The following is a 144,179-nucleotide window of genomic DNA, read 5'->3' as shown; positions in this document are numbered from 1 at the left end:
GCGTATAGGAAGTATTTTTCTTGTTAAAATAGGATGCAGCAAATTTCATCTGTTTAGTTGACCCTTTGTGTCATTTGCCAGTGTGCAGCTGAGTTTTCATTATTTTTTCCATTTGAACTCATCGTTCATCTGAGTAATTGTAATTCAAATACTGATCTAGTCTAGTAGAATTCCATGGTCTTATTAGCTACGTTTAACTATCTCACGGATCCAATCTTGTTATATCGTTAAGCCCTTCCATCGCCCTTCCATCGCTCGCTTAGCTATAGATTATAAATGACAAACGAAGGTTGTCTTGGCTTTGATTTGCGTACAGATATATTTTTGAGTTGATTATAACCAGGGCGGAGGGTGCTGGCATCTTTAAGCACGATAAATAAAACCACAAGATAAGATAGTGAATTAAAGGGTTTATTTGAAACTTCTCAAATTTGAACTGTTTTTGAGACCCGTTCCATGACTTTCGTTGGGACAAACAGCCAAAATCTGATAATTTGATTCCGTCTTTTCACCATTAACTGGCATTTCAAGCAGCTAAAGGAAAGGAGATCGCACAAAGTCACTGCACCCAAAAGTAAATGGAGAGATGCAATCCACTGAAAGCATACTTATAAGCAAGAATTTTGGAAAATTCAGCGGCAAATTGATAACAAAAATTTCTCAAATGTCTCCAAAATCCCCCCTCTTTTTCCAATGCTTCAAATCAACAATTGTACAGACATCGAGATGCAAAACGAAGCTAACCGCATGGTACACCATATTATGCCTCAAAAGACTATAAATAACTTGGTTCCGCTCTGCAAAAGCAAAAAAGAGTTGATCCTCAGCCCTCACAAATACAAAATGTCTTAATAAATTTTTTTTAAAAAAAAGAAATCTATGAGAAGCAGCTTGTTTATTGCAACCCTTAAGATCGCGATTTCTTCTTTGACTTCCTGGAGGCCTTGGGCTGCTCAGAGCTAGCCACATTCTGCGACGCGCCTTTCGTAGAACCGGCACTATCTTGTGCCGGTTTTGAAGCGGAAGCACCTCCTGAGAAGCTACCGCTGCTTGCTGCAGCAGTTATGTCATGCTTTTTACCCGCCACTGCTCCTTGAGATCCCCTCAACTGCGCTCTCTTATCCTTCCTCTTTGGCCGGTAGCTTGACCTCTCTCTCTTGGGTAGCCACCTCTCGGGATCCGGCGGCGGGCCTGGGTTCGCAGGGTCGAAGCCCTTCGGGTACTTTGGCTTCCGCTTCCTCTTCTTCGCCTTCATCTTCTTCACTTCCTCCGTAACTTCAGCCTTCGCCAAATGGGGTCCAGCCCCCCCTTCAGTGTACTTCGCCCCCCCTGTTTTCTCGAGGCTCTCTGCATTTATCCCTTTTAGACCTGCCAACGGCCGTAGCTGCTTCTCGTAGTGCTCTGCTTTCTCAATATTGGTTCGAGCTGCAGTGCTTATTAACCCCACCAAAGCCTCAACACTTTGGTGGTTTTTCACAAGTTCTTCATACAGTTGAGCGGCTTCTTGTTCACGCCCATGGTTGAGCTTAAAAGAAGCAGTTTCTTGCATAATGAGATCAAGCTTGCTATCTTCTGCCATGGCATTCTTCCACCATTGGATTGCGGAGTCAAGCACGGCCAGGGCGCCATCAATGTCACCTGACCGCTCTTTTAGGGTTACAAGGGTAGCAATGGTAGCGGGTGTGTGTTGGATATCAGGTACCTTGGACAACGAATCTGCAGAAATTTGAAAATGGTTGGCGGCAGCAGCTATTTGAGCTAGAGCAAGAAGGGCTGGCTTAGACTTCTCGGGGTGTTTTTCCGCAAACTGGGTAAGGATTTCTTCGGCTTTTGGTATCTTTTTTTCTCTTACAAAGACCGCGGCTTGAAGAAGAGCGGGGGCTACACTATCTGGGAACATCTCTGGAAGTGCTGAGACCAGCTCCTCAGCCTGCAAAATTTTCATACAGAAAATTTATGAAAAGGACTACTAACTAGCAACAAATTTATGGCAATTAAATATGACAATTTGCTCCATCATAAAGGAAAAGGTTATGACTCAGCTGAATGTTACTCAAACAACAATAGCAACTACTTTTGAGTGTTACCATGATATCACTTCTTTTACCCTCTTTTACTTTGTTCCACGCAAAACAAAATTTTGGTCCATGTAAATCAGATAGCATGGAATATGCTTGTGAGTTGTGATGTAATATAAGTAATAAGAATATAATACAAGAATCAGAAACTTCACTCATCTGAAATGGGAAATGAAAACTTGCTGGCCTGAATGGGAGAAGTATTGTTTGCTTGCTGGACAAATTTTGTGAGAATGAACGTGCCAAATAAAAGCTGCTTTTGATAAGCAAACAAGAACAAAAAATAGAATATCCAAAAACAAATATAGGAAGAAGGTTATGTGTAGAAGTAATCATTTATCCTGGTTGCAACTCACACTCTTTCTCAATGACTATGTTCTTACTAAAAAAGGCGATCTTTCCCTTGAGCCTAGTCCACCGTGCCTCGAAAACCATTATCAAATCAAAAGATATCTCCAAAATTCGACATACATAGCCTGAATTATTTTAAAAGGAAAAGTCACATAAAGGAATCTAAACAAACAGGAATGCCAGCAGATTTACCTATGTAGAAAATAAGTTTTATCCAGACTCAAATAAACTGTTTGACAAGGCAAATGCATAATTTGAGTCTCTTAGCTTTCCTAATTTTTGGAAGGTAAGCACGCATAAAAGGCCGTAGTGAAATCTTGTTATTAGATACATCTATCTGTACTAAAAAATTACATCACCATTATTGGTAAGTGAAAGCTTTGTATTTGTCAGCTTCATTATCTTCATATTAAGATTGAGTCACCTCTATCAGATGACCCCCCTCAAGGGGAAGAGATGCATTTTAGTCCTCTTTAGAGTCATACAATCTACGTAAACCTTTTAAGATAAAAAGTGGAGCATCACTATATAGATTTAGTCTTTGAAAAGCAAAACACTGCATTTCAAAACATTCAAAAGACAAGAATCAGCAAAGAAAGAAAGGTTAATTTAGGAACTCGGTCTCCACATAGATTGGCTGACCGTGATTACAGACTAATAGCAACAAATTTTGAGTTGAAATTACACATTATTATTTGATCAAGAAATTAGCCAACCAGTCGATCTATGAAGAACCTATATCGAGGAGATGTTTGTAATAGATGTTTCAACACTTGTTGCATCTTTATGATTTACTAAACTCCCAAGAGAATGCACAAATGCAGTAAGTATGCAAAAGAACTTGTGATATGCACGATTTTGACTGGTTCACATTTTAGTCATCAGATGGGAGTGGACTTGCACCATAGCTAAGTTTTCCTCAGAGATAGAGAAGCTCTCAATGATAGTTGTGATCTTTCTCCCTATTAAATTATATGAAACAATAGTTCTTCTCTAAAAGTTTAAGCTATTAGAAAATAGAGATTTTAATATTTATATTGGTGTCCTAGAACGGTGTTTCTAATTTATATATTCAATACTTCCCCCCACGTCTGGGCTTGAGATATTTCAATAGACCCAAGACGTGGACATAAATTAAATGGGAGAAAATTAATTATACTAAGAGCTAGTAAAACTCGAACTCAAGACCTGCTTAAATACCATGTTAAATTATATGAAATAACTATCTTTCTCCAAAAGCTTAACCTACCAGAGAACAACAGTGTTTTTAATATTTATATTCGTACCAAAGAATAGTATTTTTAATATTTATACTCGTACCAGATAACAGTGTTTCTAATTTCTATATTCAATGTTGCCTACCATAGATTTTTCTGATAGCTTCGGGGCTATCTCAGAAATCCATGGGTTGCATAAGCCCTCACCTACAATTAACAAGATTACTTAGTGTACACTGCTAGCTAGCTTTATAGTATGCACGGCATGTCCATCTCTCACTTGATTTTTGCTATGGTCAAGTTATTGCACCAATTTGTACAATGTGGGTGGCAAGTTGAAGCTGATTGTAAAATATCCACCAATGCATTTGACATTTCTCATCGTTGATTTGTGCTTGAAGTTCATGCTAGAAGAAAGAACATGCAAGTGATAGCATCACGAATTGAGAGTAAAAAAAAATGAAAGCATTTTTGTGCACCTGATCAATCCTATTTGCCTGAAGAAGCAGAAGTACACGATTAGAATATAAAGCTTCTTTTTGCCTCAAAGATAACTTAAAGTCAAGGCCATGAGCAAGCTGAAATTGCTTCGAACCAGCAGATTTTTCTATCAGCCGATCAAGCTTCCGCAGACTATCTGAAACATCTTTTGTACTCTTTAGTGCAATAAGGTTGTTAGTTGCCACTGCTAGTGATGAAGCGTCTGCTATGTTTCGATTAATAATACCAACATAAGCTTCAACTGATTCTTGGGTGTGTCCTAGTAACTGAAAAAGAAAGACAAACAAGAAAAATCACAATAAAGGCCAAGCACTAATTAATTATAGTACAAAAAGATTGAATACAATAAACTATTCACCTGTCGAACATAAGCTAGCTGTACATTTATCGGAGCTAGTTCAGTTTCTATCTCTTCATCAGCGTAATCCTCCTCCATAAGCATCTCCTGACCAATTCTGAAAAACGTCACAATTAGGTTGGACCATTAGCCATAATAGATTCCTATTTTAGACTGAAGACTTAGAAAATAAGTTGGTACTTAATTGATTTTTTTTTTTACTAACTAATTACCAAAACTGGCAGGAGAATTTTGTAATTTTATAACAGTGAACTAGAAGAACATCCAGAAGTCTAGCTTTTTTTACTTGGCATGATTGATGATCGGATAATATATTAATAATAAATCAATTACATGTAAAAACTTGCACTAGAGTTTAGTTTCACCAAAATTTTCTGCTGAAATATAGCCGCAACATGGTAAACGAGAATGAGCTTTTACTTATTAATAATATAATTTTCTGTCTGACAATATATTAATCTTCCCTGTAAATATTGACCCACGTAAGTCTTATTTAAAACAGTTATCTCTTCATTAAATGTTCAACTTAAACTTCTCCATATAGTTTCACATACTACTAAAATATGCATAATTATTAAATGAAATTTATCAAGCAAACTTGAAAGTACAACAAAGGAGCTACTATATTAAAAAAAAAAAAACTTCCAAGTTCTACCAAATTAATGAAAAGGACTATCATTTATTCTCACCTTCGAGCAGAGAGTAATTGTTGTTCAGCTTCTGCATATTTTTTCTTTTCAATCAAGGAACATGCAGTGTTGTATGCAAGCTCAAAGCTGCTAGAAGATTTCACTTTGAGTGCATCCATGGTTCTTTCGACTTCAGAAGCCCTTCCAGCAGCAATCATTGCAGCAATGATATTCGTCTTTAAATCTACGGAATCAATCTTCAATCTCTGAAGCTTCTCATAACTTTCCGTGCAAGCAACCATTCTTCCCAATCGATAAAGAATCTGAGACTCCAACTGAAGAACCACAGAGTCCCTTTCTTGGCCATCTAAAGAATCCAGTGCTTCTTGCAATTTGTTTTGCCTATACAAGCAATAGGCCTGAATATAGGGAAGAAGAGATTAGAAGATGATAGAATTTTGAAACTATCATACTGATAGATGAAAGCGAGGATTTAAGTGCCGTGGCACGGGGTCGTGCCGGAAGCTTGCCGGCGCAGTACGGCTCGGTGTGTGCCAGACCGTGTCGATGCGTGTCGGTCACAAAAGTTATATGTGTGCCGACACGTAATGGCATGAAATATTTATTTTCTTTAGCAGCAAAATATGCCAATTATTTATTATGTATTGTTATAAAATCTTTTGAACTTTATTGAGAAAATTACTTACTAATTTCAAGAATAGAGGGTTTTGAGTTGTGCCATCGGCACGGGAGCCGTATCATGCCAATATCTTGCTAGCATGATACGGCACGATGGATATGACTCGTGCCGATGAGCACTTTAATCCTTGGATGAAAGTAAGAGACGGCTTGGCTAATAGGCTGGTAAACACAATTGGTAGTAAAAAGAAATATACACACCCATATGCAGATCTAATATAGGATAAGAGAATCTCACATAAAAGGTCTACATGTAAAATATCACAAGTATAGGAAATCCATTACTTGTGCATCCAACAACAGCCATCATTTATTTTGTTGGCTCTTGATGCTAAAAAAATCCAGCTCTTACCATCTTTGTGCTCAGTAATGACATTGATGATTTTCAAACCAACCTTATTCATAAAATTCCAAAAAATACGCTCACAATCATGATATTTGTACTTTCTTGTCTACATAGAGAAACTTAGATGACTCGTCATTGGTCTTCCTAAAAACTTTGTCCAAACTTAGTTAACAGAATTTCAACTATTTTGTCATGAACTTTCATAATGATGGATGCTGAAGTTTGTGGTTAAGCTAGCTGCAACTTGGTAAAACATCATACAAGCCAAACATTTGGAACCACCTAAACCACTCAAAGCAGAATAGCTAAAATCACTTAGAGAATAAATCTACGGAAACTTGCATCAATGAAACTCGAGTACAAGCCCCTTCTAATGGATTCAATTATGAACTGTCGACTTGCCTACTCAATTATGTAATATATTTGTGTTTACATTGACATGAACCAAAGAAGTTCGATGATTGGTGCAACGTCTAAATGTCCAATTTTTTGGTCCCATCAAAGATGACATACTGGCTGGAACTTTCCACAGCACAAAAAGAAATTTGCAGAAACCCAACCAAAATAACCTAATGCAAATCTCCACCAAACTGTAACCAAATTATTTATTCACAACTCCACACATCCAAGATTTCCAACATGTTCTCACAGATAAATACTTCAATCCACTTCAGAAATGGCTCAAAAATGCTTTTTTTTCAATTTTAATGCAGATCGCTTATCAGATTATTCTCCTTTCTTTCTTTATTTCTTTCTTTCTTTCTTTCACGAAACTGGATTCATCGATCTATCCGACGCGCTACAAATAGATCTCTCCGACGGATCAATCGATTAAGGGGAAACATTACCTTATAGAACCTGAGATCGATCGGGAGGCGCCCGGCATCTGCGATCGCGGCGAGAGCCTTGTCGATCGCGTCGGACTTGATCAGCGCCACCACCTTGCACCGCACGGCGTCCTCGTCTCCCGGAGCAATCGCCAGCACTGAGAGATCCACGTAAGAGGGCTCAAAAAAGGGATCAGAGAGAGAGAGAGAGAGAGAGAGAGAGAGAGAGAGAGAGAGATGACCTTGGTCGGCGACTTTGGCGGCTTGGTCGAACTCCAAGCTCTGGGCATGGCGATGGAGCGCGGAGAAGAGATCCTCGAGGGGTACGGCGGAGGCGGAGAAGGAGGCGCCGCCGGAGGGAGGAGGCGAGGGTTTCGCTTGCGTCGGCTTGGGCTTGGGCGCCATGGGAGGCGCTTCGTAAGCTTCGGAAGAGAGAGAGAGAGAGAGAGAACGAAAGGGGAGTTTTTAGGGTAAGAAGAAGAGAGACGATTGGAAATGGGAGTACGGTGAGGATCAACCGGTTCGGTTTGTTTTTTACTTTTTTTTCACCTCAACCGAACCGAACCAATTTAGAAGTGTGAATCGAACCGAATTAGAAGCGCGGAATCGAACCGAACCGAACCGAACCGCAATAATTTGGTCGGTTCGGTTGGTTTTTTTTTTAAATAAATTCTTTTTGTTTGGTTTAAAATCTTGTTGGACTACTAAAAATATGGTATAATAAAAATTAATTTTATATTAAAAATAATTAATGTAAAAGTAATCTAAAACTATTTAATTTGACAGTATAAGAAAGCCACGTGGTGTGAGGAGGAAAGCCGAATCCACGTATCACGCGTTTAAAGAGGTGGGGCTCGGGAACAAAAAAACAAAGTTTCAAGAGGTGGGCTGAAGAAAAAAAAAGAAAAAAAAAAAAGCTGTAAACCCCCCTCTCCACTCTCTCTCCCTCAACCCATCTCTATCTCCCCCCCTCTCTCTCCCTTTCTCTCTCTACCCTTTGCTCTCTTTCTCTCTCTACCCGTCACTTTCTTTACCCGACGCTCTCTGTCCTCGTCGCTCTCTCTCAATCTCTTGCGTTCTCTCTCTCGCTGCCTGTCTCTCGCGCTCTCTCTCTACCATTCGCGCCCGCCCCTCTCCTCACTCCCACGATTTCTCTCTCTTCTCTCCTTGGCGGCTCGGCCTGGGCTTCTCTCTCCTACCCTCCTCTCACCTCTCATCTCATTCACTTTCTCTCTCTACTCCGATTAGCTAGCATCGGGTTGGACCAACTCTCATGGGGTCTACGCCTATACCTAGGAGCCTTACAGGTGAGGTCTCTTCTGCTGATGGCTCTACCCTAAACCTATTGAGCCTACAGCTTCGCCTTTCTCTTCTTCGGAGCTTACAGGTGAGCTCTCTTCTGCTGATGACTCTACCCCTATACCTATTGAGCCTATAGGTGAGCCCTCTCTCTGCTTCACCTTTCTAATCTCTGGATATACTATTCTCTACTGCTAATGGGGTTGATCCTATGATGTGCGGTTTGTGATGAAATCCAACACTGTGGTGGCTTCTAAACCTAGATCTACTTGGCCCCTGTGCATGTCTTTTTTGCCCCTAATTTTAACCAAGGCCAAAAAAGGAAGTAAATGGGGAAAGATATGCCAAGATTTGGTGATATTATCCCTACGTTATCCCCCTTTCCTCCTCTTCTCTGTACTTGTTGTATCCGATACAGTCTATAAATAGCATTCTTCTGTAGAAAGATCTGAACTGTCCTTTTTCTGCATTATAAGGTAGAATATATTTGCAACAGAACATATAGTACTAACATATCCCGAAGATTTGGGCACCTATATTCTCCACCTCTGTTGTTGTAAGGTGAATACATTACAAGGTGAAATGTAATTGTAGCAGCAGATATTTTCACATCTACTACCTAAATCTACAATGCTAACTGATCTCATAATTTTAGGCACATATATATCCACCTCTATTATTACCTGCGTACTGTGCTAGGTACGCCCCCCCCTCCTTTGGCCCGGTTTTTATACTGCCTAAGCCATTTACTTATTTACTTGCTGCCGATATGTGAAGATAGCTTACCTCCTCTTACTACCTGACTTTGTTGTGCTGTCAAATTAAGTAGGGCGTGTACACGCCCTACACTAAATATGAAGCGTCCTTCATTATAACTCAATTCTTACCCTTAAATTTTGTCTGTTTTTTATCTCGGACTTTAATTTGTAGTTTACATGTGCTTTTTTTTCCACGCTTCTGTGTGTTCAAACTATCTTATGTGCTTTGTTTCTATATCTGTTTTTTTAGGATTTAAGGCTCTGTTTTTGTATTTTTTTCATTTTTCTCTTACTTTTGTACGCTTTTTCTTGCTTCCCCCCTGCCTTTAATTGGTTGTTTACATTTACGGTTTCTATTTGTGATCAACTATTCTATCCCTTTGGACTGTTATTATAACTCAATTCTTGCTGGTCACTCCTTTACTTTGATTGCTTTAACAAATTGCATACTTCTCCCGTCTTTACTTTTTCCTTCTCGATTTTTTTCTTTGAATCACAATCTTTAAAGTATTCTTATTTTAGTTAACGCTGTTTATTTACATCTTTTTTTTGATGACCTATGTTTTTTTTAGGCTTCCTTCTCCACTACTTCTTAGGCAGGTTCTTTCTCCTTTCAAACCTCGATTTTCTTTGCTGTTTACAATTTTAGCTTTCGGTCCAAAATTTTCCCAGTTTTCTTATTTGCAAACTTTTTTCCTCATAATGATTTCGATTTGTTGCCAACTTTGCCATCATATTTTTTTAGGCAATTAACAGAGAAACAAATTTTTTCTTTCTTTTTCTTTTCTCTCTTTACTTGCCTGCTTCTTTGTATCACTGATCCTCCTTTTTCAGTGGATTAAATTGGACATCTTTCAGATTTGGATGGCCTTCCCAGAGGCAACCATCTACAGTCCAATTTCTATATTCACTGTCTTTTTAGCTGTAGTTCACGGCCCCCTCTTATGTACAGCTAATGACAATAAAAAAGAAAGAAAGCAGTAATTGGTACTTACTTGCAGTGTATCTGAGCCTCGCTATTTTATTTACTGTTTGCCTTTTTTTTTATGTTTTGTACATAACATTTTCTGCTTACTTTGCTTATATTTGGTTTTTTTTTTTTCTACTCGGAATCCATTTCTTCTGTTCCCTGTGGCAAACCTCTTATGCTCAGCTGATGCCAGAAAAGAAAAGGGAGAGTACCAATGGTACTTACTTGCACTGTATTTGAGCCTCTTATGTACATCTCTTCTGTTTCACTGCGGCTTACTAATGTTTGTTTCTTTTTTATTCGAACCCTTCTCTTTTGATTCCCTGCGGCAAGAACAAAAAAATGATAGTAGGAATACTTCTTAATCGTGGTGTGTCTGAGCCTCTCTATTTTTAAATGCTTTACTTACGTTTGGATCTATGTATATTGTGTGTCTGATCCTCTCTATTTTACATGCTTTACTTATGTTTAAATCTACGTGTGCGTGTTATATATGGTGGGTGCATGTGCATGCAAACTTTGGATCTTCTTTTCAAATTCATTTATTCTTTCTAACTCCATACCTTTCTTTCCCCCTCTGGTGTCTGTACATTCAATACATAAGACTAAATTTGTTGCATTATATTTTTAACTTGTTGTTCGTGTTCTCACTTTTTATTTTTCCATTCTAGCTTAATTTACTCTAATCCCTCTACAAACTTTGCCAAAAAAAAATATTTTCTTCCCTTCCCCTTTTTTCTTTTTTTTTTTTCTTTTTTGCAATTGGAGATATGGCGACTATTAACGTTTCTTACATCAGACTACTGAATGAGGTTTATGAACAACTCCAACTAGACGTGCCGCAAATTGTGGTGAATGTGGAGGGGCCAGCTGTACGTCTTCAGGATTCAAATTCAAAGTTTATATAAATAAATGGAACCCGTGGACTCTCTCATGTGGTCAACGAGGTGAGGATGACCTCGTGGACCGCGTGGACCGTGAGCCGCGATTTTTCGTGAATTTCCTCTCGCACACCGACCACCACCACTATAAATAAATGGCTCGCCCACTCCGATCCCGCGAGTTCCTCCATTTTCAAATTTCAAAATCAGAGATCGTGAGGAAGAGGCCAATCGTAGGAGAGATCTCTTCGAGGATCATCGGAGAGATCGTCCTCAAGGAAGAGGCCATGTCCCCGTCCGATCAACTCGTGAGGACCGGCCCTCTCAACCCCCTGTGGTGAGTTGGAACGATCGTTTTTACTTCGTAATCCAATTTATTCCTTTTTGATTCAATTTCTTACGATACCTTTCCCGTTTAAAATCATAGGATGGTGGTAACAATATATTTCAAACTGGTAACAAAAAAGATCTGGTAAGATATAAGATATCTTGTTGTTAATTAAAGGTAAATTATACAAAATTTTATCTATATTTCTATTAATTTTCTGTGTTGAACAGTGAGAAGATCAGTGCGTATTCCACTGCTCTACCACTACCACTCTCTGGAGTACTGATTAGTTAGTGATTGTTAATTTTATTTTTATTACTTAATTTAGTTTCTGACGATTTCTAACTATCGATTTCTAACTATTTCAGTTGGGGTTAACCTGGGTCGATTGTTTCTTCCGCCGTCCTTCTATACCCCTCTCTTTCCTCGCCGACCAATTCGTATGGCAGCGCGGCGGGGGGGGCGGGGGCGATGGCAAAGAAGGCGGCGGCAGAGGAGGCGGAGTAGGCGGAGGGGGCAGAGGCGACGATGGGGGCGGAGGGGGCCGAGGCGACGATGGCGATGGCGGCGGCGGCGACGACGGCGGCGGCGGTAATACCCCGCCCTCCTCCGAGCCCCCGATGTTATTTCCTATCTCCCCCATCTTCAAAACCAAAGCACTGGAGAAGAAGAAGAAAAAGCAGGACACAGTTTCTTTTCCCGTCAAACCACTGCCACCACTGCCTCTTAAGATCAGGTATAAACCACATCTGTCTTCTGTTTCACCTAGGTCCAAACCTAACATTTAAGGGCCTTTAAATCACTGTTAATTCTGCCCAGTCACCAGTGTCTCTTGCTAATTCTGCTTACCATACACTCTCTCTCACTCTTTTCACTCTGAAGTCTGAACTAGCACTAAAAGAATGTAACAAACTGAAACTATTTTTTCTATTTTTTTTTCTTCCTTTTTTCTTGATCACATGTATGGATTCAACCGACAAACTATATGGAATTCTTTGGGCTGCGTCACAGGCAGAATTACTAGTCGGACTCTAAATACATCCTTCACCAAGATCCACTATACCAAAAAGGACTTTTTGTGGCAATTATTTAGCGGTGATTATCAAACGGCCGCTATTACTATTATTTTATTACACCTTTAGCGGCAATTATGTTCAAATATACATACTAATATTTATATATTAAACTAGTTAAGTGCACGTGCAATGCACGTCGCACAAATACTAAAAAATAAAATTTTTATAAATAAATATTATAGATTCGATATATAATATTTAATCATTACCAAAATAAAATACCAGAAATAAGAAATAGAATTACAATATCATCAAAGAAAGAACACAAAATTTATCATGGTATCATTGAAAAAAAAACACAAAATTCGTCACTAAACTAACTGAAAATGTCACCATCAAGTCTCCCTTCCGTACAAATTGCACTGAAAGTATGAAAGTAAGAAAAATAATAAGTAAATATTAGTAAATCATCAGAATAGATAAAATTAATAAAAAATATAAATTTAATAAGAATTCATATAAGTAAATAAAAATTTTTAGCTTAATTTTATTTCTTGAGTTTTTGGAATAGATAGATTAAGCACAATTTTACTCGCAAAACTTTGCTAAATAAATTGATCCTGATAAATAAATTTAAAATAATATAGAAAAAATAAAATATTAAAAAGTACATTTATCCTAATTATCGATATTAACGTGCACTGTTTTAATACAACAACTGAATTGTTTGCAATAGCGTCTCTCTACATGCCAATGTATGCTAACACTATCTTGTCCTAGAGGATCAATCTAATTCGATTTATACTTCAATCCATCGAAATAATTAGTTATTAATAATTTTTTCATGCCAATGTATGTTAACACTATCTTGTTCTAAATGATCAATCTAATTCGATTCATACTTTAATCCATCCAAATAATTAGTTATTAATAATTTTTTTCATTGAAATGATAAAAAGCGAAACACTTTACCTTTACGTTTAGAACGATTAACAACATACAAATAAAGAGTAATTGATTTGGACAACCATTCGTACAACATCTAAGAAAACTGAAATAGTATAGAAATTAGTAGTAGTATAGAAGGTGGCGAAGGCGACAATGTGTCGGCGTCGATGACGACTATAACGATGGGAAAGATGATGTAATACCTTGAACTTTACAATTGGTGAAGTTGGAAAGTGGGGTTGAGAAGTGGCATGTGCCCACAAGTTCTAATTGTTGTAAAGGTGGTTTTGGGCCAATTTTGAGAGCTATTAAACTTTTGGATGCAAGAAAGTGCGTCGTCGAAGCGGTTCCTGAACTTACTGTATTATAGTATACTGAACGTCAGCAATTTGCGGAGTTCGAGAGTAAGGAATGCAATGTGGAACTATCCTACATGTTCTAAAGGACTTAGACAAGTTTTTGGACAAGTTTGAGAGTGATCGGAATGTTGGAAACAAGAAAGTGCATTGAACCGGCGAAAATCAGCTTTTTCTGCTTGCTGTACCGGTACAGCCATTAGCTTGTACCGGTACACAATGCAGAAACGTAGCAGCTTGGGTATTTTGGTAATTTCACATGTTGCTCTCACCTATTTGACCCCAGCACGACTCTGGGAGCTCAGTAAGGGTTGCTGGAGCTCAGAGAAAGCCTCTACCACCTTCCTCTCTCTCTCTCTCTAGGGTTTTTCTCTCTCTACAACGAATTCGACGATTTCGTTCGTTTTCGTCGCGACGTTGGTTCCTCGCTGTTCGCAAGTGTCGCAGGGCCTACGTGGGCGTGTGAGGGAGTATTTTGGAAGTCTTTTCGCAGCTCTGGACCAGTGAGCTACTGGTTGGAGGCTTGACGAGGTAATCGGCTCAACTTTTCCATTATTAACGTCGATTTGAGTATTGTTTTCAGGTTTTAGCTTCCCGCTGCTTTAACCTGAGATTTCAGCATGTATATATGAGATATTTAGCTGAGAATTAACCCTCTTAGATCTGGAATAAGTTACTTGGAAGCTTAATTGGAATAATTAGCCATTTATGAAGCTATTTCGGACTATATACGGGTTATGCGACCGAATTGATACAATTTGGAAATTGTTCTCTTCGCAGCAGGTTTTTGAACCTTATTAAACGGAATTAGTGACCTTGGGACCGAGTTTAGAAGGTGTTCTAACTTCGGGTAAGCAGGAAGTTTAGCTAGGAATTAAATCTTGCGAGAAGTCGATTATTATAGCTTATAATCGACTATATTGATGCCGTTTCGGTATTGTTCGCAGCGAGAGGGTATTTGACCCTTGGACCGTCTTCGACTGGCCTTGGAGGACCTTTTGGAAGCTTAACTTGAGGTATTACTCTAGCCCAGAATAGGGATTCAAGGGGTTACTTTGCACTAAGTGTAAATTAGGCCGAATCGGACATTTCAGTCGTCTTTTTGACACGGTTTTGATACCTTATTTTCAGCAGCAGTGGGACCTCGTGGGGCTGATTTTGGGACCCTTGCAAACTTATTTGGAACCTAGTACGAGGTGGGTTTGACCTAACCAGAGCAAGTGAAGCTCCCCTATGTTCTATATGTATCGAATTGACATAGTTGTGCGATATTGTCACTATATGGTTCTTTGGAACTTCTTTGCCATAACATTGACTAGAATCTCTATGAAGTAGAGAGAATTTATGCATAACAGTATTTATGCTTATGTTTATGTTTATCTTTAGTTCAGTTGAGTAACCAATGGACATGATAATTATGTTTTTGTAAAGTAGAAAACAATGACATTGACTCTAAAGTAGAGAACCGTGACATGCTTTGGGACTATGTTGGTAGTGCCATGATAGTGAAAAGATTCTAATGCCTGTAAATTAGCATTACTCTTACATGCTTACTAAACTAGTGGATTCTAGTTATTGTTCATATTTGTTATATTGAAATTCCGATCGAGGATCGAGACCGAGAACATTGCAAATGAAATTGTAATAATTGAGACATGTTGGACTGTGGACCTTGCTTGCTTGCCATTGTGCTCATTCGCACACGCTTGTGAGGGTAGCTCCCTACAAGCCGGCACTCCGGAGTTGGCCTACGCGACAGTTGCTCGCCCGTGCGGGATTGGGTGCCGAAGTGGATTGCCGTGGGGAGTGTATACTACCACGGGGCCATTAGGCGCGGCGCAAGCTGGACTACCTTGAGTAGATCCCTGTGAATGAAAGTAAAACTCTATTGATGTGAAAGTACTAAATGACAAAGGACAGTAATGAATGCTTACTAGTTACAGTGTACAGTAGTACTTACACATTTATGCTTATGTTTGTGCTTATAGTAGTTGCCATGCTTCTACCATTCAGTTGATTCATTACTGTTGAGATTATGATTACATGTTGCTTACATGTTCATTAATTGTTAGCATTGAAAATATATCATGCAAATTACTGCTTTTATTTCCATTTAGTACATCATGAGCCTAGTGGTGTAATTCGCCGAGGCTGGCGGCTTACCCACTGGGAACTATTGTTAATAGTTCTCACGCCCTTTTGGTGGTTGTTTTTACAGAGCCTGTTACAGGAGAGGCTAGGGATCGTGGCAAGGGAGTCGCGCCTAGCTAGGGACTACTAGGAGCGTGCTAGTCGATCACCTTGTTACTCGGGCTACGGCCGAGGGTGATGTCCTTATGTATAGAGAGACTACCCTTGTACCTTCTTTTTGTATACCCAGTACTGTATATCTACTGTATGGATCAGACTTTATAGTTGTGATACTTTCATCTTTTGGTTGAGTTTTGGATTGTACACTCTTTGCCCTTTTGCTGATAGTATTTTGACTTGTACTTTGCTCTGATATCAGGATAGGACTTTCTTTGTTTTACTTCCTATCGATTTGCTTCTTGTAGACGCCTTATATACTGCAGGTGTATGGCGGGTCTGTGCACGTGCCGGATATGCTTCCGCTGGTATTCGGGCGTGACAGATTATAGTGGTATCAGAGACTAGGGTTGAGTCTTAGTAGACCTAGCAAACCTTAGGCTGGTTGGACTATAAGAATAGGCTCGTGAGAGACGATGTCTAGTCGAGGTTGTTGTTAGCGAAAGTACTGTGATTGGGTACTTATAAACTCCGAATAGTAGGAGTTTGATCGGGATGTGCAATTACTAACTTTGCAGAGGGTCACGTTGGCGGCCGACAACGTGACATCGGAAGTTAGTATGCGTTACATCTCATTGCTTTCGCTTAATTAGCTGGTTTATATCCTCAATGAGGGTTTAGTAGTATAGGGTTTATTGACCTATGTTTGTTTTTGTATTGCAGTCGAAGATGCCTACGACTCGTTCTGGAACCGCCGGGGCGGCTGAGGCAGCCGCTGCGGAAGAAGTTGAGACTTCCGTCACTTCGGGGTCCAGTGAGCTCCATGAGTTGCAGGATCAGCTTGCGACGTTGACAGAGTTGGTTACTCAGCAGGCCGCGGCAGCACGACAGCAGATGGACGCTGCGCGTCGGCAGGAGGACAGGATGAAGAGGTTAGAGGATCTGTTACTGCGGCAGACGACCGACAGAGAGATTCCAGATTCTGTACCTATAGCACCAGAGAGGGGCACCACAGTGAGAGCACAGTCACCTGTACTTGACACACCCCCAGTAGCTCCGAGGGCAGAGACCCGACAGGAGACAGTAGTACCACCACCAGTACCTGTAGCAGCAGCTGGGACAGTGTTACCCGAGATGGTGGGGGTTGAGGAGCGAGAGCGGATGATGGAACGATTAAATAAATTCCGTCGCTGCAACCCTCATATCTTTGACGGGGAGAAAGCCGATCATTGGGTGGTTGAAAAATGGCTGATGCATATGGAGAAGCTATTCTATGATACCTTTGTGGAGGAGCGGTACCGGGTTTGGTTTGCGACACACCACCTTGACGGCGAGGCTTACAGGTGGTGGGTGGACATCCGGGAGGATCCCCGTGCTGATTTGTCTGCTATTACGTGGAACAGGTTCAAGGAGTTGTTGTTGACTACCTATTTTCCACAGAGTGTGAAGAGGCAGATGGAAAGGGATCTGAGGAACTTGAGACAAGGGGACAGGACAGTGGCTGAGTACGAGCGAGAGTTCTCCCGACTACTGCACTGCGTTCCGTTTGTGGTTAGAGATGATGAGGACAAGGCTCGTATTTTTGAGGTGGGTTTGCGACCTGCGATTTTCAGATTGGTCCAGGCGTCAAACCTCTCCACTTATCGAGATGTAGTGAACCGGGCCTTGATCGTTGAGAAAGGGGCAGAAATCATGAAGGAAAGAGACGTTGTGGAAAGAAGCAAAGGAAAGAGACCAGCAGCTGAGAGCAGTGGTCAGCAGTCCTTCCGGAGACCGCCAAAGTATCCGAGGAACCAGACGGGCCAGACAGGTCAGTCGAGGGGTCGAGGTTCTTCAGCGCCCCGTGGAGCACCCGAGCGTCGTCGACCGCCGCGTTGTGTTATCTGTGGTGGGCCTCACGTACCGCCACAGTGTCCACAGCGTGGGGGCAGGTGTTTTCTTTGCGGCCAGGAGGGCCACTTTCGTTCAGAGTGCCCGAGAGGTTCTTTGCCTGCACCCTCGTCAGCGACTGCACCTGCGTCTTCAGCTCCGAGCCAGGGGACCCCGACAGCGCCTTATCAGTCTAGGCGACCACCAGGACAGCGGCAGTCGGAGAGTTCGCAGCAGGGTTCGAGTGGGCGGATGTATGCCACCCAGACCGAGGGCGCCCGCAGCAGCAACAGGAGGTCGTAGCAGGTATTATTATGCTTTATGATATTCGTATTGTGCATTATATTGATACTGGTGCTTCGCATTCTTTTTTGATCGGGCATTCGCCGAGTGCATAGCATACGAATTAGCAGCTATACTTGCATCTGGGACGAGTTATTGTACTGCCATACTCTAGATGTTCGTGAGTTTTGCCCTCGCTGCCCATTAGGGTAGGCGACTGGATTATGCCAGTGGATTTATTGGCACTACATAAACTAGGTGAGTTTGATGTAGTGTTGGTATGGATTGGTTACACAGTATTATGCCACTATTGATTGCACGAACAGAACAGTGACCTTTAGGGAGCCGGATCAGCAAGATTGTTTATAAAGGGTGTGCAAGTTCATTGTTCGAATGACTATTAGCTCCTCGCGAGCCCGACAGTTGATACGGAGAGGTTGTGTAGCCTTTTTGCCTAGAATCTCTTGTGAGTGGTGGTGAAGCCATCAACGATTGATGATACTCCCAGTTGTGCGGAGTTCGGGATGTGTTCAGCGTGAGTTGCCGGCGCATGCCACCTGATAGGCGAAGTCGAGTTTATGATTGATCTGTCCTGGGACTGCCCCTATCTCGGAAGCACCATAAGGATGGCACCCGCTGAATTGAAAGAGCTGAAGGCACAATTACAAGATCTCTTAGATAAAAGGATTTATTCGTCAAAGTGTATCTCCTTGGGAGCACCGGTGTGTTTGTCAAGAAAAAGGATGGATCCTTCGATGTGTGTGGATTATCGGAAATCAACAAAGTCACGATCAAGAATAAATACCATTGCCCAGAATTGATGACTTGTTGATCAGCTGCAAGATCGAAGGTGTATTCAAGATTGATTTGCAATCTGGTTACCATCAGCTTAAGATCAAGCCTGAAGATGTCTCTAGAAACTGCTTTTAGACCACGGTAATGGCTTATGAATTTACATCATGCCTTTGATTGACTAATGCCCCAGCAGCCTTTTATGGATTTAATGAACAGTGTCTTTAAGCCCTATTTGGATAGATTGTGTAGTGTTTATTGATGACATTTGATATATCTCGAAGTGACAAGGACATGAAGACCTTTGAGAGTGGTGTTCACAAGTACTCCGAAAAAAGAATTGTTTGCCAAGTTAAAGAATGTGAATTTGGCTTCGAAAAGTGCATTTCTGGGACATGTTAATTTCAGAAACTGGGATAGCTGTGGGTGCCACAGAAGATTGAACGGATTAAAGATTGGCCTAGCCGATAGTGTCACAGAGATGGCAGTTTCCTTGGTTTGGCGGATACTACCGAAGATTTTTTGAAGGATTGCAAAGATGTCTACTCCCTCTCACTGACTTACACATAAAGGAGCTAAATTCCTATGGAATGAAGCCTGCGAAAGAAGCTTTCGGAGCTAAAAGGACGGTTGATACCGCCCCGATCTTAGCGCTACCTGTTACGGGAGAAGATTATGTGATTTACAGCGATGCATCACTGAATAGACTAGGGGTGTTCTAATGCAGAATGGCAGAGTAATTGCTATCGCCTCTCGCCAATAAGGATTATGAAAAACTACCCTACACACGACTAGAATTGGCAGCTGTGTTTTGCCCTAAAGCTTTGGCGCCACTACCTCTACGGCGAGCGTTGCGAGGTTTACACGATCATAAAAGCCTAAAGTATTTGTTTACTCAAAAGGAATTAAATTTGAGCAATCGTAGATGGTTGGAGTGCTCAAGGATTATGATTTGACCATTCTCTATCATCCGGAAAAGCTAATGTTGTAGCAGATGCTTTAAGTCGAAAATCGGGAAATTGGCGATGTCGATAACAATGCACCACTGTTGATAAAAGAAGGAGCAATACTTTGGAAGTTGTAGCCCCTGATACGCCTTGGAGACTTATGTCATTAGTGGTACAACCTAACCCTGATCGATCGAATTAAAGAAAGCAAGCTCAAGATGATTCCTGCAAAAGATTCGAGCAAAGATCACTGTTGACAATTAGCGATTTTCGAGTGGATGATCAGGGACTGCTTAAATTCGGTGATAGAATTGTGTGCCCTGCCAATCCAGATATAAAAAAGAGATTCTAAACAGAAGCACATCGGGCGCCGTTATTACTGTACACACCGGGAGTACAAAGATGTATAAAGATTTGAAGTTAACCTAACTGGTGGCTGGAATGAAAAAGGAAGTTGCAGACTTCGTAGCTAAGTGCTTAACCTGTCAGCAGGTCAAAGCTGAACACTGACTTCCGTGCGGAAAACTTCAAAGTTTACCCATGACCAGTGTGGAAGTGGGAGAGGATTACTATGGACTTCATTGTTGGATTACCTCGCTCACAACAGTCACTACGCAATTTGGGTAATTGTGGATAGATTGAACCAATCTGCCCACTATTCCAATCCACACAACTTGGTCAGAGAGAGACTCGCACAAGTGTACTTGATGAATTGTGCGATTACACGGAGTACCTGCCTTCCATTGTTTCGGATGCGAGACACCCGCTTGTGTTTCACATTTCTGGATGAGTTACAGGAGGCTTTGGGTACCCGATGTGATTTTAGTACTTGGCTTTCCACCCAGATGTGAATGGGCAGGTCTGAGCGTACCATCCAGACCCTTGAGGACATATTGCGGGCCTGTGTGATTGATTATCAAGGCAGTTGCCACAATTCTTGCCTATGGCTGAATTTGCCATATAACAACAGTTATCACAGCCAGTATTCAGATAGCACCGTTTGAACCCTTTATGGTAGAAAGTGCAGATCACCACTTCATTGGAGTGAAGTAGGTGAGAGATTATTTCGGTCCAGTTGTATTACAAAGGCTGAAGCTAAAGTTCGGCTTGCACGAGAATGTCTACTGACAGCACAAGTCGAAAAAGAGTATGCGGATAAACGTCGGAGAGAATTGGAATTTCAAGTTGGCGATCATGTATTCCTAAGGTTTCCCCGACGAAAGGAGTTAAGAGATTTGGCATTCGAGGAGTTGAGTCCCTCGATTTATAGACCTACGAGGTGTTGGAGCGGATAGGCCCCGTAGCGTATCGGTTGCCTTGCCGCGAACCTATCGGAGTGCCATAATGTTTTTCATGTGTCACACTTCGAGATATGTTTTGTGATCCAACCCACGTACTGGAGAGTATTCCAGTAGGAGAGTTGCATGAAGATTGGTTTTGAGGAGCAATCCGTAAGGATATTAGCTCGAGAAGTGAAAAGGCTTCGAATCGCGAGATACCCTACGTGAAGATCCTTGGAGCAATCACGAGGAACGGGAAGCACTTGGGAACTGGAGAGTGCGATACAAGAGCACTACCCCTATCTCTTTCTTGACAGAATCTTGAAGGTAAGTGTTTACAAGTTTCGCGGCACGAAACTTTCTTGTTAGGAGGGGTGAATGTAATACCTTGAACTTTACATTGGTGTATAGTTGGAAAGTGGGGTTGAGAAGTGCATGTGCCCACAAGTTCTAATTGTTGTAAGGTGGTTTTGGGCAATTTTGAGAGCTATTAACTTTTGGATTGCAGGAAGTGCGTCGTCGAAGCGGTTCCTGATACTTACTGTATTATAGTATACTGAACGTCAGCATTTGCGGAGTTCGAGAGTGAGGATGAATGTGGAACTATCCTACATGTTCCTAAAGGACTTAGACAAGTTTTTGGACAAGTTTGAGAGTGATCGGAATGTTGGAAACAGAAAGTGCATTGAACAGGCGAAAATCAGCTTTTCTGCTTGCTGTACCGGTACCATTCGCTTGTACCGGTACACAATGCAGAACACGTAGCAGCTTGGGTATTTGGTAATTTCACATGTTGCTCTCACCTATTTGAGCCCAGCACGACTCTGGGAGCTCAGTAAGGGTTGCTGGAGCTCAAGAGAAAGCTCTACCACCTTCCTCTTCTCTCTCTCTTCTAGGTTTTTCTCTCTCTAACAACGAATTCGACGATTTCGTTCGTTTTCGTCGCGACGTTGTTCCTCCGCTGTTCGCAAGTGTCGCAGGGCTACGTGGCGTGTGAGGGAGTATTTGGAAGTCTTTCGCAGCTCTGGACCAGTGAGCTACTGTTGGAGCTTGACGAGGTAATCGGCTCACTTTTCCATTATTAACGATCGATATTGGTATTGTTTTCAGGTTTTTAGCTCCCGCTGCTTTAACCTGAGATTTCAGCATGTATATATGAGATAATTTAGCTGAGAATTACCCTCTTAGATCTGGAATAAGTTACTTGGGAAGCTTAATTGGAATAATTAGCCATTTATGAAGCTATTCGACTATATACGGTTATGCGACCGAATTGATACAATTTGGAAATTGTTCTCTTCGCAGCAGGTTTTTGAATCTTTTAACGGGATTCAGTTAGTGACTTGGACCGAGTTAAGAAGGTGTTCTAACTTCGGGTAAGCAGAAGTTTAGCTAGGAATTAAATCTTGCGAGAAGTCGATTATTTATAGCTTATAATCGACTATATGATGCGTTTCGTATTGTTCGCAGCGAGAGGGTATTTGACGCCTTTGACCGTCTTCGACTGGCTGGCTTGGAGGACCTTTTGGAAGCTTAACTTGAGGTATTACTCTAGCCAGAATAGGATTCAAGGGTTACTTTGCACTAAAGTGTAAATTAGCCGAATAATCCGATCGACATTTCAGTCGTCTTTTTGACACGGTTTGATACTTATTTCAGGAGCAGTGGGACCTCGTGGGGCTGATTTTGGGACCCTTGCAAACTTATTGGAACCTAGTACGAGTGTGGTTTGACCTAACCAGAGCAAGTGAAGCTCCCCTATGTCTATATATGTATCGAATTGACAGTTGTGGGCGATATTGTCACTATATGGTTCTTTGGACTTCTTTGCCATATACATTGACTAGAATCTCTATGAGATAGAGAATTTATGCATAACAGTATTTATGCTTATGTTTATGTTTATCTTTAGTTCAGTTGAGTAACCAATGGACATGATAATTATGTTTTTAAAGTAGAAAACAATGACATTGACTCTAAAGTAGAGAACCGTGACATGCTTTGGACTATGTTGGTAGTGCCATGATAGTGAAAAGATTCTAATGCCTGTAAATTAGCATTACTCTTACATGCTTACTAAACTAGTGGATTCTAGTTATTGTTCATATTTGTTATATTGAAATTCCGATCGAGGATCGAGACGAGAACATTGCAAATGAAATTGTAATATGAGACAGTTGGACTGTGGACTTGCTTGCTTGCTGCCATTGTGCTCATTGTCGACACCGCTTTTGAGGGTAGCTCCCTACAAGCGCACTCCGGAGTTGGCCTACGCCACAGTTGCTCGCACTCGTGCGGGATTGGGTGCCGAAGTGGATTGCCGTGGGGAGTGTACTACCACGGGGCCATTAGGCGCGGCGCAAGCTGGACTACCTTGAGTAGATCCCTGTGAATGAAAGTAAACTCTATTGATGTGAAGTACTAAATACAAATGACAGTAATGAATGCTTACTAGTTACATGTGTACAGTATGTACTTACACATTTATGCTTATGTTTGTGCTTATAGTAGTTGCCATGCTCTTCTACCATTCAGTTAATTCATTACTGTTGAGATAATGATTACTGTTGCCTACATGTTCATTAATTGTTAGCATTGAAAATATTCATGCAAATTACTGCTTTTATTTTCCATTTAGTACATCTATGCCTAGTGTGTAATTCGCCGAGGCTGGCGCTTACCCACTGGACTATTGTTAATAGTTCTCACGCCCTTTTTGGTGATTGTTTTACAGAGCCTGTTACAGGAGAGGCTAGGGATCGGCAAGGGAGTCGCGCCTACTAGGGACTACTAGGACGCGTGCTAGTCGATACCTTGTTACCGGCTACGGCCGAGGGTGATGTCCTTATATATAGAGAGACTACCCTTGTACCTTCTTTTTGTATACCAAGTACTGGTATATCTACTGTATGGATCAGACTTTATAGTTGTGATACTTTCATCTTTTGGGTTGAGTTTTGGATGTACACTCTTTGCCCTTTTGCTGATGTATTTTGACTTGTACTTTGCTCTGATATCAGGATAGGACTTTTTTTGTTTTACTTCCTATCGTTTTGCTTCTTGTAGACGCTTATATACTGCAGGTGTATGGCGGGTCTGTGCAGTGCGGATATGCTTCCCTGGTATTTCGGCGTGACAGATGATGACGATGTGTTGGTACCGACAATGGGGACAAATGAGAAATAAACATTACCAAAAATATTTGAGAATATTTAAGAAAATATAGGTAAAAATGAAAGAATATTACTAAATAAATATATGTTTTATATGTGAAAACATATAGGTAAAAATGAGAAAATACTAAAAAGATATGCTAAAACAGTATAAAGCAAATTCAGATGAAATCAAAATACCTCTCTAACTATGGCAAAGGCGATAATGTATCGACGCAAGTGATGTAATGATGTATCAGTGTCGACGACGATAGATAAATAAAGGATATTATTAAAAAATATTTGAGAATATTTAAGAAAAATAAGTAAAATGAAAAAAATTATTACTAAAAAAATATACTTTTTATTGTGAAATATATAGGTAAAAATGAGAAATACTAAAAAATACTAAACAGATAAAAGCGATATTAAAAAAAGAAAATTTTCATATGGATCAAAATACCTTTTCAATTGTGCGAAGGCGGTGAAGGTGGCGAAGGCGATAATGTGTCGGCATCGTGATTGATGATGACGATGTACCAGTATCGACAACGGGACAAATGAGAAACTATATTACAAAAAAATATTTAAAATTATAGAGAAAAATAAAATACATATCTATATCTATACTAACTTATAAAGCGTGATTTTGATTTTTTTCCTTTCGCAAAAATGCCTTTATTATTTTACTAATATTGTCATGTCCAGTAATTTTCAACCATTCATTTTAAATAAATTTTTAAATAATAATTTATTCTCAAATATAAATTACGTTTTCACCGTTTGATCTCATCCAACGAATAAAATAAAAGATTTATTTTGTTGACAAAAATACCCTCCATATCCGTTATCTCATTGTACGCGCGTTTTCTTAAATATTTTTTTTCTACCCACCAATCGTTTAATCGTAAAACTAAATTTATCTCTTATTAACGTAATCCCTCGCGCTAATCACGTAATACGTAAATTAAATTTATTTCCTATCCCACATATTTTTTCAAAATATTTTTTTTTAATCAAACATAATACCTGTCAACACATAGTATTCAAATAAAAATTAAAATTTGTAATGCCCATCAAATTTAATACCGCGAATTTGATAATTGAATTTTAATTTATGATAGTAAATTTCTTACATAAGATATAGTTTTAATTTTGACGATTAATTAAAATTGGTGTGCCCATAAAAACGCTTAAATATTGTTAAAAAATTTAATACCCCTAAATCAAAACTAAATCGTTAATAAATATAATTTTAAATATTTTTAGCAAAATATTCAATTGAATCTCATCGAACGAATAAATAAAAAGTATATATCAGTTTTGTGACAAAAATGCCATTCATATCCGTTATCTCCTTCTATGCGTTTCTCTAAATAAACAAATTTATATCTTATCTAACGAAATAGCCGCATCCACTGTAATACCCTCCGCTAATTACGTAATACATAAAATTAAATTTATTTCCTATCCAAGCATTTTTAAAATATTTTTTTTTCAAACATAATACCTACCATCAAGTAGTATTCAAAATTAAATTTATAATTGTAATGCCCGCCAAAATTTAATACTCGCGAATTTGATAATTTGAATTTTAATTCATCGTATTAGATTTTTCCTTATATAAGATAAGTAGATTTATTTTGACGAGTATTAAAATTGGCGTACCATAGAAGCGTTAAATATTGCTAAAAAATTTTAATATTCCAAATCAAAACTAAATCGTTTATAAAATAATTTTAAATATTTTTAGCAAATATTCAATATTTAAATAATGGAAATATAAAGAATATTTTACTTATATGAATTCTATTAAATTTATATTTTTTATTAATTTTATCTATTCTGATGATTTACTAATATTTACTTAATTATTTTTCTTATCTTCCATACTTTCAGTGCAATTTGTACGGAAGGAGACTTGATATGGATCATAAAAGTATAGAATATTTAATATTCCAAATCAAAACTAAAATTGTTATAAATATTTAAATATTTAAGCAAAAATATTTCAATATTTAAATAATGGATCATAAAAGTATAGAAATATTTAACGCTTCTATGTACGCCAAATTTTAATACTCGCAAAATTAAATCTACTATCTTATATAAGGAAAAATCTAATACGATGATTAAAATTCAAATTATCAAATTCGCGAGTATTAAATTTTGGCGGCATTACAAATTTAAATTTTAATTTTGAATACTACTTGATTGGTAGGTATTATGTTTGAAAAAAAAAAATATTTAAAAAATGCTTGGATAGGAAATAAATTTATTTTATGTATTACGTAATTAGCGAGTATTACTGTGAGTGCGGCTATTTCGTTAGATAAGATATAAAATTTAGTTTTATTTGAGAAACGCATAGATAGGAGATAACGGATAGGAATGGCATTTTTGTCAACAAAACTGATATATACTTTTATTTTTATTCGTTCGAGTAGATCAATTGAATATTTTGCTAAAATATTTAAAATTAATTTATATAACGATTTAGTTTGATTAGGGGTATTAAAATTTTTAACAATATTAAACATTTTTATGCACACCAAATTTTAATAATCGTCAAAATTAAAACTACTATCTTATGTAAGAAAAAATTTACTATCATAAATTAAAATTCAAATTATCAAATTCGCGGTATAAATTTTGAGGCATTACAAATTTAAAATTTAATTTTGAATACTATGTGTTGACAGGTATTATGTTGATAAAAAAAAATATTTGAAAAAATGTTGTGATAGGGAAATAATTTAATTTTCTGATTACGTGATTAGCGGAGGGATTACGTGATTGGCGGGTATTACGTTAGATAAGAGATAAATTTAGTTTTATGTATTAAACGATTGTGGGTAGAAAAAAAATATTTAAAAACGACGCGGCGTACATAGGAGATAACGGATATGGAGGGTATTTTTGTCACAAAAATGACAGATACTTTTATTTTTATTCGTTGGATGAGATCAAACGGTGAAAACGTAAAATCTATATTTGAGAATAAATTTATTATTTAAAAATTTATTTAAAATGGATGGTTGAAAATTACTGGACATGACAATATTAGTAAAAATAAATAAAGCATTTTTGAAAGGAAAAATTCAAAACTCACGCTTTTATAGGTATATATATATATATAATATATATATAATATAATATATATATATATATATATATAGTGTGAACTAGAATACTATCGGTAGTAAACGAGTCGTTACTACTGATTGTTTTCTGATGATACAACTTCCAAATGACGATCTGCTCCGTTGAACATGATCTATACCACTTGAAGTGTTTAGAAATCAAATTTCAAATCTTTTCGACATCATTTGCCTAATGATCAAAGGGTTTCAAAATTTATAATTTTAATGGTCGATAAGAGGCGTTTTCTCGTTTAACGGCGTAAAGATTTCCAAATCAATTGAATTTTTGTTAGAAAATTCTTTAAACTATTTAAAACAAGATCCATACTCTTGATCTTGATTACAAGACTCCTATCATCATTTTTTAAAGAGTATTCATTTTCATCCATTCATTTTCCTGTTCACTTGATGAATAAAAGAACAATATCGAAAGTGCGTGCAATTTGATTTCTAAGTAGTTTAAATGGTTTAGATCATATTTAACGGAGCCGATCGTCAATTTGGAAGCTCTATCATTGAAAACAAATCGGTAGTAAAACGGCTCGTTTACTATCGTCTATCGATAGTATTCTAGCTCAACTCTCTCTCTCTCTCTCTCTCTCTCTCTCTCTCTATATATATATATATATTTTAGGAAAAACTCCAAATACTACTCCTATGGTTTCGCACTTTCTTATTTTAGTATTATGTGGTTTAAAATGTATCACTTTCGTATCCTGTGATTTTATTTTTCTTTTTTTATTATCCCTTCCACTAATTTTTTTCCGTTAAATCAGTAACAAAGTTAAAACTAAAGAGTACTAAAGTGAATATTCGATAAACATAGATGGGGTATCTAAAGTTTTTTTGTATATAATTTAATGAAATGTTAACGGAGGAGGTAACGAAAAGAGAAAAATAAAACCACAATGTACTAAATTGATACACTTTAAACCACGGGTATTAAAGTGAGAAAGTGCGAAACCACAGGAGTGTATTTGAAGTTTACCCTAGATTTTACAATGATCAATAATAATTAATTATCATTATTTTATTACCAAGATGAGCCAATCAAATACAAAGGCCAATAAAGAACTGTGTAGTAATTCTAATCTGGGAAAAAAGTCTTCACTGCTCCTGAGATGGTTCCTCTTCGATTAGCAACAACAAATTTACATAGGCACAAAAATGATCTCGTAAAACGACCCGATGTAGGGTTACAAAGCGTGCAACACCACCGTTCTCTATAGCTTCCGCAGCTTCAACTCTGGGGCTTCGACGGTGTAGGAGATGATGGCGGTTTCAAGTCGTGGTACTGCATTGAGAAAATCAAGAACATCTTACATGTATGCATTGCACGTACGCCGAAAACAATATAGGGGTTAAATTGCACTACTAGTCTCTGAACTTTGGCAAGTTTCACTTTGGTTGTCAAACTTTTTAATGAAAAGTTTTTCACTTTAGTCGTTATCCTTATTATTTTTAGAGGAGAAATTATTGCCTGCACCTTGTGTTTCTCTACATCCATGCACCATGGAGTTATCCACCATCGAATTTTCATATCAAATTTCAATCCTACCATCCATTGAGTTGCAGTCATTAAAAGTATGAGATGGATGAAGGGTCGACGGATTCGTGTAGCAAAGACATACGGAGGGACTAAGTGCAAGCAGTAATTTTTATTCTAAGAACTAAACTGAGACATTTCCAAAAGTTTGGGGTTCTCAAATGTCGACTTAAAAAAGGTAGGCGGACCAAAATGAGACTTCACGAAAAGGTCAGGAACTAGCTGTGCAGTTTAACAAAAATCTTACAACTACAGTTAGAAGAGACCACTTCAAGCAAAACTTCACATTGCTGATGCATATGAACAAAAGTATATACCATCGAAGTGATGGAAAATGTAACTTCTGGGTTCAACTTGATCTTTAATATATAATTCTGGGAAGAGGAAATCTTGATTCAACCAATACATACCTTAGGGTACGGTGACGATGGTCTTTTTGGCGCAGATTTTGCTACCGAAGCAGCTTCAATAGGCTCTATATAACCATTTTCTGTGCTCACACTGCTCCCATTAGCGCTAGCAGACGAAGCTGGTGCTTGGCCATTCTCATTGCTCTCTGCATCAGGTTTATTCCCATTCATCTCCAACTGGACTAATGTCGAACTCTTCCTTTTCCTTGGATAAACATGCATAGACGGCGGGAGATATTTTTCTTGGATAGCCTAGTTTTAGATAAGGAAAGAGAAAAAGTAACATAACATATAGTAAGATGAATTTAGTGTTCGATGGCATGGCTAAGATCACTACTGAGGCACTCAGGCGAACCGTTGAGGCTACAGTGCCACCAACAAAATCAATTGTTACAGTGATCACTCTTCTTTTGTATATCAACCATTATAAGTAGTGGATTTGCTCCATCAAATAGATCATTTCCTTGAAGTTAAAGCTCAAAACAATTCCCTCCATCTCCTTTGAATGAGATAGGATAACTTATCAGGGAAGTCAGGATAAATTGGTTCCAAATGACTCCTCAAGGACATTGTTTACTTGAATGAAAAAAATTCCAACATATTACTAATTTAAACTCCCCTATTCCGAATAACTAGATTAGATCGTGGCTATTCTTTTGCTTAATGCAAGGTTTGATTTATATCAGTTTCTGCTCCAATATTGGCTTCAGCCCAGGCATCAAGAGTTTTGATTTCCACAGTTTAATCCTTTCAGCAATTTTAGGTTTTGGTTCTATGTTGGTTAAAAACTGTCACACTCTTAAATCAATTTGACAACATTGATAATAATAAAACTGAAAATCAATTTGACAACATTGATATATCAAAAAGAAGGTTTATATTACTTCTGCAATCTGCAAAGCCAATTTTCAAGATGCCATTTATCAAAGAGATTACAACAAAAGAAGTAAAATAACATAACAAATTAAAAGATGAATAAAAGTAGGTCCTATATGCAAGTTGTGCCCGAGTCTAATTGAACCAAATGTTTTGGTTTACTTTGTTCCTGGACCTCACTTTTGGTTCAACACCTACCGAAAACCAACAAATGTTTTTTCCCCCGTTTTTGGTTTTACAGTTTCTGTTGAAACTTAAACCCTAGTTTAGCATTCTATGACAGCCTTTACCACTCTTGAGAGCAATCTACTATGCATGTAGTGACCCCCAAACTAGCCTCATATGCTCAAAGAGTTTTTCTTTTTAATTTGCCTCCAAGTCTCCAACTTTCCAATTAATAATGACCTACTCCCTTCATTTTCTCCAAGAATTTCAATACCATTGTTGATTTATTATATATTTAAATGAAGACAATAATTCAAGTAAAGCATGTTAATGCATTTCTTTAGTCTTTATGGAAGATCTTCCCCTAATATCCAAAACTCAGTCTCCTAAGTTATAGAATATCCAACTAGTTGTCGCCCGGCTGATTAACAACTCTGTGTATTGGATTGGATCTGCTAAATAAACGTAACAGATGAAAACTCACAATAGTTTCATACAAGAATGAGGCTCACATTTTGATCTAAACGAGCCACTTTGAAAAATAAATGAAAATTATAAGAAGGTTAACGACATATCTAAATGCACAAAGAGTGTTCAGTGACCAATTATTCCATTTATCATCGGACACAATTGCCGATTAAACATAGAGAAGCTAACCTGCCATCCATCATTGCCTCTGAGACCACCTTCGATTGCGTACGCCTCCTTAAAACCATTCTTGAACAACAGCTCGGCCACTTTAAGAGAATCGCCACCAAAGCTACCTTACACAACCGAACTATAACTCAGCAACAAATTGAAATCACAAGTCTTATACGACAAATTCTCTTCTTCTTTTTTTCCTTTAGTATAAAGATGTTATGATAATTCAACAAACACCGAAAATGGCCAAAACCAGAGCAACATAAATTTTGACTCCATACATGCCGCACTGTGAATATGGACACAATAGATCCTCCTAAGAGCAACAATCACTAAAACGGCATTCGCGTTCGCATCAATTCTAACAAGTGATGCTGTTAATAACTTTGCTGAGAATTTACAATCTAACAATAACCGATGCAAGTTCAAAAATTCTAAAGGCACATAACATGTCGCAAAAACCTACACATGCTAAATTATTCCATTAAACATGAAAACAACAATAATAATATGCATCGAAATCTCACTTGTCGAGAACGCAGATCACCGTGTTCTGCGGATCTCCATAGTTCTTAAGAACCTCCTTAACAAACCCATCCTCATCTCCCTCAGAGAACTCCACATGAACCACATCCTTACCCAGAATCCTCAAATTGGGCGAAGCCATGAACCTAACACTCTTCTTCTTCCGAATATCCAGCAACTGCGCTTCCCGAACATCCCGGAGCTTCCGGAAAGCATCAATTGCACTGATGTACTTGTATTTCTTCAGATACTCCTGTGTCAAAGGGATCACCACAAGCCAAATAAACGTAACCCCTGCTACAAAGAAGGGATTTTTATTGAAGAAATCATCAATTGAGGTGAGAACAGCCTCAATGTTTATCTTTTCGGAGGTGAATTCGGCCTCCACCGCCGCTGCTGCAGCAGGGGAAGGGAAAGGGGACAAAAATAGGGCAAATTGGAGGGGGATTGGGACATGGGTGGGGAGGGAATTGGGTAAAGAAAAAGGTGGGAGCTTTTTGCGGGGGAGAGGGGAATGAGAGGGATTGGGGAGGTGGGTGGGGGCGGATTTGGGAGGAGATGAGGTTTTTGGGGTGGAAAAGTGGTTTTGGTGAGGGTTTAGGGTTTGGGAGATGGGGGAGGGTTTGGGCGGGTGGAGGAGGAGGAGGTGATTGATGAGGAGAGCCATGGGAGAAACTGAGATAGAGAGAGAGAGAGAGAGAGAGAGGGAGGAAGCTATCCACTATTAAAGTGTATATTTTGCTCTGTTTTTGGGTCAAATTGTATGGAGACCCCTCAAACTATTACGCATTTGAAATTCACCCTTGATGCGTCACTCGCGCGCGTGGGGGCTGGTGGTGCTGCTTCGCGCGTGTGGGACCGCGGCGGGGTTTCGTATTTAAAGGTAAACTTCAAATACCACTCCTATGATTTCGTGTTTATTCATTTTCGTACTCTATTATTTAAAATGTATTATTTTAGTATTCCTTAGTTTTTTTTTTTTCTTTCCATCAATATCTCCATTAACTCTTCATTAAATCATATATAAAAAAAATTTCTAATTCACACTTATGGTTTATCGAATATCTATATCTATACTACTTATAAAAGCGTGAGTTTTGAAAATTTTTCCTTTCCAAAAATGTCTCTATCTTTTTTACTAATATTGTCATGTCCAGTAAATTTCAACCACTAATTTTAAATAAATTTTTAAATAATAATTTATTCTTAAATATAGATCTTAAGTTTTCGCCATCAGATCTCATCCAACGAATAAAAATAAAAGTATCTGTCATTTTTGTTGACAAAAATACCCTCTATATCCGTTATCTCCTATCTACGCCGCGTTTCTCATATATTTTTTTTTCTATCCACCATACGTAAAACTAAATTTATCTCTTATTTAACGTAATACCCGCCAATCATGCAATACCTTCGCTAATCACGTAATACGTAAAATTAAATTTATTTGCTGCCAACATGTAGTATTCAAAATTAAAATTTAAATTTGTAATGCCCGCATAAATTTAATACCCGCGAATTTGATAATTTGAATTTTAATTTATGATAGTAGGTTTTTCCTTAAATAAAATAGTAGATTTAATTTTGACGAGTATTAAAATTTGGCGCGCCATAAAAGCGTTAAATATTGTTAAAAATATTTTAATACCCCAAATCAAAACTAAATCGTTAATTAAATATAATTTTAAATATTTTTAACAAAATATTCAATATTTAAATAATGCGTCGTAAAAGCATAGAATATTTTTTAAAAAAATTAATACCCGCCCAATCAAAACAAAATCGTTAATTAAATATAATTTTAAATATTTTTACCAAAATATTCAACACCAAAATATTCTCCGTGTTCTCAAATATAAAATATATTTTATCTATTTTAAATAAATCTTCAAATAATAATTTATTCTCAAATATAGATCTTAAGTTTTCGCCATTGGATCTCATCCAACGAATAAAAATAAAAGTATCTGTTATTTTTGTTGACAAAAATATCCTTTTTTTCAAATATTTTTTTCTACCCAACAATCATGTAATACGTAAAACTAAATTTATCTCTTATCTAACGTCCTACCCGCCAATCACGTAATATCTCCGCTAATCACGTAATATATAAAATTAAATTTATTACATATCCAAACATTTTCTCAAATATTTTTTCTCTCAAACGTAATACCTACCAATCTAAGTATCAAAATTAAATTTTAAATTTGTAATGCCCGCCAAAATTTAATACCCACGAATTTGATAATTTGAATTTTAATTTAAAATATTTCTCTTTTTATCATTTCACATGAATAAAATTATTAAGAACTAATTATTTGGATGGATTGAAGTATGAATTGAATTAGATTGATTTTCTAGGACAAGATAATGCCTATGAAAAAATATTAATAACTAATTATTTGGATGGATTGAAGTATGAATCGAATTGATCATACTCTAGACAAGATAGTGCTATAAACACATTGGCATTGGAGAGACACTATTGTAAACAATTCAGTTGTTGTATAAAAATAGTGTACTTTAATATCAATAATTAGGATAATGTACTTTTTAATATTTTATTTTTTGTTGGTTATTTTAAATTTATTTATCAGGATCAATTAGCAAAATTTTATAAGTAAAATTATGCTTAATCCACCTATTCCAAAAACTCAAGAAATAAAATTAAGCTAAATTTTTTACTTATATGAATTCTATTAAATTTACATTTTTTTAATTTATCTATTCTGATGATTTACTAATATTTATTTTATTATTTTTCTACTTACAATGCAATTTGTACGGAAGGGAAACTAATGATGACATTTTCAATTAGTTTAGTGACGAATTTGTATTTTTTTTTAATGATACCATGATAGATTTGTGTTCTTTCTTTTATGATATTGTAATTCTATTTTTATTTCTATCATTTTATTTAGTAATAATTAAATATTATTTATCGAATCTTAAATATTTATTTATAAATTTTTTTTTAGTATTTGTGTGACGTGCGTTGCACGTGCACTTAACTAGTTCACTTTAGTACCTACTATAGTATCGTATAGTTTTAACTTTGTCACTAATTTAACGAAAAATTAATATAAGAAATAACGAAAAGAAAAAAAAAATCGCATAGTACTAAAGTGAGAAAGAGTAAAGTGACAACAGTGTTATTTGAAGTTTTTACTTATTTAATTACAAAGTATTATAGTAGATTTAATTAATTAAGAATATATATAAAGATAATAATTTAAAAATCAAATTGGATTAGTTGGTAATTAAAAATTCTTAAAATTTAAAATTAAAAAATAACAAATCTAAAACTTTATCTGCCTCTTTATATTAGTGTATATATATATATATATATATATATATATATATATATATATAAAACTAGTTATAGTGCACGTGCGATGCACGTCATATTTAATTAAATTAAATTTAATTCATATTTAACAATTGATTTTTTTCTAACTTTAATTTGTCTTTAAATAAGTTTTATGTATTTTCAATTTAGTTATACTATAAATACTTTTCATATGTGTTTCATAAAATGCAATTTATTTTAATGTGTATCCAAATTTTAAATATTTGACTAAATTCTAAATTTTAAATTAATGAATTCAGATTTAAATTTATAAACTAAATTTAAATTTGAAGTTGATTTTGAATTCATAATTTGAATATAAATAGTTATTGGAGATATAGATTTATTTATCAACTTATCTATCTTTCAAATTTGATATTTTTTAATTTAATTAATTATTTTTTATTTCAAACAGACTGTTCATACATCCAAATATTAAAATTTTGAATTAATTTCAAATTTTGAATTAAAATATGGATTCACGCTTGAAATTATAAATCAAACTTAAAATTTAAAGTCGATTCGATATGCTTATTTTTAATCTATTCTATTTTTCAAACCTAAATTATTTTTAGTTAGGTAATTGAGAGATAATAAACACTACGAATATTTTCAACATATGTTTCATAGGGATTTTCTTTTTTTGATAAATATGGAATATTCTTTTATAGGGCATATATGAAAAATATTCTACTGTAGATATTCTTCGATTGACAGAGTGTAATATTTTTTTTCTACTAAAATATAGGTCTGTCAACAACTATTTTAATAGTTATCTCAAATCAACATAAATTTATGAATCATATTTATCCAAAATTTTAATAAAGAGTGTAACTTTCGTTTAAAAATTATAACTTTTATTTTAAAGGGTGCAGTTTACATATCAAAAAATGCAACTTACGTCTTAATAGTACAACGTTCTTCTAACATAGTATAATTTTATTTTTAAAATGCAACTTTATCTTTTTCTTCCTTCTTTTCTGGTTATTTTTTCTTATTCTCCAATTTTGAATTTTAATTATTATTTTTTTATTTTAAGCAAACAAAAATGCTTGACCGGAAATGTTCCCGTGCACCCCCGCCCTTCCCGCCCTCCTCGCCTCCGACCCCGCCGAGGTCGCGCTCCTCGTTGCCCTCTGGGATGCCGCGCTCGCCACCACCCCGCCCTCTTCTTCGGTATCATACGCTTTCCTCCGTCTCTACATGTAACACACTGGACCTTTGCAAATTGCAAGGTTCGAGTGTTTGGTTGGGTTCCGAGCTTTTCCACACTTGGTGGAGGGTCGTAGATGATATTCCGACCTAAAAGTTCGATTTCTGGATTTTGGCTAAGTCCTGAGAGTTTTCACTCTTGGGGACCGGTCCCTGGTGGAAGAGATCGGTCCCCCCGGAACAGTGCTGCAGTAGGACTTGAGGCAACCGGTCCCTGGCGGGTGAGACCGATCCCCGAGTACGTTTTTGCAGGGAGAGACCGGTCCCATGCGGGGAGGGATCGGTTCCCGAACGTTGGTTTTACCGGACGAACCAAGAGACCGGTCCCAGGCAGGGAGAGACCGGTCCCTCTGGACGAAAACTGCCCAGACCCGGGCAGTGTGCAGATTGGATTGTTGAGGGGCTTATCAGGATTTTGTTACATTAGAAGGCTTTTAGAGCCTTTCTCTTCTCTCTTTCCCTCATTTCTCTCCCTCACACTCTCTCTACACTCTCTAGAAAGAGAAGAAGAAAGAGAAGTAGAAGGAGAGCTAGCTTGGAGGCTTTGGAGCATCTTCCTCAACCTCATTTCTCACCTTTGGAGGCTTAGAGCTTATGGTTGGAGCTTTGAGGAGGATCAATTTTCAACCCTTGAGGATTTTGAGCTTGGTTGGGAGCATTATAGAGGTAAGTGGCTAGTTTTCTTCCTCTAGATCCTAATTTTGAAGCTTTAAACTAGATGAAATCCTAGATTTTGAAATTTAGGGTTTATTTTGGGGATTTTCGATTTGAGGGCTTTGAAGCCTAATTGATGGGCTTAGAACCTTTATTTAGGTTGGATTTGAAGAACTCTAACTCCCATTTGGAGCTTGAGAGAGGATTTCTTCACTTGAGGTGAGTTTCTCCACCTTAGCCTATGTTGCTTATTAATTGAGCTTAGGGTTGATCGTAAGGTTCGTTTAACCCTTGTTCCTACATCTTTAGGGTGCTAGAAGACTAGTGGACATCTTCGTTGGAGCAAACGAAGGAGCGCAAGAGTTGTGGTGGGCTTGGCTTTATGAAAACGGGGCGAAATGGCCCCCATGCTTTCTATACTCTTCGTAACGTCATTTTAAATGCATATCTATGCTAAATGAAATTTATGTGAATTTTAGAACACATAAAATGCATGTGTTATGTGTAAGATAATTTTCACTCTATATAGTAGAGCATTCTGGGTATTGTTACATGCATTTGAGTAGTGTTCGCACTAGCCGTTTGGGAATATGCCTCATATGTTTAAAGTGGCTTAACTATGCATTTATGAACATTTGGTTTAAGCTTGGACTTAGTAAATGAAAGTGTCATAAAAGGGCACTTGGACTAGCAAACTATGAGACTATTGTATTGAGGCTTAGTGATACGCCATGGACATCTACTACGTTCCATGTTCTAGACATGGTGACATAGAGATAGGCCTATGAGAGAGTTGTGACGTATTCCATGTTATTGGATATGAGGACTTGGTACTTAAGATGGATCTTTTTGTTACTTGCCATTGTGCTCATTCGCATATGCTTGTGAGGGTCGCTCCCTACAAGCCGGTACTCCGGAGATGGCCATCGCGATACATATTCACCGTACGGAATTTGGCACCGAAGTGGATTGCCTGGGAAAGGCTCATTTCTAGAGTGGGGATGTTGACTACTACTGGGCCATTAGGCTCGGCACCGGCTAGACAGCCTTCGGGCGGGTCTCTTTAGATTTGACTTTGGGCATTCATCATACCATGTGGACATTGATTAGAATAGTAAACAATGACATCTTTACTATTTGACTTATGGACATCATACTAGCGATGCTTGGGTACATTCATACGAAAATAGCTTTTCTTACTTATACTAAATCATGCTAAGTAGAGATATCATGTGGTAGCAAATATTCATACTTATTTACTTGTCGTACATATCGCTCTTGTTTATATCTGCCTACTGACCCCTTTTTAGTTTGGGCCTAGTGGTGCATTTCACTGAAGCCAGTAATTGGCCACCGGGAACTATTATTCAATAGTTCTCACGCCCTCTATTTTATGGTTTTATTTCAGAGCCTTCGGCACCGGCGGAGGCACGGGATCGCGGCAAGGGACTCGTATAGCTAGATAGCGGAGCTTGCTGTTGCTCCTAGGTGGTCACTCTCTTCCTTTTTGATTTTTGTGTGAGAGAGAGTTTTGTACCATGTATAGAGACCACCTGTGTACCTCGTTTAGCTTTCGTTTTTAGGATTCTTACTGTATTACTTTATGTTTCTTCTAGTGGATTTTAGTTTATGGTTCTTTTCCTCTATTGTAGCATCTAGATATACTTGCTCTGATACTCCTAGATGTTCTCTTTTTACTGCTTCATTTATCGCTTTGTTCTAGACGCCTTGTATGTTTTAGACATATGGCGGGTCTGGGCAGGCGCCGGGCGGGCTTCCGCTGGGTCCCGGGGCGTGACACCACATCGCTCATTGCCGGCCCTGGGTGGGTGTGGTGGGTCAAGTGCCCCCTCCCTCGACAGTGAGCTTCTTGGCACTAAGAAACGCTTCCTTTTCATCATCAGCGATAGTGAGGATGGCGGGTTCCCAAAAGCAAGTTTGATGGGTGAAAAATCTACTGCAGTGGAGGTGGAAGTGGAGGTGGGTCGCGAAGGGCTACGAAGGCGGTGGAGGAGGTTCAAAAAAAAAAGAAGAAGAGGATCTCGATGTAGCTTCAGCGGGGGCAAAGACGAAAAGGACGGGAGGTGCGTAGACGCAGACGAGGGCGCATGGAGCCGAGGCAAGGAGGGGCATCCCAAATGGCGGTGGCGAGCCCAGCCTTGGTGGGGTCAGAGGTGAGGAGGGTGGGTGGTGCGCGGACGTTGGCAAAGTCCGCCTTTTTCTTCAGAGAGGGAAAAAAAAAAAGAATGAGAGAAAAAATAAAGAGAGAGAAAGGAATAAGAGTATTTTAGTTAGTTTCTTAAAAATTCGGTCCAAATCAGCAAAATCGAAAAAGACGGCCCAGTTTTATAAAAACTCAAAACTTGTGGATTTTTTTATGCAAATTAACAAAATTTAAAAGTTAAATTCAGATTTCATACTTACATTTTAAATTCAAACTCAGATTTTGATTTGGAATATCAATTCAAATTCACACTTTGATTTTGAATTCAAAGATTTCAATTTAAAAATTGAAATTCTAATTTTGAATTGAATTTTTTAATATAAATTATAAATTTAAATGCAAAATTTAAATTTAGATTTTGAATACAAACTTAAATATCAAAATCTAAATTTATTTTAATTTCAAAGTGACAATTGAAAATTTGAATTTCAATTCAAATTTCTAATTCAGTTTAAAATTGTATATTTAAATTCAAATTATTAATTTAAAATTTTAATTTTAATTTTAATTGAGAATTTGAATCCAAATGGCAGTGTTTAGGGCGGGAGGAATCCACTTAAAGAAAAGGCCAAATTACAGAAAATTCTCCTGTAATAACCCGCTTTTTCACTTTCCCCCCCTGACATTTAAAAACCTACACTTTGCCCCCCTTGTAAAATGAAAAATGTTCATAGGGGGGGTTACGGTGTGTAAAATGACCATTTTGCCCCTCGCCATTGTCGTCTTCTTCCCCATCTTCCTCAGCCGCCCCTTCGCACGGCCGCGATTCCCACCTCAATTGGCCGCGATTTCTCTCCATTTTCTTCTCCACCTGCTCCCCTTCTCCTCCTGCACCCTCGACGCCCTCGATTTCGGCAACAGTAGGAGAAAACTGAGGTGGGCGACAGTAGGAGAAAACCGAGGTGGGCGACAGTAGGAGAAGGGCAAAGAAGGCGAAGGCGAGGCGGCGGAGGACGGCGAAGGGGATGTGGGTGAGGGCGAGGCAGTGGAGGACGGCGAGGCGGCGAGGCGGCTAGGCGGCGAGGCGGCGGCGAGGTGGCGAGCCGGAGGGAGGCGAAGCAACAGGGAGATGGCGGAGGGGTATTTTCGGCATAAAAATATATTTTTTAACGGAACCCTAACTGTAGGGGGTGAAGTGCACATTTTTTATATTACAGGGGGACAAAGTGTAGGTTTTTAAATGTCAGGGAGGGAAAGTGAAAAAGCGGATTATTACAAGGAGGTTTTCTGTAATTTAGCCTAAAAAAATGAATGATTCATCGTTTTAGAAAAGCGGTGAATGATTAACTACTTTTATAATATGATGAATAATTCACTATTTTTGGCATACTTAAGTTGGCAAAAGAAGAATTATTTAATCAAATAAATTTTTGAAAAAATTTTAAATACCATTCCACTAGTTTTGCACTTTTTTATTTTGATACCATGTGGTTTAAAGTATATTAATTTAGTCCCTGTGAATTTTTTTTTATTATCTCTTTCATTAATTTTTTTTCGTTAAATCAGTCATAAAGTTAAAACTAAAAGGTACTAAAGTCAATATTCGATAAAATCATAAACCTAGGTGGGATATCTGAAGTTTTTTTTGTATATAATTTAACGAAATATTAACGAGGAGCTGATTAAAAAAAATTATGAAATACTAAATTGATACATTTTAAATTATAAAGTACTAAAGTGTAAAAATGCGAAATGACATGTTTTGTATTTGAAATTTATCCTAAATTTTTTAGAGGATTCGTTGATTATAAAATTTTATAGCCTCCGTTTGGTTCGGGGTTAAGGAAAAAGTAACTATTCCAAGGATAGAGTTAAGTTCAGGGTTAAAGTGGGGTTAAAGTTTTTTTGTGTTTGGTTGGGGGTTGGAGTTAATCTAGAATAATGAAAAATAGTGTTTGGTTGGAGTAGGTGAGATAAGAAAATAATGATTGATAAAGAAGGATAATGATTGGTTGAAGTAGGTGGGATAAGAAAGATAGTGGGTTATTATGAATAGAAAATAGTGTTTGGTTGGAGTTTGGTGGGATTAGGTGGGGTTAGCTAACCGGGATAATTTATTTGAGGTGGAATTAGGTGAGGTTAGTTAACTCCACCTATTTTTTAGGATGTTTGGAAATAATATGGGGGTTAAGGAGTTATTCCACTCCTTAACCACCAACCAAACAAGGGCATAAGGTTGTTTGAAAGAAAAAAAAAAAAAGAAAAAAAAAAGAAAAAGTCCACTCGTTTCTCCCTCTTCGTTTTCACTCTCCTCCGTAGACTCGTTTTCCCTGTCTCAGAGCCGCCGCCGCCTCCTCCTCGTCGTCCTCGTCGTCATCGATCGCCATTAATGGAGCCCATCGCCGCGGCCACCGCCGATTGGAGGGCCCAAGTCCCTCCCAGTGCGCGGCAATCGGTCGTCGATAAGATGTGAGCGACTCCGTCATCTTTTCTCGGATCAAATCAAATACTTTTTTTTTTTTCTTTTTGCGCTACTTGTTGTTTTCGTGGTTTTGAATTGTTGTGATCTTGATGCCGCATCCAAGATGTGGAAAGAACATTTAGTGGTGGGGACGGAGAAGATGAAATTCACTTTTAAAAGGGATTTACTAGGGTTTGTGTCGAGATTACCACTCTGTGATGATGCGGTTTCCACATTTTTTGATGGAAAGATCCCTTCTTGCTACACCCTTCTTGAAACTCCGTTGGATCCTGTGAGTTCCCCCTCGGAGAGAAAATCCTGGATTGCGGCCGTGTTCGACCCGGATTTTACGGGCTCTATGTTTCTTGAACAGACATAAGGCAGATTTAGAAAGCAAATGCCTGTCCAACATAAGAAAAGCTTAGGTTGGGACCGTGCTCGCTGTAGATTTTACGGGTCCTGTGCTGAGTGAACAGACTGTAACACTCTAGTAGTTCTATATCGGATGAAAAAAGGGATTCTAGTTGAGAATATAAGAGGCTGTACATCCTACTAATAATAACTGAGCGTAAGTATTTTTGACCAGCGGTTTGGGCCAATGAGTTTTTTTTGCTGGTGGGCTGGATCGTTGTATTTGATATTAGAGCCGAATACTAATCCATATAAGCTACCTCTAGAACCTCACATCGCTGGTTTGGATCTGACTAGGACTGGGAATATAAGAGGCTAAGCACCCTAGCAATAAGAATTGGACTTAAGCAGTTTGGGCCCTCTTTTAGGGATCCAGTTAACCTCATGTTCCTTTTGAAACACGATAATTCCTTTTGAGATTAGTCTTGTTTTCTTATTCATATCTCATAATGATGTTGATCTTCAGAGTTTCCAGGATATTAATATTTCGAGAATTGTAGTTTTTCATTAGTACAAGGTATCATTTTTCTTGTTGTTGTTTACTTTATGGTTTAGCTGATAGTTGTATTAATACTTAGTTGCTTTATTGTATTTGCATTGTTTTCGTTCCGACTGTAGTAAGGATCTTGTTGTCTATCCAATGTAATACACAAATCAAACATGGACGTGTTATAGCACAATTACCATCGTATTCTTTTAACTCAAAAAACTTTTTTGTTTGGTTTTCCTATTTTCTTAGTTTTTTCCCTTATTTTTCCTATTTCTTCCTTTTTCATTCTTTTATTTAGGTATTTCTGAATCTGAAACTATTGAAACTTAACTCAGGACTGCCAAAAATTGCCGATATGTTTCATTTTCTTCAAAGTCCCAAGTAGATAACTTTTCTGAAACATGTTTTGAACAATATGGCTAGTTTTCTTTTTTTTTTTATTTCAAATTATTTCTACTACTTGGCGTATGGAATGTTAGTTGTGGTATTATAGTTACTCCAAGTGGAATAATTTTGTGGGTTCCCCTAGTTATGCATATCAGATGTTACCCTCCATTACTTGGGAAAAGAATTTTCGTTTCTCAAAAGTCTGCATAAGAAAAGGGTCAATAAGGCTTGCTTGTAGTGGAGGTTTCCAAATTCACATGGATTCAAAAATCAAATTAGACGCAGGTGAACTAGAGTTGAGTCAGCCGATCTAAATTCAACTCATTTAAGCCCTTAAAGTTAGCCGTCAACCAATTTACTCAAACAAACCAGTCGAAATCTGATTGCATCGACTTCTTAATCCTTTTTTTCTTGGCTTTTCTTATATCTCTCATTATATGGAAGGAAACTCCTTATCATCAGAAGAGGGACAGTACGACGGATTTAGTGCCTCACCAACTAGCTGGTTTCATTTGATTCCCGGCAAGCTGTCTCTTACTTAAAATTATCTTATGCTGCAGGACTTGCAAGTTGCTGGTAAATCTAATAGATTGTTGTTGCTGGTTGTAACTGATTGGCTCATTTCCTTCTTGAAGCCTTCTCTATTTTTTTTTTTTTTTTTTTTCCACTCATGCTGTAGAAAGCTTAGGTTGTCTTTCCTTTCTCCATTTATCATGAATATATGAATGCGTAGTCTGCTTGTATCAGTGATTTATCCGTTTGGTCGATAATGTAATAGCTGGACAATGTTAATCTTCATGTATTACATGAATAGAGGGGAGATTCTCTTGAGTCGCTTGCACATCTCTGAGCCTGAGCGATGCAAAGAAATTCAGAGAATTGCTGTGAGATTCGAGGAGCAGATTTTCACTATAGCTACCAGCCAGGTAGAATCATTATCTGTTAATCTTTTAGTTCTTTTCTGCCATATGTAGTATTGTATAGTAATAATGCTGTTCAAACATTGTTAGTAGCCATATGATTGTTATAGATCAAAAGCAATTAGATCAAGTCCACTGCCGTATTCTTGATAATATCTTACCATAATGCAAATTTATGGTTTTCCATTAAGATGATGCAGAGCTATATAATTAACATCATCTAAGATGGAATGTTTTCCTTCTCCAAGCACCTTCAATGTAGAGCAAAGGAGGGACCCAAATAGCTTCTCATGTTGTAGTTACTGAGAGTACAAGCTTTCTTTGGATTAAGCTATCTAACCCTTAACTCCCTGATATTTCAGTCGGATTATTTGAAGAAAGTTTGTCTAAAACTGTTCTCAATTGAGCTAAAGACGCAACATGCTCCTCTGACCAACTCTGCTATGACAGACGCTGCTGTTGTGCCTGAAAGTTCCATTTATCCAGGTATTGATGTCAAACATTAAATTGTTTGATGCAGACTGACAATAAAGTATTAAAGTAGCATACTATACATTCAGGATTGTATAGAGAACCTGAAACATCTGGGAATTCATAAGGGACTTTATCAAGTTATATTTTATTAGATTAATTTAATTGTCTTTTGCCTTCTATTTTTTGTGTTTACATTTATCCTCTGACGAAGCTAATACGTGTTCCAGTAGCAACAAGTTATTTAATGCCATTTTTGTAAATCTGTTGATGGAAGAATACATCTGTTGCTAGACAAAATTGCTTCAAATTGAATCTATCTCATTTTACTAATGTTAGCAGTCTATTAAAACCTGTACCTGTGTTCTTCTTTGTTGTTTTGATTAAAGATGACCAGAGGCATTAATATGATATCTCAATTCCTTTTTGAAGTTTCTAACTCATTTATATTTATGAGTTGTTTCCTTATCCTTTTTGATTTCTCGAGTGAAAACATCAATTAATAAATTGGTCAGTTGTTTATGTCAACTCTGTAATTAATTTTGAAATACTGGTGTAAATCCTCTTTTATTATCTAGAACTGCAGTTCGCAAATTATGGATTAGATGTTGACTTGATCCTTAATCTAGTTAAGTAATGCATCTTGTGTATATTTGTCACATTCTCTATTTTATATGTTGTGACGCATTTTGACTAAACAATTTTTGTGGTTTCTTTTCTAAACAGCACATGGCATCCAGTCACAAGTCAGTTGCGATATGCTGCTGGCGCATCAGGCTTCAGCTTCTTTGCTTCAGCCCCACGGTGCAGATGATCAACAGAAACTAATTATGTGGTCACAAACTAGCCTTCCAGAGGTCTCGCTTAATGGTAAGTCATTAAATTTTGTTTTCCCATTCGTCACGTACTTAAAAGATGGATTGGTGTGTAATAAATGACTTTCAAGTTACCAGTTTGTTCGATGATAAGTAACGAGTATAATGCATGTTTGGAAAGACATCTTAATGTGCTCTTTGCTTGTCACTGGTCTCTGTCTCAAAACTTAATTGAGCAAGCTACCCTTAATAGTAATTTTAACTTTTTTCTGTTTTCTTTGGCAGCATTGGTAGGGTCAACAGCTGAAAATGAACATGCAGATGGTATTGATTGGCAACAGGAGATTTATGATAAGGTGATATGAGAATTTTTTTTCAGTTTTATGTTTCATGGTTCACATTACTTACCTTTCTCATATGAGAATTTTTCTAGTTTTATGTTTCATGCTTCGCATAACTTACCTTCTCTTTTTTTAATATCTAGGCAGCAGTTGGAACGTAAATAGTGTATGATTATTTATGCCCCTTTATTATATAACCTTATCGCTCGGAACTTAAATAGTGTATGATTATTTATGGCCCTTTATTATATAACCTTATCGCCAACTTGGAAATTTTATGCCAGAGATTTGACTGGGATAGTACTATTATTATAACATGCTTCTTGTTTGCATGAATAAGCCTTAATGAGAATCCTTATTCGACCTTCTTGCTTAGACCAACAGCAAATTTGTAATGTATTCCTTTCATATTCGAAATTGATGCACATAATTCCTATTGATCGTAAGTTATATTAGGAGTAACATGCCTTGCATAATTTTGTTTGTAGTGACCATTCATTTTGTCACAAATAACTCATAAGATGCCTATAACAGATAAAAACCATGAAAGAGCTGTACTTTGTGGAGCTTATTGAACTTTACAAGATGATTGCTTTGAAGATACAGCAGGTACAGCAGGTACAGCAGGTTTTTGCTATTTGTGTGCTCGAGTTTGTCTGTCTTGTAGTCTTTTAAGTTATAACACTGAATTCTTATGCATCTCTTTCTTTTTTTAGCATGATATTCTTGAAACACCTGGAAATCTATCAGATCGGGCTGAAAAAATGAAGAAGTTTTTAGAGGGCATCTTGGTAATACTACAGCTTGACAAAAGCGACGTTCAGATTGCTCTCAAGGACAAACTCCTTTTGTATGAGAAAGAAATAATGCGTATTCTAGCTTCACATAAAAGGAAAGTTCCCGCTCAACAGCCCCAAGGACAGTCGCAGTTCCTGCAACCCAGTTTATGTGCTCATACTATGCCGCAGCAACAGCCAGCTGAAATTCCAAACTCATCTGTTGTTTCTTCTTCTTCGATGCCCGTACCATCATCTTCTATACAAGAGGAGACGGAGAAACAGTTTTCTAATGTAGCATCTCTACCTAATGCGGGACAAAATGGTCATCAACTAACAACTCTTCCACCTCCAGCTCTTCTTATGCCTGGTATGTCAGCCTCATCCGTGCTGGCAGAAATTGCATGTCCCAATGGAAATCAGCCTAATATACCAACCTCAGTTCCTTGTCAAGCGAGCGCAACAGAAACTCCTCTAGTTCAGCTATTGGAAGTGGTTAGTTGATATTTCCACTTCCATCTCTTTTTGAATTTTCTTGTTAGGTAATAAGTTTCGTAGTGCCCTTCTTTTCAAATTCTAGGCAATTAGGGCATGTTTGGTTCATGAGTGAGAAATTGGAATGGGAAATGGAATTGGATTGCTATGGACCGGGAAATAGAATGACGAATCATCCAAAAATGTTTGGTTCATTACTGGAATGGAAATTGGAATGAGAATTTAGAATTTTGAGAGAGGGTTTTGATCAAGAGAGAGGATAGTGAATTAGTGATAAAGGGAGAGAGGGGGGATGTTTGTGAGAGAGGATTTTGAGTAGTTTACTTTGGAATGAGCCAATCTAGAATTTAAAGCCGGATTGGGCCATAAATGGATTGGGCCATTCCCATTCCAGAGTGGAATAGAAATTGGAATCTGATTCCTGTAAAACAAGCAACAACCATCAGAATCAATGAATCCTATTCTGATTCCATAATCTAAAATACGTGAACCAAACATGCTAGTCTTAAGGTAGTTGATTGTCACTTTCATACTACACATCACCCAGAGAACCTTGTATTTCTTATGTAACTTGCCTTTTTCTTCTTGATTGGTACACAAATGGTTCTTCTTACACTAAACTCTCTCTTTTCATCTTTTATTGCCTTGGTCAATATTGTTAGGTTTTAAAAACGTAAAATTTGCAATATAGTTTGAATTGAACTGGTCAACTAAGAGCTAGATGGATTTAACAACTTTATGTTCAGAAAACGCACTACAACAAAATTGAGTTTTAGTGGCAATTATTTTTTAAATTCCCGGCAATTATAATTGCCGCTAAATGGTTCCGTGGCAATTATGACAATTGCCACTATTGGTAGGGTTGTTAAAAATTATAGTGGCATTTGTTCCGGCAGTTGGTGAAAGTCCAAATAAATACCGCTAAATACTATATAATAGCAACTATTATAAATGCCACTACAATTAATTATAATTGTCATAAAAAACGTACTAAGTGCTTGATAAATGAAGCTTATAGCGGCAATTACAATTAATATTAAAATACTTGATGCACAACTAAATACTCCAATGAATTAAAATATTAAAAAATAGTAATAACCAAAGGGCATTAATAATTTGTATAACAAATGGTTTTCACTCTCAAATTATAATTTCAATATTCAAATTAAATTTCGGACATGAGTTCTAACAACAAAATACTTGTTCAAAATTTAACCAAAAAATAACAAATTCTGAATGACACTAAACATCTATAATATCAGAACTGCCCCAAATTATAAATGCTTAAAACTCGTTCCACTTCGAAAGCCTGCTCAGATCGACGATGAAGCCCCAAAGAACCTGTTTCCAAAATAATATTTTTGCAATTAGTATAAATAAGCAATATAGGTGTAGAGAAAATAAACTTAAATATCACTACAATACCATGCTTTAATTAGAACTAGTGTTAGGGCTGATTCAGTCGTGAGTAAATGCCATGCTTAATCCTTTTTTTGACTTACAAAACAAGCTACTCGCCTACTCTTGAAGTGCTTATCAAAAATACTGGGTCGATATAACATTGTCATTTATTCTGTCTTAAAATACAAACAAATATGCGAAAATAAAATCCCATGGATTGTAAAGTTAAATTTCAACACCAAATCATATGTAGCTCAACATAAAGAGTCATATATTTCAGAAACATTTAACAAAACATCTACTTTCCACATGTCATTAGAAACAATCCATATCAATATCAAGTTGCTATCAAGGAGCAGCACAAAAAATAGAGATCTCTAGGTTAAATCATACACAAATCTAACACAAACTCCCGACATCTAATCTAACTTTCTCTCTACGTGGTTCAATATGCACTTCACTAAAACAATTAATCCTACAAACACCACTCAAAGCTCTAAATCCCCAGATATGATTTTTATCCCAAATTCTGGACCAAAAAATAGATTCTAACCGTAGGAAACAAAAATTTCTCCAAAATCACTCGAATAAATCAGAGATTTGAGCCATTTATAATAATTGATAGTTGCAATCAATTATTATAATCACTAGATGAATTGACCTGCTAGTTATTATATGATATGCTAAGTAAGAGGTTGGAATTTTGGCCCTTTGCTTGTGCGCTTCTAAAATAGGACTTGAGCCCCTAGTTTATTCGGATGAAAAATTTAGTTGATGAATATAGGTTCAGAGGTTTACAAGCAAGTTCGAAAGAAAAGCTGAAGCAAAAATTCCAAACAAATCTATGAATCAATGGTGAACAGGACTAAACAATAGTCAAAGTAAAGTGGGTCTATCTATGAATTATTGATGTCCTTATTTCAGAAAGGTTTTAATCCATATTTCAATCTTTCTATGAATCAATACATTAAAATGCACAGGAAGGCACAAAACTTTCAACACACTGCAAGTTCGTCCCTCATCATTTACTTAAAGAAATTTGCCACTAAACTAGCCTAATTTCTTGCAACATCATCATGGGTACACTTATGTCCAACAGAAGTTTAGCACCTAGTAGGAGCCAGCTACATGAACAATGAAAGGCAGACAATTAGGATGTCTAATAAATCTAGGGAAGGCATTGGAGTAATTACTTTAAGTTCAAGGACTAATCTGTTAAGTAAAGATTTGGGACTAGTTGCAACTTGTTGGGAGTTCAAGAAGTAACCATGCTAATTGCCCTATTTAATATTAAGATTTAGTCATGTTGCAAGTTCTTAACAGGGAAGACCTTTTTATTAGGTACGCAGCAATCGGCGTATAAACATGTACATGTATTAATCTTCTCTATAGTCTATAGGCTGAAATTGGTGGAATGATTTCTTTTTGCCTTGTCTTTTCATCAATAGTACAGAAGGAGATAGCTGTGGGGATTTTATTTTGTAGTAGATAAGCATTGTAGTTCCAAAGGACAAATTGAGGAGGACTCGAAAATCCCCAGATTTGATAAGTCAATAAGATTCCTTGATAATATGGATGCGACAAACCTGAATTATATCATAGGGCATCTGGAAGTAAACATACTAATTGCTTGAAAAAAAAAAAGAAAACAAAAAATTCCAAACAAATCTATGAATCAATGGTGAACATGACTAAACAGTAAACAATCATTGATCCATGCTTGTCATTGCAGGAGGCTACAGAAAGAAATATACTGAACAACCACTGACCCACACTTGTGACTTTTTGGAGGCTACAGAAGAAACTGTGAATATAAGTGGATGCAAGAACAGTAATATTTGCTTTCAAAAAGATAAAGATAGATAATCACTTGGAAGATGCAACCCACCTTGTCTTAAGCGCCCTCCAAATCATCATTAAAATTCTGGCTGACATAATAGTTAATACAGACAGAAAGGAATCCATGCAGATAAAGAAGCCCGTAATAATAAGCTGCAGCATTGTAATCAAGAATGAGAGATGGATTTCTGAAGAAAATTTGATGAGAAATATAACCTAATGCATGAAGACAATTGTTATGACATATTTAGTATTTTATGCTATATTAGGATATTGTATATTACGACATATTTAGAGTAGGATTATATGGTATGATATAGGATTATATGGTATGTAATTCTAGTTGTATTGTCACTAGAGTAGGCATTGTTACTATAGTAAGCTTATCTCTTATACTATGTAATTTTATCAATAGAACCCAAGAGTGTATGCTCTTTTATTCTTCTTTCATGGTATCAGAGCGGGAACCTTAATTTGGGGATATCGATCCATAGTCATCATCCACCACAAGTCTCGCCTTTTTCCATAGGTGCTTTTTCCTTTTGGTATTCTATCTCTTCTTATCCTTAGACTTTTATCTCCCTGAGGCTGCTACAGTACCGTCGCTACAGTACTAGTGCTACAGTTAACAGTACCATTGCTACAGTTCACAGTATCATTGCTACAGTAATTTCAACATCTATAGTCTGCTACAATAATTTCAGCCTCTTTGAGTTTCTTTTTATCTCGTTGGTGCTGCTTGTTGGTGTTGCCTGGTTGATCTCAAGTACTGCCGGTTCATCTCGGGTTCAACTCTGACTCACTTTTCTTCTTTCCTCTGGATTTGTGATTGCTTGATCTTTTTTTCGGATTTGTCTCTCTCGTGGTGGATTTTTTTTTTTCTTGGTGGTAACATGTCTTCCTCTTCGAACCTGCCAGTGGTTAACATCAAAACTCTCATACCACTTGAACTCACAGATTCCACATATTTGGTGTGGAAACAAATTTTTTTTAATGTTTTGGAGAGTTTTGGTGTTACTTCGTATGTGGACGGAATTGGTACTATACCGTATCACACTATCGAAACTTCTGATAAGAAAACAAGTACAAATCCGGAATATCAAAATTGGAAAAAGAAAGACACCACTATACTCTCGTGGATTAATGCCACCCTTTTTCTTAGTATATTACAGATGGTCGTTTCTAGTTATCCTAAAACTGCATATGATACTTGGAAAACTATTGAAGCATATTTTTTTGATAAAACTGCTTCCACGGCTTTCTCTCTAAAGTTCGAATTGCGAAGCATCAAGAAAGGTTCAATGAACATGAGCGATTACATGCAAAAGATTAAATCAATTGGTGATGCTCTACAAGCGATTGGTGAAATTGAGTCAGACCATAACTTGGTTATGACCGTTCTTCTCAGATTACTGGAAGAATATAGAGGTTTTGTCAGTGCCTTTAATACACATCGAAATAAGCCCACTTTTGAACAACTTCGTCCACTTCTAATGCAAGAGGAAATTGAAGTTCAACATCGTACTAGTTTGACGACATCACCAGCCACTCTCACCATTGACGGTGAAGCTTTTTATGCAAATCGTGGATGCGGAAGTCGTGGAGCTAGTGGAGGTAGATATCGCTGCGGTCGAGGACATCGCGGTTGATTCAACTCATATCCTGGTCGTGGATCTCCTGGAGCCTATTCACATTCTCAACCTAATAATTCTCAACAATCTTATACTCCGACTCATCAACCTGACAACCTTACATTCTGAAATCTGGCACACTATGTCAGATCTACAGCAAGTTTAATCATTCTGCTCTTCAGTGCAGACAACGCTTCAATCATTCCTTTGTTGCAGATGATTTTCCTCAAACTTTTGCTGCTATGAACCTTCATGAACCTGGTGGGGCAGTGTGGTATCCGGACACTGGAGCATCTAATCATATGACTGCAACTTCTGGTATTCTCTCAACTTCTAAACCTTATAAAAGGCATGAAAAAATTCTTGTTGGCAATGGAAATTTACTTAATATTACTCAGACAGGTGAAACTCAGTTGCATTCCTCCTCTGAATCCTTTGCTCTTAAAAATGTTTTTGTTGTTCCTTCTATTGAGGTTACTCCGTCTTCTTCTGGTCTTCATTTGACTCAACGCAAATATGCGCATCAACTACTTCAGCGCCATGGCTTTCTTGATAGTAAGCTTGTTTCTAGTCCTCTCTCTCTGACCTCTCGCCTCTCGTTTCATGAGGGACGTCCCTTTGACGATCCCTATATCTATCGTCAGCTTGTTGATGCTCTCCAGTATCTCACCTTCACGAGACCGAATATTTCGTATGCTGTCAACATTGTTGCTCAGTATTTGCAGACACCTCGTGAACCACATATGCAAGCCGTCAAGCGTATTCTACGTTATATCCGAGGAACACTATCGTATGGTCTTCCACTTTCTCGATGTGTCAATCCTTCTCTTGTGGCTTTTGCAGATGCTGATTGGGCTGGTTGTCCCGATACACATTGCTCTACTTCTGGGTATTGCGTCTTTCTTGGGCCCAATCTTATCTCCTGGTCCGCTAAGAAACAACCCACCATTTTTCGCTCCAGTTCTGAAGCGGAGTATCGTGCTGTGGCATACACACTTGCTGAGACGGTTTGGCTTCAACGTTTACTCCGTGACCTTGGTGTTTTTTTATGGCACTCCATCAGCATCTATTGTGATAATCTCAACACGACTTATCTTGCGGCTAATCCAATTCTCCATGCTCGGACGAAGCATATTGAGCTTGACCATCAGTTCCTACGTGAGAAAGTCCAATCTGGTGATTTGGACTTGGTGCACATCTCTTCTGATAAGCAACTTGCTGATATTTTCATCAAGCCTTTGTCACCTTCTCGTTTTTTGGTGTTGCGACTCAATCTTCGCATCCGCCCACTGAATGCTTAGCTTGCGGGGGGATGTTACGACATATTTAGTATTTTATGCTATATTAGGATATTGTATATTACGACATATTTAGAGTAGGATTATATGGTATGTAATTTTGGTTGTATTTTTACTATAGTAGGCATTGTTATTATAGTAGGCTTATCTCTTGTACTATATAATTTCATCAATAGAACCCAAGAGAGTATGCTCTTTTACCCTTCTTTCAACAATGAAAGGAAAAGCATGAACACTTTGAAATAAAACTAGTGCATCATCGAGTTCATGCAGGGGATTAATCTAATTTTATATATCTCATTACATCAAAATATGAAATGGGGACTTTAGAAATAGTGCCGCACATAACAAATAATAGAAAAGGAACTTAAAAAACAAAAACAAAAACAAAAAAAAACAATTGTCATGCAAGCCAGTGGAAATGCAGAATAATGAAACTTATTTCATATCAACAAGTATCAAATAATCAATAAATATTGCTTCATTTGGAAGCATAGTGATCCCTTGATAGGTATTGATTGATAAAAGCGTCAAATTCAAACACCAAAAGGTGTTTAGATCAAAACCACATTTTTAGTGCTCCAATAAGATTTGTAAGGACAACGTTGTGTGGACCATCAACTATCGGTTTCTCACATATGTTTAAGAATTAGGTACTAAAACTTATGGATAGTATAATATGGTCCCCATAGCTAAGGTGTCGGTCATATTGGGCGGCTCCAAAAGAGACATGTAAATCAAATTAAGTGACACGAATTCTTAAGAAAAATGCCCTTAATTTTAAGAACATGCAGCCACAAACTAATTGAAAAAAAATAGAAAATGAATAAATCCAGAAGAAAAAGATACCAAATTTCCACAAAAATAGCAATTTTTCTACACATACACTGGTTAAAAAAAAACTATCTCTGAAGCTTTTGCTTAAATTAAAAACTGAAAAGCCCTTTTCAAATGCCACCAAATAGCGACAAGAAATAGAAGAGAAAAGATCGAATTTTGGCGAAGGAGAAGAAAATAATGACACAGATAAACAGTGGAGTAGCAATTTATGCTGGAAATGTAGAAAGAAAGAAGTGAGTACAATGTACGGCCAATCACCAGATGTGGGCAGCCAAACTGGAGGATGGAAAGAAAACCCCATTTGTTAGCAAAAGAGAGATGGTAGCAGCTTCGGAGATGTTAATGTTGCCACAGACTCGAACTGTAAAAGAACATTACTCTGTCAGATAGAAGACATGCAACAGACACTTGTGGGTTGGCATAATTTGGCCTTAATAGATATTGGCGATTGTAATCATCAATGTGCTACAAATAATTCAGCAAAGTAAATACGAGGAAAAAAAAAAAAAAACAGATCCTCGAGGAATACCAAAATGTTAGAATTGTAGATATTCAGGACATAAATACACAAAAGGGGTTTGTAACAGAAGCATGTGCAACATGCCAAGCTTATTCACCGTAATTCAGACTGAAATAGCTCAGGAGCATTTTATCTTCAGAAGAAAAAAAAATAGACTAACAAATACGAAAGCATACCTTTTGTTGCCTATATTTTTAAGTATAGAATTGAGGGGGCAGTTTTTGGAGTTCAGCTGCAACTCGTGCAAAGCAAGAACTGTCACTTTAAGATCCATACTCTTGTAAGAGGTATAATTCTCCAGTGTTCGATTCTGCATACATATAGAAAATGTTATGGCAAAAACATTAACTATCATGCAAAGGCTCCTACTACTGCAAGTTCTTGGGAGGCTTAAATATGTCCATTGAGCAAGGGGACCATTAAAGACATAGAACAGAAGGGATAAAAAGAAAAAAGGGATTACAAGGAGAAAACTAGTATCTGGACATACCCATGGATGGTCAGATTGATCCAGCGTCCAACGAGCAAGAATCCCAAAGGAAAAGTGGGGAAGAGTTAGGGGAAAGATTATAGACCTCTCTTGTGCTCACAGCAGCAATTGGAGGAGCTCGAGGCATGGACGGGGTCGTCGGATTTGTACCTGGCGTCACACAGGGCGTTGGCGGCGGCGGAGGCCGCCGCGGCGGGTGACGAGGAGCAGTCTCCTGCGGCAGCGCCGCCACCTCCGCCACCGCCCGCGGCGGAGGTGGAGGCGTAGACGGAGGAGAGGCACCCCATGCTCGCGCTCTTCTTCATGGGCGCTACCCAAATGATGAACTAAAAATATCATATATTAGCGAATTAGAAAATAATGAACTAAAAACATCATATTAGTGGTTAAGCACAATAAAATCAGGAAATATTCAGAAATATGATTGCAACATAAATTAACGAAAGATAGCATCTCTTTGTCCCTGACTCTACAACTGAGTATAATGTTCATGTTGTCTAAAATTATCAATCATTACAAGAGATACACCCTTGAGCCAAATCAATTACATATGTATCATGTATAAGCCAAATCACAAATAGTTAAAAGTGCCACATTGAACAAATTATACCTATTTTCAAGGACTCTCTAACTGCTGAAATTCGGGGCAAAAACAAGTTTAGTAAGAACCCGTTCACATATCCAGGGCACATGAAACATTGTATTGTAGACTCTTTGACGTTTCTTCTCATTTCCCATAGCAATTGTGATCCTTAATGCATTGCCACCATAAATCTCTCCGACAAAGTACACGAATGGTGATTTTGCACTAGAAGAGACTTCTGCAATCAATCAATAAATGCATGTAGATATATATAATGAACTATATATTCGTTGACAGAAGAATGAAGATTTTACCAAGTTATAACAAATGAGTGTTCCAAGTGAATAACATATTTAGTAAGGCACCTAATTACATAATAAAGCATCCCACTTTACATACAGTATCCCTAACTTGGATTAAATTCAGAAGGAAATAGTATGAAAGGAACAGGCAAAGAAAAATACTGAAAACAAATTTCGAGGAACCGCTAAATGACAGTCTGTGCTTGCACATTTGGTATGGAGGCGTAAAATGGAACTAGTTAAGGACTATATATCATGTGCTAGCCAATGTAGTTCCACTCACGCTATGCACCAACAATCACGTCAATATATTCTTGCCTAGACCAATTATTGCTCAAATTAAGAGTTCATTGAGATCATTGCCAGACTATAATAGAGTAAATTAGCCAAACTAAACCTGCTTCAAAATTCATAAAGCCAAATTACATAAGAAACACGAAACTTTTTCCCAAAATTGTGGCTGACAAAAGGGATAAAATTGTCTGATGAATCTAATTTCACGATTTCGGACATCTACAACAGCTACACATAAACCACTACCGACAGGCACTTAAAACCTTGCCACTACCTGATGACGAATGTAAGCAAATCACAAGGTATGAAATAGCTCAAAACTGAATATAGATAAATAAGCTTATGCAGAACTCTACATGCCTTCATAGCTACTTTTCTAATGAAAAAAGGACAAAACAAAACCTAAGTAGGTGTAATATACCGGATTTTGATATAAAAATAAAAATAAATAAAAATAGTGTGAGATACTATTTTTATTTGATTTAGAGAAGTATAATATAAGTCGGAAGCGACTTGTGCTGAAATCGGAATGAAAACAGAAGATTTAGAATTTTTTGTTAGAACCGGGGCTGATATTTTAGCAGAAAATGCAGTGTCAGAAAATTATGAAAACTGGAGGATATGTCAGAAATATTTTTATGATGCTAGATTTAAAGTTTCATGCTATTCTGACACCCGAAAGATGAAAAATAAAATCCGACTGCTATCTGCTAGAGGTTTCAGTTCGGTAGAGCTTTCGGTGACCAAATGTGGTCGAAACTGAAAGATTAAAATTTCTTTCGTTAAGTAAAACCTGGCCTGACTGTCAAATTTGAGCTCAAACGGACATTCAGAAGGGCAAGCGAAAAATATCTGTACCTGAGTTGCTAAACTGCCAATGTGAATAGTGTAATGTTGAGGGGGTTTTGTGTAAAAAGGAGTTGTCTCCTTTTTCCTCAGTCGAGCACTACACCAGCCCACACACGCACGCATGGAGGATAGAGAAACCCTCCCTTTCTCTCTCTAAATATCTCTCTCATCTCTCTAGATCTCTCAAATTTGCGTTGTTGGCGGAGAGCGAGCTTGCGAACATGTTGGGAGCGTCAGATCGGGTCTTCGTGCGTCTGGTTGCGCGGCGTGCTTCCGTCTCGGCGTTCACATTTTGGTAAGCTTTTGGGATTTGGTTTAACCCTTATGCTTAAGTGTTCTAATAGCCTCTAATGTGTTGTTAGTATGTTAAATTCTTAATACTTGGGTTAATTGGAGCATGTCTAGAGGCTATGGTTCATAATGGGGGTTTTGCTTTATATAGGGGTTTGATCTAAATTAACCCTATAGAAACCTAATTGCTAGGTATACGAACGCGTTGGCGAAGTCGGTTTGGCGATTCGTCGAGCCGGTGCGAAGATATTAAAGAAACAGACGTTTTGGCTTCGTTTTGGCCTGGAGGGCCGAGGCGACGTCCAAAAATCATGAGAACGGATCCGGAGCATCGTGGCATCAAGTTATAGACCTTTAATTTTCGGATTGTGGATTGGTGGCCGTTTGGTGGTCGAGTGCGAGTTCTGGCCGAACCGGGCAACGGGTGCCGCGGGAGGCCGATTGCAAGTGACTACAAGCAATCGGAGTACGAATCGAGGTGGGTTGTGCTCACCGAAGTGACTAGGTCGCCTTCATGTCGAAGAAAATATGGTTTTATATTTATGCATATAATGATAGCTAGTGGTAAAATATATGAATGCATGAGGTGAATGTTAAGTAGGCGACCAAAGAATGCATGATGACATAATGTGAATGATGCTAGTTGAGAGCAAAAGAGAAATGACCTATGCATGTAAACATTATAAGAACATGCTAGTCGGTAGTCGGAATGCATAATGACATGTTGTAGAGAATGCTAATTGAGATGTGCATGTTGTAATATATGCTAGATGAAATGCATATTGATATAAGATAAAAATGCTAAATAACATGCAAGTTGGCAAGTTGTATATTATACTTGATTCATATGAGTTGAACACAGGTTGATAACTCTAGGTGTATTAGAGAATGCGACATTGGAAGTTAAGAATGTGTAAACTATGATACTCGACGTGGACAAGTGGAGTGTCAAGTAGATCTAGTGATATTGAACCTAGTGTTGTGAACCTAGGATGGGCATGTGTGGCATTTAACCTAGTGTTAATAAATATAGGTTGGTCAAGACTGGCATTGAATCTAGTGTTAAAGAACATAGGTTGAGAATTGAACCTAGAGTCATGTAAACCTAGGTTATGTGACAAAGAAATTGAACCTAGAGTCAATTAGACCTAGGATGGATGGGACATTGGACCTAGATAGGACGATACTAGAGGGTTAAGACCAACCCTTGAGTTATGTGAAATGGATTCCAGAATCCCAGAACTTATAGATCACACCGAGAGGGGTGTGGGACGTGTGCGACGATTTCGCCGCCCGGGGCTAAACCATTGTCGCGGCGTGTGCGACGATTTCGCCGCCGGATAGTTAAGCCGGTTTGTGGATTATACCGCCGGTTGACTTGAGCCATTGTAGTGGCGTGTGCGACGATTTCGCCGCCGGGTGGCTAAGTCATGGAGCGCGGTAGGCTGTGGTTGGTTGAGGTGTATGTGAGAGTTTCTTCACCTCGAGCCGGACAGAGCGCGGATTATCCGCAGTTGATTGATTCAAGACCGAGTCGAGTGGCATAGTGTGACTGAGGTAAGAGTAACCTTAGGAAAGAGTGGCAAATGAGCATAATATGGCTAAGGTGTGAGAACCCTTAGTAAAGAATAGAGAACGGCTATGAATAAAGATCAGCTAAGAATAAAGAATGGTTAAAAATAAACAGTGGCTAATAAGAAAGGTTTGCAAGTAGTAAAGAATGTCTAACAATAAAGAATGGCAATGGTAGAGAGTAAAAACGCTTAATCTACTTGTATAGTTGCATGAATTTCATATTGCATATTGTGAGGCACATTCATGTATTTTAATGTTGCATAAAATACTTGTGGATATCTTTTGGACTAACATGATTGCAGTGCCTCCTTGGACCTAGTGGGTCGAGCTTTTCCCTTAGGTGGCCGTACCTACTGGGAACTATATTTATATAGTTTTCACCCCCGTGTGGTTTTAGGGGTTACAGGTTCACACGCGAGCGGCGCGGCGGCGCAAGGAAAGAGCGTAGCTCCGTAGATAGCGCCCTACCCCAGAGACCAGAGATAGCAGTACTCCGTATCGGCATAGCCTAGGGGTATAGGAATAGAAAAGAACAAGATGTATCAAAGTTGTAATAATTTGTAATAATTTGGATTGTATTTGGAAGATTAAAATGTAAGATGCATGTAATATGTAAAATTTGAGATGAATGCTTGTAATAGTATAGTTGTATTTATGTTTTTGATACTTTCTTATGCAATCCTTGTTTGAATACTGTTCCTGGTTGAACCTCGTGTATTGCATTGTTTGGATTGTGACGCCTTGGACGTACAGGGGAGACTCTGTCCGCGGTACAGGGAAAACCCTGTTCGTTCGGCGGTCTGTTAGCGTGCCCGAAACCGACCAAATAGGCGGGCTCGGGGCGTGACAGATGATCACAACTTCTTTGACACTTCAACTGTCCTTAGCAATCAATCTATGTATTCCTTCCACTAATTGAACAGATTGAGTACAATTCTCAGGTAAATTCACATGAAGTACAATCTCGGATGAAAATTGCTATGCGAGTTTCAATCGGACAAAATTTACTCGTGTTCTAGTTTAGCTATCCGAGAATACATGTTCAAGTTTTTTGATTTACTAAGTGTGCAGATATCTATTATGCATCTTGTAAGATTGATTAGTTTTGTAAGATCCTCATGATAATATATTATTTAGGTCAATTTTCTCTCCCAAATCGCAATCTCCTCTTTTCTCCCAATCTATCAACACTTAATCTCCAAGAGGGGAAAGGAGCGATGCGTACTTTATGTAGCTGATCGCCTCGAAGAACTAGAGATCCTAGTCGTTGTCGGCAACGGTGAAGTGGATGACGCCTATGATGTGGTGGTGCTCGAGGTGGTCGACAGCGACGTTGCGCCGGTGCACGCGGGGCCAAGAAGATCGGGGGCCGAGAAGGTCGGGGGCGAAAGTGATGGCGGTTTGGGGATGGGATCGGAACTTAGAGAGGACGGGAGGAGAGAGGGGAGGTGAAGGAGAGGGGGAGAGCTCGAGCTCGCGCGGGATGAGGTAGAGGCAGGGGGAAGGGAGAGAAGGTGTAGTACTTTAGAGGCTGCTCGTGTGAGAATGGTTCGGGTTCAGGTTAGGGTTAGGTTAGAGTGGTATTGGGTTCAAAATAGATGTATTTAATATAAATTATTAGTCGGTAAAAAAGGTATAGTTTAAAATAATTGCCGCTAAAATATAAATCAGTAATAAATAATAACGGCTATTTGATAATTGCCGCTAAATGTCTATTTTGTTGTAGTGACAATGAAAATTCAAGTCTCTTAAATAGCTCAAAATCTGGTGCCTTCTCTATAGAGTTGACAGACTCTGTTTGATGTGAAATTGGTCAAGTCACACTTTTAAATGTTAATGCTTGATTTAGTGTATTTTTCAAATTGTGCAACTCAATTTTTCTAATGGTGTTGAATCTTTCAGGTTCAATCAGCAAATCCCGAGGCTCTTTGTTGTGCAGTTAATGCTATCGGATCTGTTGTTACCATGATGGACGGGATGGCGGTTTCTGCTCCTTTTTGCGGTTCTAGAGGTGCTCTTGGTGAAGATTTAGCTGCAGCGACATACGGCAGTTTACAAGGCAGAAGTTTCATGTCAATAGATGGGAACACTGCAGCTAGAAAAATGAAGCGTGACATTGATGCCATGTCCTTGAATAATGTTTCCTTTGTTGGAGGTGCAAATGATAGCTCTGTGCAGTCTTACAGTCCTGGTGCATCTGAATTAGTGCCAACTATGAAATCCCATGACAAGAGGAAAAAAACAAAGGTTCGATTACTCTTTGATTAGTTGTTTGATGTGTTGATTTTGAAGCAAGCTCTTATATTATGTTGGTATTGCGCCGCATCTGAATTTTGTCCGATGGTTGGTATATGCATAGTAGTACTCAGGCACCGATATTAATCGCCTGTTATTCTGTTAACCAGAGACAGACATCACGCTGCACGAATTGTCACACCTTGCTTTGCATTTCAACTTGTAGGAGAAATAAGAAAACCTTCTTATAAGCACATTTTCGTATCTACGCGACCTATCTGGATCTCTATCACCCATTTTTCATCATTCATGTGGAGTTGGAAATGCGAAGTGTGGCTCTCTCCAAGCATGAGTGCTTGGTGAGCTACAAATTTGGATACTAATCTTTCCACGAAAAAGCACTTTGCATTCGAGCTGGAGTTTCTTTGCCTACTCAAACCCAAGCACTGCCTTCTTGAGTTGCCAGATAACATGCCTCACTATGGACGGCTCGAACTAGATATGTGGATATGGCATTTGGATTCTATCCAAAACAATGAGAACTCTAACGATATTCCTCTACATATATTTTTGAAAGAAGAGCTAGACAAAAATCTACCTAAACCCACATTGACGTGTGAAAATGACTTATCTTCTCAATTCCTGCTTAACCAATTAGAAAGATTTACCTTCTGATGGCTTTTATAAAAATACTGCACTATATATAACTATATAATTATTTGCTTATATGATCGATCTCTTCGTTTAGTTGCTATACTCCTCTCTGACATTTTGGCTCCTCTTATCTCCCTTACAATACTTTGCTCTGCATTTTCAGGTGAACCATGCACCTACAGAAAAATATGATCAGAAGAATAGAGGAGGGGGCTTCGACTCAAGTGATGCAGTTTGGGAACATTGTGTGGGTGCTTGATACAGTGTAGTCGATATCTCTCTCCACGGACTGCTTATGCGGCCGATATACTATCTATCTAGCTATTTGTAAGGCTAAATTATACTTTTGATCCTCAAAACTACGAAGCACGTGAAACTTTGGACCTTAGAAGTTGTAGTTTTTTGCTTGAACTTTTTGAATTATTACAATCAAGTCCTACAATCCAATTTAACTAACTAAATATTGATGCGTTGTTAATGTGGAAGTGTTGCAACAGCTTTGTGATTGATAACGCGAGAACAACTAAGATGGTAAATAACTTCCACATTAGTGACGTGCCAACATTTAGTCAACTAAATTTGGTCGTAGGACTTTCTTGCAACAATGTAGAGAGTTCGAGCCATAAATGGCGATAAATTAAAGCGCGAGGTCCAAACTATCAGGCACCTCATAGTTTGAGGACTAAAAGTGTAGTTTAGCCTATTTGTAAAGTGTAAGTTGTAGTATTCTTGTGGAGCTTGTCATACATGGTGTAGATTTATTTGTCTATCTCCGCCATCCTTGGGATGCAGAGACCTCCTCTTGCATTCAGCTGTATATATAGACTTGCTGAAATTCTACTACTGCTGGTACAAACAAGTGGGGGCCAGGAAAAAAAAAAAAAGGAAAAAGAAGGAAATTGTTGTCTCATGTTATAAAATTCAGTTTCTATTTTTATCATTGAACTCGTATGCTGATGTTTTTGGTGCAAGCATGTTTGGTTTGTGTGGAAGGATATGATTTCCTTGGGTCAATGATTTTCACTTAATCTGCTGTCTCTTGTGTTGATCGAGCCCTCGAGCTTTCAAATATTTCTCATACAATTGTTCTTAGAAACTTAGTTAAAAGTGTGAAAACCACCCCTGCACTCTGCACCATCTGGCAATGCTGACCTTAAATTTTTGCTGAATTACAGAAGCTTCTCCCAGCAGTGGTAAAGTGCTGAGTGCAAAAAAATATGATCATCTGGATCCGTTTCTGGGCATTTTGGAAATCACAGGATAGCACTGTAGGTATCAGCTTAATCATTCGAAATTCTGATGTACAATTTTTGATAGGCGGATTCTGGAGGCACAAATTGCGACTCAGCGCGAAATGCTGATGAGGTGAAAGCTATGTGCCACGGACACGGGACATGACATGACTCGGACACGGCGGCTCGGCAAAATTCAAAATATAAAGACATGGACACGGCAAGGACACAGCTAATAAAATATAATATTTTTAGTATAACAATACATATTTATTATATGTAATATACTAATTTTGCAAACAAAACTATATTTTTTATAAGAATGAAAATTAATATAGTACTTTTAAAATTAAAATTTGGTCCAAATATGATTTAATTAGATCATCCAAACAAAAGCCAGAATGTTTATCATCAAACATTGCGTATGCCTAAAAAACAAGTAAAATAAAAAAATACTCCTATTTACTTTCATCACCTTCGTTTTCATGATCTTTATCGGTAAACATAAACTTCTCTAATTTTGGTTCATCAAGTGAGAGATTCGCCAATTCAAGAATGCCAATATCGTCAAAAGAGTCAAAACTATCTCCCGCGATATCCCACATCTTAGTAAGTCCTTCTTGATATTGTTGCTTTCTTCTTGACAAAAGTCGTAAATTTGTATGAACAAATACTAAATCTTCTGCTCGTTGTGGTACTAAATTGTTTCTCTTCAATGAATGAATAAATGAGTAAGTACTCCAATTCCTCTCACAACAAGAAGAAGAACTAGGATGTCCAAGTAATTTAAGAGCAACTATTTGCAAGTTTGGTGCATGTGCACCATGAATGAGCCACCATGATTTGGCATCCATCACCACTCTATCATAAAGATAGTCACTTTCTGAAAATGGTTCCACAGCACCAGAAAATGCAGCATATTCAAGATTTACCAATCTTCTTTCTTTTGCATTGGGAAAATATCTTTTCAAACAATTATTTCTTTTCTCAACAAGTTCAACATCTTTATGCGGAGGTATTCGGTTTTTATCTTCTTTAAGCCATTTATTACTATAATACTTGCAAATTTACAAATATTATTACTAAAATTTGCTTACAAAATTTACTAATAATAGATAAATAAAGTGAGACAATCATACCTTGGATTCAAAGAATGTGCCAAACAATGAAGAGGAGTACAGTTTCTTGTCCATCGATCAACGAGAATACCATAAACAATAGAGTAAAATCGTGACTCCTCATCTTCTTGCTTTCTTTTATGTCGATATATTGCCGCTTTCATCTTCTCTATCATTGAATCCCACATTTCATAAATTAAATGCAGACAAGGTTTATCTGTATCTCCTCTTCGTAATACATCATAAATAGGGTTGGTAAATAAAAGGATATAGTCAATTTTGTCTCATCATATATCATCAAGTATTTTATCCTTCACAAAAAATGCTTTTTCAATATCATCTTCTTTGTATGATAATAATTCATCGCTAATTACCATGGATTGAAAACCTCATTTTACAAGTTTAAATCTCTTAAGCATCACCACAAAAGAAGCAAAACGAGTAGAAGCAATTGCAAGTAGTTTCAAAGGTACAAACTTATTAAACATAGACAATCGCATAGAGTGGTTCATAATAAAATTTTTTACAACCATCCGACAGATATTTCCTTTAGAGTTTGAAAGATTGTAAAGAAGAATTTTAGAGAAAATTTCTAAGTCATGAATATTTTTTGCAAATTAATTTGGATTTCTCTTCCACCTTCCGATTTTCTTTGTACCCTTCAACAAAGCAAATTGCAAGTAAAATAGACTGACGGAGTGGCAGCAAGATTTTGATAGATTTAGGCTCATTTATGCAATAAAGACTAGAATGTAATCTTTGTTACCATCAAAAAATATTCTTTAGATGTCAGAATAAGTTATCTAATAATAACTTTTCACTATAAATTTTTTTTTTTTTTTTATGTGATTGGAAGCAAAGAGTTTGAATTTTGCTCATTTTATTTGGTAGAATATCATATTTCACTTACAAATATAATATATTTTATTTCGAAAATAATGACTGAAGATCAAGATTGTATTTTACTTAAGATATTGCATCACACTGTTCATCTACCCAATATTACAATTTTTTTAATAAATTTAAAAAATTAAGTAGTAAAGTGAATTCTAAATCCCCCATAAAGTAGAAGAAAACGTTCGATTAAGGATTTAAGTGTTCATCTGCAAGAGCCTTGGCCACTATGCCGACAAAATATCCACAAGATACATGACCGCCGTGCCAATAGAGATGTATATGGATCAAATCGGATTTGTATAGGTAATATACTATACTCATATCCTAAAAAATGGGTAGAAAAAAAATATACCTTATCTATTCAACTTCGGAATAGTTTGGATCTGGATATTTAAGTTATATTAATGTACCAATCGGATCCAGTTGAGCAGGTCTGGATAGTGATTATTTGTATACTACCTGCTCAAAATCCAATACGGATTGAGTCTGGATCGAATACGTATACCCATATGTGCATGATATGAAAACACAAATACTTATTACATAATAAATTCAAAATAAAAATACAAAATTTGTAATAGTTATGATATGATTTACTCTACATAAAATGTCTATATTTAAAAAATTATCACGGCTTAAATTTTTATAATGGGGTTTTAAGAATGAAGTGTATAAAATTTACTGATACACCTGGTGCGTAAAATATTGTCCTAACTTTCCCTTCTTAACAATGAAAACTTATTGCCTACACCCGGTCTACTGATAAATTACCTACATCAAATCTATTTTTTAATGATTAATATTGTAAAATCAAAATCTAATCCAATACGCGCAATCTAATCTAAACTATATAAAAAAAATATAGAATTTATAGAATTATAGAATTTCTGGGTTTTAAGAAGGTATTGTGTATTAGATTTTCAATTTTTCTCATACACCTGGTGCACAAAATAATATCTTCTCTATTATTTTATATTTTTATTATTTTATTGATTTATTTAAGTAATTTTAATATTTTTTTCTAATCATTGACAATGTGCTTTTATTAAATAATTTTATTACTAATAACCTCTTAAAAAATTTTACATCACACATATACCACTTTACATTATTTTCATTTAAATTAATTTAATTATTAAATTATTTTTAGTTATATTTATTTAATTAGTAATTATGATAATATAATAAGATAAAAATATTAATTAATATTTATTATTATAATATTTTATATCTTTGAACTAGTTTTACATGAAATCAAATAATTTCTAAATATGATAAATAATAATATAATTTTTATTTTTTTATTTTATTTTATTTATTTATTTTTGTATTTTATTTATGAAATTATATTTTTTTTTAGAACGGTATTGAGGAAATTATTCCAAAAATATATCACATTGCGAATTTCATGTACAAAATTATCTCAAAAAAAAGAAGATGACCCTTGCCACAGAGATCTAGTTTGATTATGCATTTTCTAAATATTTAATTTTATATTTTACAATGGTAAAAAAAAATTTAGAAGTATAAATACATGCTCTTCTAGTGACACTCATCAGTGCAATTTTATTGCATAACAAAAAAAATAAAAATACTTTGTAATTCTTTAATTTTTTCCAAAATATAAAATTAAGTAATTTTTAGAGCTCATTACCAAACTAGAGTCCAATTGGATCCAAATCATAAAATTAAGGGTAAACTTCAAATACCACCCATGTGATTTTACATTTTTTTCACTTTAATATCCTAGTGTTAAAGTGTATCATTTTAATATTTCATGGTTTTATTTTTTCTTTTCCTCAGTACCTCCGTTTAACCCTATGTTAAATCATATACAAAACACTTCAGATATCCCACCAATAGTTTATCGAATATTCACTTTAGTACTATGTGGTTTACCGAATTTTCACTTTAATACCATATGGTTTTAATTTGTCACTAATTTAACAAAAAAATTAACGTAGAAAATAATGAAAATAGTAAAAATAAAATTACAGGGTACTGAAGTGGTACATTTTAAATTATAATAAAAAAGTGCGCAATATCAGGGATGATACTTAAAGTTTGAATTGAGTTAGAATACTTTTAGAAGCACCATCTTCTTGGTGCTTCTAAATTTTTAGCCTTTAGATCTACTTCTTGATTACTAATAGTTTTTGGATTAAATACTATTTCACCTACCACCATCATCTCAACCCTACATTTCTTCATCCAAAAACTAAAAACTCAAAAGTACCATCTCTTTGATGTTTTTGAAAGCACTCTAGCTCAACTCTTAGCCACCGTTTGGCTGGGGGTTAAGGGGTGGAATAACCCCTTAACCCCCATATTATCCCCAAACATTTTAAAAAATAGGTAGGGTTAGCTAACCCCACCTCAAATGGGTTATTCCGGTTTAGCTAATCCCACCTAACCCTACCAAACATCAACCAAATACTATTTTTTATTTATAATAATCCACTATCCTTCTTATCCCACCTACTCCAACCAAATATTATTTTTCACTATTCTAGATTAACTCCAACCTCCAACAAAACACAAAAATACTTTAACCCTATCTTAATCCCGAACTTAATTCTATTTCTAGAATAACTAATTTTTTTTAATCCCGAACCAAACGGTAGCTTAAAGTTTTTTCTAAAATTAACTACTAACTTTACGTGGTGGCACATTGAGTCACCGCACCACGGCGGGCCCACCATTTCCCATCATGTATCCCGTCACCGCCCAAAAAATTAAATTGATTGAGACTCGCAGGACTACCGGCTGAGGAGATAGTTTCACATTCGGTTCGCCATTTTTTTATCCAGAAATTAAAATCGAAATGAAAAATCTATTTGTAGATGTTTGGTATACGACAGTTCCATTTTGATTCTGATTTTCGGATGAATAAAAATTTTCTAATCACTTTTTTTTTTTTCAATCTGGCCTAGATTGAAAAAATGCACTTTATGAATCCAGATAAGAAAACACACTCTACAAAAATATCTCAATTATATTATATATTTTTTTTTTAAAATTAAATTTAGTTTCCGACTTTAATTTTTAATTAAAAATACAAATTTAAAATTAGAAATTAAATTTTTAATTCTAGATTTTTATTTAGAAATTAAATTAAAATATAAATTCAATCAAGAATTTTGAATTTAATCTATAGATTTAAAATTTAAATTTTTAATTGTAAGTTTGAATCTGATTCAAATCAAAAATTAGTTTCATATTTTGAATTGTCCACTCAATTTTAAATATTAAATTTTAAAAAATTACATTTTAAATTTTGGCTTATCATTTCAAAATTTTGATGTAAATTTTTAATATTTAACTTTTAGTTTAAATTTAAATTATAAATTTAATTTTATGCTTTGAAGTGCAAACTCAATTTTAAATTATTTTTAGATTTTGTATTTTAATTTTAATTTTAATTTTAATTTTAATTTTATTTTAGTTATTTTTTGATAATCAATTTTTTAAAAAACACTGAAAGTATGAATCAATCATACTTATTCCGATTGTTATTATGAACCAGACATATTGTGAGATTTTATCATTGCGTCTTCGATTCCTATACATTTCGATTCCAATTTTGATTTCATTTTTCATTTTGAACCAAATGTGCCCTACTGGAGATAGTCTCTAAAGTGAGACTATCTCTTACCATCCACGCGACTTTAAAATTCATACCACTCTTACGATGAATGGCAGATGAGTTTGTCTCACTCATCGTACAAACATTCTATTCTCCGATCATGCTGCTTTAAACATTATTTAATTTACGAAATAGAATGGTAGTAGGGGTGGCAATCCAGCTCGCTGTTCGCAAGCCAGCTCGTGTTCGGCTCGAAATGAGCTCGAGATCGAATCGCTCGTTTAGTAAACGAGCCGAACACGAGCTGNTTAATATCTAAATCTATTTTAATTAATCTCTAATATATTTAAATATTAATTCTAATCTAGTTAGGTTTAAATTCTAATTAATATTTAAATTTTAATTTATCTCTAACAGATTTAAAAATTAATTCTAATCCAATTAGAATTCAACTACAAATCTAATCAAATCCTAACAGAGAGAAGGGGGTTTTTGCGTGGATTTCTACGGTTTACGATTATATTAGAGTTAAGGTGCATGGACGTATTAATTAATAGACATTATGTGCGGAGAAAAGACGAAGGATTGAGCCTTTTGGATGGGTTTCTAGGTTTACGGTTAAGATTATGGTGATGGAGAGGGAAGGCAAAGGATTGGTTTTGCGGGATAAAACCCAACAATAAAAGAAACACAACCACATGACATTTCTTTTGGGAATTAATATATAGGTATAAATGATAATTATTTTAACTTTTTAATGAATATATATAAATTTTTTGGCACTATAAATAATAAATTATGTATAGCAGAGAATTTTCTTTCTTCAACCATATGAATTATCAATAAAAAATTCATTAACTTTTATTCGTATGAAAAATATAATAATATTTTAATAAAATTAACTATTTATTTATAATAAATATAATAATATTATGTTTAGTTGTTTCCAAACCGGGTCTGTATCCTAATTTTTTTAAAGATGTCGAGTTGCTGTGTCCAAATAGTGTTGTATCCCATGTGAGTGTCCATGATGCCTACCTAAAGTTCAAACAAATAAAAAGTCCAAACGCTTCTATTGTCGTAGGAAGCTAAATTGTGCATTTACTTTTTAGTGGAAAGTTGGCGAGGAAATTTCAAGTAGAAAGTTATTAGGATTTTTGCGGACAACTCTATTCAAATAGTATTTTTCACATAAAAAGGAATTCCAAAATTTAAATAAAATAGTATTTTTGAAGTCAAAATGTTATCGACTAATTGAAGTCAAACAAATTGAAAGTTTGGACAGTAAAATCAAAATTTTGAAAAATTTGATAGCTAATTCAAAATTATCCATATTTGATATTAGTTTCGTACTTTTTTACCTATCACTAATGCACTTCTATTAGCTTTTCTTTTTTGGATTTTATTGAAAGATATAGTAGGACAACCAATATCAAGTCATAGCTGTGACAGACTTAAAGGAAAATTGCATGTCTAGTTCATGCGCCCCTCGCCTTCTTTCGCGAAGTGAGCAGGTCTACCTCTCAATTTACTAAGTCAGAATCTACTCGTTCTAAAACTAAGTATGAGAGAGAGAGAGAGAGAGAGAGAGAAAGAGAGAGGAACGCTCTTAGCTTTCTATTGCTTGAAGTAGAGGATTATAAATAAGGAGTCTAAGTTGAGAGGGTAGAGGTTACATCTATTTATAGACCACTCGCCGCCCATAGCTCAAACAGAAAAGTGCCAAGTGACGTAAAACTACAAGTCAAAATAGAAGTCTACAAGCTGCTAAGAGTTTCTAACAAATATATTTTCTAGAAACCTAGAAATCCCAAGAGGCTCTTGACTTTTCGGTATCCGTGCCATCAGTCTTGATTCTGTAGAGATATTTTTAGAAGATTTGGATAACACCTCCGACAGATATCCCCTTTAGAGTTTGAGGGGTTGCAAAAAAGAATTTTGGAGAAAATTTTTAAGTCATGACAAAGCGCTTTTTTTGATATTTTTTGCAAATTAATTTGGATTTCTCTTCCACTTTCCGATTTTCTTTGTAGCTTTCAACAAAGCAAATTGCAAGTAAAATAGACTGACGGAGTGACAACAAGATTTTTATAGATTTAGGCTCATGTTAGAACAGATACCGCAAAGAAAATCTGATTTTGATTAAAATCTAACTAATTTATAATAAAGATAAATAAATCAACTTACAGATGACGCAAATATTCTAATAAAAATTTGATCTTATCCGGAAGTGTAGTACCTTTAGCTTTTGAGTTGGTGAGGAAAAAAAAAAAATCTTTTAAGTAGGTGGATAAGTATCTCACCAACTCCCTCCTGATACTTATCAACTCAACCCATTGAAACTAATTAGCCTTCTCTCTCTATCCCTCCTTAATTTAGCTCGTGGGCAAGGTGGAGAGCTCGAACTCGGGTGGAGTTGCCGTGGAGCTCGGATCGACGTCGACGTCGCGCCACGGTGCCGTTCGAGCGGGTCTTCGTCATCGTAGCGCTGCGAGGAAGCTAGGCGAGGGTGCGTTTTCGTCGTTCTCGACGCCGCGTCAATGTCCGATTAGCCTTTGAGGTGAGTGTTCCGTTGCATTGCTTCAAGTATTGTCATTTCGAGCTTGGTGCTGATTTGCAGAATTTCCAGCGTCGACCGTCGGCGTTTCGACTCCCTCTCGACGTAGGAGCAGCGGATTTCGACGAGACTTGGTTCGTTGGATTCGGGACTTCGAGAGGAATCCACGAAGCCCTTACTTGCTGGTTTTGGTGGAGGTTTTCTTGGTCGGAATTATTCTCTTCTCTGCTGCTGTTTTTGAGGCAGAATCGGTGCTCATTTTCGGATTTTACGTGTAGAGTTTGGCGGGAGCGTGATTTCTGGCCTTTGGAGGTTTGCGGATTGATCCAGCAGGGTGTTCCTTTGCTTCAGGACGTCCCCTAGTGCTGGGGAACTTAGCATTTTAGTCGGTTACACAACATCAGCTTACTCACTAAGTTCTTATTGGTCAACCATGTATCAGGATCTTGATTTCGTATTCTAATTTAGCTCAAAATTCACTGATTATCTGTAGATTGTGAAATGTGAATCTTGGCAACGCATGTTTTAAACTAAGTATATTATACGATTTGGGACTTGATTGAAAATGTATAAGGAGAAAATTCGCGCTTTTGACCTGTCACTTGTATAAACTGCCTGATTGTATTGCCTCTAGAGCCAGTTAAGACAAATGTAACTGTCGGCAGTATTTGAGACGATACTCGCCAATAGTTTAAAATATATTTACACTCGTGCTGGTTCGCCGAGTGATTTTTTACGCGGTCCGTCAGTTATTTCGGACTGTTGGTGCCGTTAATGACGGTGGAACCCGTATCGCCTTTTTGGCGTCAGATTGTGCAGATGCACGTTACCCTGTTGGCTTTTAAACATTAGAGTCGGTTTCTTGACTTTTGCTTTTCCGAGCGCCTGTTTGAGCTCGAGCAATACGCTGAGATACTCGTTGGGTAGCACCCACGAGTGCCCTCCGGAGTCAGGCGTTGTGCTTTCGGCGTTGTGTCCACTCATCCATTTGATCTTGCTCTCCACGGACCAGTTAGAGTGGATAGAGCCCGATAGTCGCAACGGGGCAGGGACGGGTGTATTCACAGTCCCGGGGACGGGTATGCTTACAGTCCCGATTTGGATTGGGTCAGATTTGACATTTCCTACAGTTGGTTAGTGTAGAGCATGATAGTGTAGTGGATGATAGCGGTAGAGTGTACTTCCTGCTTTTCCTTCTATCCTTGCTCCCTTCTGTAGACTTAGTGGGTGACCGATGTCGTTTTGGGCGGTACCCACTGAGGACTACTTGTTTTTACAGTAGTTCTCACGCCCAGTTGTTACTTATGTTTTGCAGAGCCACAGGTGCCGGCTGCTGCATCTTCTGCCGATCAGGATCGAGGCAAGGGCGTTGCGAGCTAGAGCCCTACCCGACAGTCAGAGCTAGAGGCTTTCCCCTACTGCAGGTAGTTTTGTTTTGGAGTTTATGTACATAGTTATTTAACTCGCCAGTACGAGTAGCTTTGTATTTTGGATTCTAGCTATGTATATGAAACTCAGATATTTAGCTTATTTTTTTTTTGAGCAGCTCTATGCTACCGTTTGTAGTATTGTATTTCTACAGGTACTTTGACGCTTCGTATACAGGAAAAATTTCTTTGTATACGGCGGATTTGTCAGCGTACCCGGGGAACGAGACATCCGGGGCGTGACAGGAAGCGTACGAGGCACTGCCCTAAGGCATATTCCCGTCCTTACGTGCGGGATTAATCGGAAATAACACGCCAAGGTACGACCGGAATTCCTTCTCCTGCAAGCACGATCGTGAAGAAGGTTGACGAAGATTCTCAACACCCAGTGGATAAAAAAATGAAATATTAAAAAATAAGGATTAATCAATTATTTAATATCTTTTGTACCTACTCTGTTTTATTCTATCTGAAAAACAGAGGAGGAAAAGATGAAGGGAATTTAACGCCCTTTTTCGTTACGAGAAAAAGGCGTATCTCGCGCAACGGACTGAGATTCTGTTGACGCAAGAAACGGACTAAGAAATTGAACGGGAAAAATATCCCGTTAGTTTCTTTCTCATTAAGAAACATAATAAAATAATAAAATAAAATAAAATAAATAAATAAAATAATAAATAATAAATAATAAAACATCAAAGTTCAAATAAAATAAATTCAAACTCAAAATTTTGAGTTTTCACCAACAATCCCCCACAAAACTCAAAATTTTAAAATTACGAATTAAAATCAAATTCACTAGGTGTTTTATACTATGTAATGGGTGATGTGTCTTTAAGAGACTTAACCTCACTTAGTGTAAATAGTTTCCATCAGAAGGAATCGGAGTGAACCAGATCTTGAACTACGTTCCTTTGGCCATGACTTCAACTACCACACACACAGTACAGAATTCTCCGTCGCAGGTCTGTGCGTAAATGGCCATGCACAGTACCTTGATTTTTCATAACAGTTTCTATGGATAGCCCATATCACATAACCGCGGCCACATACGGATACTCTTATATAGGTGGTTTCCTCTAGGGATGTATGTAGAATCACATTTCGCAAAAATTATTGCCTTAGATCCCATTAAGAGCTCTCAGCTCAACCAAATCCACTACACAGAGTACTACTCACCATAGGGATGGGATTGGAGCTAAAGTTTCTATATAAAATTTGTAGAAAGTGCTCTTTGGCCAACCTGACAGCTTGTTTTTACCATATTGAACCTTCTTCAAGAGATTTCCTATTACAAATGTTGGATTCCCACTGCAGGAAGGCCCTTTATGGACAAAGCCTCATCCCCCTCGATGATCTCAAGAGCTTAGTCCTGTTCAGGCCTTTCATTAAGTAATCTGCAAAACTTTATTCAGATCTGATAAAATTTAAAACAATAACATTATGATAAAATTAATCATTTGATAATCTTTTATCTCAACTTTATATGACTTTTAGTCTTAAAATATATCATTTTGTTTAAAATCAAGCACTCGCCGCCCAAAATGAGTGAAAATAAGAAACCATCATAACACCTAAATTTGTCAACTTATAAAAGAGTTTTCCCCCACAAATTCTGAGATACATTAAAATTTTAAAAATATGATATTGACCATATTACATAGGTTTGATTTAACAACAAATAGATGATCCAAATAATTTTAAAATTTTAATTAGATAATTTTAAATAAATCATTGATGCAAGCAAATAGCTAGTATACTGCCAGCAATATATACAATTGTTAGAAGTGATAATTAAATCAAGAAACAGAAATGCTGTTGCAAGTTTGGGAGTCCCTACTTGAGGGGTTTGATAATTAATTGATTTTTGATTTTTTTTTATTTATTGTCTTAGTGATTTATTTATTTATTTTTGAGTTTTTTTTTATTTTGAGATTTTGAATTTTTGTGGGGATTGTTGATGTAAAATTCAAAATCCCTTATTATTATTATTTTTTATTATTTCCGTTGGTTTCGCTCGCGTCCTTTCCGCGCGCGTCCGTTCGGCTCACGTCCGCTCCGCGCGCAACAGTTCGGCGCACGTCCGCTTCGTACGCTTCTGGATTAATATTGTGATATTCTTCTTCCACAATTTTGAAATTTAGCGATTATCGGTGAGTTGATTTTGTTAATTTCATCGCAAAATTGTTAGATTTTATCACAATCGAATTATTCGTTGCGGATTTTTCCCAACAGCTCATTTATGCAATAAAGACTACAAATGATTTGGATAATTTTTGAGAATTATTGAATAATGAAGGATGGCTAGAATGTAATCTTTGTTACCATCAAAAAATATTCTTTAGATGTCAGAATAAGTTATCTGATAATAACTTTTCACTATAAATTTTTTTTTATGTGATTGGAAGCAAAGAGTTTGAATTTTGCTCATTTTATTTGGTAGAATATCATATTTCATTTGGTAGAATATCATATTTCACTTATAAATATAATATATTTTACTTCGAAATAATGACTGAAGATCAAGATTGTATTTTATTTAAGATAATTGCATCACACTCTTCATCTACCCAATATTACAATTTTTTTAATAAATTAAAAAAATTAAGTAGTAAAGTGAATTCTAAATCCCCCATTAATTAGAAGAAAACGTTCGATTAAGGATTTAAGTGTTCATCTGCAAGAGCCTTGGCCACTATGCCGACAAAATATCCACAAGATACATGACCGCCGTGCCAATAGAGATGTATATGGATCATATCGGATTTGTATAGGTAATATACTATACTCATATCCTAAAAAATGGGTAGAAAAAACACATACCTTATCTATTCAACTTCGGAACAGTTTGGATCTGGATACTTAAGTTATATTAATGTACCAATCGGATTCAATTGAGCAGGTCTGGATAGTGATTATTTGTATACTACCTGCTCCAAATCGAGTACAGATTGAGTCTGGATCGAATACGCATACCCATATGTGAATGATATGAAAACACAAATACTTATTATTATATAATAAATTCAAAATAAAAATACAAAATTTTGTAATAGTTATGATATGATTTACTCTACATAAAATGTCTATATTTAAAAAATTATCACGGCTTAAATTTTTATAATGGGGTTTTAAGAATGAAGTGTATAAAATTTACTGATACACCTGGTGCGTAAAATTTTGTCCTAACTTTCCCTTCTTAACAATGAAAACTTATTGCCTACACCCGGTCTACTGATAAATTACCTACATCAAATCTATTTTTTAATGATTAATATTGTAAAATCAAAATCTAATCCAATACACGCAATCTAATCTAAACTATATAAAAAAATATAGAATTTATAGAATTATAGAATTTCTGGGGTTTTAAGAAGGTATTGTGTATTAGGTTTTCAATTTTTCTCATACACCTGGTGCACAAAATAATATCTTCTCTATTATTTTATATTTTTATTATTTTATTGATTTATTTAAGTAATTTTAATATTTTTTTCTAATCATTGACAATATGCTTTTATTAAATAATTTTATTACTAATAACNTTAGAAGTTATGATGATATAACAAGATAAAAATATTAATTAAAATTTATTATTATAATATTTTAGATCTTCGAACTAGTTTCACATGAAATCAAATAATTTCTAAATATGATAAATAATAATAATAATTTTTTTTATTTTTTATTTTATTTATTTTTTTATATTTTTTTTTAGAACGGTATTGAGGAAATTATTCCAAAAATATATCACATTGCGAATTTCATGTACAAAATTATCTCAAAAAACAGAAGATGACCCTTGCCACATCGATCTAGTTTGATTATGCATTTTCTAAAATATTTAATTTTATATTTTACAATGGTAAAAAAAAATTTAGAAGTGTAAATACATTCTCTTCTAGTGACACTCATCAGTGCAATTTTATTGCATAACAAAAAAAATAAAAATACTTTTTAATTCTTTAATTTTTTCCCAAATATAAACTTAAGTAATTTTTAAAGCTCGTTACCAAACTAGAGTCCAACTGGATCCAAATCATAAAATTAAGAGTAAACTTAAAATACCACCCATGTGGTTTCACATTTTTTCACTCTAGTATCCTATAGTGTAAAGTGTATCATTTTAATATTTCGTGATTTTATTTTTTTCTTTTCGTCGGTACCTCAATTTAATCCTCTATTAAATCATATACAAAACACTTCACATATCCCACCATCGAATATTCACTTTAGTACTATGTGGTTTACCGAATTTTCACTTTAATAATATTATATAGTTTTAACTTTGTCACTAATTTAACGAAAAAATTAACATAGAAAATAACAAAAATAGTAAAAATAAAATTACAGGTACTGAAGTGGTATATTTTAAATTATAATAAAAAAGTGCAAAATATCATGGATGATACTTAAAAAGTTTTTTCTAAAATTAACTACTAACTTTACGTCGTGGCAGGTGCAAGTGTGACCGTGTAGAATTCCTCGCTAAGGAGATAGTTTTACATTGGGTTCGCCCTTTTTTTATCCAAAAATCAAAGTCGAAATGGAGAATTTATTTGTAGATGTTTGGTATACGAGAATTCCATTTTGATTCCGATTTTTGGGTGAATAAAAATTTTCTTAATCACCTCTTTTTTTCAATCCGGCCTAAATTGAAAAAATGCACTTTATGAATCCAGGTGAGAAAATACACTCTATGAAAATATCTCAATTATATTTTATATTTTTTATTTAAAATTAAATTTAGTTTCTGGCTTTAATTTTTAATTACAAATACTAATTTAAAATTAGAAATTAAATTTTTAATTCTAGATTTTTTATTTAGAAATTAAGTTAAAATATAAATTCAATCAAGAATTTTGAATTTAATCTATAAATTTAAAATTTAAATTAATTGTAAGTTTGAATCTGGTTCAAATTAAAAATTAGTTTCATATTTTGAATTGTCCACTCAATTTTAAATATTAANAAATATAAAAAATTAAAATATTATATAAAATAATATTATAATCGTATTATTTTATAAAATACTTCAATAGTAATGTATAAAAAATACTTCAAAATAATATAAATAAATAATTAAAGATGATATATTTTACAACATTATATATATAATTTATTTATTACATTATATAGTATTTTATTTTATATAATATGATATATTATAGAATAACATATAATATAAATTTATAAAAATAATAAAGATAAATATAATATAATATAATATAATATAATATAATATAACATAATAGTAACACTAGTAGTTGTTGCAGTACTCATAATAATAATAAGAAGAAGAAGATATTTTAATGTTATATTCTTATTATATTGTTATTATAAGATATTTTAATATATCTAAAAATAATATATATAGTATAAACATAATTTTTTTTATCACTGTACAACAATTACTAAGATAGTATAGTATGAGAATAGTTTTATTCCTCTTAGAAGATGGAATAGTTGTTTCTAAATTATTTTTGAATTGTCTAGAATTATTCAGTTTGACCAGAATAGCTATTGTTATTTTTTTTACACTATTTGGGGGAATAACAAGAATAATTTTTGTTGTCTTTGGTTTATTTCAAAAACCAAAAAGAGCCTTAAATAATGCACCTTTCTTGAATCCTTCATTATGCTTTTTCAGTGGCCAGTGTTTGATCCCTCTTTATCATCCCTTATACTTTAGGATGACATGCAGCAAAGAAGAAATTATGAAGAAGATAAGATACTTGGTCTAGGCATGCATGTAGCTGTTTGGCCACTATAAGAAAAAGAAAAGCAAAAATAGGAGAAGATTCTATTTCTTTCTCCTTTCATATATGTCACAAAATGAAAAAGTATGTGACAAATTGCCATGTCGTACTACTTAGAGGTGTCAATGAGCTTAACACGAGCGAGTTAGGGCCGGCTCGTGTTCGCCTCGTTTAATAAACAAATCAAACATGAGCCGGTTAGTTAAGTATTGAATCGAAAAATTCAGCTCGCGTTCGACACGTTAATAAATGAGCCGAACACAAGTAGGGATGTCAATGGATACGGATATCCGAAATTTTATTCGAATCCGAATCCGAACGCAACGGATTTATTCGGTACTAAACGGATATGTATTCGGATATGGATATCAAAAATAAAAATCCAACGGATATGGATTCAAATATAAATTTTGATTGTGCCCGACCTATACCCGAACCCGACCCAAATCCGATTTTATTTTACATAATATATAATATGTATATAAAATCTGATGTTATATTTGAATTTATATTTTAAAATTTTAAATTTAATATAAAATATTTTAAAATATTGAAAAGAGAAATAATTGTTTCTGGTTCGACTTTCAAATTTTTTATCGGATTCGAATTTGAATATGAATTCTTAAAATACGTCGGTTTCGAATTTTGGATTAGGGATTTTTGAAAATCCGGCCCGAATCCGATATGTTGACATCAGTTGACGAATAGGATGGTCTCACATTGAGATCCTCCACCCCACCTCTAGGCCCCCCAACCGCTCGTTATGCTGCTTTGAGATTCGTGTCATCAAATTTTTATTCGTATCTGCCGACATCTTACAGTTATGTATCACATTAAAGGCTCTCATTATCTAATTTGTAAGGATAAGGTGAAAATTGCATTGGGACCCTTAGCTATAAAATATTTGAAAATAGACCGCTCCACTTTAATACCCGGAATAAAAATTTACTAGGTATTGACGCCTATGTAAAAATATATTTCTCTATATTTTTTTGGGTCAAATTGTAAAAATTATATTATAAATAATTATTGTGATTTACATACCATAATAATTTGTATGGAAATATGAAAAAAATACTAAAGATACTCTAAACTTCTAAAATTTTTTTTTATTTTAATCAGTGACCAAATAGTTATAATTTTGATACTATTTTCTAATTCATTTGGTTTACATCAACGAATACCTTTTTCATTATTAAATTTGAGTATATTTTTTAATCGATGGAGAACCCTAAACGGTAGGTAATTCTGAGCACCCTCAACTATTTCTTTCGATTGAGATCCTCTAAACTTCTAATTTTTTTTATTTTAGTATTTATAGTTTTTATACTTCGTAAAGTTAAAAAAATTTCATCAAATTTAGTGACTCTAAATTTAGTTTTATTTGCTAAAAAATAATTAAATTTATTAAAATTGATGAAATTAACAATGAATTAATAAAACTTTTAGAAATTTATATTTTTGACTTAAATTACTTTATTATAAAAACCAAGGTCTTATTCAAAAAAAAGATTTTAGATCATTTTTTCAAATTTTCCTATTCTTGAGGGGGTCTCTGTACATTTTTACCAAATACTAATTACAAGGCCGACGACCCCTCTCGCTCCGCTAATATCCTCCGATCCCGATCAAAATCGTTCGCTTTTTTGGATCGAATTTCGAAAGGTACGATCTCAAATCCTCTTCCCCCTCATCTCCTCTTTGATTCGATTACCCCATTTTTTTTCCCCAAAAATTTTTACTTCGATCAATTAAAGAGGATGATCCCAGCTTCGTACTCCCGTCGCGATCTGAATTCTTTTATCCTCTTTTCGTGTCTTAATTCTTTGATTTTTAGTTGTTTTTTGGTGATTCTAAGCTACAATTTATGAACCGTTTGATTTGTTTTTGTGTTTTATTTGATGCGTTTGTGAATTGTGGCCCATTGATCTCTCACCTATTATATTTTTTATTTATTATGATTTGAAGTAAAAAAGTTTTAATTTCGGTATCCCCTCTTTCCATTTCCTGTGTTGAATCATTTAATAGCTCGTTCCGTAGAAAATTTAATCTGAATATATGTTACTTGATCCTTCGTACTGCTCAAATAAAATAAATTAAAATATTAAATAGTAAAATTAAAATTTTTAAAACCGATATGATCTTTTTTGAGAAAGGATCGTCGAATCAAAATGGAACATAATTCAGAAAAGTCCCGTACAATTTTACCTGATGGATATTTAGCTCACGGGCTTTAAAAATTTTGATTTTAATACCCAACGTTGCGGTATCTTTTGAAATGGGTTTCAGAACTTTTAAAAGTTTTTATTTTTTATTTTTTCTACCTGTGCTTATAATAACCTTTTTTTTGGTGGAATATTCTGGAGCTTTTCTCAAAAGAAGGGTAGTCAAAATTTAAGTATTTAGATATAGGCTTGTGAAAATTTTATTTATAAAAATAGACCTAAAAGCAGCGCCACGTTAGCGGAGTTTAAAGAAAGTGGGGAATCATTTACCGCCAAATGGTTCACTGTTTTCTATATCACGATACTAAAATAACTGTAACTAGTATAATATAGAAGACAATAAATTGTTTACCGCATTATTTAGCTATCTAAATCTCATCTGCTGGCATCGCACACACGTGACAAAATATATACCTATTTTTACAAATGAAATTTTGGCAAGTTTAGCTTTCCAATTATAGATTTTAACTAGAGATGTCAATTGGTATAGATATTCGAACTTTTATCTGAATCCAAACTTGAATGGGGTAGGTTTATTCGATGCTAAATTAATGTAGTTTCGGATACATGTATAAAAGATAAAATCCTAAGGGATTTGGACTCGGTATAGATTTTGTTTGTACCCGACCTGAACCCAAATCCGAATTAATTTTACATTATATACTATATATAAATGTTTGATGTTATATTTGACTTTGTATTTTAAAACTTTGATTTAATGTATTATGTTCTCAAATATGGTAAAGAAAAATAATTGTTTCGGGTTTGGGTTCGGGTTTCGAATTTTTGGCCGGGTTCGGGTTTGGATATGGATTTTTAAAATCCGTCGGATTTGGGTTGTAGTTCGGGTTTAGTAGCCGGGTTTGGGTTTGGGTTTTTGAAAACCCGCCCTGAATCCGACCAGTTGACATCCCTAATTTCAACAAGCTTGATTTTAAAAAAAAGTCTCTATATTTTGTCCAAATCAAGCATTTTAAATTTCGCATACCAATTGTAACGTCCCACCTATAATACTAGTAACTTGTTAGCTCAAAATGCTTAAGTCCAGTTATTATTATTAGAGCCCCCGGTCCTTATATTCCCAATAATAATTCATTTCTCATCCAAAGGACTAATGGAGTGTCATCCCTATTTTCTAAATGCACTGTTAGTTGATGTGTGATCTGTATACTGCTACCATATTGTTATTTGGCAACTTAAATTGGGCATAGTGGTTTTCACAGTTTGATTGTTCATTAAGAAAGATATGTATCAATGGCACAATATTTGTCAAAATAAATACAGTATAAATATGTCACATTACAGCAATTTCATGGCATGATTAGATATAAAAGTCATGCATGTTGTATGAATGGATTGTTGCAATAAATCCGCTAAAGGAGAAGTCATGCATGTTGTATGAATGGATTGTTGCAATAAATCCACTAAAGGAGAAATACTACGACTTAAAAGTCGAAAAATTGCTCTTAGCAACTGGTTTTACCTGACTAATCCAAGTCAGATTTAATTTGATTCTATTCAATTCAGATATTACTTCCTCGGTTTAATTTTTTGCTAGTTCTTTTAGCTGAACAAATTCTCAATACAATTTAGAATGGTTCACCTTGGTTTGCATATTAGTTTCGGTTTGGTTTGTTCTCATAATTGCTTATGCAAATGTCTTGGTCTCGAAAAAGAATTACCCTACACTGAACCAAAACATTCCTAGTATGCTCCAACACAGTTTTAGTACGGATGACAGTTTCAGAATGCTGGTTCTTGGTAGTCTGACATCCTTTCGTTCTCGTATAAACGGATTTCTGGTAAATTGTAATTGTGGTCAAGTTAAAGTGAAAATTTATGTCACTAGTTCTCTCTCTTTTTCTTTTTTTTTTAACTTAAATGTTCCATATTCTACTGCTATGTTTTTTCTATGCTACTTGGTCAGTTCTCGATTTGTCCCTTTATTTTTATAAATACATGTCTTGGGATCATATAGCGGCCTGATCTGATGCATTATTTAATTTGCTCATGAGGTTATTGTTTCGTTCATAGGAAAAGGTGTTCTCCATTTGAGGAAGCATGTAACTATGCCATTCTAGTACGAAGATAAAGAAAGAATTGTTATGTAGTATAGTTGGTATTATTTGCTTGTTCATATGTTTTCTAGGAATCTAGCTTTTCTAAAAATTATAAGCAGCGCATTGCAGTTGTTTGTGTTCTGGAATGGAAATTTTATTATGATTTTCTAGGAATTGTTTCTTTTATTCTTGTTTCTAACACGTGCCATCGGGTATTTTTAGGCATGGCATCCTCCGACAACCCAGAGATAAAGGAAGTAAGAGTAGATAGAGAGAACAAGGAGGAAGACAAGGAAGAAGAGAAGGGTGGTTTCATGGAGAAGGTTAAAGATTTTATTCAGGACATTGGCGAGAAGATCGAGGGGGCGATAGGGTTCGGAAAGCCAACTGCAGATGTCACCGGTGTCCACATTCCCCACATCAATCTAGAGAAGGCTGAGATCGTTGTCGATGTTCTGATTACAAACCCCAATCCTGTCCCGATCCCTCTCGTAGACATAGACTACTTAATTGAAAGTGACGGACGTAAACTCGTGTCGGGTTTAATCCCTGACGCGGGAACAATACATGCTCATGGTTCAGAGACCGTCAAGATACCTGTAGTACTTATCTATGACGATATCAAGAGCACATACAAAGATATCGAGCCCGGAAGCATCATCCCCTATAAGATAAGGGTTGCTCTCATTGTGGATGTGCCTATTCTCGGAAGGCTCACCTTGCCTCTAGAGAAGACCGGTGAGATTCCCGTGCCTTATAAGCCAGATGTTGATGTTGAAAAGATAAAGTTTGAAAAATTCTCGTTCGAGGAAACGACTGCCAACCTCCATTTGAAATTGGATAACAAAAATGACTTCGACTTGGGACTCAATGCACTGGATTATCAGATTTGGCTCACAGACGTGAGCATTGGATCTGCCGAGCTCACTCAATCCACGAAACTTGCGAAGCGTGGAATTACTTCAATGCAGCTTCCGATTTCTTTCAAGCCGAAGGACTTCGGATCCGCTCTTTGGGATATGCTTAGGGGGAGGGGTACTGGTTATACCATAAAAGGAAATATTGATGTGGACACTCCTTTCGGGAACATGAAGTTGCCCATCAGCCGAGAGGGTGGAACTACGCGCCTCAAGAAGGGTGATGATGACGACGACGGCGAGGTACGCTGTCCCTACTTACATGTACAATTTGATATTCAATGTGAAAAAGTTTCCCTATCAGAGGTTGAGAAAATGCGGATGATTTGTGGAATGATGCTCGCTGAACGGTGGTTAATTACATTCTCACTGCCGAACCCACATTCAATAATGTTCATGATACGTAAATTAATCGTGGACTCTTTACGCGGGAGAGCAACGACTAACTCCATGCCTATTTATGGCTATCATTTTGGATTCTTTTAGAAGATCTGGGTTCAAGCTAGATCTCCTGAGAGAAAAATTTCAGCTGATTAATATAACTATGGAGACTAGCCGAAATTACCTCCCTTTTGTTGGATGCAGAATATGTACTTAATCGGATTGTACATCTCCTTGTCAGTAGGAGAGGCCCAATCAGAAATGTTTTGCCGCTTATACTGTAGCTAGAATATAAGGGCAGGAATTGGTACCTCTACATTTGTTTAACTCACTTTCGCATAGCACGTGGTGCATTTTTAGGTTCTGTATGAAAAGTTTGGCGAATCAGCAGAACTTCTTTTCCTCTTCTCAGAGAGAAAAATGCTCATGTGCATAGTGCGCTATTACGCTATTTGTTTTTTTGCATCCACTTATGAAAAAAATGACGAAACACTTTGCAATTAGTAATCGGAATACGTAGAAAAATACTATTTGCATTCTTTTTCTTTTTCCATCTTAGCTTACTGATTTTGGACTCATTTTTTTCCTTTGAAAAATTTCTGCAGGACTATGCTCGGATACAAAAAACTGTGAAGTGATAAAGATACAGTAGAGATACAAATACAAGGATTGCGCGCGAGAGACCTTCTTATATTCCTAAATTTTCACATCCTATTTTAGCTTCTTATTACTGGTTTCTGTTCATTCAAAACCATGTGTTATGTGATATTTCTGCGCCAGCTTTTTGGTATCCTTCTTTCAGAGTTGTATTTTTTGGTATTTGGCATGTGATTCTTCGTGTCTTGATTATATGTTTATATCTAATCTGATGGTAAACAGAGAATTGGGGGAACAAGGTATTAGGGCTTGATTTCCATAACCCTAAAACCAATACATATATTATTGACATTTTACATATAACACCCTGAAAAGAGTAAAAATTATTATACTAGTTAACACTCCCCCTCAAGATGGTGCATAGATATTTCTCATGCCCATCTTGTATATAATAGAATTGAATGTCATACTCCCCAATCCTTTAGTTAAAATATCTGCTAGTTGGTTCTGTGACCTAACAAATGGAATGCAGATGACCCCTTTGTCCAGCTTTTCTTTAATAAAATTTCTATCAACTTCAACATGTTTTGTCCTATCATGTTGTACTGGATTATGTGCAATGTTAATAGCTGCCGTGTTGTCACAATACAACATTAGTGGTGTAGTATGCTGTAGCCCCAACTCCCACAAATTTTTTTATCCAAAGCAACTCGCAAGTGCCTTGTGCCATTGCTCTATATTCTGCCTCTGCGCTTGATCTGGCAACAACTGTTTGCTTCTTGCTTCTCCAGGTGACTAAGTTACCTCCTACAAGTGTGCAAAAACCCGATGTAGATCTCCGATCATCTAGAGAGCCGGCCCAATCTGCATCACTGAATGCCTCGATCTTCAGGTGACCATGGTTTAGAAATAGAAGCCCTCTTCCTGGAGCTGATTTTAGGTACCTCAAAATAAATATTCCTTTTTAGGTGGTCTACGACCTGCTGCTCAATCTATTAGTTATGAAATACCATTAACTCTATGTGTGTTATCAATATCTCTACGTGTGATTCGTTGGAATATGAACTTTAACTGCCTCCAAGTGTGATTTTCTAGGATCATGCATATACTGACTCACTACGCTCACAGCATATGCTATGTCTGGCCGAGTGTGGGACAAGTAAATCAATTTTCCAACCAACCTTTGATATCTCTCCTTATCAACCACTTCTCCTACTTCAGCTTTCAAGCGATGATTTGGCTCAATTGGTGAATTTATAGGTCGACATCCAAGCATACCTGTTTCCTGGAGTAGATCTAAAACATATTTTCGTTGTGATATGAATATACCCTTATCTGATCTTGCCACTTCAATACCAAGAAAATATCGCAACTTTCCTAGGTCTTTTATTTCAAAATTTTTTGCGAGATAATCTCTAAGCTTTCTTATTTCCTCTGAATTGTTTCCTGTTACCACTATGTCATCAACATAAACAATTAGGATAGTAATTTTTTCATTACACCTTTTTTTGAACATAGTGTGATCTGCATTGCTCTGTTTATACTCAAATTGCAGCAATGCCTTACTAAATCTGTCAAACCAAGCTCTTGGTGATTGTTTCAAGCCGTATAAAGCTTTTCTTAGCTTGCACACTTTTCCAACTGTCTTTTCTGAGGAGAACCCCATCGGAAGCTCCATATACACCTCTTCTTTTAGGTCACCGTGTAAGAAAGCATTCTTCACATCAAACTGTTGTAGGTCCCAACTTAAGTTGGCAGCACACGACAAAAGAATGCGAATAGAGTTCAATTTTGCCACATGAGCGAAAGTTTCCTGATAATCAATTCCGTAAGTTTGTGTAAATCCTTTTGCAACAAGTCTGGCTTTGTATCTCTCAATAGATCCATCTACTTTAAACTTCACTGAAAAAACCCATTTACATCCTACTATATTTTTTCCAACTGGTAGGTTGACAAGCTCCCAAGTTCTATTTTTTTCCAAAGCCTTTATCTCCTCAAGCATCGCTTCCTTCAATTTGGGATCTACAATTGCCTCTTTCCAATTTTGTGGAACATAAACAGAAGATAAAGATGACAAAAAGACTCTATATGAAGGAGACATTGAAGCATATGAAATAAAATCAGAGATTGGATGTTTAGAACGATTTCTAACACCTTTTCTAAGAGCAATAGGAACATTGAGATCATCAGGAATAGAGTTGATAGGATGCACGTTTGTTAAAGACTTACAGTGGTTTTGAAGTTGAGAAGAAGGAACTAGATCCGGAGATAACTCTTGGCTAGATGGAGAGTGCAAGATGGCTTTATTTCTCCTTTTTCTTGTGTACACTTGCCATTCGCCAACATTCGTCTCCTCAGCATGTTGTCGTACTTTCTCCCCCTCAACTCTATCCTCCCCCTCAACTCTATCTTTTTCTTTGTTCCCTTCATTGTCTTCCAATTCTTGCAGCTGTTCAAATTCCTCTTCTGCATTATTTTTCTTATTTTCCTCTTCAACTTGTTGAGACTCATCATCTTTCTCTTTCTTCCTCTTCTGCTTGAGGAAACTTAAGCATCGAAGTCCATTTTGGCACATCAGTTGTACATACATTCATCTGTTCTTTCACAGATTGATTTTCCCCCTCAGAAGATGGACGTGAATAGTACGCCTCATGTTCCCTAAATGTTACATCCATTGTGATAAACGTCTTCCTTGAAGATGGATGATAGTATTTATACCCTTTTTGTGTAGTAGAGTACCTAATAAAAATGCATTTCATAGCCCGAGGATCAAGCTTATCATTCGTCCTTCGGTGATCATGCACAAAACAAATACACCCAAATACTTTCGGAAGGACAGTATAATAAGTAGTACCCAACAATTTTTCAAGAGGGGTTTTGAAGTTGATTGCCCGCAGTGGCACTCGATTAATCAAGTACGCTGCCGACAAAATAGCATCACCCCAGTAATTTTTTGGTACATTCATGGAAAATAGCAACGAACGAGCAACCTCAAGTAAACGCCGATTTTTTCTCTCCACTACATTTTGTGCTGGGGTGTTAACACAACTAGTTTGATGTAAGACTCCAAGATCATGTAGGTAATTTTGAAATGCATTCTCAATATACTCTTTACCATTATCAGATCGGAAAATTTTGATCTTAGTACTAAATTGGTTCTCTACCATCTTATGAAATAGTTTGAAACAAGAAAACACTTCATTCTTGTTGTGCATTAGATACACCAAAGTTGTACGACTGTAATCATCAATGAAAGTAACAAACCATCTATATCCAGAAATAGATGCCGCCCTAGTAGGACCCCACACATCTGAATGAACAATTTCAAAAGGAGAAGTGCTTTTATTATCACTAATTGAATAAGTAACACGCGTATGCTTTGCAAGCTCACAAGCATCACATGTAAGAAGTTCAGGATTACACTTCTGAAATAACTGAGGAAACATTTTCTCCATTATTTGAAAAGAAGGGTGACCAAGTCGAAGATGCCATTGGAATATCTCTTGACAAGTCGACGTCACTTCAGTCTGATGAGCGGAATGATGCGCAAATACTCTTTCTGACTCTTCCTCTAGGAGATAAAGCCCATCATGCACTTTACCAAAGCCAATCGTTCTCCCCGTCTCCAGATCCTGAAAAACACAATGGGATGGAAAGAAAGTGACTTTACAATTAAGATCCCTAGTTATAGCACTGATAGACAATAGATTATTAGGAAAACTAGGAACATGAAGAACTGAAGACAAAGTTAGATCGGAAGTGCAAGCTATAGAACCTTTGCCAGAAACAGACGAAAAAGAACCATCGGCAATACGAACTTTTTCTTTGCCTGAAGAAGGAAAGTATGATAAAAAATGATTTGACACACCCGTCATATGATCAGAAGCACCAGAATCAATGATCCAAGGAGAAATATTATTCCTAACGGAATGTAAAGCACTAATGGACATACCTGAAAGAGCAAAATTAGATGCAGAGGCAATTGTAGTTTTAGAGGAACTAGAACTAGAATCAAGTTTGGACATCAATTTCCTAAGTGTTTGCAAATCTTCCTGAGAGAAGTTGTCAGATCCTAATGGAGTTCCCTCTTGAGAATAAGACTCCATCAATTCGGATTGATATGCTTGCCTTCTTCCAGATCCTCTCCCTAATCCACCTTTTCCTCGTCCTCTAGTAGGCCGTCCATGAAGTTTCCAGCATGTCTCGCGAGTGTGTCTTGTCCTCCCACAATGATCGCACATAAGCTGGTCCTTATCGACCACTCCCGGAGCACCTACTTTGCTCTGATTTCCTGTTACGCTCCTCAAAGAAAGGTTTGTAAGCAATGCTGATTTATCGGGAGTAATTTGATGTACCATCACATTCCTTCTGCTTTCTTCTCGTTGTACATATGCATACGCCTCTCGTAGCGAAGGGAAAGGATCTCTTCCAAGCACTTGAACCCTGATTGGATCAAATTCAGGTTGAAGGCCTGCTAAAAAATCATAGATTCTTTCTTTTTCCATCAATTTCTGGAACTTGGTTGTATCTTCTGGACATTCAGCATGAAAATCTTGATAGTAGTCTAGCTCTTGCCATAAACTGCTGAGTTCAGCAAACTACTGCGCCACGGTCATTTCCTCTTGCTTAGTCTCATGTATTTTCTTCCTAATTTCATACACAAGAGCATCATTGCCAACTTTAGAGTATGTTTGAGCAGCAGCTGTCCAGATCTTGTAAGCAGAATCAAGGAATAAGTAACCACAACCTATTGCTGATTGCATAGAATTTAGAAGCCACGACATCACAAGGGAATTCTCTGACTCCCATTGGTTTATGAGAGGATCCTCATCTGCTGGCCTCTTCTTTGTACCTGTTATATAGTCTTGAAGGCCTCGGGCCTTAATAAACAACAAACAGGATCGAGACCAAGCGAGATAATTGTGACCATCAAGTTTTATCGGACTGATCTGAAGAGAGGGACTATCCGTCACCGACGCAACCATCTTTGGCTCACTACGAGTGGCAGTGGTCTTGCTTCCACTCACTTCCGAGTCCTCAGACATGTCTCAATTGGGATGATAATAATGGTCGTGGCCTGTGGAGAAGAGATAGCCGCTGTCACCAAATCGCCCTGCTGTTTTTATTTTATCGTGGAACGATGGTGGCTAGAGATCCTGGTCGTGGAGGCCCCGATCGTTAACAAGAACGCGATTGGGAACTATCGAGTGTTCCTCTCATCTCCCGTTTTCTTTTTTTTTCTTCAATGGAGATATGGCTCTGATACCATGATGGTAAACAGAGAATTGGGGGAACAAGGTATTAGGGCTTGATTTCCATAACCCTAAAACCAATACATATATTATTGACATTTTACATATAACACCCTGAAAAGAGTAAAAATTATTATACTAGTTAACATAATCCTTCGCGGATTTAGTTGTATTGAGGTTAAAAACAGATTATTTAGTGTGTATTTTTATGTTTAGCATCGAAATTATTATTACACGATTGACTCCAAAAAACTTCAATAGAAATGACCCTTTGTTTTCCATGTGGGTTTCTGAATAAATAATAAATATTTAAGATTATTATTGATAAACCTATAGGGTTTTTTGCATTTAGCTCCTTCAAATCTTTTTTTTCACAAATGGCTTGAGCAAATTTATATTTGCATAAATAGCCACGTCAGCCATGTTAAGTTGAAGATGGTGATCTAGTCATCATTTCTAAACATGGTGATTGAATAATCATGTTCATATCCTCCTTATTTTTCGACTAAGGACCGATATGAAAAAATATAAAATGGAATACAATAATTTAATTACTGTATTTAAACACACCGATTGAATTTTCGTCAAAGGGCTGTGTTCACATTCTCTTTATTCTTCGACCAAGGGTCGACGTGAATTAAAGGAACACATTAAAAACATGAGGGATACGATAATTCAATTACCGTATTTAAACACAGTAACTGAATTATCATCCAAGGGCCGATATTCACATCTTTCTTATTCTTCGACCAAGGGCGATGTGAATTAAAGGAACATGTTAAAATTACAAAAAAAAATACGGTAATTTAATTACCATATGTAAACACAGTGACTAAATTATCGTGTTTAACTTAAAAATGCGTACATGGCCCTTCCTTGCCACGTCGTGCCCACGTGGTAGGAAGAGGCCATTTTTGCAAATAAAATTTATTAGCCTAGTTGTAAAAAGACAGAATTTTGAGGGGGCGAAATGTTAAAAAACAAACAACTTAACTAATTTTGTCGTGACTCGATACCAAAAGCGGCAAAAGGCCCGGCCCGAAGATAGAAAAAAAAACCTTGGACCAGTGCTCCGGTCTAGACCGGGCATATTGAACCTAGTCCGTATCCGGCCCGGCCCGGCCGGTTGAAAATATATAAAGAACTGCCTAAATTAAAAAAAAAAAACAGAAAATATGTCACCTCTAGGGGTGGCAATCCAGCTCGCTATTTGCGAGCCAGCTCGTGTTCGGCTCGAAATGAGCTCGAGATCGAATCGCTTGTTTAGTAAACGAGTCGAACACGAGTTGAAATTTTCAGCTCATTTAATAAACGAGCCAAACGCGAGATGGGGTCAGCTCGTTCGTATTCGGCTCGATAGCAGCTTGAATATATATATTTTATATTTATATAATTTATTTAATTTATATTTATATATATAAATAAATAATTATATATATATATATATATATATATATATATATATATGATACGAATTTTTATTATTTGATTTTTACCCCAATCCAAATATAAAGTCCAACTCAATTATAAAAAAGTATATTTATATATAAAATTTTAATTATTAAATCAAAATCTAACGGATAAAATTTTATAAATTTATTTCTTATATATATCCAATTAACTCTTATTTTTAACTTATTGTTCGTTGGTCAAACTTGTGACGCCAGCTCGAGGCTCGTGTTCGGCTCGTTTAGCTGAACTTTTTACGGCTCGATACTTTAACGAGTCAACCGTGTTCGCATCAAAGCAAACAGGAACCCGGCCAGCTCGTTGGTCCAAGCTCGTTCGGCTCAGTTGACGCCCTTTGTCCATCCATTAGTTAGTTAATTGTCCGAATTTATTGTGAATTATTCGCCGATTTTTGATATTCCAATAAAAACGCTTACCGCCACGTCTTTCGAATTTTTGCAAAAAATCTCGCGAAAAAAATGCCGTTTTTATTGGATCAAAAGTACATTTTATTCGCGAATTAAGATCGGGTCCTCTCTCAGTGCCGAATAATTCGGCCTCAAAAAACGTCGCCGTTGCTGCGACTGCGATGCGGATCGCGGGCTCGGCATGGCCCAAAACAGAACCAGAGTTCGGCCTCTCTGCAAAAAAAAAAAAAAAAAAAAGAAAAAAACAAACCTGTCTCTGAAATTCGGCCCCTCCCAGTCTCCCAAACTCCCAGCCCCACCCCACCCCTCTCCAAAAAAGGGTCTGCCCTAACTTCTCACACCCTCGGCGCCTGCCGCCCTGCACCGACGTGCGGCGGTTCGCGGGTCGCCTTCCCCTTCCTCCTCTTCCTCTTCGGCTGCGTTCGGCCGAACGCATATCGGAAGACCCTCCTCTTTTCAGAATCTCGAAGATCGAGTTCTGTCACTTCTTCAGAAATCGAAACCTCCTTTCGTCGCTCTTACCTCTTCCGCTTACGCTATCAGATATATAGATCCAGTATATATGGTGGTTCTTTACAAACAAGTCGGATTTGAGTTTTCATTCTTTGAAAGCAAAAGGTTGGAAGCTTTTAGTCCATTATGTGGATATTTTTTAATAAACAAATGGCTCGAGTGCTTTAAATTGAATGTGTCCATTCTCTGTATGCACAAGAGACCAAACATTAGACTAAATAATGGTTATTAACTAGGGACCATGCCTCTTTAGACTTCTGAATTTATGAATCTTTGTATTATTACTTAAATATGGTACTATTTATCTATTATTTGTTTAATTATTATTTTTTTTTTTGGGCTATAATATAGTTTTATTATTTTTTTATTTTATTTTGTAGTCTTTCTTCCTTTTATTTCTTAAAAAATAGAATAGTTTTGTAATGCTAAATTTTGAGGCAAAAATTTAATTTAATTAGACCGATTTTTGATCCCGAATTTTTAATTGGTGAACGTATAATATCCGTATAAATCACGTATCCGAATAATTGACTAATCCGTTTTTTAGCCGATTTTTTCAACGAATTTAAAAATTAGAAGACGAATTTTATCCGAATTATACCCGTACCGAATTTTTGCCGAATCCGAATTAACTAACTATGGTCACATCCCCTTCTTCTTCCTCTCGAGTTTTCAGAACCCTCGCTCCGCGAGTTTCCAAAACCCTAGCGGCGCCGCCGCTCCAGCAGAGCCACCACCTCCGCCACCATGAAGCTCGACGTAGACGCGCTGAGGTACCTCTCCAAGGACGATTTCAGGGTCCTCACAGCCGTGGAGATGGGTATGAGGAACGTACGTATACCTATCCCTCCTCCTCCTCCTCCTCCTCCTCCTCCTCTCTCTCTCTCTCTCTCTCTCTCGTGATCTCTAATTCTGCCTCTTCGATTCAATTTGGAGTAAACAAGAGAATTCATCTTGTTTAACGCTCGGTTTCAGCACGAGATCGTTCCCGCGGAGCTCGTCGAGAGGATCGCCGGGCTAAGGTTAGGTTAATCTTCTTTTATAGATTTAGATTGCGATTTAATTTTGGGTTAATTGTAAGAGTTTCCTGTAAACATTGTAAATATATTCCTACAATTATCAACTTTCTTATGTTATCGTATTTTCAAATATGTCCCTACTGTTAGGATCCGTAAGAAAAATTTAGTTAACCATAGATAAAATACTTAATCCTCATTAGTTAATGAGGTAAATTGATATTTTTATCCCTTTTCTATTATACCTTCTTCTCTCAATCAAAATCCTAGTAATGGAAACTCTTCTCTCTCTTCCTCTCTCTCCTTCATGCTAGTTTCGAACCCGTAACTAGAATTTCTCCATCCTCATTCATCCATGACACGTGTTGCTTCGCCTATGTTGAATGCGTGTTGTTTTCCTATTTAATTTCCTCTATAATCTTTTCTTATTTTATTAAAAAAAATTTAGGAGAAAAAGAGTGAGAGAAGAGGTTGCAACAATTGTGGATTGGGTTTGGTTTTAAAGAAGAAGAAGATGAGGAAGAAGATGACCATTGAAAATTTTGCAGGGATAAAAGTTAAAAGTTAAACTTTGTAGGGATATATTTGTTATTCGATATGTTTACAGCGAGCTGTATGCAATTAACCCTTTAATTTTTATAATAATTATGTTTTTTTGTGCTAAATATATGCTAAATTTTGTTACTTTCTTGTGTTTTAAAGACATGGGGGAACGTATAAGGTGCTGAGGAATCTGCTGAAGCACAAACTGGTGCATCATGATTCATCAAAGTGTGAGTAGTTTAAGGCCTATTTACCGGTTCTTGTAATTGTAAGTAGCTCCAAAATTGCATCTTGGGTGCTATTCTGAGTGAAATTTCTTTTTTTATTTGCAATTTAGATGACGGGTTTCGGCTCACCTATCTTGGGTACGATTTCCTTGCAATCAAGACCCTTGTCAATCGCGGTGTATTTGCTGCCGTAGGCCGTCAAATTGGTGTTGGAAAGGAGTCGGGTATGTCTTTTGGTTTTTTGGAACTTTTATTTCATTATATTTTCCAGAGTTTCTGCTTTATGGTTCCTTTTTCTTTCGAGTTTAATTGTCCTATGAGTCCGTGATACTACACTAATCACAATTAGGTGTGTAAATTTTGTATTATGGTACACTTGTAGTGCTCCCATTAAATTTCTCTGTTGAAACTAACAGATATTTTCACGTGTTCTATTGTAATACCGCGTAAGTGATTGTTCAGCTCCTCTCTCTATTTATTACAGTTGGTCTTGTTTTGTGTGGTGGCTACTTGGATATTTTCCATCCATTCTAATAAAGAAATTCAACATAAGGGTGAAGATTAAAGGGAATGTATTAATTAGGGACCAGATAGTAAAAATTGAAATGTCAAAAACTAGATTGAAACTTCACGAGGAGGTTGAGCACCAGTGCCATTCTATCATGCTTGTAGGTAATGCGCCTCTTTATGATTACAGATATATTTGAGGTTGCCACGGAAGATGGGACGGTTCTCGCGATGAAGCTGCATAGGCTGGGTAGGGTGTCTTTCAGGGCCGTCAAGTCTAAGCGAGACTATTTGGTTCATCGGAGCAACTATAACTGGCTTTATTTGTCTCGTCTGGCCGGCCTCAAGGAATATGCTTTCATGAAGGTCTTTTTTCTCTCTATTTGAGAATATTCCATAATTATGAAAGGCTTTAATTGTCCTTATTTATCTAATTGGGTTTATTCTTTATAATTAAGGCTCTAGGTGAGCATGGGTTTCCTGTTCCAGCTGCTGTGGATTGCAATCGGCATTGTGTGGTCATGTCGCTTGTTAAAGGTTACCCACTGTAAGTATATCAGGTGTACGGTTTTCCCTCTTCTTCTTCTTCTTCTTCTTTTTAATAGTGGTTTCACCTTTTGGAGCTTTATTAGTGAGTGTAACCATTGTGCAGTGTTCAAATAAAGCAGTTGCAAAATCCAGACGAAGTTTTTGAAACAATTATTGGTCTTGTTGTTCGTCTAGCAGAGCATGGTCTTATACACTGTGATTTCAACGAATTTAACCTCATGGTATGTCTACTGTTGTTAGTTCTTCGTTAGCTCTTTTTATCTCCAATTCTACGGCAACATTATGTGAAACTAATTCAGCAAATTAAAATACGCATATAATAGTGCTTTCATCCGTATTGATAACTTGATCATTAATTTTAGTTGTTAAAATAAAGCAGAAATTCTATTAAGGTTTTAGACAACAATGCTTTAATAGAAAATCAGACAATAATGCTTTAATAGAAAATCATATTTCTAATAATGATAAAGTGGTTGAGTGAAGGATATTTAGTTCAATGTTTGAGCTACTGATTTGACTTGTTTTCCTGGTAGATTGATGATGATGAAAAAGTTACAATGATTGATTTTCCTCAAATGGTTTCAGTTTCTCATCGCAATGCAAAAATGTAAGTAGTATCTACATTACTCTTATGTTGCTTGCTTGTTATTAAATTATTGAATCAATGAATTGTGAGAATTTTTTTTAAAAAAATCAGAAGTAAACAAATTGTTGTATATGCAGTGTCATCTGATGTTTGCCTCCAATTTATTGCCTGATGCTCTCTTCCAACTCTTAATTTCTTTATTGACTTCTTTTAGGTATTTCGATCGAGATGTGGAGTGCATCTTCAAATTCTTTAGTAAAAGGTTTGTTGCCAAAGGCGCACAACTTATGCAAACTATTAAATCAAAATTTTTTGTGTGATGTGATATGTTGGTCTTTAAGTATGATGCCTGCATTTGTTTGTTGTTGTATTGAATCTATTGATCAAACTAGAAGTATGCAAGTATGCATGGTTTTTTTTCCTAATGAACAAGAGCTAAATAACATATAAATTGCGGCTTCCTACAACTGAATTGCTGTTTTTCAGAAGGGTTTACTTACACATGTTAATTCTTTACTAAGACCATGTGGTGATCTTGTCAACTACCTATCAGATGGAAGTATTTTGAATTGGCACGTATATCCAACCCCAAGAGAAACTTGCTAATGCCGCTTATTTTGTATAGTCGAGTCTATTCTGTTAAAACATGTAGAACTTGGAAATAAATTGTGTATAACCCTTTGATATAATTGGGGGTAATTAGCGGAGTAGGAGTGTAATCAGGTCCCTTTTAGGTGCTTGCTTGGAAATAAATTGTGGGGCAACAACTTATACAGAACCAGAAAAGGATTTGAGGTGTCATAACTAATTGGCAAGGTCAGTTATGTAAAGGTTGGTATTGTGTTCAGTCGGGCTTGTTGTGGGCTCATTTTAGTAAATTCGGTAAAACTGATGCTGTTTTGAAATTGATTCAGTTCTACAACAACATGGTCTAACAAAACTTAAAATAAAATACTAACTGTACTAAACTACATGGCGTAATGTTTTCATCAAAGTTTTTCTTATTTTTTCACTTTCAAGAGGTCAGAACTTGATGCTTTTTCTTCACAAAATGTCACATCAGATATAACTTAAAACAACTAAACTCCTATTCTCTCAATTTTATAAATCTCAGACAATTTCAAAACCCAATTTAACCAACAGTCTTTCTTTTCTGATTTCAATCTGATGCCACATTGGTTTAGTGGCCTTATTGTTAATTCTTGAGAACTACAACTGTCAATTTACTTGATTCTGTTTCATCACAGGTTTAATATTTCATACCAAGAGGATAGAGACGAGGAAGATGGTGTAGAATATGATAGCGAGGAAAATGGTAGGCCGTCCTTCCTCTCTATAGAAAAATCAGCTGGTTTCTTAGACAAGGAGCTTGCGGCGAGTGGCTTTACTAAACGGGATCAAGATGAGATAGAAAAGGTATGTTGGTATAATGTACTTAAAAATTCAGTGCTGTTAATTAATGCTTACTGGCTAACTGTGATGATATTGTTGTTTAGCTATGTTAGTATAATGGTACACAGACTTGTCCATTCTTTTTTCTTCTTTTTTTTTTTTACATCAGAAAACAGTTTGCGTCTCTCTCATCATGTGATAAACTAAATAATGAGTATGGATTAGTTAATCATTCTGAATATTAATCACGTATATGTTGTTGTACAAAGTTTTACGGAAGTAGGAATCATGAAATTATATTGACATATCTAATGGAACATATGTTGTCTTACCTGAAAAAGTACATGTTAAAAAAAAGAAGTGAAGAGTACAAGAAAAAAAAGGGTCCATTATTTTTGTTGAAGTTTCCAAAATTTGATATACGAGCCTATCGAAAATGATCCTCTCCTATCCAACGTACATTCATCAAGATATGTTCATATTGAAACCATCACTTAGGACAAGCATTTTCTAAACTTTTTGACTCCAAGACTAATATATGCCTCTGTAATCTTAAACTGAGGGTACAAGAACCTAGCGTGCTGTACTGGATTAACACAGGTTTAAGATAGTTATACAGGATCTTGTTGATGGCTCTTTTAGTTATGTTACAATATCATCGCCTGCACTAGTTATCCCTTCACATTTCTTTTTGTGGGTTCATTTGAAGTTTAAAATGACAACTTATGCTCTTTTTTTTTTAAAAAAAAACAAACTAATAATAGTATCCTTTCTGCTTCATATTTCCTCAGTTCATTGAAGGAGGACCAGAACCAAAAGATGGTAGCAGCTCTGATGATGAGTCATCGGGAAAAGAACAAACAGCTGATGAAGATAATGAAACTGTGACTACCAAAATGGTTGCCTTGCAGTTGGCAGATCAGGTGAATTTGTCATACTCCATAAGAAATCCAAGCGTCTCTATTTTTTGTGAAATGACATTATTACTAATGTGAACTATTTGATTGCCGAGGGAGGAACATATATAACGTTTGTTGATGATTGCACTGCTATTGAACAATTTCGGTCCTTAGATTGTAGAACAACACCTATATGAAATGCGGGATTCCTTGCATATGTTATATACTATGATTGCTGCATAATTCCTCATGCAAGAACACCACTTGTAGACCGCAAAAAGATTAAAATATGAAATAAGAACTGAACACTTCGGGGTTTAACTTTAATAACTGTAGAGCACACACCTTTATGCTGCAAAAGATAGAGAAATGAGATTCAAAATGTCTAAAAGAGTTATATTTCAATTNAAAGATAGAGAAATGAGATTCAAAATGTCTAAAAGAGTTATATTTCAATTATTTGTGAAGTTGAACTTGTAGTGGGACGTTAAAATATTCTAGCATAAGTGAGAGGTGCCCAGTGCTGGTTTGCGACTCAAAATATCTATCTTACTATATACTTGGAATTGAGAATCTGTATAAATTGATGCTGAATCTATCCACTAATTGGGTGCACTATATAAATTATTTTAGTTTCACTGTCTTTGGTAGTATACATCAATGCTCTCATTTGACTGTTGAGAATTGTTGCAATAAGAAGTGATTATTTGTGATAAATACGCTTAGACTAGAGTGTTTCCAACAAAACTTGTAACTTTCGATCGGGAGGTTTTCTAGTTCAATCATACTGAAAAAACTGATGCTATGTTCCTTTCCTATTTTGATAACTCCTGATGTTACAGTACTTTTTTTTTTTTTCCCTCTTTGTTTTTCAGCAAGTTAAAAGCTCATGTTGCAATGATGAAGAAAGAGTGGAGGAAAATCTAGATTCATGTAATGTGAAAGTTGTCAGGGAGAACGAACCTACGGCGTCAGGAGAACAGGTACTTTTATCTACTCTCTCTCTCTCTCGCGCGCGCGCGTGCTTGCTCTTGCTTTCACGCTCTTGCTCTCTATTTCAATTTCAATTTTAATCTGTTTCTCTCTGTAAAGGAATTATGGTGTAGCGTGAGCCGTGAGCCTTAGCTAAGGGTTATCATTCAGTGCATGCAGATCTTTAATATTCTGTTTGTATTTTTCATTTTTGTGCTACCTGCCCTAGGCTTGGTTTTGTGCATGAAGCTGTTACTGATATGAATTCGCATGTATACTGCTGTTGTCAAATACATGTCGAGGCTTCAAAATTAGGGCCCATCTATGGTCCTCATAAGAGGACATGAATATTGTCTTTGGATCAAATGCTATTCACCCCCACTAAAGCATCCAAGAGCTAAAAAGTTGTGAGGACACACTATTCGTGTCCTCACAAAAGGATAGTAACATTGGCATAAAAAATGATATCCACATAGATCTTTATGATTTATGCTAGTGAAAACCCTTCCCAAACAACGATCTTAAGATGCTTTATACTTTTTTAGTCTAGGACAAATCTTTTATTGGATGGTTAATTTTTATTTTATTTTTCAATTCTTGAGTAATGGACCTCAAAATCAAGAGATTTCCTGTTGGTAGACGGTGGGAATAGTTTAGCTCGGAAGGTATTGGTGTTATCAGTCATGAATTTAGATTGTTTTTCTTGAGTTTTATCTTTTTATGATGGTGCCATGCCCTTTTTTTTGTTTTGGGTAAAAGATTTAATGTAAAGGATGTACCCAAACTTGTTACTTTGTTCATGTGGCTTCTACGAACTATTCTTTTCTAAGTAGGTTAGCAATTTTTTTCCCCTTTCCTCCAGGAAGATAGCAATGATTTGGATAATTCAGATGATGATGATGATGGAAGTGGTGATGCCGAACTAGTTAAGCGCCTCAACAAGCAGAGAAAGCGAGCTGTTGCCGCTGCACGTGGGAGAAGGGCTTTGGCCTCGAGAAACTCTTACAAGGACAAAGGGGGTAAGTCGTCTCACAACTCGAAAATCCAAAAGCAGGTTTCCAAGTGGTGATGATGACTGCAGAGCTGAGGATCATGGAGCTGAACAAATTGATCGGTTTAGGGTTAAACTGAAGTTTCCAAGATCCTCGATAAAAATAAGCGGTACCGCGATTTTGCAGGCTTAAGCATAAATGTTTAATCCCCTTGTACAGAAAATTTTGGTGAGTAGTGCCTGTTTATCTTTTTTCTGTTACCCCCCTCCCACTGTGAAATGAGTAAAAGACATACAAAAATTGTGATATTTATGTTGTAAGTCTTAATCATCTGTATTCCCAGTTTTGGAAATTTAATTATCTTTGCGATTTGCGTATGAATTTGTTGTGTGCCAAATAAATTCAGTTCTTTTGAGGGCATATTAATCGAAGCAACATAATTACTTAATGAAGGTTCCTTCCAGATTTGGATTTGGGTATTTTGAGTTCTCTTTGGGCGAAACTTTGGTCCTCAATATTTAAACCTTGAATTTCATATAGAAATAAAGTTATTAATGCCTTTTCAAACAGTTCTACAAATTATGCTTATGTAATCAGAATATGCTAGCACAACAAATGACACAGAAAATTAAGTTCATACAACATGTGGGACATATAATCTGCCCAATTGATAAGAAACTTGAATTATCCTTTTCTCTTTTTTTTTTCTCTGATTTTATTGTACAGAGAAGTACAGCAAACTCAACCGACCTGGTTAACTCTCATTGCCAAAGGTACAAATGGATACTGAATCCTGATGCCCTCAATTTTCTTTCAAATACCCTCATCTGTTTTCTTTCTTTCCTTTTTTTTTTTCCCCGGTGATTCCGTCAGCAATTGATAATTGTAGTAACATCCCTTAATTATGATTGGCGATTCATCCACCTTTGAAGTAGCTTTGTTAGTCCATCCCAGTAAAGGGCAGTCCATCCCAGTAAAGGGCAGCTACGTCGACTCGTCTTCGGAGAGCTTTTTCTTGAGATCCTTCAACGCATCAACCACATCGCGGCCCAGATTATGCTGAAGCAGTTTCCCTTGTACCGAAGTTGACCTGCAAGTTGAACGAGAGAATTTTCTTTAGAAAATTTAATGTACTTTGAAAAGCAACTGCTGAAACACCAGAAGTGCTTCTAATCGGAAGACCAACAGCACGATTCGAAATGAAGAATGTGCGAATCGCTTGTAAAAGAATGGTTTATTGGTAAAATGCATTATGGAGTTCCCAAGATTAAAAGTAATGAAATATTCAACATCACGGGACAAAAATCTACGCAAGTGGAAGAAAATTTAGCCAAAAGTTTAAGTAGGAGTAGACGATACTAAAAAATTAGGAAATTTAATTCCCACGTACTTTACATTCTTCTAGATCATGTTTAATGGTGCTAATCATCGATTGGTCTACCCTATTATCTAAAATGAGGCTATAGTAACATACGACCATAAACAACCGACTTTAAAAATTTTAAAACCGCTGATTCCACCAAAACAATAGAACATGTACAGACTTAAGTTTGAAATTTTCAACAATGAATGCAAAGATTATAAAATTCAGGCTTAACGCAACCTAAACTCATTTTCCGCTAGTTAAGGTCAAAACCAAACGATTAACTCAGGGTATATAAGATTCGTGCTCACTGAAGAAAAAAAAGAAGTGGATCATATAAAAAGCTATATCCTATCTGTTTCTTACAGTTCCTTTTTTTTTTTTCTTTTTTTTCTTTTTTTTTTCTTTTTTGCCCCTCCTGTGATTTCCCCTCAAGCCTTCTCACTTTCTGCTCACAAAATAACAAAGTCGGTTTTTGTATAAAATATGTTCATATTTTCACCCAAAAAAAAAATTTTTTTTTGCCTACCTAACAAACCGTAATAATAGATGCAGAAATTTTCTGAGATATAATTCATCTAACTACAAAGGTAGTACTAAACCAAATCATAACATTGAAGAAGAACAAAAAAATTAAAAAAAACCATCTCACACCTGTGTTCGTTAAGTATGTTTTGAAACTCTTTTTCCGAAGCCTTTATCTGCAAAACCAAGATATAAGTTAGTGCTAGTTTGATGGAGGAAAATATGACGTATTTAACTAAGAAACAAACATAATGATAAATGCGTGCCTTGGACATGGAAAAAATCGAAAGTGCACATTAATAAGCATTAAGGTATTCAATGAGATTCACAATGGAAANTTGAAACTCTTTTTCCGAAGCCTTTATCTGCAAAACCAAGATATAAGTTAGTGCTAGTTTGATGGAGGAAAATATGACGTATTTAACTAAGAAACAAACATAATGATAAATGCGTGCCTTGGACATGGAAAAAATCGAAAGTGCACATTAATAAGCATTAAGGTATTCAATGAGATTCACAATGGAAAAAATATTAGAGTTTATGAAGATAGGAGTTCAAAGTAAGCAAGAAACCCTGTAAATAGAAACAAAATAATCCACAATTAACAACTTCAAAGCGCACTAGATCATTCCACAACCATGGATCCCCGAAAGAGTGAAACCATGAAACCATGCTTCAGAATATTAACTTTTAGAGGGCAATGATCCGTAAGTACAACCTGAAGTTTGGAGAGCAAACTTTGTAGGATTCATCTGTATGAATAATGGGGCATCTAATGCCTCGAATCAATATCATGGTATCATGATGATTGGTAAGCCTATTTCAAGAAGTAGATGGTGAGAGGCTGCAGATGTACAAATTTGAGGCTTAGATGTCCAAGGACTCGGTAAAATTTGCATTATGATGGAGTGAATAAGGAATATGATGAATGAATGAATGAAAGGAATAATACAGTGAAGACACATATAGTAAAGATATTGAAAGCTATATAATTTTCGGTTTTTCATTATCTGTTAATTTTAGATAAAAAAGAGAGAAAAGACTAAACGACTTTAATGCATGGCTTGAGATGAGAGAGCTGACTCTATAATGAAATTAGATTAGCAAGGCTATAACTAACCTCTGATACTAATGCTTTGCAGCTCCACACATAAGCACCCTAGAAGATGCATAACGCAGATTAATCAACAAGGATATTCTGATCATCACAGCGTATAACAACAGAAGTCAAACCTTTTGGAAATAAATAAAGAGGACCATAATATATGATGGCACGAAACATGTCAATAATCAGTGCATGAGTTTTTATACTTGAAGATGATTTCATATACTCTACATGCTGGCACAGAACTAGATAAGCAGGTGAACTTTTAAACAGCAGAATATAATAAAAAATTACAGCAGATAGCCACTAACTTGACATTATAAATATCACCAACTATTAGTCGCTGCTCACTAGAGAAATTTAGAAAATCCTTTGCTTGATTAAAAATATTTCAAGATTTTGAACTATTTATAATAAATCGTGACTGCAAGCCTCACAAGAGAGAGTTACTCATAGACGAAGTACGAATTTCAAACTTTCTATGCTATCTTCGTGCGGCTGCTTATGTCCTTTTTTTTTTTTCTCTCTCTCAATCAAAGACACCTTACAACCAGTTACCCATCAAAACAACGTCTCAGTGAAAGTTCACAAGGGATGGAGAGGACCACAATTCATCAAGATGGTCAGTTCTGTTTTAAATTCTATTCATCTGGTAGAACCTAAATTTTAATTAAGAGTTCGGAAAAAAAAATGATTGTAAAAAACCCCTAGTATTCAGTGCAGTAAAATATAGTTGTAATTAAACCTAATGGTGTAATATATTGATATCAATGCATTTCCATAATATTGTCTCATCTCTTCAATGTCTTATGGCAAGAATCAATGACCCATCTTAATGTAAGCATATAAAACGCTAAACTGCTAGAAATAGGCACATCAAGTGAAAACTCGTAAGTTTGCAAGTTTTTGATATATAGTCAGAAAATTACGTACTGCTCCATATGCTGCTTGTTGCTGACATACATCGGATGTGACAACCCAAACTTTCGGACAACCATCCACCCTCAGAGCTACAACCTGTATACGTGCATAAATTTGAAAGCCACTGAACATTTTAAAGAAAAGATACTAATCACATTTAAGAGCTGATACTTATTCTGAACATCCATGTAAGTTTTGCAAAATATAGAAGATAAAATCAGATTAATGTTCATCCACGTCAACAATCACTTACCTCCTTTTCAATCCAAGCATCAGCACATGTCTCACCTGAGAAAACTACATCAACACTGTCCCATTAAGCAAAAACAACATACATTACTTGAAGGCATCAACTTATAAGGCCGTCAACGATGAAAAAGAATGTAGATTATCTATTAGATTCAGAGTATCCATTGGACGTGCACATGTGGCATTGGTAGTTGAAAAGAAAATGACCTGCATAATTACTTTATGAATCTCTTTGCCATCCGAGAAAAATAAAACACATAAATCAATTGTAAGTAAATTCGTAAATACGGTGGGAAGGAATCAAAGACAATTAATGCAGTGGAAAGAAATTATTTGTTTTTAATGCTTGAAAGTTTAATATATTAACTATGATCAGATTCAACTGAACCTAAATGTTTATGAACACTAGTAAGTCAAATAACACTTAAGTCAGCTATAATGTTTCCTTTTGAAGTGTCTAATAAAACTGAAGCAAAACATTAGACAATGGTAATACAGCCTTGATATAACTGCAAAATCTCATTGTCTAAGATCATATTTGAAATCTGCTTGCAGCTGTTAACCATGCCATTTAGCATTCAAGTAACATAAACACATTATCTTCTAATTGAATGAGCCAAAGATATAGAACAAAATTAAAATTGTGAGGTGTATTATGAAGAAAAACTCTGCAAATTGCTACACCATCAACAATCCCCATTGTAGTTTTGTTTGTACAGTCTCATGAAACAATCAAACAAACAAATCCACTAACATGGGACAAAAGAATCATCATACCCAGCAAAAGTTTCCTTGTGAGTTGGAAGTCCAGACATCATAGCATCAAACACCACTACAACTTTTACCTCTGTATAGCTCGCAAAGTTAACTGTATAAGTTGATAAGCCATTCAAAAATAAATTATTAACTACATAAAAGACGACACCTTGTGAGTTTTTTGGGTTAGCTGAGTTCAAATTGATGCAGGAAGAGGAAGATGGTAAAATTTCAATCCGCAAAAAGTAATAGCATAGGGTCAGCACAAACCTTTGAGTACGCTAAATGTTATCAGCTCATCGATGAGCTTCTGCCGAGCAATATCAAGCCTTCCTTTCATGAAATGCTTCTTTAGCTTTGCCCAGAAGCCGCATACATTGTAACCATCGACAAGCAGAACCGGAACAACAGCGTCTAAACCCTGATTTGTGCTAGATCAAAATTGAAGATTCAGTTAGGAATTTAGGATTCTAATTGTTTCCCATGTTTTACGCTAAGAAGAAAGAACCAAGAGCCCACTACGCCTAGGTTCTCAAATAGCTTCCCTATTCTGAGAAACAACAGTCAGGCGCTTGGCAAACAAAAACTTTGAAACTTTTACTAAGGGAAGAAGGTAAAATAAGCTTCTGGGCCCTAGAAAATTGAGGATTTTAATGAAAATGCTCAAAGTGATTCTCTGAACAACTCGACACAAATGGCATTCCCCAGAAACTTAAGCAAGGCCAAACAGGCCCTCAAGAATTCAAGTACAAAAATAGAAAAATGGGCCGGACTAGTAAAGATTTGAAGTAGGATCTTGATAAAGATCTGTATCTTCTGGAAGGTCTTCCTTCACTGCCTTCTTTCTGCGGTAACTAGTGGCAGGCTTAGGTGTACTTGTCTTCTTCTTTTGAAATTCCTACAATTCAAAATAAGAGACGTAAACCTTTGCAACATCAACCTTAATCACACAAGAATGCTTGATTGTGGTTGCCGATGATCAAAAAGAAATGGTGTAAATATAGACGGTACGCAATATACAGAGACATGAAAGCGTGCGAGCAAGAATAGAGCAATAAACAACTACTTTAGAACTGTTAAAGGCTAGGGCTGCTAATGGAGAAAACCTTCCCATCGAGCAGTTGTATGTACTAATGGAGAAGATAATGGAGAAGCTGTATTGCTATAATGATTTCTAGAAATTCAGGGAAGAAAAAGCAAAAAAAAAAAGAAAGTTGATACATAAATATCTTACCTTCCACAACTTTAAGAATTGCAGGTTCTGCTTAACGTTTGATGTAATCCTTGGAGGAACTTGATCTGGACCCTAGAAGTGCAATAATAAAACATTACACCCTTGACATTATTAATCAGTTTTCAACAGAAAGAACAAAGTCCATTTAGCTTCAAATTGATTTATAGTAATCTAAATGAGAATGTCCTCAATGCAGAAGCAATAAAAGAAACACAAACTCTCACTCAAGGATTTAAGTGCTGTGGCGTAGGGTTGTGCCGAGCACTCGCTAGCATGATACGACCAGTGTGTCGACACATTATGGCATGAAATATATATATATATATATATATATATATATATATATATATATATATATATATTTGGCATCAATATATTCTAATTGCATATTATATATTATTATCAAATTTTTTGCACTTCATTGATGTAACGGTGGATATGTCTTGTGTTGATGGACACTTAAATCCTTGCTCTCACTTATCAACACGATATTGTAATCAAAGTGGAAACAACTCGGCCCGATTAGTCGACCAAACACTCCTCAAGCAGACAGCAAGTTGATGTCATTGTACAATTCCTTACCCATTTCATCTCATAACCTAGATAATGTGCAGGCTTCTAACTAGGAGAATCCCCTCAATCCAACTTCCAATTAGATTTAATTTGAATTCCAAAGAACCAAGGAACACAAAGATTAAAACTTTAGCCTCCAATAGTACAAAATCGACCATTTAGAGTGTTTTCACTTCACAAATTTAGCAAATTCACTACTCAGGGGAAGTAATAACAAACAATCTACAATGCACGCCCAAACTAGGAAATGTACCAGGATAGGTTGAGTATTTGCCCTAACCCCAATTTAATTAACCAACCTAGAGAGAGAGAGAGAGAGAGAGAGAGAGAGAGAGAGAGAGAGACCTTGTGGGATTGGGCGTTCTTGTTCTTCGCCATGGCGATGGGAGAAGCCGCAGGGGAGGAGGCGGTTCTCATCGCCGCATCCGAGCGAGAGAGAGAGAGAGAGGGAGAGAGAGAGAGAGAGAGGGGGAGAGAGCTCTTCGTCGCTCTCGGATGAGAAAGAGAGAGGGAGGGAGTGGGTTAAAAATGCACGAAGAGCCCCACAACAATAGATATTCTAATGAAGCCCCCTCAACAATATATTTTTTTTTTCTTTTTGTTAAGACCTCTCAACTTTTTTAATTTTTAATATTTAAGTTTTTATAGCTTGTTAAGTTAAAACGTTTCATTAAATTTTGATGCAATTTATATTCTATTTTATTAAAACTATTCGATTTTAAAAGGATCAAAAGTAAGCAGGAGAGGAAATTACAAATTGACAGGGTGATTTGAAATCGAAGTATAGTTGAGGGGGTATTCATATATTTTACTGAGAGAGAGTAGTAGACTAGAAGCGTTGTGGATGAGGAAGAGGCCACGTAACGACGCGCCAGTTCTCAAATGACGGCTAATGCTATTAGCAGAGTCGGCGCCGTCTCTCTCGAAAACGAGAGATTCGGCGACGGCTTTCCACGCATTGCCGTGTTCTATTTACGCTCAACGATGGTCCTTTTTGGAGTGAGCTCCTCAACTTTGCTTGTTTTTGAATTTTTAGAAATTTTAGTGGCTCTCTCAGCATTGTTCTAAAATAGTTGCAAAAACATAATCAAAACTTATAATAAATTCTATAAAATCATCACCAAAATTGGACAAAACCCATTTCAAAATATCCATTTCTTAGAAATGAAATTTCAAGTATTATGTACCACAAAAAAGACAATAAGAAAAGGTTCCGAATCAAGAACAAACAAAGAACACACCACTCTTTACTGCTCCTTCATGAGTTCTTGGTGGAGAAGGATGTATAGCATGCAATACATATTCTTAAATTTCACAGAAGCACCTTTGATGTTAGCCAAACTAGAAAACAACATGAAACATGATTAAGTCAATCCTAGCGACTCCTCGCCTCCGTCTCGAGCTCCTGCTTGAGCCATAAGAGCTGCACATCCGGTCTCTTCAGAGCAACAAACATTTCTCTATAGTCGCGTTTTATGAACAAACGGGTGCCCAGCATGTATAACTCGCCACCGATCTCCACCTCGGGAATTGTCTCTAGCAATCCCATACACTCCATGATGCCACATCCGGGGTAATCGGTCTTCCTTGATGTAACCGAGCAAGTCGCTTGCGAGTTATAACTCTCGACAGCATTGCGGATGCGCTCCAATTCTTTATGCATGTAGACAGCATTTCCAAGCTTCGCTTTTCTTCTGCGACCCCTTTTCTCGTTCGCCTCTTCCCGAACGTCGAACGTTCTCTTCTTCCGCTTGACACGTCCTTCTCCAGGAAATTCCCGGATAGGGGTGACGTAAGAGGCAATTGTTACATTGTCCGCATTGATGTTCGCAAAATCAACGTCATCCACCGAATCGCTGCTACCTTCTATCTGATCTTCATTTGATTCATCAACAATTGGCGCAGGTAGCATGGTATTAAAAGCAGGTGTCATCGTCGTCTCACCCGAAGGTAGCGCATTCGAGAACATGATATCCAATTGTTTCATATTCTCCAAATCTCCTCCACGAAACTTTGCAGCATCGGGGAAAACCTACAATAGTTGGGATCCGATTAAACTACTACGTAGACAATAGGCGTACTAAAAACTAATGCCTCAGTGGTAAAATGGTAACTAACCTTTAATTTCTCATCACACCATTCCATATTAGCGTCGATAGTACCTCTCTCGTAATCCCATTCAACTCTTTTTTCGTTCCTGACAAGCAGCTTCCATAACACCCAATCCCTTTTAAGTGAATCCCACTTATTTTTCAGTTGCTTGTAGTCATAATTTCTTTTTGCCCTTTCCTGAAACTTGCCGACCACGTTTACCCATCCGGTTTTGTTAAAATGGGTGTTAGGCCGATTACCAGCAATGACTTCCTCAACACATATATCACAAAAAACCCTGGTCGATACAGCATCCCATGTTGCCTTTATTCTTCTTCCATATGCATCCGATAACTCCATTTGTAGTGGGCTCATTTTCATTCGGCTGATTAGAGGCAATTATGTAAACAACTACCATTACGGAAAAAAGGGTTAAACAACTACCATTACGAAAAAAAGGGGGGAGAGAGAGAGAGAGAGAGAGAGAGAGAGAGAGAGAGAGATTACATTTCTTCCTTCATTCGAGACACCCTGAAAGACAAACCCCAAAGAATGAACGGTAATTACTTTAAAGCAAGAAACGTGTAACTCACATGCATCAAAACTAGACTACCTAATCAAAAATATATCGAAGATCGACATGGATTACTTAAATCATATGCAGCTGAAAAACATATACAGCTAATGAAATATGCATCTCATCTAATCAAAAGGATAATGGTACAACAACACACAATATCCAGGAGCTGAGATAACCGCTTTTTAATAGGCGACATTTACAGCCCTATATTTGTGAAGCAATACCTTGAAAAAGAGACTTTGCGTTAAATCTACTTTACAGGGGCAATTCTCAGAAAATAATTTGGCCACACTAGTTGTATAACAAAGTACATTGGATTGTCACATCGCAGATAATCCTTAAAGAACAATTCAAGAGTACCTAACAATGAATCACAAGCTTAAAGAACCACAATGTGAACAAAACCACCTTCCAAAACAATAAACATTTCGAAGAACGACAATTTATTGCAAACCCAATCAGAGATTATGACGACAAAATAGCCTTACAGGGGGAAGTTTTCCGACAGAGGATACATTTTTTGTAAACATAAATAGTAATTTTCCAAAACATGCAATGTATATCATGTTAATTTAATACACAAAATACAATTTTAAACCTCAAATTATATCAAAACCTCAAATTTATATTAAGCAATGTGAACAAAACCACCTTGTGAAACATTAAACATTTCGAAGAACCACAATTTGTTGCAAACTTAAAACTTACCATTTAGCGGAAGTTTTCTGACCCATAATACAACGTTTGTAAAACTATACCATGTTGTTTAATATACAAAATACAAATTTTAAACCTCAAATTACATTAAAACCTCACTTTTAATCAAAATGTACAACGAAACCAAAATGAACACTGCGTAGAACAATTTAGACAGAGATAATTTCCCTTCTTAAATTACACAAAAAGATAAGCTTCTCGGCGATGGAAATGACCTATTCTCCATTACGTAAAAAGGAATAATTCAATTTCTCCCAAAATTCTCACACAACTGCACAATATTAAACACTAACATACAGCAAAAACCCTAAAATGAAGTAAATAGCTAGAGAAGTTCTCAAATTTTCGTAATAATTATAACGTAATAATTAGATTTAAGAGCAGGCGAAGCCGATAGGTTTTAAATCCCCACGACATGCCTCGAAAAAAAAAATCCAAAAAAAAAAGGGAATTTGAATAAAATTGGATCTACGAGGATGGAGATTCTGATCTGAGTAGAAATAAAAAAAAATGCAGGATAATTGAAATTGCGAAATTAGGGTTGGGGTTAGGGTTAGGGTTTGGAGGAGAGCGAACCTGAGACGGGTCGAAGAGGAGGAGAAGGAGACGATTCGATCATCATCCCGCTCAAAACGCGAGTCGGGCCGTGTTCGTGTGCGCGGGGTGGTCGAATCAAATTAGGAAGTTCGGATTAAAAGTTTATACATATTTCAAATTTTATATATTTGTCTAAAAATAATTTGCATGGAAGCTTAGGGTTTGGCCAACCGTAATAGGTTTGCATCAGTTTCATTTTTGCTTTTTTTTTTTCAATAATTTTGCATGTATGACAATGCCCACCCTATTTGAAGCTCAAATTAATCATGTAAAAATGCTGTTTGGGTCTACGGAAAGTTGAGTTAAAAATTTTTTTTTTTGGGTCAAAATTTTGCAGTATCTCCAAGTTACAGAAATGCATGCAGCTGGAAGCTGATGCTTGAAACGCGAGATTCGAGTTTTCGATGCAAACGATCAGTCAAGCTTCCTGCATTTGTTAGAATCATTTAAGTTAATACCTTACGTTTTGTCGAATGGCAATCTGAATTTAGCTTCTCGTACTAAAAATAGGTTTAGAAGTTATGTCTAACGGCGGAGATTTTGCCCAAGTGTGGCTGGCAGGGACCGCCGATTTGTGTTTTATGTTGCAAAAGTGAAGAAAAGCTAGAACACTAACTGTTTGAATGCTCGTTCACAGTGAACCTTTGGACTAATCTACTACATGGCTTACCGAACACTAAGCACTCTCTGCTAAATCAACCTGGAGATCTTTCGGCCAGATGGAATCGAGCTAGGAAATCGCAATCGGGACAAGATAAAATTATCTTCAACCTCTGCTTCGCGGCGACTTGTTGGGAAATTTGGAAAGAAAGAAACTCTAGAATTTTTGATGATCGAGAAGTGGGAAGTGGGGTAGTGGCTAACAAAGTTTTTTCCTCTGTAAATCTCTGGAACTCAACTCTGTGTTGATATGAGCAAAAAGGGTGTGCCCGCTCCTTTGCGCTCCTCTATCCGTGTATGTTCTACTTGCTCAAATAGGGTTCCTCCTGCTTATATATATATATATATATATATATATGTGTGTGTGTGTGTGTGTGTGTGTGTGTGTGTGTGTGTGTGTGTTTTCTAACTTTGGAGCACATATATAGCTTGATTCTATCTTGTGATTCGAGTTTGGCTCAGGTAAAGAATGTACTAACAAATTATTTTATGAAGGATCCAATCCAATCATTTATCTCACTTTTTTTCTTTTTTTGTTTCATTATTGCTGTCGACCTTCGATCTTGAGCCATCAGCTGAAAATGGCGTCTGTTATCGCAGGGAATCAGATCGAGAGACTTTTGGAAGTGCGAAAGTGGATTAATAGGATAGAACTCCTTATAGCTCGTCTAAAATTACAATCAGATTAGTTAGATTTTTACGTATAAGATGCACGATCAGAATATACTCTACACAGAGTAATTTATTAGTGTGCCTTTTATCTAAGCTGAACTAAAGGAGTTTGAAAAATTAGTGAGCCTATATATTAATTTGCACAATGAGGCTATATAGAAGCCCCATAATTAATTAGAGAAATACTTCAATACGCCAGCTTATTTAAATTTAACCATTTAATTTTGAAGGATATGTTCGGCTCTAGACATTAGTAACTTATTCAACAGGTTATTAAATAAGATCAATTATAGGGACAATGTTGGAAAAAAAAAATGCTAACCAAGTACAAAGTTAATAGTTTCCAATAAATTTTTATTTCCTTATTTAATTTTATTACTTCTCAAATTAGATAGTGTCTAATTTGGTAAGTAACACTACAGGAAAAGGCACATGTAGAGGCGACTTTTAGCGATCGTAAAGGCGGTTTAAATCACCTTTACATAGAGCCGGTTTCTGCAACTGTCTCTAGACCGCCGGCGTAGACAATGCCCCGGTTGGAGCGACCGCCGGGGGAGCGTAGAGGCAGTATATAGAGACGGCTTCGACCGCCGCAATATTTTAATTTAGGGTTATTTGCATACACGTCCCTGCAAATATAGTGAATTGCAGAAATATCCCTGCAAAACGAAAATTCCGTAAGTTGTCCCTGCAAAAGTCTTAAGTTATGCAGATATGTCCCTACCATTAAGGTCTGTTAAAAAAATTTCGTTAACCACAGTTAAAAACTTAACCATGGTTAATTAATAACGTAAATTGACGGTTTTACCCTTCTTCCTCTTCTTTCTCTTCCTCTTCCATCTTCTTCCTCGCCGGCGATGGCGGCGACGGCGACAGCGGCAACGGCGGCGACGGCGACAGCGGCAACGGCGACAGCGGCATCGGCGGCGACAGCGGCGGCGAACCCTCTCCCTCTTCCTCTTCCTCTTCTCTCTTCCTCTCCCTCTTCCTCTTTCCCCTTCTTCTTCATTTTCTTCTTCCTCTTCTGTTTTCTTCGTCGCCGGCGAGGGAGAAGATGCGGCGGCAATGGCGGCGACGAACCCTCTCCCTCTTCCCTCTTCCTTTTCGCCTTTCTTCTTCCTCTCCCTCTTCCTCTTCCCTCTTCTTCGTCACCGGCGAGGGAGGAGATGCGGCGGCGGCGGTGAAAGCAAATCCTCTCCCTCTTCCTCTTCCTCTTCCCTCTTCTTCTCCCTCTTCCTCTTTCCCCTTCTTCTTCATTTTCTTCTTCCTCTTCTGTTTTCTTCGTCGCCGGCGAGGGAGAAGATGCGGCGGCAATGGCGGCGACGAACCCTCTCCCTCTTCCCTCTTCCTTTTCGCCTTTCTTCTTCCTCTCCCTCTTCCTCTTCCCTCTTCTTCGTCACCGGCGAGGGAGGAGATGCGGCGGCGGCGGTGAAAGCAAATCCTCTCCCTCTTCCTCTTCCTCTTCCCTCTTCTTCTCTCTCTTCCTCTCCTTCTTCCTCTCCTGCTTTCTCTTCCCTTTTCTTCGTCGCCGGCGAACCCAATCCCGCGCCGCCGCTGCCGTCGTCCACTCTGGTGGCCCAAAGAGGGAGAGAAAGGGAAGGGAAAGAGAAATATTTTGGAGGGATATATTTGTGAGGGTAAAAAAGTCATTTCACAAGAAAACTGTTAAAAAATTAACATTTTCCTAACAGATTTCAACCAGAGGGACATATCTGCATAATTTAGGACTTTTGCAGGAACAATTTATGGAATTTCTGTTTTGCAGGGACAACTTATGGAATTTCCGTTTTGCAGGGATATTTCTGCAATTCACTATGTTTGCAGGGACGTGTATGCAAATAACCCTTTAATTTAATATTAGACTCAACCCAACGCACTTATTAATCTTCCGAGGCTATTATTACAGGGCAGAAAATTAAACCTATTTTAGTCAATAATAAATAACCAACATATATATATATATATATATATATATATATATATATATATAATATATATTATATAGTAGTTGAGGTAGAATACTATCGGTAGTAAACTGATGCCGTTTTAATGGCCGATTTGTGTTTCGAATGATAAGAGCTTCCAATTGATCGATCGCTCCGTTAAATAGATCTAAACCATTTAAACTACCTAGAAATCAAAATTTCCAGCGCACTTTCGATTATTGTTTTTGTTCTTTATTCGCATAAGTTGAACAGAAAAAATGAATGGCTGAAAATGATACTCTTTAAAAAATGTGTATTGATAGGAGTTAATCAAGATCAAGAGTTATAGCTTGTTTTAAATAGTGTTTAACAGCATTTTCTAACAAAAATTCAAATTGATTCTGAGTATATTACGCTGTTTAAACGAGAAAACGCTCTTATCGACCATTAAAATTAGCAAATTTAACCCCTTTGATGCATTAGGCAAATGATCTGTCTGAAAAGATTTGAAATTTGTTTTCCTAAACACTTCTCAAGTGGTATAGATCATAGTTCAACGGAGCCGATCGTACAATTTGGAAGTTTATCTCGAAAAAAAATCGGTTGTAAACGGTCGTTTTACTACTGATAGTATTCTAGCTCAATCTATATATATTATGTATTTATATATTATATTAGTATATATATATTTATATATATAGGTCGGTGGCTTACTTATACTCATATGAGTATCAGAGCCCATGTTGTAACTCATAATTCCTTGCGACTTTTAGATGAAAAATGTGCCGGGTTTTTAGGATGAAGTGGTTACGGTTAGGTTGATAGTAGTGGGCCAGCTGGCGTTGGGTGGGTGTATTGGTTGAATAGTATATCTAACGGTTCTGTGAAAATGATTAAGGGTTGATCAAACGGTTCTAAAAAATTTATGGCTAAAAAGGCCTCTATAACTCGATAAGATATAGTAGCCGGATCTCTATATATAATATCTATACAACTTATAATCTCCAATGTGGTAAGATGACGTGGCAGCTTCCTCCTTAGTTTACGGACCTTTTCTATTTTTTTTTCTTTTATTCAATTATAGAGCATGCTCATTAGTGATTGATATGTTACTAATCCTTAATGTAATAATTGTGACAAAGAATAATGTTACCGTTTCTAATGGTTCTTCTACTTCTCAAGTTATTCTCCATTAATCTAACTATTCATATATATGTACCTCATAATTAATACTAAATCTCTTAGGAGGTGTTTAGTTTTTTTCTATAAATTATTTGTGAAAATAGTTTTCTAACTGAAAAAATAATTTTCATTCGTTTCAAATTTCATAAAAAATAGTACTTTACTTTTCTAAATTTTTTATCAGAGAAATAAAAAATTATGGAGAACTGTGTTTTTCATGAAAAAATAAACAAATAAATTTTTTTAAAATAATATTTTTCATGCTTTTTCAGGAGTCAAACACTAGGTTAGGGCTTATTGCTGGTTTTAACTTGACCCAAATCCAACAACCAATCAACAAAATTAACCTGGCTCTATCCAAATCTTAATTGGGCTTGAGTCCACATATGACCCAAAATTTTCCAATAGCTAATTAAAAACCCTCCACATTTCTTAATAATTAATTAAGATGTTATATATGCATGCATGGCCTTTCACTTTTCATTTTCCTATTCATATTTATTGATCGATTTCACCTCTATAAATATGAATATTTTTGTGAACATCTATCTATTCATATGATTACTCACAAGTGTCTCTACTGAAGTTTCTCATGGCTTCTCTCTTCAAACAATCTATTTTCATTTTGCTCGCAGCGTCCTCCCTCGCAACCGTGCCCGCTCTGACGTCGTCGGAGGCTCGGCCCGTCAGCCCGATCGGCCTTTCGGCCCGCCTACAGTCGAACGGCATGAAGCAGTGCTGGGACTCGCTGGTGGAGCTCCGATCGTGCACGGGGGAGGTGATCCTCTTCTTCCTCAACGGCAAAATGTACCTGGGCCCGAGCTGCTGCCGGGCCATTCGCGTCATCGAGCATCACTGCTAGGCCACCGACGTCTTGCTGGCGTCCCTTGGCTTCACGGCTCAAGAAGGAGACATACTGCGCGGCTACTGCGATCCAGCAAACGATTCCTCCGACCCGTCGACGCCGACGCCGATGCCGCCGCCGGCCCCGCCGTCTATCTCTCCAGGGCCAGCATCCCACTAGAATCGAGAAATGGTGTCTGGTGTTTTTAACTGTTAAAGTAATGGCCCATGCACGTAGGTTTGCATGATTTGTGTTAGTCACTTTGATGTAAGTCATACCTATATATGTGTGTATGTGTTAGGGTCAAATGGGCTTAGTATGGTTGGGTCATATGTGAACCTGATATGAGTCATTATTAATCCCCAATGTGTAAGATGACGTGACACTTCTTCCTTAGTTTAGTATTTTTCTAATTTTTTTTTCTTTTCTTTCAATTATATTCTTCTTTGAACCAAACCAACAAGTTTTTTTTTACATATTTTATTTTTTTTAATTTTTTGAATCCGAACTGGTCTATTTTGTTATGTATATTCTTTGAATTCAATTTTTTTTTTCTCTTCTTTCAATTATTCTATTTTGAACCTTTCTTCTTTCTATTTATTTTTTTGAACTAAATCGACATAGTTTTGTTATATATTTTGTGTCGAAACCGATTTTTTATTGAACCGGCTCATCCCTACTTTTTATTTTTTTTTAATTGAATCAGATTTTTATTTGTAGGTTGTATACTCTTTTCCAATTTTAAAATATGATATATTAACTTTAAAATAATGAAAATCACCCTAAAATTCTAATATCTATGAAATGGAGTAAATAGTATAATTATATATATTATATATATTATATATATATTGTCTTTAGTTTTAGGTCTTTATTATAATTGACTTCTTTGGTTTTGTAATTTTGTATTTATGATTTTGCGTTTAGTTATGATTATTTTTTTAAATATTTTCTTTGCTTTATTATTTTATAGAATGTAGTGTTTAAAGTAAACACGTGTTAAAAGATAAAACAAAAGCCCTGCGTGTATTTTCGAACAGCAATTGACTATCATATGTTAAATCGAATCAATTTTCCGCTGTTTACTTGCAAAATATGCGCACAATTTTGTTACTCCTCCCAGATTTATGGTAACTACTATGATGGTCGCAGACGAACGCTCTGTTTTCTTTGTTTGTATGTCGGCTTCTAGTGTAGCGATTTATTGGAATTAATTACATGTTGTCATATTAAATATTTTATTGAAATTATGTTATTTTTATTTTGCCATATTATTAGTTGTTTGTTGTTGCTATATGACTTTATCAACTTTACAATGTTCTTTTTTTAATTTTTATGCTATTTTATCACAAATTCAACTTAAATTATTTAGCCTCATTCAAATTCCACTATTATAACAAATATACTTAATAGACAAATTAAGCTTAAACTAATAAATATAATTTTCTAAAAATTGTAATCTAAATTAAATGTGCATGATCATCTTCTGAATATTAATTGAGTTTTTTTGTTGATTCTTAATCTTTTCTATCTAATTTTATAGATCCTTTTCACTCTAAAACTTTTTATATATATCAAACAACATATTTTTATACCACCTTCCCAAATCTTTAACCTGATAACAAGATTTAAGTAAATAAAATACAATATGTTTGTTATAAGGTAAGTTTTTAAAATATTGCCTTCAAACATTCAATGCATATTTATTTTTTTGCTAAAAGTAGAAATAACTTGAACTTGTGTTACTTTATTGTGCAGTTTAATCGATTTTTTTGATTTCGTGATGAAGTAAGAGAAGTAATATTTTAGTCAGCAAAACTATCAAGATCTAATTTTATTAATATTTTAAGAAATGTGTTAATAGACTTATTTTATTTTAACCATTATAGTATGGACTAGTATACTGATGAATTTTATTAATTTGATAAAATTCTAAAGTTTTAACCAATTTATTGAAGAATAGTGCCTGTTTTGCGAGCCATATAACTTTCATTCAGATTTTTATAATTTAGAAAAATTAGTATTTTAATTCTAACTATAATCTTAATTTTTTTAAAATTTGAATTTTGAATTTTATTATCTAGCCCGCGCATCGCGCTGGGTTTCTACACTTGTTTATTATATATATAATGTGGTGGTATGTTCTGGAAGTACAGGGGCCCTCCGTGCTTCCAAGTTGTTTCGATTTTCGGACTTTCGAATCGACGATCGGCTCCGTTTAGAGTTGATCTAGAGTATTGAAGTACTTAGAAAATAAATTTCGCGATTTTTCATTATCATTTGTTCCTGCTGATCGAAGGTGGCTCAAAATCAATAATTTTATACCGGCTGCGAGTGCGTGAGCTGGTGAGGTCTTAATCGTTGTGTTAGAGTATCACAGAAATTGATAGAAATATCTTTGAAATAAACAGCAACTTTTTAAAATTTAATCATACATATGGGTAAGTTTATTTTCAGCCGATTGTATTTTGAGCTACCTTCGCGATCGACGTAGGCAAATGATATCGTAAAAATTGAAATTCTATTATTGATATTACTATACTAGATCAGATATCGGAAGTGCGCTGTAAGGAGCGATGGAGTGGCTCAATTCAAAAAACTGAACGGAGTGCTGCTTCAAAGTCCCCCACCTCAGTAACGGAATATATATATATATATATTTTATATTATATATATATATATATAGTATTATAGTATATATATAAATTGTAGCTCCTATGTTTTTAAAGCTACAAGTCATTGTGTTTGTAGTAGGTTTAGCCCTTGGGATTTAGGGTCATGTGCGGTTAAATGCATGTGGCGCCCCTAGGTTGAATGTGGTGTGGTTAGTTTGAATAGTATTAATTACATCGCGTTTGAAAATGTATCAAAGGTAAGATCTGCGGTTAAAAAATTTACATAGTACCAAATACTTGGTCTTTCAAGCACCATAGCGGTACACTCTTCTCTCTCTCTCTCTTCTCTTCTCCTTTTCTCTCTCTCTCTCTCTCTATATAATATTATATATATATATATAGTAACTTTATATATATAGAGTGAGGCTTACTATGGTTTCTGGAAGTACGAAGCCTTTAGTGCTTCCAGGTCATTTATAATCGATTGGACTTAATCGAATGTTCGATCTGGCTTCGGCTAAACTTGATACTAGAATATTTTACAGTACTAAAAATAAATTATGCGATTTGTTCGATATTATTTGCTAGTGAATGAGGCGGTTCAAATAATATGCATAGCTGGCTTGAAATAAATAAAATCTTATAATTAACGTTGATATATGAAATTAAAATTTTAGATCAAAGCATATATCTTGTTTTTTATATAGTATACAAGATTATTTCTATCAAAATTTCACGCGTATTTGAATTATTTCTAACCGTTTAAACTTTGGATCAAACGGCTAACTACGGCCATTAAATTATTTAATTTTGAGTTCCTGTTCGCATCACTTAGACAAATAGACATATCGAAAATTATAAAATACTTTCAAATACTCTAGATCAAGTTTAACGGAAGCGATCGACCGATCGGAAAATTGCACATCGAACACGACTGAAGTGCGGAGATTCGTTGCTTTTCCATGAAGGACTATTTTTTTGTAACTTAACTACTTATATTTTATTATTATATATATTATAGTTTATAATATTACTCCTCTCTCTATATTTTATATATAGAACTAGTCGCTTTATATGGTATTAATATAGCCCACCAAAGTATTGGTGTACAAGTTTTAGCATTTGGGATAAGAGTATGGCTTGCGGTCTAGGATGATGGTTGGTCTCTGGGCGTTGATGTGTTTTTGCCCATTTGTAGTTGGCGTTGATGTTAAATAGTTGGATTAAGGATGTTGAAAATGATCAAAGGGTTAGATCTAACGGCGGAAAACTTCGTAGCCACCAAGTACTTCGTGTATAATAGTCATAGTTAGCGCGGACTATTATATATATATATATATATATATACTTATAATTATAATATATTATATATTAATATATATATATATATTAGCGTCCATACACTAGAATTTATATATCATTTAATTTTGGCTTCCGGAATAGAAGAGCTTCACGAGCGCTAGCTTCTCTTGAGAAGCTAAAATAACTAATTTGAAACTTTGTTCCTTAGCTTTTGCATAAAGCTAAATTTTACGAAGTTTAACTTTTTATATGTATTCCTACAAAAGTTCTAACGTTTTTAAATATATTCATACTGTTAGAATTCGGTAAAAAAATATACTTAGTTAACCATAGGTAAAATATTTAACCATGATTAGTAAATAAAATAAATTGGCCATTTTACTCATCTTACATTATTTGTGATGGAAGAAAGAAAAAAGATGACCGTTGAAATTTTTTGGGAGGAAATTTCTGCACAATTCTAATAGTTGGAATTTTTGTAGAGACATGATTGTAATGGCAAAAATATCATTTATTTATCTTCTGGTAAAAAATAAGCAGTACTCTAGTGGTAACAAATCAGACGGACAAATATGAATATCACTAGACTTTCGTAGTAGTAAATATGAAAAGTTAAACTTTGTAGAGATTTATTTTATATTCAATATGTTTACAGGGAGCTGTATGAAATTAACGATAATAATTTTGCATATGCTCAAGCTGGCCCAAATTAAACAACCCATAAACAAGTGCTAATACTTTTTATTCCTTACAATTGAATATATTTAAGATCCTGCAAACGAGAGATTGGACACAGCTGGAGAAGCTAATCTCCAATTAAAATTTTCTTAAATTAATCCTTCATCAAATGATTATGATTCTGATTCTGATTTTGTTCACCACATCCTATATTATTACAATTATTTTATCTCTCATGTAATATAATAATAGTTATAACATTATTAAGATAGAATATTGTTAATTAGTGACAGCTTAAAGAATACATGAATTAAGCATATAAAAATTAAGTTGGCCAAATAAGAATCAGTGCTTACGTTGATGGTGGACATTATATCCAAATTAAAGCCTTGCTTTTCACAGCATATGATATCCAAATTGGTGCTTAATATCCATATCCATACAAATACATAATTTGATGGTTTTTGAGAGCTTACGTGTCGGGCTCTCCTTAATTTCACCCCTCTGTTGAGCCTCTCTCTTTCCTTACTATTTCTTTGCCTTTTCACCTCCTTAAGAAGTTTTTTCACCTTTTCAAGATGTAATAATTCTTCTCACCTTTCGAAGAAGTTTTTTCATTTTTCCAAAGATAATAATTCTTCTCACATTTCCAATGAGCCTTTTTACCTTCCCAAGAGACTTCTTTACCTTCCCAAAACGTAATAATTCTTATCACTTTCCCAAGATACCTTTTCATCTTTCTACTTCTCACCTTTCCAAGAAGTCTTTTTACCTTTCCAAGAAACTTCTTCACCTTCCCAAGAGATAATAATTTTTCTCTTTGTATAACTCTCTCTTAGGTAAAGATATTCTACATTTTCTTATAGGCAATAATTCTATACCACACACAATAATTACTAAGCTTTTAGAGTTTGGAGAAAGCTATTTCAAAAGTTTTGCTCAAATTCTCTTCCTCCTTCTTCTTAAGTTAACTGCCGTGCTCCTTCCAGTTCTGATCGATTCAAAGTGTTGGTCATGGATGGCCCAATCTACAACCACAACACTACGATCCTGTCCTACGGTCGATTTATTTTTTTAAAATTAATATCTTTCCACATATTTCGCTTGGTTTTTTTTCCAGTTCATGACAAAATGTCCAACAAAAACCATCAATTATATTTTTGATTCAAACAGTTAATTATTTTCTAAATGTATAAATATCTAATTGTTAGTATATTTATTTTATATTGATTTGTATAAAAAAAAAGATTTATGGAGGATAAGAGTTGAACTACCTCATACTTACCTTTACATTTATTATCCAAATGTTGATGAAATGCGAATTTTTATTTGACTTGATTAACTACCATGTAATTGATTACTAATGTGCAGTTTATGCAAAATTTTCAATAAAATGTAGTTATTTAATTTTATAGCGATAATTATTATTAATTTTTAGTGTAAACTTTTAATATTGAATTGGTAAATGTTATGATATTGAGAAGAACAATGTTAATATTTTTCCTGAATGGAACATGATTAAATTTTTAATTTTTAATTTTTAATAATTATATATTAATTAATTAAAATTTTATTTATCCGCAGCAAAGCACGGTTTCTATACTAGTATATCATAAAATTTAAGATCAAGATCCCCATCTAGTGTTTATGGAACTCCCAATATTTCCAATTTTCCTATGTTAATTCATATCAAAATTAATAAATCAAAGTTGAGGAGTGCCAATATCAAAAATTAAAGATCATGGACCTACTTTGAATTGCCTGTCGTTCGATCAGTCGGTTTGATAAGATTGTCAATTATATCGAGTTGCGAGTGACGTGTCATAAGTGTCTTCCATAAGTGTTGAATATAAATATTATTAAAAATACTATTCTTTAATAGCTTGAGGTCATGGGAATAAATAATTATTTCACATGGTATCAAAGAAGAAGGTTTTAAGCTTGAATTCCATCAATCAATTCAAGTTCATGCATTGGGCAGATCAAAAAATCTCCCGCTCAAAGTTTTAAGAGGTATTGGGTTCAACCAAATTGATTTAGGGGATAGCAAATTTTATTTGTTTATAATATCTCCGTATAGAATTATTAAATAATATGAAACAATTGTTATTCTCTAAAAATTTAAACCAGTAAAAAACAGTACTTAAATATTTTTATATTTAACACTTCCTCTCACGTTTGTGCTCGAGTCCTTTTGTTAGGCTCATGATGTGGATTTGAATTAAATAGAAGAAAAAGAATAATGTTAGAAGCCTGGCGTGACTCGAATTCAGAACTTCTTGCGCTCTCCGATGTCATATTAAATAATATAAAACAATTATTATTTTCTAAAAACTTGAACTAATAAAGAATAGTGTTTAAATATTTTTATATTTAATAAGAACATCTTGTGCAATTGGCTACTTTTGTTTCTTTACAACCTCTCAACACTTGTCTAGGGCTGGCAAACGAGCGAGCCGGCTCGCGTTCGACTCGTGTTCGGCTCGATATTCGGCTCGCTCGAGCTCGACTCGAAATTAAATGAGTCGAGCTTGAACAAAGTAAAAGGCTCGAAATTCATTTCAAGCCGAGCTTGAGTATTACTCGGCTCGTTCGAATTAGGCTCGAAAAGCTCGAAAAGCTCGAATATATATATATATATATATATAATATAATATATATATATATATATATATATATATATATATAGTATATAGATTGAGGCTCTTATTAACTTAAAAGTTACCTAAGTCATCTTGTCTTGTAAGTTTTTAGGGGCTCCTCTGATTAATAATGTGGGGCGGTTTAGGATGATGTTGGGCCCCCTTGGCATTGAGGGGTGGTTGGTTGAGATAGTATAATTAAACAGGGTGAAAATGATCAAAGGCGTAGATCTAACCGTAAAAAATTCACATAGCACCAAGTGCTCGCTACTTTACAAGCACCGCATAGCCGGACAATATATACTATATATTATATAGCGTTTAGGAGTTTAGTGTATTTATAAAGTATAAAATTTATAAATAAATGTATTTTATTAACTAATAGTCTTCTAATTTAATTTGCCATTATTGTTGCCCCAATAAAATAAACACGACCATAGTACATAACCGTGCAATTGAAGCACCCAATTCATAATTTTACATAAACACCTCCTCTTCAGAGTTTCACATGTGCAGCATAATTCTAAACTGATAACATCAAATTCCGCAAATCCTAATTTTTTTTCTCACCCTCTCTCTCTACTCTCTCTATTTATCCTCTCCCATCTCTCTCTCTTCCAGACCCTCCACCCAGTTCAGGCAATTGGTCAACCCTTGACTCATATTCTTTGCAATTTATTTGTATTGAAAACTATTGCGATGATTGGCATTCAAATTAATAATAATGTATATAAAAAATTAAAATTATTGATTATATAATGTCGAGAATTTCACATCGCTCCGTTTAGAGCTCGAGCTCCGCTCCCGCAGAAATTAGGCTCGCTCCGAGCTCGGCTCGAATTAATTTCAAGCCGAGCTTGAGCCTAGATTTAGGCTCGAAATTAATTTCAAGCCGAATTTGAGCTGACATAAGCTCGCTCGAGCTCGGCTCGTTTCCACCCCTACACTTGTCTCCTTTCCTTAAGACCAGTACTATGTGAACAAACAATGACATTTTTTTTCTTATATAAGAAGGTATTGAACTAGAAGGAAGCAAGCCCTAATGAAAGTAACAACCCAATATTAGGAGTCTTCTTGAAGTGAAGCAGTTTCTTTTTTTTTTATTTTTTTGAGAGATGAGAAGCAGTTTCTTTAATAAAGGAAATTTGGCTCTTCACCAATAAGCTCATTTGTGGTGGGGGTCTAATGACTCGAGTCTAAGCCGCTTTGAGAAAAAAAAAAAGAAAGTACAATAACAAAAAAAGAGATGCATGCACGGAAAATATAACTCTTCGGACAAAGATGAAAATATTATTAATCAATTCTAAGAACTAGTTGCATTAACCGAAATCCATGTGTATAAAGAGAAGATACCTGAATCCTATTACAACAGAAGATAATAAATTCTAATATATCTCTATATCTAAGTCGATAAAAAATAACTAAATAATAGGACTCAGAATAAAAAGAAAATATAAAACTTTTCACAAAATAACCTAAAAGTGCGAATTTGGAGGCCTAATAAACAGTTTATTTTGGATCCTAAATTTGAGCGCAACACATAGATTTCGAAAAATATTTTCTAAACTAGAATTGTACATGGAAAAAGGGCGCCTGGTCGTTTAAAGATTTTTCGTATTTAGTGTATAAATAATTGAACTCAACATAATTTACGGTCCAACTTAATAAAGTCACGCTTTTAACTTTTTTATAAACTCTAATGCGAAATTGGTCGCCATCATTCTGCTGTACTTGGTACTCAATGATCATAGTGGGTAACTCCAGAGAGAGAGAGAGAGAGAGAGAGAGAGAGAGAGAGAGAGAGAGAGAGAGAGATTATTCCAAAGTTTAGAACAAATATGCTACAAAATGAATTGAATGGCACGAAACAAAATCGTACTTATGATTTTATAAATTAAACAAAACGTACATGTCGCATATTTAGTGTATCTAATCTTTTTATTTTTTTCTTTTTTTCGTCCTTTCTCATATTTGTCCAACAAGAAGGGAAATTAATCCACAAAAGATATCAAAAGGAAATTAAACATACACAGCTCTAAGATTCTCCAAACAAGTGGTCCTAGTTTTTATAAACTTAATTAAGATGTATATAATATAGTGTGTAGACTCATAAGCTAGGCTAGCTAATGGCTTTGTTTTATGAAATATTTGTCGATCAAATGGCTTCTTAATCTCTATTATTAATATTGGTTGGCTTGCTAAAATTTCACATCTCCATTGACCAATGTTTACTCCTAACACAGTTAAAAAAAAAAAAAAAAAAGGATCAAATTTTTATTTTTTATTATTTCGAAATTTGATTTTTGTAATTTTGTTTGATTTTTAGGATTTTTCTATTAGGAATACATTTTAAAAATTAGGGATATGTTTTTGAAATTTAAATTAGGATTTGATATATTGTATTAGAAAACTGTTAAAATTTGGGATTTGATTTATAGTAGGATTCGAGTATCACTCTATATGAATGTGGTGTTCAATTAAATATAATAAGATTTTGAGAGTTGATTAACAATGTTTCGTCTTTGTCGAAGAATTGATTCTTCATGTACCGTTTTCTTTTCATTCTTATGCTTATTCTCTCTCAATGCGGCTTAGATTTGCGTCATATTGCAACTAAACCCTAGCTTTGTAATTGTTATTTGAGCTAGACCTAGTACTTTTTACTTTTGTAAAGCCAGCTTGTGGCACAAAATTGGTTTTTTTTTTTTTTTTTTTTTTTTCAGGTGGCCTAAGTTCGGTAATGTAGTGGCTAAAACATTTATTTTATCTTTAAGTTAATTTGCTTTTTTCTTTTTCCTTTTAGTCACATCCTAATAGTATTCTCTATAAATAAAATAAATAAGTATTAAACTAGCCAACTAGTAGTATCTTTGTCTGCAAATAATGTGCATGCATTGTCTTTTAATGTTTCTGAATATTATATATAGTAAGTCTCTAATTTGCAAAGAGCAAGTTTTGCTAATCTCTGATGCAGGGACAGGTCGAGGGGTTAGCACAAGCAAAACCTTAAACCTGCATGGCACACAAGCGTAGCGAAAATAAAATCTTTCGTAGGTCAAAATAGACGAGAAAAATTATACAGTTGTCACTCTTCCAGGCTAATTACTTTGACTCTAGATATCACATTGTCACCTAAATAGTCTGTGCCAATCACATTTCATTGCATCATATGCGCTGCTAGTTTTAGTAGACTAAATAAAAGCTTTGAAGCAACATGGGTGCATTATTGTTACTCCAAGGGTGCAAGGAAATTTTATGTACAGCAACTATCACTCTTCCAGACAAGTTTTTTTTTTTTTTTTTTAATTTCTATACATATTATTGTCATCTAATTAGGTTGGGTTCAATCACCCTTTAACATTATATGATTGAACCCTGAGTTGTGATAAACTAAGAAACCTTCTTAAGAAGAAAACCCATCAGATGACTATGCCCGAAGCTCCCTATAAGGAAGGCTTATTTTTTTAGGGAGTTATTAATGCAAGGAAAGCAAACAAAAAAGTTAGAAAGCTTAACTACAGACTAAGGGCGGATTATTTAAAATTAACCTGGACACATTGTTTTCTTGAAAATTTGTAGTCTGTTACTGTTAAATGCATTTTTGTGAACATTATGTTGTTTTTAATGAATGTTTGAAGCAAGTGATAAACTCTAGGTTACACTAAGGTAAGTGCCTAAAACTTTTGCTTTCCGGATTTGAACAAGGATTTACTCAGCATCTGTCTACTCATGTTTTTGCAGGTATTTTTTCTTCATGGAAGGTTTATATTTGGACCTGATGTGAGATCATTGTTTCTCACCATCTTCATGATTGTTGCGCCAGTATTGGTTTTCTGTGTCTTTGTTGCCAGAAAACTGATGGATGATTTTTCTCATCACCTGGGTATATCCATAATGGTGGTACTAGTTGCATTTACAGTATACGTATCTCTTCTGAGTCTGTATGATCTCTTTAGTAATTGTTCTACATACATTGCTTGGCACTTACTGCTAGTGATTGATGTTTTTGTTGGTGATTAATGTGCCACTACCTGAAACGTGCTTGGTTACTATTTCTGTCAGAGCTTCTAGTTATTTCTTCTCAATATGAATGAAAATATGCTTAATATTTCAATATCCATGCAATGGTCTCTTTTTAATCACTCTCTTTTTCTCAGGATTTGACTCTTCTTCTTCTCACCTCTGGGAGAGATCCGGGCATCATACCACGCAATTTACATCCTCCAGAACCCGAAGTCTATGAGGGAAGCTTAGAAGTAGGAGGTATTCAGACCCCACAGCTGCGTTTGCCTCGAATGAGGGACGTCACTGTCAATGGGATCACCGTGAAGATCAAGTACTGCGACACCTGCATGCTTTATCGGCCGCCTCGCTGCTCCCACTGCTCCATCTGCAATAACTGTGTCGAACGTTTTGATCATCACTGCCCATGGGTCGGGCAATGCATAGGACTTGTAAGTTTCATAAATTATGAGTTTATATATTTGTTGAATGTGAGTTCTGGATGGAAACTATCAGAGTCTTAATGGAATTTTGTAGTGTGCAGAGACAGAAAGAATAAAGAAACCTGTGTCAACTAAACAACATATCATGGCTATTTGGCCTGACTTATGCCAAAGCTCCTGCTGGGTCAAATAGATGCTTCTTGTTCTTGTTTTATATGCCGAGGCTTGATAGTTTTAGACCTCAAAACTAGCTTGACCTGCCTGGCGCAGTTTATTTTGCGTCGGGTCAGGGACAGCCCAGTTCACTGGCCAAGGTCAGCTCTCAAAATTTTAGAAGTCCATGTAAATACCTGGATTTTATATTATTTTGGTTGATTTTCCTATCCGGTAAATTTTGGGCTCAGCCACCTGTTGTTGTGGTCAATTCTTTTGTGTGCTTGCACAAAAGCTTGAGCTTGGTTTGTTCACTCAAGAAATGAGCCCAAGCAATCTGTTATGAAATCATCAAACCTGATTAAGGATTAGGCAACTGATATACAAATTATGAGGTCACGTTAACTATCAAAGATGTCAGACTTAATTTAAATTTGCATATATAACAGTTCTCATCTGTGATTTGATATTGTGCCACTGTATGGCAAGTGTTCTCATCATTTCTTTTCTTGATGCAGCGGAATTACTGATTCTTCTATATGTTCGTATTCTCGACGACACTCCTTTGCATCTATGTATTTGCATTCTGCTGGGTATACATTGTTAGGATTAAAGATGCTGAGCAGACATCAATCTGGAGAGCAATGTCGAAGACTCCTGCTTCCGTAGTTTTGATAATTTACACTTTCATCTCGGTGTGGTTTGTGGGGGGTTCTGTCTTCCACTTCTATCTCATGGCCACAAACCAGGTATTGTTTGCTTTCAGTGAAACTTCTCTTTCAGAGTCCATGTATTGCCTGTTTGGCCTTCCTTTTAGGACAGCTTCTCTACTTCCAAAAGTAGTAGCCAAGCATTTGGGAAACCTGAACTTCGGAGCATTTTGCTTTGATGGGAAACTGAAATGAGCGTACATCAAAAATAGAAGCTCTGCTCCTGCTTCTGTTGTATAGCGAAGCCGTTGAGGGGATTTTTCTGATAAAAAATCTGTTAGTTCTTCTATTTGATGGCTCATAATGGATGGGTCTTTCTAACCCCACAATGCTATTGTGGATGGTTTCCTCTCATACACACACTAACACACAAAGAAAAAAGAACATTAGTGCCTCTTCGAAGTTCAAACAGCTCTCATCAAAAAGCACTTCTACATAAGCCGTCAGCTGGGGCGAAGCATGGCCATACAAATAATTCATAGATTTCTCTAATGAATTTTTTTCTTTTTTAGACGACTTATGAGAATTTTCGATACCGTTACGACCGACGTGCCAATCCTTACAATAGAGGAGTCGTGGGGAACTTCATGGAGATCTTCTTTACGCGCATCCCTCCCTCCAAGAACAAATTCCGGGATACGGTTCCACGGGAACAGGGATTATTAAATCCGTGCTTGACTGGCGGTGGTTTCATGAGTCCTAATATGGGTAGTGGTGTAGGGGACTTCGAAATGGGCCGAAAGCCTGTTACATGGGATGAACCAAGAACAGCAGCCGGCATTGGCGATTTAGAAGCCGGATTGGGCAGCTTTCTTGATGAGAAGGATCGTGGCGCAAATTGCGGGGTAAGCGATGCATCCCCTGATTTAACAAGAGAGGCCCTTCAATCCGAGGCCTTTGAAAATCGTGCCGAAGTGCACGCAAGGCGTTCAAGCTGGGGCCGGAGGAGCGGGAATTGGGAAGTAGGTCGTGAAGTAGCCCAGGAATCAAATCAGGTAGACGATGAAGGTGGTAGCGGTGGTGCGACTGAAGGGCATAGGTGAAGTAACTCAATTAGGGTTTCTTGTATGTTCTTCAGTCTCCCCTGTGTGCAACTGGGGAGATTCCAGTAATTGTATCACTAGAAATTTCCGACCGACTTGTCGGTTTTCCTTTTCTCTAAGTTTGCTGTTTTCTACGGCAATGTGGTGGTTGTTTCTAGAGTGGTTTTAGCTTGTGCTTCGGTGGATTTGGTTTTATGTGCTCTTTTAACTTTGGTTTGGTTTGGTGGTCGTGTATATATATTATCGGAGTGGTAAATTTAGAAACATCGTGTGCTCTAGCCGTAATGTTATGCTTAGAAGTGTTCTTGACATTTCTTCACAGTAGTAAATCTCTTTATTTAGTTTTGAGTTGGAAACATTGGTTAGTTGGATTTGCTAATGGTGGTGGAGGATTTTCTTTTTTTAAATTAACTTTTGAACATTAAATTGCAGATATTCAAAGTAAATTGTGATGTTTTGTTGAATCAGTTTTCATTTGATTGGAGTTTGTATGAAGAACGGATGATGACGCATCAGATTATGTAATATGTTGGAGCCTCATGCTGAGTTTGGCTTGTGCACAACCAATTTTCATACCAAGTACAAACACGCTTGTACTAATATAAGTACCACAGCTTTTGTTCATTTACCTCTTATCATTTCCAGTGACCGGCGATATTATTAAGAGAACTAAATCAGTATTTCACTGATTGGATTCAACTAAATAAGTTCGGTATATGGCTATGTAAGGGAAGTGATAATAGCATATCCATCTCACTGGGAATAGATCTGATTCATTCAGATACTGAATTGTAATCAAAATTTAACAAATCTATCCATCAACATCAAAATCAGCTATGTAGCAATCAATCTCTCAACTGCACTTTAAAACTAAAAGATGCTAAAAATGTATAGAAGTTATCTGAACTATAGACCATTTTGACTCGACCATTCAATCTTTCAAAAAATTTTAATTTATTTGATTTGAATCAGTCAATGGCATTTTCATTTTAAAATTTGAATGCGCCGTTACAAATTTAGTTAGTATATTTTATACAATTCCCATAGTTATAAGTTTATTATAGTAAACAGTCAGGTTAAATTTTGATGCTAAAGTTGACTCAAATCAAACAAGTTAAAAACTATAATAGTAAAATTAAAATTTCAAAAGATTAAAAAGTCGACTCAAAATAGCCTATAATTCAGATAAATTTTATATGTTCGTACCATAGAAGATTTGGACAACATGGGCATTTGAGCAAACCTCCAAAATCATATCACACGCACCTCATAGCAGCAGTAGACCTGCTGAACAAAGTACCTGGCAACCTCTAAACATGAGGCCAAAACCCACTCTTTCACATGTCCTTGTTCCACTGGAGCTTCCCCTCTCTCTCTCTCTCTCTCTCTCTAGCTCTATCTCTCTCTCAAGATATATAGTTGTATTGTTCTCACCCTTTTCTAACAACCCTCTCTAGCACTTAATATCATGGATTCAACAACTCTCATTGTTGCTTTTCTCTCACTCTGCACCACAAACTTTTTCTCAGCTGAAGCTCTTCCAAGGTCCCTCTCAAATATCACTGTTTTGGGCTCTGTTTACTGTGATCCTTGCTCTAACAACACCTTCTCCAAGCACAGCTTCTTCCTGAAGGTAAAATTCTACTGAGTGCACATTTGGCTTCATTTTTTCTTGTGCTTTTTTTTTTTTTTAACCCCGCCTTTTGTTCTCAGGTTCTGTATGTTTCTTTTTTTCATTTTTACTTAATTATGTTATTGTTTTTTTTCAGCAAACTATATACTTAAGTGGCTTTGTTTGACAATAAAAAAAATATATCAAAATATACTTGTAGTTTTCCTTTTTTCCTTCTAACTTTTTTTTTCTCTTTGCTTTCTAAGTAAGTTTACAAACTAGCCAACAACAGTAAGAACAGAGTAGTCCAATTCTTTTACTTTAATGTCCATCTATAGTGTCGGATCGTTGGCACTAACCATTAATTCCACAAGCTCGAGCTATTAAAAATATACAACAAATGCACTTAAAGCGTATAGATATAGTGTCCATGGGTCTCGATTGTGACTCGATCCAACCAACCTCATGCTACTTCGAATATGACTCGGTCCAATCCAGCATCACGCCATTTCGAACATGACTCGACCCACATAACCTTTCGCCACATGGCAGGATGCTGACCCATTTAAGCCAACATATAGTACCTTCAACCACATACAATTTAACAATAAGTTTTTTAAAAAAATGTTTGGAATTTTTATAATTTACCATCCTATAGGCTATAGTTCAAAGTATAGCACTTTATACACCCTATAGTTTTTGTTTTCACTTTCCGTCTCCTAGTATTAATTGAATAGCAAACTACGGTATTCATAGATCACAGAATAATAAAGCACGAACAATAAGATGGTAAAATTCTACATTTTAGCTCCATATAATTTATAAATTTGGTAAAAATATATGGCTTACTTGAAGTATAGACCATTTTGAATTTACTATCCAACCTTTCAAAAACTTAATTTTACTCCCAATATTTTAATTATTTGTTTGATTTGAGTTAGGAAATGGTATTTTGACTTCAAAATTTAAACTAATTTTTTACTTTAATGAATTCGTAATTACAAGACTTGCATGAAGCATACTGAGTAAAAAAAATAACCGACATATTTAAACTTTTGAAGTCAAAGTGCTAACTCAAATCAGACAAATTAAAAGGTTGGATGGTGTTTGAGATAAAAAAAATTTGCATTTGAATTCAAATTGGGATGGAGAAGGAAAGAAATTAAATTGCGATTTGATTACTTCTTTCCTTAAAAGACTAAGTATTAATAAGAAAAGAGATAAGAAAAATATTATTGCCTTATCTTCAAAAATTTTTGAATTATTTTCTAAAGTGAAGAGGTCCTAAAGCCCCTATAAATGGGACAAGAGAATTCAAAAAAAAAAATCTCTTAGAGAGAGGGAGAGATAAAAAAAAAAGAAGAAAGAAACAAAAGAAAAGGAAAAAAAAAGAAAGAAGAACAGTANTGGCAATGTAAATCACTCATTCTATCATCAATGACTTCGAAGGGGGTATTGAGAGGTCCGAAGAAACGGGGAATAGAAGATTCCCCTCCACTCTCCCATCGAAGCCATCTAGATGGTATGGATGGTTACGATCGTAGGACCGAAAAAGAAAAGAAAAGGATGGGGGAAGAAAAGAGATCTTTTTTTTTTTTCTTCTTCATTTTTCTTTTTCATTTTTTTCTTTACCTATTGATCAAATGACGGATTGAATGAATCAGCTCAACGATTCCTCCACCTTTCCGCGGCTCGACGATCTCTCATCCTTTTCGCGGCTCGGCGATTCCTCCTGTTTTCCGCGGCTCGGCGATCCTCCTTTTCGCGGCTCGACGATATCTCATTTTTTTGAAACTTTTGTATGTTGGAACGAGTGTAGCAATCTATCTATCATATCGTCTCCGTAAAAAAAAATTCTTCGGAATTTGATTTCGGTTTCCGTATTTATAATGGGAGGGGAGGAGTTAGTTAAGAATTCAAAATTCGAAATTTGAATTTTGAATTATTTGTTGAATGGTTGGAGGATATTTGGGGAGTGGTTGGGAATTCAAAATTCGAAATTCGAATTTTGAATGATTTGTTGGATGGTTGGAGGGTATTTTGAAAATCGGTTGGGAATTCGAAATTCGAAATCCGAATTTTGAATGGTTTGTTGGATGGTTGGAGGGTATTTTGGAAATCGGTTGGGAATTCAAAATTCGAAATTCGAATTTTGAATGGTTTGTTGGATGGTTGGAGGGTATTTTGGAAATCGGTTGGGAATTCAAAATTCGAAATTCGAATTTTGAATGGTTTGTTGGATGGTTGGAGGGTATTTTGGAAATCGGTTGGGAATTCAAAATTCGAAATTCGAATTTTGAATGGTTTGTTGGATGGTTGGAGGGTATTTTGGAAATCGGTTGGGAATTCAAAATTCGAAATTCGAATTTTGAATGGTTTGTTGGATGGTTGGAGGGTATTTTGGAAATCGGTTGGGAATTCAAAATTCGAAATTCGAATTTTGAATGGTTTGTTGGATGGTTGGAGGGTATTTTGGAAATCGGTTGGGAATTCAAAATTCGAAATTCGAATTTTGAATGGTTTGTTGGATGGTTGAAGGGTATTTTGGAAATCGGTTAGGACGAATTTTGAATGGGTTGTTGGAGGGTATTTTGAGAATTGGTTGGAAATTTGAAATTCGAAATTCCAAATTCGAATTTTGAATGGATTGTTGGAGGATATGTTGAGAATTGGTTGGGAATTCAAAATTCGAAATTCGAAATTCGAAATTTGAATGGGTTGTTGGAGGATATGTTGAGAATTGGTTGGGAATTCAAAATTCGAAATTCGAAATTCGAATTTTGAATGGGTTGTTGGAGGATATGTTGTGAATTGGTTGGGAATTCAAAATTCGCAATTCGAATTTTGAATGGGTTGTTGGAAGATATGTTGGGAATTGGTTGGGAATTCAAAATTCAAAATTCGAATTTTAAATGGGTTGTTGGTTGGGAATCCGAAATTCGAAATTCAAATTTTAAATGGGTTGTTGGTTGGGAATTCGAAATTCAAAATTTAAATTTTAAATGGGTTGTTGGTTGGGAATTCGAAATTTGAAATTCAAATTTTGAATCGAATTTCGAATCGAATTGAATTTTTAAATGTGGGTGAAAATGTGGGCAGTGATTTCATGAACTGGGCTGAAATTGGGCCCACTTAGATGAAACTTATTCGGCACGAATATTCATTGGGCTGAGATGAGGTCCGAATTTTTATATAGGCCTAAAATCTTAAAGGGCTTTCATGAGCCCATAAGTCACATTTATGAATAGGCCTTTTGTAAATTTAAATTATAATTATTGGCCCAAAAATTTTATGGTCAACATGAGACCTATTCGGATTGTATAAATCCAAATCTAATCAATTTCGATTATGATTACTTCACCCACAATTTTTTTTTTTTTTTTTTTTCNGTTAATGGTTTGGGCTCAACGAATTATAATTACTAACAGGTCGGGTCGTTACATTTGGTATCATAACCGATTCATCGGCTGGAAGTGTGAGGCGGGCCTCCCATCACCTAATGATCTTGGGCTGTGTTTGATTGGACTGACGAGGACATCAAGGCCTAAATGGGGGGAGCCTGTGACACCCCAATAATCCCACATTGAATAGGAACTAAGTCGTGATTGGGTATATAAGAGACTATGGATCCTAGTAATAATAACTAGGCTTAAGCATTTTCAGCTAATGGTTTGAACTTAACGAGTTATTATTACTAGTGAGCCGGATCGTTACACATAGCACACACCTTTGTTCGCTTGTCCATCCCCTCTTGAGAAGGTTATCTACCGTTAGGACCCTTCTCCTAAGAACTATGTGAAGATCTTTACTTTTAGAGGTATTTTCAGTTTCCATAATAGCGGTATTGTGCGATCCCTTATACCTCCGTTTGAAATTAACTTGTAGCACGAATTTACAATGAAAAGTTCATTGATGGTCCATCAAACATAACTATCCCCACCAACACCTTCATTTTCTATATATAACTTTTTTTTGAGAGAGAGATAGGTAGCACGCTACCTGCTTCGTTTATTTCATTTAGAAATAAAATTAGCTAGAAATGTGAATCAACTAGGATTCGAACTTGGGTCTCGGGTACCAACCATCAAGTCCTTTGCCACTTGCTTTAGGGACGGTCGGTCATTTTCTATATGTAACTATTCACTATTTTTCTTATTTCATATTATCTATCCAAACGCTATTTTTCTTATCCTCGAAAACAATCCAATTTTTATCTGGACGCTATTTTTCTTATCCTCATACTTGTATCTATCCCTGTAATAGCTAGTTGCTTAAATAGTCTTTGTCGGATTAAGTTTTGATTTTACTATACTGATCATCAAGAATTAGGTAAGGTGCATGAGACATACTGATTCTGTGACACCCCAATAGTCCCACATCGGTTGGGAAATGGGTTGTCATTGGGTTTATAAGAGACTTAGACACTAGTACTAATAACTGGGTTTAAGTATTTTGGGCCGGTGGTTGGGCCCAACGAGTTATTATCGCTAGTGGGCTGGGTCGTTGCATTTGGTATCAGAGTCGGTTCACTAGCTGGACATGTGTGGCGAGTCTTGGTTGAGCCAGGGTCTGGATGACGGGCTAGCGAGACGAGTCTCACATTGCCTGGTGTTCTTGGGCTTTGTGTGTGATTGGACTGATGAGGACGTCAGGGCCTTAACGGGGGGAGTCTGTGACACCCCAATAGTCCCACATCGGTTGGGCCTTAACGGGGGGAGTCTGTGACACCCCAATAGTCCCACATCGGTTGGGAAAGGGGTTATCATTGGGTTTATAAGAGACTTAGATACTAGTACTAATAACTGGGTTTAAGCATTTTGGGCCGGTGGTTGGGCCCAACGAGTTATTATTGCTAGTGGGCTGGGTCGTTACAGATTCACTGGGTTCGATAGCAACTCCAATATCGAATCCACGTGTACAATATTGAGTGGACCGTGCTGTGGACTTCCTGTACGTGCAGAAAAAATTTACTGTTTTATATTTACACCACATTAGCCATAACAAACAATTATATCTCTTTTTTAGAAAAAAAAATTATAATAAAAATATTTTTTATAATGATAATACGATGAATTAATTAAAAAATTATTTAGTTGATGAAAAATACAACATCATCAATATAACGCGTGCATTCAAAATTTTTCATTTGTGCACTCGATCTAATAGGCTGTCACGCCCCGGGGTCTCATTTTGGTTTAAAAATAAAACGAAAGTGCCCAATTTTTTTTTTTTTNGGGAGAAATGTAACGCCTCGAGGTCCGTTTTTTATTTAAAAGCAATGTGGAAGCGCCTTTTTTCTTTGGAAAAACCTGATCCCCAGGGTATGCCAAATCCGCCACAAATACAGAAAGTCCACTGTTCACACGGATAGAGTTTTCCCTATATTTGCACAGCGTCGCCCAAATACAAGATACATAATCAGGATACAACCATCACAAATGAATATACAAACATTCATACATTCATACACCATTCACCAACAGATTCACATTCAGAGTTTATTCAGAAATCCATAACTATTAGTTTAAAATGTTTCCTACTCGGAAACTCATTTTGAAATACTAAGTTAGGAAAACAATGAGGAATTTTTTTAAAATTGTTTCCCACACGGAAACCTTTTTTCTTTTAAAAACTCGCTACTACGAGGGGTAGAAAATTATTTTAATTTCATAAGAATCCACAAATTCATTATTACATTCACGAAAACCCAAATATTCAATTAACAGGAAAAATACTGAACCATGTCTAAGATATTATTTAACGAAAACAGAATTTAGAGTTTAAACCAATGGACGAGTCCGAACGCTCTACCGAACCACTAAGAGCGATTTTCATGAACCGTCCCACTAGAACGAGCGACGTCACCTGTAATGGGGGTGGGGGTGAGAACATATACACATGTCTCCCCTCCTAGTGAGTACCACAAGCCGACGAGGGCGAGGGGTACTCACCAGTCACGGAAAACAAACAAAGGTATAGATAGTGGTAATACAGTAGCCATGATAAATAAGTAAAACAAGATGTATATATGAAACACTACAGCTACTGTATGTATGCATCAACCGGACAACCAGTCCAAAATACCCAATCTGAAACCAATGCTCTGTTGGTCCGCACCGCAAATCTCAAGCCTGTGCCACTGCTACTCTACTTTGCATATAACCCAAATAGCCTATCGGCTCACGGGTTGACACCTACAACCACTTTTCCGAAAAAAACACCTTCTTACGGTGGATCAGACCGTTGGTGTTCGTGAAATGCAAACGAGTATGGGCGATCAATGCTGAATGCTCAAAAGTCAATCGCTAGCAACCAGCTGACAATCCTACCCCTTGGGGCACACCGACTAAATAGACCACAAAGGAGTCAAATCGACCAAGTAGGTCACCATACACTACAATGAACCAACCAAATAGGTCACGTGTACATGATGCAGAAACCAACCAACCATGTCATAATAACAGATGCAACGCACTGACCAACCAGGTCATATATCTTACAAGGAATCACAAACCTCTCTACTTCTAAAGCTTGATACTGAATATGCAAAACAGCTAAGTAGAGCGATAAGTAAATATGGTATAGGTGCTAAACTCAACATATAAAAATAAAAATGTTATTAATAATAATGATAATAATAATAATTGGTGGAAAAAGGATGAAAAATTTCTGTACAAAATAATAATAATAATAATAATAATAATAAAGAAGACCGTTGCGTAAAAAAAAAATTTTAAAAAAACTATACTCTGCGTTTTCCTGCAGCAGGAGAAGAGGTGATTTAACCATCCACGCGATCAAAAGTACAGGATTCTCGATTTTTCGGCTACAATCAAAATGAAAATTTTTTCTAAAAATTTAGGATTTTCAGAATTAAAAAAAGAAAAATAGAAGATCTTACAAGATCTAAGCCACACCAACGTTATTGATCTTGCCAAAAATACTCTTTAGGAACATTATTGTCATCATCCTAAACAAATTTTCCAATTCGATTTCGATCGTAAGGAAATCGAAGTACAACACCCCATCTCGATTGTAAGGAAATCGAAGCAAAACACCACATCTCGATCGTAAGTAAATCGAAGCAAAACACCCCATCGAACCAAAACACAAAACACCGAATCGAACCAAAACGCAAAACGCTGAAGCAAAACACCGATGAATCCATAATTTTGCCTCACCATATCAGCCGTGCAGGGGGTCTTCGTGATCAGTTGATTTGAGACTACCATTTTTTACCAATCGAAAATTTTGTTTCGCTTGTTTCCCTGAGACAAAAAAAAACTTTCGAAAAGAGAGGACGAAGGAAAAATGGCAGAGAGTGGTGCACTTTATATAGAGCCCTCGTAATATGGGTCGGATTCTTAAAGCTTCTCAGAGAAGCTATACAAGAATGAGTCGGATTTGCCAGATTTCCAAAATTCGAACCCGAGGCGTAATAAATAGGCGTAATATGGGTCAGATTCTTAAAGCTTCTCGAAAAAGCCATACAAGAACGAGTCGGATTTGCCGGATTTTCAAAATCAGAACTTGAGGCGTAATAAATAGGTGAGTGTGGGGTAAATTGGGTAATTTTCACTTTGGGGGCATTTTATACGCATCAATTTTGTTCTTAAACTTTGCAAATCTTTCATTTAGTCCCTAAAAATAAAGTTTTAAAATTTTAAATTTAAATTAGAAATTAATATTAATATTTAAATTTTTTAAGCAACCAAAAAATTAGAATTTTAAATTTTAATTTAAAACTATAATTTTGATTTAAAGTTGAATTAAAATTTTGAATTGAAATTCAAATTTTAAATCGAATATAATAATAATTAGGGTTATTTGCATACACGTCCTTGTAAACATAGTGAATTACAGAAATATTCCGACAAAACGAAAATTCCATAAGTTGTCCCTGCAAAAGTCCTAAATTATGCTGGTTAGAATCTGTTAGGAAACTGTTAAGTTTTCAATAGTTTTCTTGTGAAATGACTTTTTTGCCCTCACAAATATATCCCTCCAAAATATTCCTCTTCCCCTTCCCTTTCTCCTCTTCAGGCCGCCGGAGTGCACAGCGGCGCGGGGTTGGGTTCGTCGGCGACGAAGAAGAGGGAAAAGAAAGAAAGAGAGCGAAAAGGAAGAAGGAAAGGAAAAGGGAAGAGGGAAGAGGGAGAGGAAGAAGAGGAAAAGAGGGAGAGGAAGAGGAAACCCCTTCCCTTTCTCCTCTTCAGGCCGCCGGAGTGCACGGCGGCACGGGGTTGGGTTCGTCGGCGACAAAGAAGAGGGAAGAGAAAGAAAGAAAGGAAGAAGAAGAGGGAAAAGGAAGAAGAAAAGGAATATGGAAGATAAAAGAGGGAGAGGAAGAAGAGGGAAAGAGGGAGAGAAAGAGGAAAGAGGAAAGCTGTGAGCAAAGCTATAGTCGACACATAGAAGAGTCTACAAGATTCAAACATGCCTATAGAGGGGATAGACGTCGCCATAGAGGGGGAACACGGTGGAGGAAGGACCACTGCGCGCGCCGATCTCCTGCTGCGGCGTCGGAGCCCTTGTCTTCTTCTTCTTCGCCGGCGTCGCGCCGAAGCAGGACGGGGTCACAGCGAGGATGGAGGCCGCGATCAAGAGCGCCGCCATTAGCGCCGTTCCTCTTTTAGCCCCGACCATTATCGGGATCTGAGATGGATGTGGAAGAGGAGGAGGATGGGCGACTATGCTCATAGCTTTCCCGATGATTATCGGCGCCGCCGCATCTTCTCCCTCGCCAGCCCCGACGAAGAAGAGGGAAGAGGAAGAGGGAGGGGAAGAATAAGGGGGAAGAGGAAGAGGGAAAAGAAAGAGGAAGAGGGAGAGGGTTCGCCGCTGCCGTCGCCGCCGCCGCCGCAGCATATTCTCCCTCGTCGGCGACGAAGAAGATGGAAGAGAAAGAGGAGGAAGAGGAAGAAGGGTAAAATCGTCAATTTACGTTATTAATTAACCATGATTAAGTTTTTAACTGTGGTTAACGAAATTTTTTTAATAGACCCTAACGGCAGGGGCATATCTGCATAACTTAAGACTTTTGTAGGGACAACTTATGAAATTTTCGTTTTGCAGGGATATATCTACAATTCACTATATTTGTAGGGACGTGTATACAAATAACCCTAATAATTATAATAATAATAATAATAGTAATAAAAATTTCTATACAAAATAATAATAATAATAATAATAATAAAGACAATAACTTAAATTTTTTTTTAAAACTTGATATATTTTGCATGGCCAGCGGGCGTCAGCCAGAGAAATGGCTGTGAAAGTGGTGGGAGAAAGAATAGGGAAGAAAGAATGGGTGGGCAAAGGCTGACAAACTCTTATGCAAAATAATAATAATAATAATAATAATAATAATAATGAGTGGAAAAAGAATGAAAAATTTCTGTACAAAATAATAATAATAATAATAATAATAATAATAATAATAATAATAATGGGTTGGAAAATATTGAAAATTTTCTATACAAAATAATAATAATAATAATGGGTGGGAAAAAAATAAAAAATTTTCATACAAAATAATAATAATAATAATAATAATAATAATAATTTCGATCGCTTTTAAAAGAGAGATAACGAGGGAAAAATAAAGTAGCTTTCGGTGCCGGATTCATGGTGGATTCTAAAATTTCGAATGGGTGGGAAAAGAATAAAAATTTATGTACAAAATAATAATAATAATAATAATAATAATAATAATAATAATAATAATAGGAGTAGAGCTAGAATATTCTCGATGATGGTGATAGGTGATGGTAGGTGGTGATAAGTGGAATCGTATTTGATCCAAAGATTATTAGTAATAAAGGAATAGATCCAAGGATTAGAAACTTAGAAGCACAAAGGAATTGGTGCTTCTAAAAGCATTCTAGCTCTACTCATAATAATAGTAATAATAAAAATTTCTATACAAAAATAAAAATAATAACTTAAAATTTTTTTAAAAACATGCAATATTCTGCGTGTGTGGCCGCCGCCGCCGCCGCCGCCGGCCTCCTCGGCGTCCATTGCCGTGAAAGTGGTGGGAGAAAGAATAGGGAAGAAAGAATGGATTGGAAAAGTAATAATAATAATAATAATAATAATAATAACAACATAATTCGAATTTGAATCTAACTACAGAATTTGACCCGTAAACTATTGCTCCTTTTGCACCAATTTTGGAACATTTTTTACACATTAATTTCAGTACCTAAACTTCACAAAATTTTCATTTAGTCCTCGAAAATAAAATTTTGAATTTTTGAATTTAAATTAGAAATCAATATTAATATTAAAATTTTTAAACCAACCAAAATTCAAATTTTTAATTTGAATTCAAAGCTACAATTTTGATTTAAAACTAAATTAAAATTTTGAATTGAAATTCAAATTTTAAATTGAATCTAAATTTTGAATCTAAAAAATAAATTTTAAATTTGATTTTGATTTTTTAATGTGCATTTAAAATCAAAATTTTGAAACTGAAATTTAAATTAAAAATCTAAATTTGAATTTAAAATCAANATTAGTACTATTACTATTATTATTATTATTTAAAATTTTAAATTTGATTTTGATTTTTTAATGTGCATTTAAAATCAAAATTTTGAAACTGAAATTTAAATTAAAAATCTAAATTTGAATTTAAAATCAAATTCAAAATTTTAAATAATAATAATAATAGTAATAGTACTAATAATAATTGTAGAATGCAGCGAAAGTATTCGTTCGTACCTTTTTGCGGAAGCGATTCGTGCTACAACGCGATGAAGGGATCGTAGAGATTGATTCACGTGCCCTTGGATCGTCCTTGAAGATCTTCTAACGCTCCGAACCCGCGGTGGATCGAACTACAAACGAGCACGATCGTAAATCCACCGTTCAAGTCCCTCTAGAATAATAGATTAACGAAGGATGTGGTTTCTTTTTTTTGTTTTCTTAGTTTTTCTTGTTATCTTTTTTTTTTTCCGTTCTTTATTTATGTGGGATCCCGTATATTTATAAGGGATTTCAACATCCTAATAGGTGCGTAAGAGATAAGGCCATTAGAATTTATTTCTAATTAGCTTTTTAATTTGAAAACGAGATTAATCCTAATCTAATTAGATAACATAATATCCGTCGGATCGAGCCCAATTATAAACAGAGCTAATTTGATTTAGCCGAATACCAACAATAATAATAAAGAAAACGATAGCGTAAAAATTAAAAAAAAAAGCTATAAAGCTATGCTCTGCGTTTTCCTGCAGGAGGAGAAGATGTGATTTAACCTTCCGTGCGATCAAAAGTATAGATGCATTTTCCTGTGATTTAACCTTCCGCGCGATCAAAAGTACAGGTTTTCCGATTTTTCGGCTACAATTAAAATGAAAATTAACCAAAATTTTTTCTAAAAATTTAGGATTTGCACAATTAAAAAAAGAAAAATAGAAGATCTTATCATATCTGAGCCACATCAATATTATTGATCTTGTCAAAAATGCCTGTCATCATCCTAAACAAACTTTCAAATTCGATTTTGATAGTAAGGAAATCGAAGAAAAACACCCCGTCTCGATCGTAAGGAAATCGAAGCAAAACACCTTGTCGAACCAAAACACAAAATTCACCATATCAGTCGTGCAGGGGGCCTTCCCGTGCAGGTGGCCTTCGCGATCACTTTCCGTGTAGGTGGCCTTCGCGATCACTTTCGAAAAGAGAGGATGAAGGAAAAATGGCGGAGTAGTATGCTTTATGTAAATCCATATGGGTCGAATTCTTAAAACTTCTCGAAGAAGCCGAGGCATAATATGGGCTTTGATACCAAATGTAATGACCCAGCTTCTTGAAGAAGCCGAGGCATAATATGGGCTTTGATACCAAATGTAATGATCCAGCTGTAACGTATTGAAATCCCGAAGCGATTATCGAACTTTAGTCAAAATTGGTTAAAGTGTCAAGCGGGATGGTTGGACGAATTCCAATTGGCATTCTAACATGTTTGGAAGGGCAAAAATGAGTTTAGAAAGACTTAGAATGGTTTTGGCGTCGACCGGCGCGAAGTAGAGCCGAATCGAAGTCAAAAACTACATTCTGGATGTCTTGTACCGGTACAAGGGTGATGGTTGTACCGGTACAACCAGCGACCAGAGCTCAGACAGCTCTCGGGTTGGTGCAGTCCAGGCGCTGTACCGGTACAAGACCCCTTGTACCGGTACAAGACCTGCGAACCCGGGAGGCCAGCTCTCGGGTTTGGCTCACTGCTTGGCCTTGTACCCGTACAAGAATCCTCGTACCGGTACAAGGGGCCCCAGACAGCAATGTGAGGTCTGTAAGATATGGATCCCGAGGATCTAAAAGGTAAGTAACACCTAGAGGGGGGTGAATAGGTGTAAATCCGGCAAACTCGAAAAATCTCGATGCAAACAAGACAAAATAGCGGAAATTAAAATAGCACACCGAGAATTTAACGTGGGAAAACTCCAATTCGGAGTGAAAAACCCACGGGACCGATCACGCAAAGAAAATCCACTANACTAGCCTAATCCCCTCCTCTCTTCATAGCACACACACACACCCTCTCTCTCTCTCATTTCTCTCTTTCTCTCTCTAGAAAAACCCTAGGGTTTGGTGGAGAAAGTGGAGAAGAAAAAGAAGAAGGTGGTTTTGGTGGATTTAGTGGACCTAGGAGCTCTCCAACAAGAAGGAGCTTGCTAGGGCTTGGGCAAAGGTGAGTTCTCATGCTTGCAGAACTCTAGGGTTTGGTTTAAACCGAGATTTTTGGGGTTTGTTGTCCTCTAAATTAACCTAGAACTCCTCTAACACCATGAAACCATGAAATCCATGGTGACCTTGAGATGCTCTCATGGTGGAACCTTAGAACTTGCAAAGGATGTTCTAGGAATGGTTTAAAAAGTTTAGAAACCTTATTAGAATGCTTCCTAGACGATTCTAAGCTTTCTTTTGCTTAGCAATGAGATCAATCTAGGGTTTGAGCACATATGGCATTATTAGGGCACCGAAATTGGGGTTTTTGCTCTAGGATTTTTTGGGGACGAATTGACCCCGTAGAAACCTAATTAGGGGTGTTCCTAACGCGGTGGGAAACTCCGTTTCGCGAAACGAAAATGTTAGAATATAGTTCATGTACAAAAGGGCTAAAATGAGCTTTCTTTTGGGTTGTAGGACGCGAGGTAGGCGTTCGTTGAGCGAGGTAGGCGTTCGTTGAGCGAGGAAAGTGTCGGAATGATCTTCTTATACCTCACAAGGTGGGGAGTGCATTCCGGAATCGTTGGATTCCCTTCTATGTCTATGTCGCTTTGTATTGAGCATGTAGTATATATTCATTCATGCATGATAGGGTAGTTGTACATGTGGACTTTGGATGGTTAATTGTATGCTTTTATCTTGGATAAAAAAAACAGAGAACTACAAACCATAGAGGACATGTATTGATTGAACCCTTGAGATGTATGAATGTGGGACATGGACTTGACTATAGTAAACAATGGTGACATTGATATTAGAGACATGAATAACCTTGAAAATGACATTGTTAAACATAGGTTTAACCATAGTGACATTGTGGCGAGAACAACTTAGAACATGACATGAACAATAGGTAAGAACCTATTAAGACAATGACATTGTGACTAGTGGCTATGGATCCTCCGCGTGAGGATTGGATCGAGGCTCACATTGACTTTGGCTTGTGGGAGGTCGCTCCCCCTCAAGCGGTG

The 144,179-nt window shown here is 36.1% G+C and overlaps 8 protein-coding genes, 1 long non-coding RNA gene and 1 pseudogene across 18 annotated transcripts; 6 read left to right on the top strand and 4 right to left on the bottom strand.

Annotated features, from left to right (window-relative positions):
* LOC109713096 (signal recognition particle subunit SRP72-like) lies at positions 629 to 7,451 on the bottom strand. The gene is made up of 6 exons (XM_020237061.1): positions 7,249 to 7,451; positions 7,028 to 7,164; positions 5,195 to 5,553; positions 4,506 to 4,602; positions 4,126 to 4,413; positions 629 to 1,930 (listed from the first exon to the last, which is right to left on the bottom strand). The coding sequence occupies exons 1-6, from the start codon at positions 7,409 to 7,411 to the stop codon at positions 908 to 910; spliced, it is 2,067 nt and encodes a 688-aa protein (XP_020092650.1). The 5' UTR covers positions 7,412 to 7,451; the 3' UTR covers positions 629 to 907.
* Positions 28,284 to 32,138, bottom strand: LOC109718773 (rhodanese-like domain-containing protein 4A, chloroplastic). The gene is made up of 4 exons (XM_020245178.1): positions 31,441 to 32,138; positions 30,929 to 31,031; positions 29,231 to 29,482; positions 28,284 to 28,568 (listed from the first exon to the last, which is right to left on the bottom strand). Exons 1-4 carry the CDS (start codon positions 32,103 to 32,105, stop codon positions 28,515 to 28,517), a joined length of 1,074 nt encoding a protein of 357 aa, XP_020100767.1. The 5' UTR covers positions 32,106 to 32,138; the 3' UTR covers positions 28,284 to 28,514.
* LOC109710397 (mediator of RNA polymerase II transcription subunit 15a-like) lies at positions 41,059 to 62,126 on the top strand. Of its 3 annotated transcripts, none has more exons than XM_020232944.1 (10): positions 41,059 to 41,286; positions 43,381 to 43,492; positions 43,849 to 43,972; positions 44,684 to 44,827; positions 45,058 to 45,128; positions 45,648 to 45,722; positions 45,830 to 46,384; positions 56,610 to 56,726; positions 60,200 to 60,544; positions 61,350 to 62,126. In XM_020232944.1, the coding sequence occupies exons 1-10, from the start codon at positions 41,207 to 41,209 to the stop codon at positions 61,443 to 61,445; spliced, it is 1,719 nt and encodes a 572-aa protein (XP_020088533.1). In that variant the 5' UTR covers positions 41,059 to 41,206; the 3' UTR covers positions 61,446 to 62,126. The 3 variants fall into 3 exon arrangements, with proteins under 3 accessions (XP_020088533.1, XP_020088524.1, XP_020088540.1); XM_020232935.1 differs by having other exon boundaries at positions 45,648 to 45,731; XM_020232951.1 differs by lacking the exon at positions 56,610 to 56,726 and having other exon boundaries at positions 45,648 to 45,731.
* LOC109710418 (uncharacterized mitochondrial protein AtMg00810-like) lies at positions 51,580 to 52,768 on the top strand. The gene is made up of 2 exons (XM_020232963.1): positions 51,580 to 51,810; positions 51,900 to 52,768. The coding sequence occupies exons 1-2, from the start codon at positions 51,772 to 51,774 to the stop codon at positions 52,554 to 52,556; spliced, it is 696 nt and encodes a 231-aa protein (XP_020088552.1). The 5' UTR covers positions 51,580 to 51,771; the 3' UTR covers positions 52,557 to 52,768.
* Positions 70,338 to 70,934, top strand: LOC109718978. The gene is made up of 3 exons (XR_002218578.1): positions 70,338 to 70,579; positions 70,649 to 70,782; positions 70,855 to 70,934. It is a non-coding gene; the product is annotated as an uncharacterized LOC109718978 (long non-coding RNA).
* Positions 79,309 to 84,228, top strand: LOC109711874. The gene is made up of 3 exons (XM_020235216.1): positions 79,309 to 79,427; positions 82,270 to 83,207; positions 83,951 to 84,228. The coding sequence occupies exons 2-3, from the start codon at positions 82,272 to 82,274 to the stop codon at positions 83,981 to 83,983; spliced, it is 969 nt and encodes a 322-aa protein (XP_020090805.1). The 5' UTR covers positions 79,309 to 79,427; positions 82,270 to 82,271; the 3' UTR covers positions 83,984 to 84,228.
* LOC109711865 (serine/threonine-protein kinase rio2) lies at positions 92,230 to 99,648 on the top strand. 2 transcript variants are annotated; one of them, XM_020235202.1, is made up of 13 exons: positions 92,230 to 92,415; positions 92,560 to 92,606; positions 93,303 to 93,373; positions 93,481 to 93,594; positions 94,068 to 94,243; positions 94,336 to 94,424; positions 94,530 to 94,647; positions 94,960 to 95,033; positions 95,227 to 95,274; positions 96,260 to 96,428; positions 97,196 to 97,327; positions 98,179 to 98,286; positions 99,138 to 99,648. In XM_020235202.1, exons 1-13 carry the CDS (start codon positions 92,332 to 92,334, stop codon positions 99,342 to 99,344), a joined length of 1,437 nt encoding a protein of 478 aa, XP_020090791.1. In that variant the 5' UTR covers positions 92,230 to 92,331; the 3' UTR covers positions 99,345 to 99,648. The 2 variants fall into 2 exon arrangements, with proteins under 2 accessions (XP_020090791.1, XP_020090781.1); XM_020235192.1 differs by having other exon boundaries at positions 92,554 to 92,606.
* LOC109711879 (uncharacterized protein YacP-like) lies at positions 99,819 to 106,497 on the bottom strand. Of its 5 annotated transcripts, none has more exons than XM_020235227.1 (10): positions 106,339 to 106,497; positions 105,421 to 105,492; positions 104,960 to 105,084; positions 104,457 to 104,617; positions 104,208 to 104,298; positions 103,435 to 103,489; positions 103,194 to 103,277; positions 102,276 to 102,314; positions 101,285 to 101,331; positions 99,819 to 100,357 (listed from the first exon to the last, which is right to left on the bottom strand). In XM_020235227.1, exons 1-10 carry the CDS (start codon positions 106,408 to 106,410, stop codon positions 100,252 to 100,254), a joined length of 852 nt encoding a protein of 283 aa, XP_020090816.1. In that variant the 5' UTR covers positions 106,411 to 106,497; the 3' UTR covers positions 99,819 to 100,251. The 5 variants fall into 5 exon arrangements, 3 of the variants coding, with proteins under 3 accessions (XP_020090816.1, XP_020090823.1, XP_020090831.1); XM_020235234.1 differs by having other exon boundaries at positions 104,208 to 104,277; XM_020235242.1 differs by lacking the exon at positions 102,276 to 102,314.
* On the bottom strand, positions 107,195 to 110,111 carry LOC109718257 (L10-interacting MYB domain-containing protein-like). Of its 3 annotated transcripts, none has more exons than XM_020244408.1 (4): positions 109,958 to 110,111; positions 108,592 to 108,615; positions 108,112 to 108,469; positions 107,195 to 108,025 (listed from the first exon to the last, which is right to left on the bottom strand). In XM_020244408.1, the coding sequence occupies exons 2-4, from the start codon at positions 108,603 to 108,605 to the stop codon at positions 107,369 to 107,371; spliced, it is 1,029 nt and encodes a 342-aa protein (XP_020099997.1). In that variant the 5' UTR covers positions 108,606 to 108,615; positions 109,958 to 110,111; the 3' UTR covers positions 107,195 to 107,368. The 3 variants fall into 3 exon arrangements, with proteins under 3 accessions (XP_020099997.1, XP_020099990.1, XP_020100006.1); XM_020244401.1 differs by having other exon boundaries at positions 108,112 to 108,456; XM_020244417.1 differs by lacking the exon at positions 108,592 to 108,615 and having other exon boundaries at positions 109,958 to 110,110.
* LOC109709181 lies at positions 126,222 to 129,093 on the top strand (annotated as a pseudogene).

The sequence above is a fragment of the Ananas comosus genome, linkage group 1, assembly GCF_001540865.1.
Source record: "Ananas comosus cultivar F153 linkage group 1, ASM154086v1, whole genome shotgun sequence".
NCBI classification, from domain to species: domain Eukaryota; kingdom Viridiplantae; phylum Streptophyta; class Magnoliopsida; order Poales; family Bromeliaceae; genus Ananas; species Ananas comosus.
This window is presented reverse-complemented; position numbering and strand designations above follow the sequence as displayed.

Excerpts from the sequence above, each read along its gene's own strand:
- LOC109713096 (XM_020237061.1), bottom strand. The coding sequence starts at position 7,411 with ATGGCGCCCAAGCCCAAGCCGACGCAAGCGAAACCCTCGCCTCCTCCC. Across the intron at positions 4,603-5,194 it reads CAATTACTCTCTGCTCGAAG|AATTGGTCAGGAGATGCTTA; the intron begins GTGAGAATAAAT and ends GACGTTTTTCAG. Across the intron at positions 1,931-4,125 it reads AGGCAAATAGGATTGATCAG|GCTGAGGAGCTGGTCTCAGC; the intron begins GTGCACAAAAAT and ends AAAATTTTGCAG.
- LOC109718773 (XM_020245178.1), bottom strand. The coding sequence starts at position 32,105 with ATGGCTCTCCTCATCAATCACCTCCTCCTCCTCCACCCGCCCAAACCC. Across the intron at positions 29,483-30,928 it reads GAGGCAATGATGGATGGCAG|GCTATCCAAGAAAAATATCT; the intron begins GTTAGCTTCTCT and ends ATCTAAAACTAG. Across the intron at positions 28,569-29,230 it reads CATCGTCACCGTACCCTAAG|TACCACGACTTGAAACCGCC; the intron begins GTATGTATTGGT and ends TTCTCAATGCAG.
- LOC109710397 (XM_020232935.1), top strand. The coding sequence starts at position 41,207 with ATGGAGCCCATCGCCGCGGCCACCGCCGATTGGAGGGCCCAAGTCCCT. Across the intron at positions 43,493-43,848 it reads TCACTATAGCTACCAGCCAG|TCGGATTATTTGAAGAAAGT; the intron begins GTAGAATCATTA and ends CTGATATTTCAG. Across the intron at positions 45,129-45,647 it reads AACAGGAGATTTATGATAAG|ATAAAAACCATGAAAGAGCT; the intron begins GTGATATGAGAA and ends TGCCTATAACAG.
- LOC109710418 (XM_020232963.1), top strand. The coding sequence starts at position 51,772 with ATGCGCATCAACTACTTCAGCGCCATGGCTTTCTTGATA. Across the intron at positions 51,811-51,899 it reads GCGCCATGGCTTTCTTGATA|CTTGTTGATGCTCTCCAGTA; the intron begins GTAAGCTTGTTT and ends ATCTATCGTCAG.
- LOC109711874 (XM_020235216.1), top strand. The coding sequence starts at position 82,272 with ATGGCATCCTCCGACAACCCAGAGATAAAGGAAGTAAGAGTAGATAGA. Across the intron at positions 83,208-83,950 it reads ATGATGACGACGACGGCGAG|GACTATGCTCGGATACAAAA; the intron begins GTACGCTGTCCC and ends AAATTTCTGCAG.
- LOC109711865 (XM_020235192.1), top strand. The coding sequence starts at position 92,332 with ATGAAGCTCGACGTAGACGCGCTGAGGTACCTCTCCAAGGACGATTTC. Across the intron at positions 92,416-92,553 it reads TGGAGATGGGTATGAGGAAC|TTTCAGCACGAGATCGTTCC; the intron begins GTACGTATACCT and ends TTTAACGCTCGG. Across the intron at positions 94,425-94,529 it reads CTTGTTAAAGGTTACCCACT|TGTTCAAATAAAGCAGTTGC; the intron begins GTAAGTATATCA and ends ACCATTGTGCAG.
- LOC109711879 (XM_020235227.1), bottom strand. The coding sequence starts at position 106,410 with ATGAGAACCGCCTCCTCCCCTGCGGCTTCTCCCATCGCCATGGCGAAG. Across the intron at positions 103,278-103,434 it reads ATGCTTGGATTGAAAAGGAG|GTTGTAGCTCTGAGGGTGGA; the intron begins GTAAGTGATTGT and ends GCACGTATACAG. Across the intron at positions 101,332-102,275 it reads GCAAAGCATTAGTATCAGAG|ATAAAGGCTTCGGAAAAAGA; the intron begins GTTAGTTATAGC and ends TTGGTTTTGCAG.
- LOC109718257 (XM_020244408.1), bottom strand. Across the intron at positions 108,026-108,111 it reads GGTGTGATGAGAAATTAAAG|GTTTTCCCCGATGCTGCAAA; the intron begins GTTAGTTACCAT and ends CAACTATTGTAG.